General features: G+C 43.3%; 2 protein-coding genes and 2 long non-coding RNA genes across 4 annotated transcripts; 2 read left to right on the forward strand and 2 right to left on the reverse strand.

The window, feature by feature from the left end:
• Positions 1-9,225: 9,225 nt before the first annotated feature.
• On the reverse strand, positions 9,226-26,251 carry CA2 (carbonic anhydrase 2). The gene is made up of 7 exons (XM_027973251.2): positions 26,167-26,251; positions 24,802-24,999; positions 16,011-16,129; positions 14,961-15,053; positions 13,553-13,615; positions 11,262-11,417; positions 9,226-9,912 (listed from the first exon to the last, which is right to left on the reverse strand). Exons 1-7 carry the CDS (start codon positions 26,198-26,200, stop codon positions 9,793-9,795), a joined length of 783 nt encoding a protein of 260 aa, XP_027829052.1. The 5' UTR covers positions 26,201-26,251; the 3' UTR covers positions 9,226-9,792.
• Positions 26,252-42,557: 16,306 nt separating this feature from the next.
• On the reverse strand, positions 42,558-53,406 carry CA3 (carbonic anhydrase 3). The gene is made up of 7 exons (XM_015097942.3): positions 53,345-53,406; positions 52,473-52,670; positions 50,074-50,192; positions 48,267-48,359; positions 47,135-47,197; positions 45,026-45,181; positions 42,558-43,541 (listed from the first exon to the last, which is right to left on the reverse strand). The coding sequence occupies exons 1-7, from the start codon at positions 53,376-53,378 to the stop codon at positions 43,422-43,424; spliced, it is 783 nt and encodes a 260-aa protein (XP_014953428.1). The 5' UTR covers positions 53,379-53,406; the 3' UTR covers positions 42,558-43,421.
• On the forward strand, positions 53,046-101,524 carry LOC132657233 (uncharacterized). Its single transcript, XR_009595096.1, has 2 exons — positions 53,046-53,250; positions 95,502-101,524. It is a non-coding gene; the product is annotated as an uncharacterized LOC132657233 (long non-coding RNA).
• Positions 101,525-138,058: 36,534 nt separating this feature from the next.
• Positions 138,059-142,145, forward strand: LOC132657200 (uncharacterized). Its single transcript, XR_009595013.1, has 2 exons — positions 138,059-139,041; positions 139,335-142,145. It is a non-coding gene; the product is annotated as an uncharacterized LOC132657200 (long non-coding RNA).
• The last annotated feature ends 2,034 nt before the right edge of the window (positions 142,146-144,179 follow it).

Consider the following 144,179-nt stretch of genomic DNA (forward strand, 5'->3'; position numbering starts at 1 on the left):
TCCAAAGAATACCCAGGACTGATCTCCTTTAGGATGGACTTGTTAGATCTCCTTGCTGTCCAAGGGACTTTCAAGAGTCTTGTCTAACAACACTGTTCAAAAGCATCCATTCTTTGGCACTCAGCTTTCTTTATAGAATATAGATATGCTTTTATTCCACAGTTAATGGACCATTTATCTGCTGGATGGCCACCATCGTTGGAGATGTTGAGGTGGGTGTTTCACACATCACACTCAGAAGACTCAGACACTGCATGGAGCTCACAGCATGATCCACGTGTGTTCTGAAATGAAAAGCCCCAACATGGTTGTTGGAACAGCACGTAGGCACCTCTATGGTGATGCATTTCCAGAAGGCTGGAAAAAAAAGTCCAATGGATATCTGTGTGGCTGAGTCAATGAATTTTTACTAACCATGGCTAACATGTATGGAGCACTTGCCATCAGCAAGGGATGGTGATTAGAGTTTTTCCTAGATTATCTCTAAATAACAAGCAGGTAGGCTTGCTCTCTGCATGGACAGGTGAGGAAACTGGAGCTCTGAGGAGTTAAAGACCTGACCTTTCATCCCCTGGTGAGCGATAGCAGAGCCTGTGTTCACCTCGAGCAGCCAGGCCCTCATGCTTCTCCCTTCTGTGTCACGTCAAGCAGCAGAGGCTGATGGGACCCTCAATAAAAAGATGGCCTTAGTCTTGTCTGCTGGGAAGCAGATCTCATTAGAGCATTTGTGTAAGAGTGGCTCTCTCTTGAGCACTCCCCACAAGCCAGGTTACGCTCCTGCTCTTCTTACAAACTCCATTTACTTCTGACATCAACCTCCTGACACATATGATCATCATTCTACACTTGAAGGAACAAGTCTGGATCACTGAGCAACTCGTGCCTGAAAAGCATCTCTCAGTTGGACTCTAAAGGCTCTACGTCCTGCTCTAAACTTTATTTTTCATTTGTTTCTGATACCATACCTATAAAACCCTATGAATCATAGTGATGCATAGGAAATGCCTCTTACCTCAAAGCTGGTATTTCTATTTTTTCGGTCACAGCAGGCTAAGATAAGCTAAGAAAGTGCTCCTGGTAGTAGTGAATCTGCTCCAGAGTGGTCGGTAAGTAAACAACTAAAAAAAGTCCATCTGAAATGGATTCATTATCTCCTTTTCTGGTTGCACAATGTGCTCCCCTCGTGGCTCAGTGGTAAAGAATCCGCCTGCCAAGCAGAAGACCCGGGTTTGATCCCTGGGTCAGGGAGATCCCCTGGAGGAGGGCATGGCAACCCATGCTAATATTCTTTCCTGGAGAAACCCAAGGACAGAGGAGCCCGGCGGGCTAAAGTCCATAGGATCGAAAAGAGTCAGACACCACTGAAGTGACTTAGCAGGCACACAAGGGCTCTCTCGACTTGGAAACAAAGGCAAAAAAAGTGTGTTCTTTGTTTGTCTAGCATCACTTCACAGAATGATCAGGGCACACGAGAGTTCTTGGGGGGATCGTCCTAGAATGCAGCACAGATGGTGTCCTGATCCCTGGGAGAAAGAGAGGGAAGATGATGAACCGAATCATTCATGCTGTCTGCGAGCCGCAGGCTGGTCTGAGTTGGACTAATACTGGAAACAATTCATTTTTAGTCATTTTGGGGGTCTATAACATCTTACTAGTTGTTACTGATGTTTTTGATTGTTTTCTAAGCATGATAGTATTTCTTTTACACAGATTAGCTTCCAAAAATCTCATGTGAGAGCTAGTATTATAATCCTCAATTTACAGATGAGGGAAAGGAGATTTAAAGAGATTACATAACTTGCCCTAGTTCATGCTGCTAAGAGTTCCAAAGCCAGGCTCTGAATCGAGAGAATCTAATTCCAAAACCCATTGCAATTAACCACAACATTTGTTGCCCTTAAATTCTGCTCGTGCTGGGGATCCAGTCTTGTTTCATGCCCTACCTACCTTTCAAGTGAGACTGTGCGTATCTGTTCTGTCTTGTGTCTGTTTTCCACTGAGAAGGGAAAAGTGAATGACGCAACAGTGGGAAGTGAAAAAGAATGCACATCTGACATTTTAAAAAATGTGATAAAATCCGCATGAAATATATCATTTTAATCATTGTTGACAGTTCAGTGGTATCAGGCCTATCCACATGGTTGTGTAACTGTCACCCACGTCTCTCCCTAGAACTCGTTTCATTGCATTTGACTTTAAAGTACATTTATTCAGCAATATCTATATGAGCTCTAGTTGCATCTCTGCTCTGAGCCAGGCTCTGTAACGGCCAAGCCTGGCCCACTCCACGTTCTCAAATTCTGCACCACCTCCCCTGCCCTGGAGGCTGGCAGCCCGCCCCAGCGAGTCCTGTTCTTGTGTTTGGTCCCCAAACCTCAGCAGTTTGGAGAAAACGCAGGGTTGGGGCTAGGGGTTGACAGCGTCACAGGACAGCCCCCAGGCCACCATCCCTCACACAAGTATGGATAAGCACGTCTTCCTTCACATAGCGCTGCGGAGGCATGACCACAAAGCTTGCGTTTATGACCTTTTCCGCCACAGTTGCTGTGGGAAATGGGATGTACTGAATATTTCTAGTGCCTGAGCCCCCAGCCTCCATTTGGGAAAGAGGCTTTCTTTTTACTTTATTGTACTGACAGCATGGGCTTCCCCTGTGGCTCAGCTGGTAAAGAATCTGCCTGCAATATGGGAGACCTGTGTTCGATCCCTGGGTTGGGAAGATCCCCTGGAGAAGGGAAAGGCTACCCTCTCCAGTATTCTGGCCTGGAAAGTTCCATGGACTGTATAGTCCATGGGGTGGCAGAGAGTTGAACACGACTGAGCGACTTTCACTCACTCACACATTGACAGCATGATAGATAATACATATACAGTAAAATAATTAGAAGCAATGTCATAAGAAAAATAAATATTTGTGATTCTTCTGCCACTTTTAGATGGTAAAGCGTCTGCCTACAAGGCAGGACACCCGGAGTCAATTCCTGGGTGGGGAAGAGCCCCTGGAGAAGGAAATGGCACCCCACTCCAGTATTCTTGCCTGGGAGATCCCATGGACGGAGGAGCGTGGTGGCTACAGTCTGCGGGGTCACAAAGAGTCGGGCGTGACTGGGCGACTTCACTTTCACTGTCCCTGCCACTTTCATGGAGCATGGCTCTTGAGCTGGAGGAACTCCCCTCTGCTGACCTTTCGTGCGCTTAAGTGTAGAGCAGCATCGAGAGGTGGATATCTGTGTGTGTGCAGGTGTGCACACAGGTTCACACACGCATCGTATGTGCACGCACATACGGGCCTGCACGTGTCTGTATCATGAGGAGGAGGAGGGAAGACGGCACTAGATTGTTCTCCATTAGAAATCAAGGCGAAAGTGAGGCCCGAGGGAGGCTGCAGGGACACGGGACCGCAGTCCAGGGGAATGTGGGGTCCTGGAGGAAGGAGCGGGGAGGGGGATCTGGGTGGTGAAATTCTACACTGTGTGAGGTGAAAACCTCACTTCTGTTCCCTCTGTAAAATCAGCTTGCATTGGTCAGCAATAGCTGGATTTTCTATTTTCAAGGATGTATACATGAGGAGAAGAATTGATGCCGCTAAACTGTGGTGTTGGAGAAGACTCTTCAGAGTCCCTTGGACTGCAAAAAGATCAGACCAGTCAATCTTAAAGGAAATCAGTCCTGAATATTCACTGGAAGGACTGATGCTGAAGCTGAAACTCCAGTACTTCGGCCACCTCATGTGAAGAGCCAACTCATTGGAAAAGACCCTGATGATGGGAGGGATTGGGGGCAGGAGGAGAAGGGGATGACAGAGGATGAGATGGCTGGATGGCATCACTGACTCGATGGACATGAACTTGGGCAAGCTTTGGGGGATTGTGATGGACAGGGAGGCCTGGCGTGCTGCAGTCCACGGGGTCGAGAAGAGTCCGACACGAATTAGTGACCGAACAACATGCATCAGGAGCGACATGGGAAGAGACGTAGCGCAAAACTCTACTTCACTACTGGGTCCTAAAGGAGCCGGGTGGCTTCCCCAAGAGAGCCGTAAATAAGACACCTTGTACTCGAGAAGCACACCCAGCCAACCATTGCGGGGGGTGGGGGGGTGTATTTAACAAAAAATTGTTTTGAAATTCTATGTTCATACACAGGTCTCAAAGCCAGAAGACATCATTCTTCCTGCCAGAACTTTTTGAGAATAGTCTTCAGATAACAAAGCATTGAAAGCTTTGGCAGACTTGAAACTTTTGCAAAGTAGAAACTCAGGTGGAGTGAATGGATGGAGAGAAAGACTAGTGACCGAGGGTTGGAGAGCCCTGCTCCAGGAGGCGGTGCTGGCCTCGACCAGGCAAGCTAGGCTCCCTCTTCTAAAAGGAGGTCCCAGAGCAATACCGTCTCTAAAACCTCGGAGATGTCCAAAGCCCAGAGGCGTGTGGCCAAGACCTGCAGATGCCTGGGGCTGGCAGCCTGGGTGGCAGAGGTGGCAGCCACTGCTCCCATGGGGGCCCGTGTGCAGGGGGCTGGGCTCAGTGTCTCCAGTGAAGCTGCAGGACCCTGTCGGCTGAGGGCAGGGCTGTGCTGGGCTCAGTCTCTCCAGTGAAGCTGCAGGACCCTGTCGGCTGAGGGCAGGGCTGTGCTGGGCTCAGTCTCTCCAGTGAGCCTGCAGGACCCTGTCGGCTGAGGGCTGGGATGTCTTTTGAGCCTCCTTCCAGGTGTCGCTCCTTGTAAGTGTGTTGGATGTAAGTCGCTCAGTCATGTCTGACTCTTGGCGACCCCATGGACTGTAGCCCACCAGGCTCCTCTGTCGATGAGATTCTCCAGGCAAAGATACTGGAGTGGGTTGCCATTTCCTTCTCCAGGGGATCTTCCTGACCCAGGGATTGAACCCAGGTCTCCTGCATTGCAGGCAGATTCTTTACCAGCTGAGCCACCAGGGAAGCAAGTCCTCAATAGTGAGGCCACCATGATCCTCTGCAGAATGTAACTCCATCAGGCATCCTCATGATGCGATTTCCTCCCCGCCTCCCACCCACCCACACTCCCGCAGAAGGACCATCATACCTCAGGGTGTCACACATGTAGAGGAAGTTATGTGATCCTCTATTTGTGGAACGTGAACCTTTCAGTATCAGAGCCTCAGCATTCTCTCATCTCATGCCATCAAACAGGTTGTTAAAAATCCTAGATGAGAAGTGACGCTGCCACCTTTGTTGACATTTTTAAGCGCTATTTATCTCACAGTGAAAGTAAGGGTCCCGGACTGAGGAAGAATGGGGAAGAAAGGGGGAGAAACAGGTTAAATATCTTGTAGATTTTTACCAAGTGGGGTAAAGGAACCTCTTGAAGTCTTCAGTAGCAGCATCTTGCTGGGGGCAATGTGGATAGAAATGTGGAAATACTTTCTGATGGACCTTCATCTATGAAACCAGCTTTCTTCATGTGCATTTTATCTGCTACCATGACTCTGGGGAAGGGTCCTGGTGAATGTCGGTTCCAAAAGAAAAGAGAGTATATAAGACAGGGTCCTGTTGTACAGGAAGACGGGCCAGCCTATCTTTCTGGCCAGTGGAAAGAGGTGGAGGGGAGGGAAAGTTAGAAAAGAGGTCGGCTACCCACGTCTTCATCTCCCCCATCTGCCTGCCGGGTCAAATCTGGGTGATGAAGGGGAAGCAAGCACCGCAGGCACCGGGTCAGAGGAGAGAAGCTGATCCCGTGGTTTTTGCGGTGAAAGGGGCTTCCCTTACACGCTGCGTCCTTTTATTCATTTGCTTGTTTATTCGCGGCTGCGGGGTCTTCCTCGCTGTGAACCATTTCTCTCTGGTTGCGGAGCACACACTCCAGGCGCACAGCCTTCAGGCTCAGCTGCCCGGGGGCACGTGGGATCCTCCAAGACCAGGGATCCAACCCGTGCCCCCTGCAGGGACAGGTAGGTTCCCGACCCCCGGGGCACCAGGAAGCCCTTCTGCTTCCTTTGGAAACAACATCCACCCGGGCGCCCCAGGGCTGTAGGGGATAACAGGGCTTTTCCGTCAGGCGGCGGCGGGGGTGAGGTCGCCTGTGGACGCCGCCAGGGACCAGAGGAGACAGGCTCCTGCAGACCCAGAGCGAGGCCAGGGCCGGCCTGGGCGAGCCCCTCCCCGGCAGAGGCCGCGGCCGCGGGGACCTCTTACAGACCCAGGGCGGCGCCAGTCACCAGGCCTGACCTCTGTGTGGGCTGGTGTGGAGCTAGAGAGAGGAATCGTACGAAAATGAACTGCCTCAACCAGCAGAGACTGAGATGCTCTCTAGGTGCGAGTTTGAGTTTTCAGTGGCCCTGGCACCACGGCTGGGAGGACTGTGGATGAGGGTGGGCCGGGGGAGGCGGAGGTGAGGCTCAGTAAATAAAGAGCTGCCTCCTCTTTGCACACAAGGGCAGCGCACACATCCCTCAGCAGGGGCCCTTCCAACACCCACCCACTGCGCTGGCTTCAGGTCTAGGACAAAGTTCACTCCCCTCGAAGGCTCCCCCTGACTAATTCCATCCCACACGCGGGCGCCAAGCCCCAGCTGTGCACACAGCGCTGGGCAGTGAATGAAAGCTGCCCTCCAGGGGCTCCCGAGGCTGGAAGGGAGACCGAGGTGTCCGACCGCAGTCCCGAGGGGAGGAGGCCATCGGCGTCAAGACCTGATGTGGGAGCCCGGCGTCCACGAGCAGGCAAGATTTCACAGCTAGGGCTGGAGACGAGGAACAGTCTGGGCTGAGGAACGGTTTCCCCGGGCTCGCAGGCTGGACGGAGGAAGCCGCTGACCTCGTTTATTTCCACACGCAGGGTCAAGTAATTCCTGCATCAGTATCACGTTCTCATCGCTGCTGTAACAAATCACCCCACGCACTCGGCGGCTTAACACAGCAGGGGTGGTATTTGGCCTGTCCAGAGGCCGGGAGTCCAAAGTGGGTCTTACAGGCGAAGACCCAGGTGTCAGCCGGGTTGGTTCTTTCTCGAGGCTCCAGATAGGCGCCTGTGCCCTGCCTCTGCCTGAGTCTGGAGGCTGCCCGCTCCCCTGCCGGAGGGCTCATCCCTCCTCTCTGCTTCCGCCGTCCCATCTCCTCCTTCTGCTCCCAACCTTCGTGTCTCCCTGTTATCAGAACCCCAGTGGTTGCAATGGATAATTGCCTCATTTCACAACCCTTACTGTAGCTAAACGTGTAGTCTCTTTTACCAGGTAAGGTAACATTCAGTTTCAGGATGCAGGCATCTTTGGAGGGCCACTGTTCTGCCTACAAGAGTATCATTTAGGTTACCTTCCTTCTTCTAATTCAGTGTGAATAACTGAGGATCCTATTTGTGAGATTCAAAAGAGAAATTCAAATGTAGCTTAAAAATGTAAACATACTAATGCCAATTATGATATCCGTTAAAGTAATGAGCCATTTAAAACTAACAGCTGTCCTTGGAGAAATAAATATAATCCAAATCCTCAATATTTAGCTTTAAATTATTCTTTCCTGCCTCTCAACATTACTTTAACAGTGCTTCTCAAACTGGGGCTACCCAGGTCCCAGCAAGTACACCTGATAACCAGAGGTGACAATAAGCTGCAGGATAAACAATACCCCAGTGCCAATTTTATTAACTGCAATAAGCCAGTTGTAACATTTTATATTAAAAATAAACATGGCTATAATACAGAGTAAGATGGACATTTTGAATAAATTTTGTAAAACATGAAACTCTAAAGAAGTAATGATCTGCTCTGAACTGTGCCTAAGGAATTTCTTCTCTGCTTTAAAGGATATTTTGATGAAACATCTGAAAAGCACTGGAATAAATTAGAATATTTGTGAGTCTTTCCCCCCCAAAAGATCAAGAAAATAGTATTCCTTGATTACATGTGTTTCTGGCTATGAGTGGTATAAAATATCTTTATTACAAAATTTAGAGATCATTGTACACCAAGAACATCATAACTCACCTATATATAGAACTCAGTGTTGACAAGTTTCTGCTTCAGCATATAACTGAAAACCAATGTGTAAAAATATACACTAGTTAAATTTTTCATATTTAGAAGAGCCCTCTGCAGTTCACCTGGAGTAGATTTAGTTTTAATTCATACACAGTTCTGTTTAAGGTTGTCCTGTGGGTCCCCCACTCAAAACAAGAAACAACAAATTAGAGAAGCCTTGTTCCAGGAAACTAAGTTAACAGACTCACGGGCTTAAACACACACACACGGGCTTAAAATGCATTATTTTCGACCACCTCCTATACACCAGACATTACCTCATATAATATGAATATCCTGGGTGTTATCCTCTCTTTACACCCAGGGTCATAGAGATTGAGAAGGGATTCAAAACAGACCATCAAACTCCAAAGTTTGTGATCGTTCTTTTACAGAAAACTCAGCTCAGTTCTTTAGCAAAGCAGGTGAGAGTGAGTTAGTGACTTCTCTATCTCTGGTAACAAAGAGGTTTCCCCCTGCCTCCCCGCCCCCCAACCCCACAAAGTGTGGAACCTGAGTCGTGTGTTAAACTTGGCTTGCAAGAGTAACTCATTAGCCAGACACCCCAGGGTCTGGGTGTGGAGCTAAATCCAAGACAGCCGCGGGCGCAGGAGACTGGCATTTCATCTGCTCACCCTGCTTCTTCCCACCTGGAGCAGGTATGACTCACCTTCCGAAGATTCAGATGACTCTCACTTCTGGGGACCACTGGGATTCCTCTTTCGAATAAAATGGATTTTTATTTGCTGCATTTCCCGGGAGCATATCTTGATTCGGGAAGTCTCCCCTCCCCCCTCCTGCTGTTCTAGTAACCACTTCCTCTCCTTTCTCAGGATCTACCCTCATGGAGATCACATGAGCCAGGGCTCAGGAACCTCACAAGAGCGCATGGCAAATACAGATAACCTTCAGGGTGTGTCCTTCTGTGGAGACTCTTGATTATGAGTAAGCCAATTATGATGGCTTATTATTTACAGTGAATTCATATGAATTAAAAAAGTGTACATTTGCTCCTTCACCGTTCCCCACTGCCCAGCATAAAATAAAATAATACAAGGTAGAATTCCAGATTTTATTAGAGAATGTATCTAAAATACAGTATTTATTAAGTTATGATATATTATTTGAATGGAAATATACTCTGTATCACAACTATAACAATTTTTATAGATAATTCATTTACATCTCTATAGTTCAAAAATCACTAAATCACAGCATAATTAAAATACCATTGCTACAAATATATACGAATTTAAAGTTTTTCTTTATTATACCATCTTGGAATCACAAACATTTATCTGATTTACATTACATAGGATCAAGACTATTTTCAGTTCAGCTCAGTTCAGGTCAGTCGCTCAGTCATGTGTCCGACTCTTTGCGACCCCATGAATCACAGCATGCCAGGCCTCCCTGTCCATCACCATTTTGCCTGATTCATACTACACAGTTCAGTTTACCCCCATATATAGATTTGCACTCAATCAGCCTACCTTCCTATATTTTAAAAATAGCATTTTACTGAACCATCGTGAGTGCTCATTACCCTACATTCTGTGAGCAAAATCTAGGTTCTTATATTCTCTGTCCCATAAAGGCTACTATCATAAGCAAAGCACCAGTCACAGCAAATCTGTCAATCATGACAATTGGCCTAGGTTTTCACATTTTAGTAGTAAGCACGTCAGGTGAGAGATGAAGGGTCAAGAAAGCCAGATGCAAAGCAGCGAGGGCCCAGTTCACCAAGGTGGGCTTGTGCTAAGCTAAAGGGAGGCCCAAAGGCTCTCCCCCCGATGCCACCCCGGGGCCGCCTTATTTGGGGAAAACTCTGACTTGTCTGTTTTTCAGCGGCTGAGCCGGACGCCAGTTGGCCAACATCAGGAGTTCAGGCTCACCCTCTGCGTTGAAGTTAAGACTGCGGAATTTCAACATCTAAAAGACAAAATTAAAGATAAAAAGCATCAAAAATACAAGTTTCACTAGAGCATTCAATTATCATGCTTGTGTTAAATCCTGAAATACAGCATTCACAGTCTCAGATGGCAATGTTCAAAATTTAATTTGATTCTCAACAGAGATATAATGACATATAGACTACATATATATACTTTTATACAACAAATTAATTTCTACAGAATAAATACAACATCTTGCTGTGATGTGAAGGAAATTTACAATGAGCTTCTTTTTTCCTCTTTTAATTACATAATCAAACATCAAAAGTCTATAAAATATTTTGGAGATGTAAAGTAATAATAACAATTCTAGATCCAAATTAAGGTTTTGTTTTCTGCCCCAGGGAAGATAAACATCAGCATAGGTACAATTAGACAAAGTGACCTCGGGTTTGCAGGCTCCGGGGTGGAATGATGCCTGACGTCTCTGCTTCAATTTACAGACACACAGGATTAAATCTGCCCATGCTGGGATTTCCAGTCCTTATCACTGGGTAGTTCTGATTTCCTTTTAAGCTCGTGTGAGTTCCCAGCAGAGCGACGTGACCCAGGCAGCCCTCCCCCAGCTCCCTCCTCCTCTGAGGCTGCTTCTCAAAGTGTCACTTCCCTTTCACTAAGCATGACTTTATCTAAATGAAGAATGGTGGTTTGGGAAGTAAGGCAGCTGCCAGAGAATCAGTAGCCTTGAATCTGGTCTCTTTGCCAAACAAAATTCCCTTGGTCACCTCCAAGGAAGTCGAAAGTCAATTTCCGTGCCAGTCAACTATTGTTAACACACACAACCATTGTCATTGCGGCGCGCTGAACAGCACAAACTACGCTCTATAGGAAATATATGTCTGGTCTAAGCTGCTAACGCAACTTGGAGGGACTTTCAATAGATGCTTTTTATCCAAGGGATGACCCCCAACTCTGTTTGAATTCAGGATGTATTCTGATATAAATAAACCACAGTAAGCTCTTAGGTGAGTGAGCCATCGGCAGGAAATTATCACCCATAGCTATGCACCCTTGAATATAAAATCTCTTTGTTCCAGGCTTCAGATTCCTCCTAATGTACAAAAAAAAAAAAAAAAAAATGCATGCACTAGGTGACAGACACCTTTCTCAGGTAATCTTCTATGTTATCCAACTTCAGAGTAAAAAGAAGCAATTGCCTAAGGTTACGGTTAGCAACAGCAAGTTCTTGCTGGGTGCTAGCTACATCTGTAAGCACTATTGCTGGTGCCAGGAGCAGCAGGAGGATGGAAGCCCAGGTCTGTCTGCTTCCAAAGGTCCAGCCCTTCCGCCTGGACTAAGCGCTCCCCCTGACTTGAGCAAACGGACCTGCTGACTGCTAACGGAGACGGGTTCTTTGAGCACGACCCAGGTCACACTTTCGAGGAGAGGAGGGGTGGTCAGTGAGCCGGGGTAGGTCCAGTAGTCCAAGGCTTTAGGAAGGAGGCTGCTAGGATTGAAGTTAGGGAAGTCAGCACTCTTACCCTGGAACACAAGGAAAAGACACAGGTTAAACAACATCACGTGATCAGAGTGAGGGGGAGGGGGGGACGCAGGAGAAGGGGAAACAGAAACATTCAACTTTGAGAGTCAAACATCTTCCTTTTTTTTTTTTTTTTTAAAAAAGAGACGTTCCATATTCACCAGGAAACAGAATAAAAGAAATTAACAGAAGACATTCGACAGGGAAACTTAGATTAGCAGATATAAGCAAGAGAACCTATCAATTTCCCCTGTCCATTTGCTCATCTGTCCTCTCAAACAATCCCTTATCTTTTTCATTAAGTCATTAACTGATCTTAGCCGGTATTTAAAGTGAAATTGCTGCCACCAAAATGCTGCGATTTTAGGATGTAGGAACAGAATATGTAGACGGTATCCTCGATGAGGAGGTAATTGTCCTGTTGTACTGTTTCGTGGTTCAACCAGAACTGAAAAGCTGCAATTAGCTCTGGACACTGCACTTTAGAGAAACAGCAGCAACAGCAAAGAGTTGTCCGAAGAGTGACAGGTCGCTGCAGAGAGACAGTTGTCAGGTAAGACTAGTTAAAGGGGACAGAGATAATGAGCTTGGGCGTAGGTGAGAGGCTGCGAGAAAACGGGCTCAAGCGAAGGATGGTTTAGTTGGTTTTTTGGAGATGTAGTTGACATATGTTAGTTTCAGGAATACAATGTAATGATTCAATATTTGAATATATTATCGAATGATCATAATAGGTCTAGTGAACATCTCTCAACATAAACAGTTACAGAATTTCCTTTTCTTGTGATAAGAACTTTTAAATCTTCTCTTAGCAACTTTCAAAGTGGCAATACAATGTTATTAACTACAGTCACTATAGCATTGATTTTGATTTACTTATAAGTCAATCCCCAAACATCTTTATTTTATAATTGGAAATTTGTACCTTTTGACCCCTTTCATCCATTTTTGGCCTCCCCGCTGCCACTTCTGGCAACCACCATCGATTCCCTGTATTTGTGAGCTGGTTTTGTGTTTGTTTTCTTTGCTTACTTGTTTAGATTCCACTAGTTCATCTGGGATTTGTTCTTCTTTATCCGACTTATCTCACTTAGCCTAATACTCTCAAGGCCCATCCATGTCGTCACAAATGGCATGATTTCATTCTCTTGTACAGCTGAGTCCATTTTATCTCTCTATATCTTGAGCTTAGTCACTTCAATCCTGTCTGACTCTTTTACAAGCCCATGGTCTGTAGCCCACCAGGCTCCTCTGTCCATGGGACTGATTCTCCAGGCAAGAATACTGGAGTGGGTTGCCATGCCTTCCTCCAGGGGATCGTCCCAACTCAGGGATCAAACCCACGCCTCCTGCTTTGGCAGGCGGATTCTGCACCCACTGAACCCTTGGGGAGCCCCATCTATCTCTATCTACCCACGTCTTCTTTCTCCATGCACTTGTTACTGGATACTTAGGCTCTTTCTGTCTTGGCTATTGTGAATAAAGCCGCAGTGAACATGGTGGTGGGGGTGGTGGTGCCTATAGCCTTCTGAACTAGTGTTGTAGGATCAGGTTTATTCTATACCATCAAGGGAGTCAAGCTCAGGGTAACAGGCAAGGCTTCAGAAGATAGATGCTACTTTGATAAAGCCAGGTTGCTGCTGCTGAAAGCAGTATTTATAAGCAGATGCCCCATGACCTCAGCACAGCTATGCTGTGCAGTAGATGTAAACACGAATTCAAAGAGGTCACAAAGCAGGACCTTACTCATCGTGTTCTCCATTGCATTTCCTAGACTAACAAAGTGACCAGCATATAGTAAGTACTCAAGAAATATCTGCGCTATGAAGAGTCAATAACTGGATCAGGTGGTCCAGCCTCCTTGCAATCATGGTTTTCTCTGACTCTTACATATGGATGTTCAAATGAAGCAAGATTAAATAAATACAAGTCAGATAATTATACAAGCATTAGGATCAACTTTGGGATAAAGATTAAGTTACATAAACATATGAGCAACATGTTACCTTTATTAAGGGCTCATCTAAGCACCACCCATCAAACCGAGACTGCTCAGCTTGAGCAAAAGAATTTTTAAAAATACGTTCGGTATAGAAGATAGGTACCCTATTCAGGTGTCAAAAAAACTGAACTGTACCTTTGTTTTAATAGAATCCAGCACGTCAAGGACTTTCTGGAGAGCTGGGTTAGCATCACCAACCTACAGAAAGACACAAAGGACAAGACAGCATGTACAGTTGGCACCACACCGTTTTTTGATTAGGGCAGCTCTAAGGTATAATTTCTCCAAATGGTGAAACAAAACCCACCACTAGCTACATGCCACCCATCAGACTTAGTCTGATTCCCCTATTTTCACTGACAACCTGCTTCTGGCCCTGCGGTTCACCTGAAATTACCCTTTCGGATGTCACCAGTGACCTCCAACTGCCAAAGTCAACAGCACTGTTCAAATGCTCGAGTTAAGCTTCATGCAGAATTTTGCGCTACTGTCTTCCTTCCTTTGCAAAATCCCCCTTCTTTCGACCTTTCCTTCTGTCCTCCAGCCTCCCAAATTTCCCTTGACTCCTGTATTCCCCACTGATCATTTAATCAGGGTCTTTCCTCCCAGTCTGCAGTTTCTCAGGGTTGCTTGCTGAGTAGTGTCAACCCCTCTCGTCAGGGTTTCCTTGCATGATCTCATTGACACTCATAGTAGCTCAGCTGGTAATCTGCCTGCAATGCAGGAGACCCCGGTGTGATTCCCGGGTCGAGACATTCCTCTGGAGAAGGGATAGGCTACCCATTCCAGTATTCTTGGGTTTCTCTGGCGGCTGATAAAGAATCTGCTGGTAAAGAATCTGCCAGCAAAGCGGGAGACCTGGGTTCGATCCCTGGGTTGGGAAGATCCCCCATAGAAGGGAAAGGATACCCACTCCAGTATTCTGGCCTGGAGAATCCCAGGGACTGTAGTCAATGGGGTCACAGAGAGTTGGACACGACTGAGCCACTTCCACTTCACTCGTCACTTGTGTGTGTGGCTGGCACCTTGACACAGGATTTCCAGGACCACGAATCTGTAGCCCAGCCCTTTCTCCACTGGGTTCATAACTATCCAGGGGGCAGCTCAGTCGGTGTGTCCCACTCACGCTGCCTGGATTCTGCAACGTGGAGCCACTGTCCTTCACTCCTCCAAAACCTGGTCTTAATTTAGCATCCTCTATCACGGAATAGTACTACCTAGCTTAAGGCTGAATAAGGAAAAAAAAAAAAAGTACTAGCATTTATCCCAAGTATTGCTTTTTCTCATTTCATATTTCATGTGTAAACATCCTTCACATTTACATCCAAATACTACCTAAGAAATACCTCTGGAATTGTCTTTTTGTCTCTATCTCCACTGCGGTTAGCAGATATGTAGGAAAATAACCCCCTAAATACTTCAGAGCCAAAGGCATTTCCTAGGCTTTTTGTAGAAAGTCCTATTTGTCATGCATGTTCTGTCCAGTTCACCTGTTTTGGAAACAGGTGAGGGGGTTGGGGAAAGAACTGGGCCATCAACTAACCTTCAGAAAAACACCCACAACAGCCAGTCCATCAGGCTGTTGTGCTGCTGTTCCAAAGTCCCCGTACTTGGTGTTCCAGTGAACCAGGTGTAGCTGAAGCAGAAACACAGACAGCAAATGATTAAACGTGGTAAGAGCCTACACAGTCATCTTCACAGCTAGAGCTCACGAAAGAAAGTGAAAACGTGGAGAATTATAAATCTAAACTTGTATTTTAATTCTAATTGTCCACGACTTGGCATAATAGCAAGTGATTCCTTCAACAACTCTAAGACAAAGCGTTGCATACCTTTGAGGAACATTTATTTCTAGATTTTACATTAAAACACGATCCTCCAAGTTGAATTCATTTTTACGCAAATGTTGTTCTTAGGACGTCTTAGAGAAAGCTTTGGGGCATTAACAGTAATATCACAAATAAAGGTATAAGAAGCAAATATAAAGAGCCTTTGTAAAGAAAATGGTTTGAGCTAAATTTAAGTTATGACCAACCTAGACAGCATATTCAAAAGCAGAGACATTACTTTGCCGACTAAGGTCCGTCTAGTCAAGGCCATGGTTTTTCCAGTGGTCATGTATGGATGTGAGATTTGGACTGTGAAGAAGGCTGAGTGCTGAAGAATTGATGCTTTTGAACTGTGGTGTTGGAGAAGACTCTTGAGAGTCCCTTGGACTGCAAGGAGATCCAACCGGTCCATTCTGAAGGAGATCAGGCCTGGGATTTCTTTGGAAGGAATGATGCTAAAGCTGAAACTCCAGAACTTTGGCCACCTCATGCGAAGAGCTGACTCATTGGAAAAGACTCTGATGCTGGGAGGGATTGGGGGCAGGAGGAGAAGGGGACGACAGAGGATGAGACGGCTGGATGGCATCACGGACTCGATGGACACGAGTCTGAGTGAACTCCGGGAGTTGGTGATGGACAGGGAGGCCTGGCGTGCTGTGATTCACGGGGTCGCAGAGTCGGACATGACTGAGCGACTGAACTGAACTGAACTGAACTAAAATTTACAAATTAAGCTTTTGGAAGGAGAAAAAAGTGTTTCTTACCTCTGCAGCATATTTCTTCCTATCCACAGTATGCTCAGAACCTTGGTCATCAGATGAACCCCAGTGAAAGTGGAATTGAACCAATCTGTAAGTGCCAGTAAGAGGTCCGTCTTTCAGTACTAAAATGAAAAAAAAATACATATAATATTTATGTGGGCTTGCCACGTGGCGCTAGTGGTAAAGAACCCAGCTGCCAATGCAGGAGACATAAGAGACGCGGTGTTTTTGCTCGGAGGATCCCGTGGACAGAGGAGCCTGGTGGCACACACACACTTACACACACACAAACTCATCCATATGCATGTGGGACACACACAGTACTGAATGTCACAGTCTTCAGTCTTCTTTTATAGTACTAAATTTATGCCTGAGGCAACATTTTCACTCTGTGAAAATTAAATCTAGACTCGGCTTAGTTTGCAGAGCTGATGAAATCATGGCAACTGTTGGTTCCTTTTTCTTGCCTTTACTTGTACCGACTAGAAGGATGGATGCTTTTCCCATCTGTTTTCTGAGCACAGGACACTTTCCTTCCAGGTTTGTTCGGGAGTCAGAGGTTCAGGTTTCAGAGAGAGGAGATTTTCAGGGGACTACGAATTCCTCTGTGAATCAGTGAGGAGGCGCTGGCAGCCGCCTTCCAACGCTGGGCCATCGCACACCTGCAAACTCAGGAACCTCTGCTCTGCCTCGGCCCAGAGAGCGACCTTCAGCCGGCTTTGCCAACCTCTGATGTCACTTCTCACTAGAATCTGTCAAACAATAAGCATGCCAACAAAGGTCTGTCTAGTCAAGGCTATGGTTTTCGCAGTGGTCAGGTATGGATGTGAGAGTTGGACTGTAAAGAAAGCTGAGCACCGAAGAATTGATGCTTTTGAACTGTGGTGTTGGAGAAGACTCTTGAGAGTCCCTTGGATTGTAAGATAAAATAAGTCAGTGCTAAAGGAAATCAACCCTGAATATTCATTGGAAGGACTGATGCTGAAGCTGAAACTCCAATACTTTGGCCACCTGATGTGAAGAGCTGACTCACTGGAAAAGACCTTGATGCTGGGAAAGATTGAGGGCAAAAGTAGAGGGCAGCAGAGGATGAGATGGTTAGATATTATCACTGACTCAATGGACATGAATTTGAGCAAACTCTGGGAGATGGCAAAGGACAGGGAAGCCTGGCGTGCTGCAGTCTGTGGGGTCATAAACAGTCGGACACGATTTAGCAACTGAACAACAAAGTGACGTATTTAAAAGCTTTTAAAATTAGGGTAGTTCTACTACTTCAGTTTTATTTCTCTAGAACTGGGAATAGAACCCCTTTTGCCGTAAATGAATTTTATTAGTTTGGGCTTATAATTCTGCAGAGTAATGAGTCCAAGATAACTTCAGCTTTGGCTGAAAACCAAAGGACAAGGTCTTGATGATAAAGTTTGTTTGGACAACTTCACCTAAATATGCTTAACTGGTAGCAGCACACGTTCAACTCTTCAAAGAAAAGATAGAGCTGGCTGGCAGATATCTAGGCGGCTGGACCCTTCTGTGGCTCCTGATACAACCTCTGGCTGACAGCTCTGCCTTACAATAGGCCAGGAAGAAGAAAGAATTTGTTTTAAAAAAAGCGAGAACAAGTTAAAATGGTGTTATAACTATACACAAAAATAAACTCAAAACGGATTAAAGATCTAAAAGTAAGACCAGAAACTATAAAACTCCTAGAGGAGAACATAGGCAAAACACTCTCCGACATAAATCACAGCAGGATCTTCTATGACCCACCTCCCAAAATATTGGAAATAAAAGCAAAAATAAACAAATGGGACCTAATTAAAATTAAAAGCTTCTGCACAACAAAGGAAACTATAAGCAAGGTGAAAAGACAGCTTTCAGAATGGGAGAAAATAATAGCAAATGAAGCAACTGACAAAGAATTAATCTCAGAAATATACAAGCAACTCCTGCAGCTCAATTCTAGAAAAATAAACAACCCAGTAAAAAAATGGGCCAAAGAACTAAATAGACATTTCTCCAAAGAAGACATACAGATGGCTAACAAACACAAGAAAAGATGCTCAACATCACTCAATATCAGAGAAATGCAAATCAAAACCACAATCAGGTACCATCTCACACCAGTCAGAATGGCAGTGACCCAAAAGTCTACAAACAATACTTGCTGGAGAGGGTGTGGAGGAAAAGGAACTCTCTTACACTGTTGATAGGAATGCAAACTAGTACAGCCACTATGGATAACAGTGTGGAGATTCCTTAAAAAACTGGAAATAGTACTGCCTTATGACCCAGCAATCCCACGGCTGGGCATACACACTGAGGAAACCAGATTTGAAAGAGACACATGTACCCCAATGTTCATCACAGCACTGTTTATAATATCCAGGACATGGAAGCAACCTAGATGTCTATCAACAGATAATGGATAAGGAAGCTGTGGTACATATACACAATGGAGTATTACTCAGCCATTAAAAAGAATACATTTGAATCAGTTCTAATGAGGTGGATGAAACTGGAGCCAATTATACTGAATGAAATAAGCCAGAAAGAAAAGCACCAATACAGTATACTAACAATATATATGGAATTTAGAAAGATGGCAATCATAGCCCTGTATGCGAGATAGCAAAAGAGACACAGATGTATAGAACAGTCTTTTGGACTCTGGGGGAGAGGGCAAGGGTGGGATGATTTGGGAGAATGGCATTGAAACATGTATAATATCACATAAGAAATGAATCGCCAGTCCAGGTTCAATGCATGATACAGGATGCTCGGGGCTGGTGCACTGGGATGACCCAGGGGATGGGATGGGGAGGGATGTGGGAGGGGGTTCAGGATGGGGAACACATGTACACCCATGGCGGATTCATGTCGATGGATGGCAAAACCAATACAATAGTGTAAAGTAATTAGCCTCCAATTAAATAAACTTATATTAAAAAAGAAAAAAGTTCAATAAAAAAATAAATAAATTTTAAAAAATGGTGTTATATTACTGATCTATTAAGAAACATGAATTTGGATGTATTCAGATAAAATCACATCTCTTAAAACTTTAAAAAAATTACTGTAAAAGTGCTTTTATTAAATCTGATAACAAAGAAAGAATTAAATAATTATCCTTATGCCCCCCAAATAGACTTTTCCAAGATGAAAATATAATTCATAACTGTATATACCATTAAAAAATACATGTTTATACAGTTTATAAAGATTTAGAATTAGGCAAGAGTAACATGAGCTTTTATTATATAAGGCTTTCTAATACTAAAACAAACAAACAAAAAGAAATGCCTGAGTGTTCAATGATTAAACACTTTCAGGACTAACCTACTATTACCAGATATCTGTTTAAGCTTCTGTTAAAAGAGACTATGTTACTATGTAGCTGAGAAGTCCACTGTAAACAGTGTATACTGGGTCGCTCAATCATGTCCAGCTCTTTGCAACCCCGTGGACTGTAGCCCACCAGGCTCCCCTGCCGATGGGATTCTCCAGGCAAGAGTACTGGAGTGGATGGTCATTTCCTTCTCCAGGGGATCTTCCCAAACCAGGGATCAAACCAGTGTCTCTTGGGTCTCCTGCCTTGGCAGGTGGGTTCTTTACCACGAGCACCACCTGGGAAGCCCCTACTGTAATTAGGAAAGGTGTTAGCATGTTAGTCACTCAGTCATGTCTGACTTTTTGTGACCCCATGAACTGTAGCCTGCCAGGTTCCTCTGTCCATGAGATTCTCCAAGCAAGAACGCTGGAGTGGGTTGTCATCTCCTTCTCCAGGGGAAGGAATGTCATTTCCAACTCCATACGGTCTATGGGGTTGCAAAGAACAGACACGATTGAGCAACACCACACACTCATAAAGGCAGCGTGCATCTTTCTACTTGAGAAATAGGAAAGATGAGATTCAAGACAGGAAACTTACACAGTATTCTGGGTCTACTTCCTTTTACTTAATTTGATTGCTCCATGCCATTTTCTAAACTACTCCACTTTAAAAACTCGTTTTTCTAATTAAAAAAAAAAAGTTTTAAAGAATAGCAGAAATTGCTATTTTTCAAATGCTATTCACGGCATTTTTTCCCCTCTGGAAAAATCCAGCCATTTGTGTGTGTAGAGTCCATCATCTGTTGTACCACAGAAATGTGTTCCACAAGCGATGGAGATAGAAGAATGGGGTTTTCTACTCCAAGACCCAATGTCCTGTTCAAGATGCCTCCAAACTTCATTTAAATCCAAACCACAGAATCAAGAGCCTGAGAAGATTTTACCTTTCATGATCTTCCATTAGTTATACACACTATATATAAAACACAACAGAAGCACTGAATGTAATATTATCATCTGTCCTCATATATATTACTTACATAAATTATGTTACTTGTGAAAGATTCATTTTAGTAATATTGAAACAAATTAGCTACTAATACAAATTAAAAACTATAAATGTAACATTAACATTTTTTCCTTCTTGATCACTTTAATATTACTTAATATAAGATGTGAGGGCTTCCCTGGTGGCTCAGCTGGTAAAGAATCTGCCTGCAATGCGGGAGACACAGGTTCAATCCCTGGGTTGGGAAGATCCCCTGGAGAAGGAAATGGCAACCCATTCCTGTATTCTTCCCTGGAGAATCTCATGCACAGGGGAGCCTGGAGGGCTACCATCCATGGGGTCACAAAGAGTCAGGCATGACTGAGCTACTAACATGCATACACATGATATAAGATGTATCCAAATCAACTACAGACCTTGCTGAATGTCAATAATCTCTCCTAAATTCAAAATATAAATAAACCATTCCCAATAATCCTTAGATTAAAATTTAAGGGATTCCTATTAATGAAGTAAACAGTCTACTAAAAAACACATTTCTAGCAGGTGAATAATCATTTCTATGGAGAATCTGAAACTTAATCTATTCTGGGGTTTTGGCAGTGGTCAGCCATTCTAGGGCTACCTACTAAGGTTAAAAAAGCAAGTGTCAGTAGAGACAAATCTGAGGGAAAGATGCCCATATTCCATTTCTTTTTCAGTAGTGAGATGTTTCGCTGTTACTTTCACTAACATAACCACAATGAAGACAGAGAGGACAGCAGTTTTTAGTTTCAGGTTTACGGCAATTATTTGACAGCTTTTTTTTTTTTTTTTTTTTTTTTAAGTAACCCTTTGACATGAACACAATTAAATATGGGGTCTAGAATGCTTTAGTTTATCTTACAGAAGCTTAGGGTTTTGCTCACAACTGTTCATGGGTTGGCCCAAGAATTCGAACTCTGTTTTTCAATATTTGCCTCTAACTTTGCAATACAGCAAGAGAGTTTTAAACTCATTAGTAAAAGTTAATAAGTGAGCAGGAGTTAATAATTTGACTACTATTCTTTTCCTCCCAGATAAAGAATGCAATAAAAGATCTCAACAGGGGGAGTTATTTTTTAATAATTTTAAAAACCTAACAGGATTAACATTTTTCCATCAATTTCAGGTGGCTTCTTTTTAAAGGCACTTAGAAGGTTGAGGAGAGCTTTAACCCAAGTTCCTAGTTAAAGCCTATTAACTCCATATTTAAAAAGAATTCTCGAAAGCTTAAACATAACAATAAATTCTACCAGTTCAGTTCATCATACCCAAGTAAGTGTGGGTAGGTTAAAGTGTCTGCCTGGAATGCGAGAGACCTGGGTTCGATCCCTGGGTCAGGAAGATCCCTTGGAGAAGGCAATGGCACCCCACTCCAGTACTCTTGCCTGGAGAATCCCATGGAGGGCGGAGCCTGGTAGGCTTCAGTCCATGGGGTCGCAAAGAGTCGGACACAACTGAGCGACTTCACTTCACTTCACTTCAAGAGCATTTAGGATCTATCCGAAAATCTGAGCCTATGAAAAGTTCCTGAAGACTGATACCTCACTGGGTTGCGGGGGAGGGGAGTAAATCAATTGAAGTATTTAAATACAGAAAATAAAGGATATCTTAAAATATTAACACAGTGAAAATAATTCCTAATAGAGATGATAGACTACAGATTTTAAAAACCTGAATGACCATAATTTTTAGACTTAGAACAGAAAAGTATATCAGTTTTTCAAAGTATGGCATGGGGATGAACACACTAGACATTACCTATGACTGTCATTTAAAGATTCTCATTCAGTTTCCATTTTTTAAGTGGTTGCCATTTAGTCTCATTCCAGCAAACTAGGAAGGAGACGACTAGCAAGTAACCTAAACTCTTGAGCATTCGTTTCTTCATGTTTATTTTAAGTGGGTTTGCCTAGAGTATCTCCACCGTGTGTTCCAACTTGAGAGTCTAGGATCTTAAAAAAAAAAAAGTTCAAAGGGTGTTTCTCTGCATGCTATCTTTGGTTGTGTTTTATTTTTGTGTTTTCCCTTAACATCAACATTTAATATATTCATATTCTAGAGAAAAATGCTTCCTTGTTTCATCAAAACACCTGCAAATGCTGAAGAAGGTATCAGGCAAAGTCACAAAGGATCCTCTCGCCTGTAAAGGGGAACAAGCCTCTCCAGCGCTCGATCCTCTTGCTTTCAGCGTGCCTCCCGCCTGGCTCTCCCAGGCCCTCCTTGTTTCCTGCTTCCTTTTGCTGGGAGTCTCCTCCAAGACGCTGAAATCCTTCAGGCCTCATCCTTCAGGCTCAAACCTTATTCACCCTGAAAAGTCTTTTCTTACTTGTGCGGGCCAACTCCAAACCTGCTTTCCATGTTTCCTTGGAACACCTTGTTGCACCCGCCAAAGTGACTGTCAGCACCTATTGCTCTTGTCTTCCTACTTGAGGCATCCCCAGCACCGGCTCAGGGGAGGCGAGCGAGGGACCACGGCTCCATCCTGACCTCGGGGTGCCTGGCTTGTCTTACGTAACGGTGGTGCTAGTGAGATTTTTCTTTTCTTTTATAAAAACTAAGTGAATAATACATCTGTCTCTAAAGACATGGACTTGAGCCTCTGTTGGAACCACTTGGTTTTCATCTGTTTCACAATCAAACCCAGCCAGGTGCTTTAGTAATGTGTGTGTTATTCACCAAGAGGAGTAGTTAGAAAAAGGCAGCCAGCTCTCATCAGTTACTGCTCATGTAGAAATCCATCAGAACTGGACATATTCACGGTAAAACATATTACTATGTAATAATGTCATATGTAAAATCAGTCCACAGTTTAACATAATAACTGGCATGTTTGGAAAAATATGGAAGTGTTATAAGATTTTAAAATATCATCAAGTGGTAAGAAGTAATTTTAAAGCAATTTAAAAACCAGTCCATTCTGAAGGAGATCAGCCCTGGGTTTCTTTGGAAGGAATAATGCTAATGCTGAAACTCCAGTACTTTGGCCACCTCATGTGAAGAGTTGACTCATTGGAAAAAGACTCTGATGCTGGGAGGGATTGGGGGCAGGAGGAGAAGGGGACGACCGAGGATGAGATGGCTGGATGGCATCACGGACTCGATGGACGTGAGTCTGAGTGAACTCCGGGATTTGGTGATGGACAGGGAGGCCTGGCGTGCTGCGATTCATGGGGTCGCAAAGAGTCGGACACGACTGAGCGACTGAACTGAACGGAAAACCTTTACTTTTTTTCTCTTTAATAAATCCTATTCACTAGCTACCATGAAAAAACAAAACAAAACAAAAGTTTTCATCAGAGGTGCAACAGCGACAGCAGTTGCGTGACAAAGGCAGCCAAGTGGTGTGAAGAGCCGACAACAGCAATGGCCATTTACAGAGGAATCTCAGGTGCCAGGCGCTGGGCTTTATATATCTGTCCCATTTAACCCTTCTGCTGCAACAGATACTCCAATTTTACAGTTAAGAAAACAAAAACGTAGAGAGGTTAAGTTACTATCATTCCCAGGAGAGGAGGAAGGAAGAATTTTTTCAAAACGGTACTGAATACATCGGATACAGAAAAAGGCAAGGCAACTCAACTATAATGATTCTAATTACATTTATATACTCGCACTGAAGGCCATTACGCGAACATTTTGACAGCGTTGCTGAACGTTGGATCTGTCTCTTCTCCTTCTGCGCAATGCTCCACACACCCCCAGGCCCACACCCCCACCACACATAACGTGTTTGTAGCACCGTGCACTCAGGGCCCTTCAGAGGAAAGCACTCGGGAAAACAGGGCGCTGGCCAGGAAATCGACCACTGGGCAAAGAAGGCTGCTACTGTGTCTGAAGGGGATTGTTCTCCTACTTCTAAGCAAGAAAAAAATTATAAAAAGAAGCAGCAGTCAAAGAGAGTTCTGTAAACAGCACTACCACAAATAAATTACAGTAACTGGTTTTGTCAGCAAGGTATGTCCACCAAGTCTAAAGCATCTTCATTTATGGAATGAACTTCTGGGTGGACGCCGAGATACACAGCCAGCTTTATCACCCTGGCCCAAGGCTGAGAAAATATTCACACACAGTGTTTCTGAGAATTTCAGGATTTTGAAGGAGCAGGTTCTCATCGCCCTTCTGCATGCTACCTTGAAGACCAATCCTAAACAGTCCACCTTTTGCAAGTCTCCTCATTGCTGATCTCTATTGCCAAGGGGCCCTGCCCTTTTTCGACTTTTCTCAGGCATAGCACAGTTATTCAATGCCCTACATAGAAACCGGGAAGCGGACAGGGAGAAACAGCTCCTGCCACTTCAAAGAAATTAGCCTGCTTCCCAGAGGCTGAAATCCAACGAAGACGATCAGTAGTATTAAGTGGGGGTCCTGCGCCTGTTAAGCTGGGAAAAGAGCGGCTACTGACATACAAGTTATTTTGTAAACACTGACCTGCTTTGTCCTGCGAGTCATCAAACTCCACGTTGAAAGAGTGACCATTGTTGACCATTCTCCGCGAAGCTGCTTGCTCATAGAGAAGGGCCAGAGGCTTCAGAGCAGGATCGGGAACGACGGCCTTGGTGTCGATGTCAACGGGTGACTGGCGCTCTCCGTTGGCAATGGGGAAGTCCTTATGCCAGTGTTCAGGGCCTGGGGTTGAGCAGAGACGTGTGAACCCCCACAATGTGGGGAAGGGCACACCCCACCTCCGGGGAAAGGGCAATGATTCTTGGACCTGCTTGGCTCCAATTCTGGCGATAGCACTTCAGAGCTGTATACAAGGTGGCGCTAGTGGTAAAGAACCCGCCTGCCAATGCAGGCAGACGCAAGGGACGCCAGTTCAATCCCTGGGTCAGGAAGATCCCCTGGAAAAGGGCTCGGCCACCCACTCCAGTATTCCTGCCTGGAGAATCCCATGGACAGAGGAGCCTGGAGGGCTACAGTCCATGGGGTCGCAAAAAGTAGGACACCACTAAAATGATTTAGCAAGCAACCTTGGGAAAACATTTGATCTGTGCCTTAGTTTTCCCCTCTGTATTATGGGGTACCGATAGCATCTGGCTTATAAAGGTTGGTATGAGAACATCAATCCATGTAACGCTTTTAGAACAAGCAGTGAGCGTCACATACATGTTAGCTATTTTTATGCTTCTTTTACTGAAACTGAGCAGCTGACCCTGGGTTTGTGATTAGGATTTGAATGAGCAAGCTTCCTAAAGACTCTCCCGAAGAGGGAGACTCCTTCCTCAGTTCTGCTAGAGGCAAGGACTGAGTCACCGCCCCGCCAGCCCCCTCGCCTTGAAGCGTCGGAATCTCCGTCACTTGGCAAGCCCCAGACCCCGCAAGACGCTCAGAGATGCCCCAGACACATCTTGCTCGTACGTCCGCTGGCCTGGGGGAACCCAGACCTGTGGCCCCGAAAAACTCGGTTCCTGGGGACCTCCTGACCTCAGAAGTCAGGAAATCAGGAAAACTCAGAAGTCAGCGCAAAGCACTCAAACCACCAGCCCGGGAACAGTTCATGCTGAGAATCTTAGCCACAGGTGGTGCTGAGAATGAAGCGGGGGCGGGGGATGCGAGGGGAGAGGGGATGAAGGCGGTGGGAGGGGGGAGTCTCCTAATTTCTCTCCTAATTTCAAAGTGTTTCGCTGCACCCCTTCCTAGCGTCCTCTTGGGTCGGGACAGGGTGGTGATCGACCCGAGAGGGGCCGCGCGCGGGTCCCGCGGCGATGCGCGCCCCCCTCCCCGGCCCGGCGCGGGGCGCGGGGCTTCCTCCACAGCGGCCTGGGACCCCGCGCCCGGGGGCTCCGCACTCACCGTTGTGCTCGCCGTATCCCCAGTGATGGGACATGGTCGCGCCGGGGTCCGGGGGCTGCTGCTCAGGTGTCCGCGCCGTGTGTCCGCGGGCCGCGCCGTCGTCGGCTCTTATAGGCGCCCGCCACCTTCGCGCGTGGGGGCGGCCCCGGGGTGGGGGCCCCGGGCGGCCCCGGGCGCAGCGGGGAGGAGGGCGCGGGCGGAGGTGCGCTCCGCGCGCTCGGGGCGGGCCGGGCGGGCGAGGCTCCGGGGGCGGGGAGAGCGCCCTGCCGGCGGGGCGCTGCGCCAGGTTCCGGGGCTCCGCTCGGGCCGCCCGGCTTCCCTCGGAGCGCGCGCGGGGCGGCCGCGAGGCTCCGCGCTCCCCGCGCTCCCCGCGCGGACTGGGCTGCGGAGCGTCTGCGCGCGCCCCGAGCCCCCGCGGGGCGCGGACCGCTCGGGCCCGGCGCCTCTCCGCCCGCGCCCCCTTTGTGAGCGCACCCCCGGCCCCCGCGCCCTGCCGCCGCGCCCCATCGGCCCCGCGCGCGCCGCGGCCCCAGCCCCGGGGGGCTCGCCGCGCGGGGTCCCGGCCCTGCGCCCGCTCGCCGGGCGGGGAGCGTGACCTTGGGGCGGACGGGGCTGCGGTCCTGGAGGGGCGCGGAGGGCCGGGCGCCGCGCGCCCCCTGCCGGGCGGCCGTGCGCGCACCGAGGAGGACGGCGGTCTCCCGCACAGAGTCCGCACCGAGGCCAGCGTGCTTCCCCGTCAGTCCCTCGGTCGTGTCCGACTCTCTGCGACCCCCTCGGCCGCAGCGCGCCAGGCCTCCCGGTCCGTCACCAACTCCCGGAGTTTACCCAAACTCATGTCCATTGAGTCGGTGATGCCATCCCACCATCTCATCCTCTGTCGTCCCTTCTCCCGCCCTCAATCTTTCCCAGCATCAGGGTCTTTTCCAATGAGTCAGCTCTTCGCATCAGGTGGCCAAAGTATTGGAGCTTCAGCTTCAGCATCAGTCCTTCCGATGAACATTCAGGACTGATTTCCTTTGGGCGAATGCACGGGAGAGGGCCATTTCCTTGCGAACTGTCAGTTCGCAGGTATCATATGGACACCCTGACATCTCTTCCTACCTCCTTTCCTCTCTTTAAAAAATTAACTTGGGGGGAAGAGGGGGAAGATTACCTAGGCGAGTAAATACTGATTTAAAGCAATCAAGACTTCTAAAGAATCACTCTTCTAACAGGAATTGGGTAAAAAGATGAGAACTTGCAAGCAGGTGAAAACTCAGAAGTTGGCTGCCAAAGGAAACTTGGCATCTGGCAGACCTAAGAATCAATTCAAAGAAATTTAACAGGATATTTTTTGAGGCAAGGCAACATTATGGCTTTTCTGGGCCTTAGGCAGTTTGCCTTTATGGATCCCTTCTTCACACACACACACACACACACACACACACACATACACACAAGGGCACACATACACACATGAATTTGTTGCTGCATTGACATAAAGATTAATATTTTAATATTATGTATTTTAAACATTTTTTGATTTAAATGTTCATTTTTTTCTTCTGGTTTTAAAAGAAAACATTTTCATGGATATCTAAAAGTACTGTGGGCCTGAAGCTCTGTTTCCTAGTACCTAATGCGTAAGTCAGGACTGTTTTCTGGTAGGGCCTGATTTCATTTCCCTCAACGGGCTTTGCCACAAAAAGAGGAGGATTTTCTGTCCTGAGGATCGCTGTGATCTTTGAGAGCATAGTATTAGAGTTAACATTGGGGCAGCTGGACACAGTTTTACACAATCCTATCAGCCTAAACATACTACTTATACAGATAAATAAAAAGATAAATTATAATATTAGTGCAAACTTTTGCAATATTGATCTCAAAAATCATTATATGCTATTTATTTCAGTCAATTCTGCACAAACAAATATGATTCACAGTTAGATGTACTTGTTATTGTCCTAAGATTCCAAGAGAGTGCGTACCTGTTTGTGCTGGAGTCTTTTGGTTGATGTGGCCATGAATTCTTAGGCAATGAGTATTTTTGGTTTCCAGCACCATCACAATTCTTTCCAGACGCCACAGTGCTAAAGAATATGCCTGCCACTGCAGGAGATGCAAGAGATGCAGGTTCAATCCCTGGGTTGGGAAGATCCTCTAGAGGAGGGCCTGGCAACCCACTCCAGTTTCCTTGCCTGGAAAATTCCATGGACAGAGGAGCCTGGTGGGCTACAGACCATGGGATCGCAAAGAGTCAGCCATAACTGAGTGCACACTCAAGCACACGATCACAAAATGTAGTTTGTAGTTGCAAAGAACCTCTTATTTATGACTCTCTAGCTACATATTGTGGAGTCCAGTAAAATAATTTTGATTCTTTGCATAATTTTCAAACATTTACTTAATTGAAAAGAAGAGGGCCTTGCCGTTGATATGAGATTCTTCACTAGGCCCTGGGGATGTATTATTGGTAAGTGTTAAGAGCTGAATACTAAGTCTATGAATATAAAGTGGGTTCTAAAGATTCTGTGAACGTAGCTAGGTTTTCAGACTTGCTGGAATCCTTGTCTCTTATTTTCTGTGAAGCTAGACTGTGGCTTTACTTAAGAAGCACATTTTGATTATTAAATATTTCAAAAACTTCAAACACCACCAAACTGCAGTTCAGGAAAGAGATTCTTACTATTCAAGTGAGTTTCCCCCTTCCTCTCTCACTTCTGGAAAATGACCTCATTTTTAGTGGGGCAGGCCCTCCCCACAGAGCTGAGCTTGGAGAGGACTTGCATACTCACTTCAGGCAGAAAATATTTCACCTTTGGATATTCAGTAGAGATCTACATTTTTTTGTTAACTTCTTTTTTATTACATTGACTGTCTTAGCACTTTTTTCTGTCCTTTTTTTTTTTTAAAGATAGAGATGGCTTTGTGCCTTCATGTAGATGCATTCAGAATGGAACTTTATTTTACTGAGGCGTTCTTAGCAGGCAGTCATGATTCAGTTATGTTCAAAAGACTGCTCTAAGATTGGATTTTTAAATGTCAAAAATATTAGTTATCCTACACTCGTGTTTCTACTGGACAGGAAGACCTGTTCATTTAAGAATAATTCTAAATAAAGAAACTGTTACAGTACCTGAAGAAAGGTACTTTTTTTCTGCCCCAGAAGGAAAAAATGGCAGGCTATATATCAGGAAATTATAATACAAAAATCTTAAAGTCTGTGCTCCAATTATCATAATAAAAAGGTTTCTAACATATTTATCTTCATAAAAATATAAAATAAAATGGTAAAGTATTTGTTCCCTCCAGTAAATGTGTTGGTAATATATTTTACAAAGTGAAATATACATAGTTTATTAGACATTTAACTAAAAAACTAATAAGATGATAAATAGTTGACTAGTCTCTTGTTTGTTACAGTTTTCAAGTAAATATCTATGGGGGCTAAGAACTGTTCCCTTCTTGGGGCTCCCATAAGGTCTTTGCACGCATATCCATCTATCCTAGTATTTTCCATATCACGTTCTAATCCGACACTGTATTATGATCAGCAGGTTGTAATCTACCACCTCAGTAAGTTTCTGGCTGCTCATTGGTAAAGTAGGAGTAATGACACCAATCTCAGGCTTGTTATAAGGACTTAATTAGGGACTGTATATAAATCACCTGCCGCATAAAGGCACTCAGTTCATCCCAGACATTGCTGCATTATTAGAATATAATGTAATAAATGCAAAATTAAATACCCGGGCAAGGTTCAGGGGAACAATTAAGAAGCATTGAGGCTCCAGCAGTGTGGGCTTTTTGTAGGCGTGACAAGGAGTGTTCCTGTCATAGAGAAGTCCATTTTAGGACAATTGCATAGTAGTTGTTATTAAACTAAGGCATCTGAAATTGAAAGCTGTATCACATTACTCAACTGTGAGTCCTAGGTATCTATCACTGGTCTCTGGCCTGAGCTCCAGGACGCAAGTAGTAACTATCCAAGTAATGCTGTTTGGAATTACGAAGTCACTGATCCAGATGGAGGCAATAGCAACCTTTCTTCACAGAAGCCGGTAACAAGTAACAATGTGCTGAAATTGGACTTGGTTTTGAAACTGGGCTAATTGACTAACTCTCTGACCTCGGGCCAATTGCTTGGTCTTGGAAAGATTCCATTTTCTCATTTGAAAAGCCAAAATAATATTACCCACATTCTGGAGTTGTGGCAAGGACTAATGTTTAAGGGGACTAATTTGAAAAAAAAAAAAAAGAGATTTAGCATGGTGCCCGTATTTAGAGCTTGCTAAACCCTAGCTCTCATGACTGCTGTTATGTGTTTTGAACTCCTGTTACGTGCTTATTATTTTTAGGTACCATGTGGGCGGTCAAAGCCATAGTCACCTGTCCACTCATTCATTCAACAAACCTATCAAGTACTGGAATGGGCCAGGCTCAGGGGCTGCAGCCACGAACCAGACGGGCAGGATCCTGCTCTTATAGAGCTTACCTGGGGACGGATAGGCGGAGAATACGAGAAATGAATAAGCAACAAGGGACGTGGACTTCCAGTGAAGTAGAGAAGAACAAGGCAGTGGATGTTACCATAGGCACCGCGGTTAGTTATGAAGACCTACTGAAAGCCGTGGCCTTTCAGAAACCTCTAAAGAAAGATCCAGGGAAGGACATTCCAGGCAGAGGAGAAGTATAAAGGGCCTGATCTAGGACATTTCCAGCGCAGAGACGCTTGTGACGTGAGCACTGGACTGAGGAAGAGAAGACAAGGCGGGGAGTCAGGGGCAGGCAGGGACAGCCGCCTGTGGGGTGCTAGCAGCCCCCTCCCCTGGAGGGACTTTATGCGATGGCACAGGGAAGCTGCCGGGAGGCTGGAAGCAAGGGAGAGGTGCAAACCACAGTGACCCGACGGTCTTCAGAACCAGCGGGAGTTCACTGGTAGACGTTCCCAAAACGTACTGACGGATCCCTCACTATCCCTCACTTCCTTGCCTTGGACCATCTGACAGTGAATTTTCACAAAAGACTTAAGCTCCTTTTCCTGACCCATGCTGCTGCTGCTGCGAAGTCGCTTCAGTTGTGTCCGACTCTGTGCGACCCCATCGACGGCAGCCCACCAGGCTCCCTCGTCCCTGGGATTCTCCAGGCAAGAACACTGGAGTGGGTTGCCATTTCCTTCTCCAACATATGAAAGTGAAAAGTGAAAGTGAAGTCGCTCAGTCGTGTCCGACTCTTTGCGACCCCATGGACCACAGCCCACCAGGCTCCTCCATCCATGGGATTTTCCAGGCAAGAGTACTGGAGTGGGGTGCCATTTCCTGACCCATAATTGACCCGTTTTAATCCTGGCTCTGGCCTTCCCCTTGGCCTCCGTGTCTCTTAACATTCTGCAGTAAGGGGAGAGGAGGAGTGGCCTAGGGCTCCGGTCTCCTGAACTTGGATTGAGTTTTCCAAATTCAAACTCAGCTTCTACACAAAGGCTGTGAAAGTGAAAGTTGCTCAGTCGTGTCCGACTCTTTTCAACCCCGTGGACTATACAGCCATGGACTTCTCCAGGCCAGAATACTGGAGTGGGTAGCCTTTCCCTTCTCCAGGGGATCTTCCCAACCCAGGGATTGTTTACCAGCTGAGCCACCAGGGAAGCCCAAGACTACTGCCGTGGGTAGCTTATCCCTTCTCCAGGGGATCTTCCCGACCCAGGAATCAAACCGGGGTCTCCTGCATTTCAGGCGATTCTTTACCGACTGAGCTATCAGGGAAGCCCTCAAATGTGACTCAAAGGTAAATCCAAACTTTGCCCTCTACTCGGCCTTGGATGATTTGTTTGTTCACCTCCTCAAGTCTGTTTCTACATCCAGAACGTGATAAGAGCACCTAGGGCTGCGGGAGTGTCAGAGGAGCTAGTTCGTGTGACTGAGGCCCGTAAGCTAGCACGATGCCCGGTGGTCAGCTGCTCCGTTAAGACTGTCTGCAGCGCGGCACAGAGGCTAGACCTGTGCGGTGGGGATCAACGTCGTGAGAAAAGGAACCCGCGTCCAGAATCCGGCTCCGTCACTCACGGGCCGCATCACCGTCACCCTGCGTGAGCTTCGGGATCCTTCTGAACGCTACTTATTTAAATTAGTGAGAAATTCTGCTTCTGAAGCATTATGATATGGATAATATGCAGCATAATATGGTTCTGGAACATTTTCTTTATTGAATAAATGGTTTAAGTGTTATTACAGGACTTCCTATTGTAAAATCATGAACTGGTTTTTCTGTTGCTCTAAGTTGGATGAAGAAGCTCACATTTACTTAAGGAGTACATTCGGAGTTCCTTCTCTTACAGAGAAAAAGACATTTTTGGAAATCTGATAATGCTGCAAGCACGATTCTGGGGATTTTACATAGCCCTGAGGCACCGATGTGGCTCAGCCTGCCCCAGGTTGTCCCAGGACAGTGTGGGTTCCTAGCTATCCGCTGGGCTGCCTCACGGTGTCACAGAAGCAATGCGTCCAGATAATGCATGACGTGCTACTCTGGGAAGGGCCTCCCCGGTGGCTCAGTGGTCAAGAATCTGCCTGCAGTGCGGGAGCTGCAGGAGCTGAGGGCTCGACCCCTGAGTCCGGAAGATCTAAAGGAGCACATGGCAACGCACTCCAGGATTCTTGCCTGGAGAACCCCAAGGACAGAGGAGCCTGGGGGGCTGCAGTCCATAGGGTCGCAAAGCGTCAGACACAACTGAAGTGACTTAGCACACACACTACTCTGTGAAACAAAGTTATATCGACATATTGGTCATTTTTAGGGTTTTCTGCCAAAGCCCCTCTAATCACTGAAGTGGCAGAAGATAGCACCAAGTATACATCTAATGGGGCTTGCCTTGTGGCTCAGCTGGTAAAGAATCTGCCTGCAATGCTGGAGACCTGGGTTCCATCCCTGGGTGGGGAAGATCCCCTGGAGGGGGGCATGGCAGCCCACTCCAGTACTCTTGGCTGGAGAAGCCCATGGAGAGAGGAGCCTGGCACTACAGTCCACGGGGTTGCAAAGAGTCGGGCACGACAGTGACTAAGCACAGCACAGCGTACATCTGATAAAGGGGTGAGTTCAACTTCCCTCAGGAATCTGCTCTTCAGACTTTGAAAGTGTTAGTTCCTCAATGTGTCCTTTTCTTTCATGATAACCTAGTAACATCTCAGCTTTTCCTTATAGCTAAGTCTATTTAGCTTTTAAAAGTAGTTGGTAAATTCAAATATTGTTTCAGTCAACCAGTCACCACTGGTGAGGGCCAGTGTGCTATAGGCCTCCATAATGCTGTAAAACACCCTGTAATTCACAGAGCAGCTCCCTGTAACAAAAATTACTCAGTCCCAAATGTTCATAGTACCCTGATCATGAAACCCTGCCTTAAGAGTATCCATAAAGTAATGCTCTTGTAAAAATTATATATGGGTCCAGCAAGATAAGAGCCCTGGGACAGTTCTTTGCCCACAATATGCCTTCACTCATTTTTCTTGTTTGGATGGGATAGAAAATGTAAAATCTCACCCCTATACCTTCCAGCGACTGTTTGTTCACTTTGCTTCAGCATATCTCCAATAACAGCTCTCCTATCTGAGTCATGATAGTTGGGATATGTTAGTAGTAACTTCATCACATGGCTCAACTTCTCATTTGCTTATAAATCACCAGGTTGTATGGGGAATTTTTGACTTCCTTTTAGAAACAAGAACAATTTAATTTTTCCATATAAAGGGAATTATAGGCATGACAAGTAACTTTTTCCCCCTTACCAAGGGCAAGAGTCAGGCTTCACTGTTATCATAGAGCAAAACAGTCTTTCCCACCCCAAATGTTAAATTTGAATGTTACTTTTAATGACTTTGTTGTTGCTGTGTTGGGCTGTTGTTTAGGGTGCCCTCAAGTGTCTCCACGTAATTTTTCAGCCAATGAGAACCTGGCTTTTATGCCTCCTAAAAGCAGGAGTTAGTCACTGTATGGTTCTGGGGCCTCACTCACGCCAGAATAGCCCGTGGAAGGCTTGTTGTTCAGTCACTCAGTCGTGCCCGATTCTTTGTGACGCCATGGACTGCAGCACTCCAGGCCTCCCTGGAAGGCCGCGATCCAGGTCAATCTGGTTTTCTGAAAACTGTCTTAAAAGTATATAGATGGGAAAAGGGCATTTTTATTACCCTAGGAAATATATAGATAGGCCACAGGATACAGAAATGGTTATATTTTATAACCCTGTAGTTTGTTAATTTTTTACTTATCCGGTTAACTCTAAAGAGAAATTAAGTCTATTTTATGCAAGGAAAGATATCTTGAAAGTTTTGGACTGCTCAATGAGGATTTGGGGATAGGAGACAAGCAGTCTATAATCTGAAAAAACCGCCCCTGATGTTGAATCTCCACGGCACTTTCTTTATGCTTCGTTGCTTCATATCACTCGTGAGTTTGCTTTACCACTTCACCAGAACTGTTTCACAGGCCGCAGCGTTCTCAGTCACTCTGTGTGAACCACCTCCGCTGTTCTCAGCACTTCCCGTCCCTGTGTCTTTCCTTCCTGTTCTCCTCCTCCCCCCTTCCTCTCCCTTCCCCTTTCTCTCTGTTTCTCTTCCACTTGAGCAGGGAACGTAATATACACTTGGATGAATAAATTTCTGCACGTTAATATTTTAAGGTAAAAAAGGAACAGTATAGCCAACATCCTTTGATGTGATGGGATGTCTTTTTCCTCTCTTCCTTGTTTTTTCCCTTTGTCTTATCTTTGATGATGCTAAAAGAGTTTATAACCAAGTCAAGAAAACAAAAAACAACAACCAACCCAAGGTCAAAACTGGTCGGTGGAAACCGTGTGCTACACTGCTCACAAGCCGCAGCAGGGCCTGTTTGCACTGTTTTTCTAACACCTGTGATGGCTATCCCTTCTACTTTCAGCTCCTCCCCACTCGGGGAGACAGTGAATACAGCAGTTACCCGGGGAGGTGCGGAATTACAGAACAGACAGAGCTGACGGGCTGGCCGGAGCCTGCCTGAGCTGACCCTGCGCGTGCAAGGCCCCCGACCAGCCACCTCGCGTGCGGGGCACACACGTAGGTGTGCACGTCAGGGCCTGCTCCAGAGTAGAGAAAAAAGACTGTTTCTCTTCAGAGTGATTTTTTGGCCCCCTGAAAATGTCCACTTTGTTTATATTTTATAGCATATACAGGAGTATAATGCTGTGAGCTTAAAATTTATTTTTAGAAATTCTGTATCGGTGGTTCGTGTTCTAAAACTGGGCCCTGTGGCTCCATCAGCCACAGGGAGTCTGGGTCACTGTTGGCGCAGAGGCCCAGGCTGTGCAGGTTGCCTTTGCCCTGGGCCCTGCTATCTCCCCCTCTCTCCAGTGACACTGATATCACTGTTTACTGCGTATTTTGTGCCCTGTGTGCTGGGCACCTTGGCCATGCCCGATAAGGCCTTCCCCTCAGCAGCACAGCCACGTTGGCACAGTTTCTCTTGAGCAGCGCCTGAAGCTTTTTGTTTTCCATTTCTTTCCTCCTCTGTGACGCTTCCAGGTAGCCCCTCGACTACTTCTGTATCTCGCCTCTATACCTAACTGCTTGCAGAAAGCATGAAATCCTTCCAAGAAAAAGGCAGTTTAGTGTCTTGTGTATACTTTCAAAATTGCACATCAAAGGACTTCCCTGGTGATCTGGTGGTTGGGACTTCATCTTCCAGTGCTGCAGGGTGGGGTGGGGAGGGGGTATGGGTTTGATCCCTGGTGGAGGAGCTGGGATCCCACGTGCTCCGCAGCCAAAAATGAACAGAGGCAATGCTGTAACAGATTCGACAGAGACTTTAGAAAACAATACCTATTAAATTTAAAAAAGTCTCTAAAAAAATAAAATTATACATCAAATATTGAATGCTTTTGCCCAGCCAAAACCACTTCATTCTTACCAAGCTCAAACTTTCTTCTTTGCTCCTTATGGTTATTTCATAATTCCTCTGAAACTCCCCAGCCCTCCTGGGGCCTAATCAATGTTTCATATCAATTAAGCTGCTAAGGGCAAGAGGCTTAGTACACCTCACAATCTTGACAACAGGCCTTCTGTTAGAGAAAACAAACTGAAAGAAATAAATCAGACCTCTGATGAAATATCACTAAAATACTTCTTTAAGTAAAAGAAAAAAAAAACACAAAACAATTATACAGGCAACCAGAGATTTACTCTTCAAGTTATATATTCAGCTGCCTAGTACCATTTCTTCTTCCCCTCCCCATCCATCAAGAGATAACTTGAGTTTGATTTCTGGTAAATTTACTGTCTGGGTAAGCTTTTTTTTCCCCCCCAAATATTCCATTCTACTGTAAAATAAGCTCCAAGTAGTAACTACAAGTGCATAAGGATTTATAGGGTATATTTGTCTGTATTGTTTATGGAGGGCAGGACATTTACCAGTTTGCTTGGGGTGGGGCAGAATGTGTCAGTTGAAAATGTTTATTGAATTTTCAAAACTATCACACTTGGGTCATTGCTGGCCACACCACAAGCATTTGAGTTAAAGAATTATCTTTATAATGTGTGTGGAATTGCAGTGGGCACAAAGGTGAAGGAAAAGGAGAACTAAAAATCGCAAATAAGAAAATAAAGGCAAATTTATAAAAGTTCAAGCCCTAGCATAAACAGTGCCAATTCGTATCGCCAGAGCCCAGAGTCGCAGGCTCACTGCCAGCTACCTTCAAACTGCATATGAGAAGCGTGGGTGCTAAGAGATAAATGTTCTGGTGGAGTCTCCTTTCATATCTCTCTTTTATATTATAAAATATGTCTCTTCTCTCCCTAGTTGAATTTGCAAGATTATGAGGGTTGGGTGTCTATAAAACGGCTGTCTCTGCCCACTCCCCATTCTCTGTGCAGACACGCCCGGACAGCAGCAGAAACCGCTCTTTTGTCGACACCCCTTGGGATGTCACTCCCTGTCCCTGGATAAGCACAGAGCTCCCGCCAGCTCATGGGCTTGGACCGGCATGCACTGTTTTCGGATCCCCGCTGCCTCCTCCATCTGTCCATCTGTCCATCTGTCCATTCTCTCCTCCTTTCATGCAACAGATAATTCTCAGGCCCTATGATCCAGGTAACTGCTGAGTCCTGGGGCCTCTGCGGTATCACAAGACAAAGTCCTTATCCTCCTAAAACCTCTTTGCCCAGACTGGTCATCACACAAACACATGTCTGCACACACACACACCAACTTACATTACAGATAGAATTGACAAGTTAGCTTGTTAACTCTTAAAATTAATTCCTGGTGCGAGAACCCAAGCCCTAAGTTGTCACAGGACTGCTGCTGCTGCTGCTGCTAAGTCGCTTCAGTCGAGTCTGACTCTGTGCGACCCCATGGACTGCAGCCTACCAAGCTCCTCCGTCCACGGGATTTTCCAGGCAAGAGTACTGGAGTGGGGTGCCACTGCCTTCTCCGCGTCGCTGGACTGGAGCTTCCTTATTGCTCAATTTCTAACTGCACATTTTCCTGCTTGCTTCTCAGTTCTTTGCTGGGCTGGACCCCACCCTTCTGTCTTCTCTGCTTGGCTTCTTCAATCTCCCTGCCCATGACAGGTTGCTACACCGGGGTCTTGTGTCCCATTAAACTAATCTCACACACAGGAGCGAGAAGGGTGAATTCTTTAAGCCCAGGTTGCCTGGTATTTTCAAGGACTTCCATTTGTAATATACTTTCAAGGGATTCAAGTGCCCTTGGGGCAATGACTTCCCTTGAACTAACGTGTTTGGAACCACCCAAATTTCACATGAGTTGAGGGAGTATGGTAGAAATACATGGACATGCTTAAACATTTAATGACCAAAATATTTTTCCTGAGCTTCCAGGCTGCGCTACCTGGGAATAACTTAAATACAAGGGAGAATCTGATTCCTTGTTTACTGCACACAGTCGATTCTCACCTGGCTAAAATTAGCTTTTAAATCACCGGGTTCTACACCGCTGCCGTGCATGCGGTCCCCAGTGACTGCACAGTTACTCTCGCTCTTACCCTGCTGATTACCTGTGATTATCTGCCTGGTCAAGTTGTCAAGTGGCTGCCATTAAATGCCTTCAAATCCAAAGGACTTAACTGGCTCTCTCATCATCTCCCGGATCCTGGATTTTATGCCTTGACTGTTTTGCTTCCTTCCGTACAATTGGAGCTGAGTTGCCTCCTGCTGGATGGATGACTTGTGCACCTCATTCAGGATTCTGATTTTATGTCATACCCAGACAAGCCCCAGATTAATTTCATGGCAGGAGATTTTCCGTACTTACCACAAGGAGAGATTTTCCACTTTACGGAGCACTCCAAGGGACTCTATTCTGCCAACATTGCTAAGTCAGCAAAGCAGAATGACCATCTCGGTTCCCCACCTGTCTATTTTGGTTTAGTCTTTGAATGTTTTGCTAATCATACGTGTTCTCAGAAGCTCAGGTGTAGAGATTCAGAATGGAACCTTCCTCCAGAAACATTTTCTGAGCCTTCCCCAAATCACTCCTTCTAGCTTTGCGCTTGTTTTCAGTGTGGCCACAGCTTGGTTTTCCTGCTGAAAAGACTGTGACAAGAGTTATCAAACAGCATTTTCCCTAATGCCACGCACAGAGGAAACTCATTAGGGAGCTCACTATAGTAACTCCCAAGTATCCTCTGAAATGCTAAGATATGGATTCATGACCTTACATAAAGAAAGAAGCATGGTTTTAGGTGTTGAAGAAGCCATTGGAATTTTTTCTTGGTTGAAGTAAAATTAACTCACAGAAAATAATGGTTAGTGTTAAGTCTCTTTAGTTGTGTCTGACTCTTTGCAACCCCATGGACTGTCTCGGGCTCATCTGTCCATGGGGTTCTCCAGGCAAGAATGCTGGAGTGGGTTGCCATTTCCTCCTCCAGGGGATCTTTCTGACCCAGGGATCAAACCAGCGGCTCTTAGTTCTCCAGCATTGGCAGGCGGGTTCTTGACCGCTAGCACCACCTGGGAAGCCCCTTAAGATGAAAGTGAAAGTCACTCAGTTGTGTCCAACTCTTTGCGACCCCATGGACTGTACAGCCCATGGAATTCTCCAGGCCAGAATACTGGAGTGGGTAGCCTTTCCCTTCTCCAGGGGATCTTCCCAACCAAGGGATCAAACCCAGGTCTCCCACATTGCAGGTGGATTCTTTACCAGCTGAGCCCCAAGGGAAGCCCAAGAATACTGGAGTGGGTAGCCTATCCCTTCTCCAGGGGATCTTCCTGACCTGGGAATCAAGCCAGGGTCTCCTGCACTGCAGGCAGATTCTTTACCAACTGAACTATCAGGGAAGCCCAAAGTTTTGTTAAATGCTAGAAAAGTTACTGAAGAATTTTAGGTATAGTAACTCATTTAATTCTTAAAATAACCCTCTAGCAGTTACTATTATCATTCCTGCTCACAGACAGGAGAGTGAGGCAGAGAGAAGTTAACTTGCCTGAGGGCATGTATCTGGGGAGTGCTGTGTACCTTGCCCCCAGGTCTCCAGAAGGCTGAACGGGGCTGTAAAAAGCTCGTTTCTCATATGTCTTAATTTCAGTGTAGCAACTACTAACTCATAGGCTTCACAAAGTGAAAGTGTTAGTCGCTCAGTCATGTCCGACTTTTTTGTGATCCCACGGACTATACCTCTGTCCATGGGATTCTCCTGGCAAGAATACTGGAGTGGGTTGCCGTTCCCTTCTCCAGGGGATCTTCCCGACCCAGGGATCGAACCCACATCGCCTGTGTCTCTTGCACTGTAGGCAGACTGACTCTCTGCCTGCTGGGCCACCGGAGAAGCCCGGGCTCAGGCTACGAAAATTCTCAGAACTGTGTGAGACCCTCACCATCTTTTCTGTTGCAGATAGGTACTGATGGTTAATGCTGAACATTTGAGAAAAGGAGATAGGATGTTCAGGACTTAAAAATAAAAACCCTATCGCTCTACGAATGGCATTTCATTTGCCATTTTTGTCATTATTCTGCCGCCATCTAGTGACCCAAATGAAATTTTTAATATGTTGCTGCCATCTAGTGATCGCAATGAAAATAACACGCAAATGATTTTGCCTTCTCATTTGCATTTTAAGTCTTAAGTGTTACCTTGCTGAAGTTGTTTAGCCCCTGAGTCTCGTCTGACTCTTTGCTACTACGCGGCCTGTTTCTTGCCAGGATCCTCTTTCCATGGGATTTGCCAGGCAAGAATACTGGAGAGGGGTGCCATTTCTTTTCTTCAGCAGATCTTTCTGACCCAAAGATCAAACTCGTCTCCTGCTTGGCATGTGGATTCTTTACCGCTGAGCTACCTGGTTAGGAGTCATTTTTTTAAAAAATCATTAAATATTCATATACTAAATCCAAAATTCTAAAAAAATAACATCTGCAGTTGTTTTTTCTTACTTCTCACTTATTCTTTCTCTGCTAAAATAATGTATTTTGCTCATGTCCACAGTCCATTTTAATTTGATATTAAAATATCAAATAAGCAGGTTTTAGAGGAGACACTAAAATCTAATTAATTTTATTTATGCGTGGTGTCCGATGCGGTTTTGGATTGTATGGTTAGAACGATTTTATTTGCACCTATTCTTGCTTGAGTAACATACTAATTTTCCATCTCTCTCCAAGCTTGTTTACAGTTGATCAATTTCACCCATATTTATTGAATTATATAAATGATTGTAGTTAGACACTGAAATCTGCCATTTTACACGTTCCGTGTAGAATTCTTGCCATTTATCTACATAAATATTCACCGATTGCACATAAAGAATTCTGAACCGGTGGTCCTGAACAGTTATTTACCTCTTCATAAATATATTCTGTCTCCCCATTAAATGGGTGGGAATTATATTTGTGGCCTCAAAAGGTAACAAGGCCCTATATTCAGTAAATTCTTATTGATGCCCCACTCATAGACTTTTAAGGTTGTCATCATCTGACTATTGTAACACCCTTCCTTAAAATTACTTTTTGCCCTTTGTTGAAGTTTTAAAATACCTGAAATGATTATGTCCTCAAGAACAAGAGTTCACAGATGTGAAACATTTTCACCACAGCAGCTCCTACCCAAGTCACCTCTGTAGGTTATATATGCCTAAAACGTCTTTGTTTGGAAGCCTGTCCATGATCAGAAAAAATGATCCTCCCACTGAATACAGACTACAAGTGTGGTTTCGATGTTCTAGTGGACATTTATAGGAACTCAGCACTGTTGAGTTGCAGGCAGAAGTTGAGAGGAAGTTTTACGTTGAGTGATAATTGTGATCATTGGCAATGACGGGTGAGGGGCGGGGAATGTATATTCTACTGGAAAGCTACGACCTAAAGCTATAGAGATCACGTTCCAAGGAGACCCAAACTAAATGAAATGAAGAAAAAAACAGTATGAATCTTCATCCTGTGTTGTTCAAGAAGCTAAGTATTTGTCCTGGGTTTATCCATGTTCATGACATTATTTATTCACCAAATATTTGCCGAGGGCTTATTAAGTGTCAGACACCATGCCAGGCAAAAAAAGGGGGGAATGTTAGCATATGAGATTCAAGTCTATGCCATGAGGGAGCTCGTGGTCTAGGGAGATACCTTTCCTGGATTAGATATTTCCCCTCAACACTGTTGCAGCTTTGTCCAGCCCATCCTTCAACAAGTGCCGCTGTAGCTGGAATTAAGCCCTACGTTCCTCCACCACAGTGTTTTTGCAGTGCTCCCTGCATTACCAAGTAAGTACCCTGAGAGAATCAGCTTGTGTATTACCACTAATTGATGAAAACGCCACACCTCCTAATTTCAAGGGATTTAATTAACACACCGTTTGCACTGACCAACCTGGTTTCACCTCACCCAAGTGGTAATCTATTAAATAAGTTAGCCTCCCAGGACTCTGTCACGTGACTTGACTTCCAGCTCTACAGGACTCTCCTGACCCAACACCATTCTCATTCCTTAGGGTAATTCAATTACTGCTGCCCTTTTCAAAAGTAAGTTAACAGATTAGCCAGTGACATGATGAGAGTTCATCAAGGCTACGAACGGCAAAATTGGACTTTATGTCTAACGATATTTCACTTTTGAAGGTCTCAAATGTATGGATGTTTGCAGTGTCAGACAGACGTCATCTCAATGCTCATTAAAAAAAATAATGACATAAAGGCTACAGTCTGACGATTCCATGCCCCTAAGTTAGCAACTGGTGCTGATAAGGACCCCCTAACCTAACCAGTCCACACTGTCAAATTTGTGGCTACACGAGCCCCTTCTGGTCTGCAGTTTCCTTGGAAGGCCCCCAGGAAGTGCTTCAGCCACTCTTCAAGGAATGCAACTTCCAGTCAAACTCAGAATGAGTCCCTTCAGTTATGAAAACAAACTCACAAAGTTCCCCCTCCACAAAAGACACGACTCTCAAGTGTCTGCATCCGTGTCTTTATTAGTCTTGATGATCAGCACAACTGCTTTTACTTCAAGGGCAGTCATTCACTCTTGCGAGCTCTAGGGCTTGTTAATCCCACCCTCACGTTGGAAATACATCAGAGACATTTTTTACTTTAAGAAGCATGCAAAGATAAAAGTAATAAAATGAAAAATAAATGGCCCTCCTTCAGGTAAAGAAAAATATCAGGATAAAGTCGACTATCTTCATGAAGAAAACATTCAAATAATGGGTCAAATTTTAAAAAGAATTCCTGGTCAGTGTGTTTTACTTTCACTGATAATAAAAACCAGGCAATCTCTACAGCGGTTTTAAATGTTAATAAATGAGGCACTTCTTATTGGTTTATTTAAGGGTTAAAACAGATAATCATCTCCATCCTTGATGTTCACAGTCACTTTAATTCCTGCTACAGGATCTGCAGACCCCTCTACACCCACATATAGAAGTACTATTTCTTTAAGATGGATAAGGCATCATACATAGGAAAAGGGTCGCCGGAAGTTCTGTGAAATTTAAGATGACACAGAAACGGTGCCCAGGAGCCACTTTTTCCCTGTCTTTACTCTCCTCACCCTGCTTCTTCTTCTTCTTTGAAACCTTACTAGAAATGCTACTTTTATAGGCAAGGTGATTATCACAGAGGCCAAGCGCTCTCACATCAGATCCTGGGAATAGTAGCTCTGATTTCCTGGTGATGGCGTCTCTCATCCGCTCTGCTCTGCGTGGAAACACGGGGATGGACCTGGAGTATACCGGAGTCAGAAGCACCAAGAGGAGGAGAGGGACCAAGCTCTGCAGGGTCGGCTTCCTTTCCTGAAGAGGGCGAGCTCCAGCAGCCTCACTTGAAGGAGGCCTTCACGATCCTGCCCTTGATGGGCTGCGGGGGGCGCCAGTTCCTCACCAGGGGCACCGGGGGCTCGTTCTCCGCGCTGGAGTACAGGGTGCGCAGCTTGGCTATCTGCAGGCGGGAAGGGGAGATGTCACACCAAGTCCAGCCCCAGCGGACGCTAAGCGTGGGACAGAGATCGCTGGCTTTCTGAACGAGCCAACCACAAAACCCATATCAGTCTAGAGTCACTGGTTGCCAGTTCCCGAGTAAGAACAACCTCTTTTTGGTAAAAAACAAACAAACAAACAAAAAACATTTTTCTTCCTTTTGTAGAGGATCACTATGCCCTGTAATTAAAACCTTTTCATCTGGAATTCTGAAACAATTATCTTAATCTGATGAATTATATATGAGTGGAAGACAGTGTTAGGGCAAGTAATAAGCTCAACTGGCCTTCACTGCATAAGTTGATGGAGTCAATTTGCATGACTGTAATTTACAGGAAGGGAAGCCTGAGCAGAAGACCAAAGGCATTTGAAAGCAGACAGAGGGGAGGTGGAATCTCAGATGCTACCCTTGGCTGTGTGGTCATAAGCAAATTACTTAACCTTTCTGGGCATTGGCCTCCTTAGCTGTAAAACTGAGGAACTAGTTGTGTCTGACTCTTACAATCCATGGACTGTAGCCCACCAGGTGCCTCTGTCCATGGGGTTTTCCAGGCAAGAATACTGGAGTGGGTTGCCATTCCCTTTTCTAGGGATTCTCCTGAGCCAGGGATTGAACTCGGGTCTCCTGCATTGCAGCCAAATTCTTCACATTCTGAGCCACCAGGGAAGCTGACACCTCACAAGGATGTTCAATCTCTTCCCATGCTTTCCCCAAGGCTGTATTTACCATCCCATCTGCTAAGCAGTCCTCAGTATTTAGGGTTCTCCAAATTAGCAAGGGCGATGAGATGGTTGGATGGCATCACCAACTCAATGGACATGAGTTCCAGCAAACTTTGAGTTGGTGATGGACAGGGAGGCCTGGCATGCTGCAGTCCATGGGGTCAGAGAGAGGTGGACACGACTGATCGACTGACTCAACAGCACCACCCACCATCATTTATAAATGTTGTGCACTTAGCCTGGTACCCTCTGGAAGCTGAGTTTTAGGAAGTAAACAGGCTGATCGTAATTAACCTTGCCAAACCATGAAAGCGCCAGCGGTAGAGATTGGGTAAGCACCTATTTAGCAGCTTTATATTTTCAGAGACTTCCACACACACACTCCGTCTACTCTTAGGGATTCCCTGGTGGCTCAGCTGGTAAAGAATCCGCCTGCATTGGGGGAGACCTGGGTTTGATCCCTGGGTTGGAAGATCCCCTGGAGAAGGGAAAGGCTACCCACTGCAGGATTCTGGCCTGGAGAATCCCACGGTCAGAGGAGCCTGGCGGGTTACAGTCCATGGGGTCGCCAAGAGCCAGACAGGACTGCGCGCCTTTCACACACACACACACACACACACACACACACACACACACACACACACACACACGCTTTCCGGTTGGCGCCGGCCCCCCGCGGGGCCCTGCAGACCCGGAGCCCCGCGCCCCACGGCGGGCGCTCACCTGGTCGGAGCTGACCGTGATGGGCTCCTTCAGCAGCAGCCACACGATGCACTCCTCGCAGGGCGGCGTGGTGAAGGACCCGTGGTAGGTCCAGTAGTCCCGGCAGGCGGGGAACAGGCAGGACGGGTTGAAGTTGTTGAAGGGCGCCTCCTTGCCCTGCGAGAGAGCGGGGGTGAACAGGCGCTCAGGGCGCCCTGCATCTCAGCTTGAGGCGGGTGGATTTCAAAGGCAATGGAGAAAACAAGCTTGGGATCAAATCCATGTCTTTTAGAAATAAAAGGAGGGGGGGGGGTGGAGGAGCTGGGCAGGTTTGCATGACATGACTTTGGCACAATCATTGTAATATTTTATCCCTTATTTGCTGTCTGTAGAACTATAAATCTACCATTTCTCAAGAAAAAAGGACAAACTCATTCTAAACTAACAGAAATATTTCATATAAACTAATGCTGTGGTTCCTGATGATATCAAATAGGCTTGCACTTTTATCAAATGTCATCCTCAGAATAATTTACCTAGTGGTAAAACTGAAAGTGATGACTAGAACAGTCTCAAAGAATTAAAGTGAGTCTGTAAAGCAGAAGAATTTACTATTAAGATTGAAAATATACAGGTGCAATCCAGGAGAGAAAGGGAAACACTAGGACCCAAACATTTAGTACCTCTGCAAGTGTGTAAGAGTGTGTGTGTGTGTGTGTGTGTGTGTGTGTTGGGCAGGGAAACACCACTCAACTTCTCTCTCAAACATTTCATTAAAAACATAATTATCTGACAGATTGACTATGAGGATTAAATAAGCTTATATGTGTGAAACTGCTCTAAAACCAGCAAACCACAAAAATATACAAACATAACAGCATTTATGTTTCTGCTTTATTGACTACGCCAAAGCCTTTGACTGTGTGGATCACAATAAACTGTGGAAAATTCTTCAAGACATGGGAATACCAGACCACCTGACCTGCCTCTTGAGAAATCTGTATGCAGGTCAGGAAGCAACAGTTAGAACTGGACATGGAACAACAGACTGTTTCCCAATAGGAAAAGGAGTATGTCAAGGCTGTATATTGTCACCCTGCTTATTTGACTTCTATGCAGAGTACATCATGAGAAACGCTGGACTGAAAGTAACACAAGCTGGAATCAAGATTGCCTGGAGAAATATCAATAACCTCAGATATGCAGATGACACCACCCTTATGGCAGAAAGTGAAGAGGAGCTAAAAAGCCTCTTGATGAAAGTGAAAGAGGAGAGCAAAAAAGTTGGCTTAAAGCTCAACATTCAGAAAATGAAGATCATGGCATCCGGTCCCATCACTTCATGGGAAATAGATGGGAAACAGTAGAAACAGTGTCAGACTTTATTTTGGGGGCTGCAAAATCACTGCAGATGGTGAGTGCAGCCATGAAATTAAAAGACGCTTACTCCTTGGAAGGAAAATTATGACCAACCTAGATAGCATATTCAAAAGCAGAGACATTACTTTGCTGACTAAGGTCCGTCTAGTCAAGGCTGTGGTTTTCCTGTGGTCATGTATGGATGTGAGAGTTGGACTGTGAAGAAGGCTGAGCGCCGAAGAATTGATGCTTTGGAACTGTGGTGTTGGAGAAGACTCTTGAGAGTCCCTTGGACTGCAAGGAGATCCAACCAGTCCATTCTGAAGGAGGTCAACCTTGGGATTTCTTTGGAAGGAATGATGCTAAGGCTGAAACTCCAGTACTTTGGCCACCTTATGCGAAGAGTTGACTCATTGGAAAAGACTCTGATGGTGGGAGGGATTGGGGGCAGGAGGAGAAGGGGACGACTGAGGATGAGATGGCTGGATGGCATCATGGACTCGATGGACGTGAGTCTGAGTGAACTCCGGGAGATGGTGATGGACAGGGAGGCCTGGTGTGCTTCGATTCATGGGGTCACAAAGAGTCAGACACGACTGAGTGACTGAACTTGAACTTGAACAGCATTTGCTTTTGTATGTATGCCTAGCATAGTCATTGAACAATTTACTAATGGATTTTAGGTGAAAGAAGCACACTTGAAAAATGTAAAGAGAAAAAAATTGGCATAACCTGACTTTTTGTTCTAAGAGGGAAAATGACATTTTTTACCTTTGTCTTAATTTTGTCCAGTGCATCAAGGAACAGCTGGAACTCGCCCTTCTCACGTCCTATCTGTAAAAAGAAAAAGAGAGAGAGAGAAAGAAAACTAACGATTATATTTTTCTCTTCTCCATAATTTAGGATTGTCTTAAAAGCTGATTTTAATCCATCCCTCTACAACCAGTGTTTATAAATCTGCCAGAATATATTGCATGAAGCAAAAACATAAGTTTATCCCTCCCCCGAAATTTTAGAGTATGTATTTTCTGAACTAAACTTGGACTCTGGGTCTCTGAAGTACAAAACCACAAAATTACATGTTGATTTACATCTAAGTCCTTGACCTTCTCTGTGAAATCATTCTGCTTTTCTTTTTAATATAATTGCAGCTAAGAGGACTCAATGTACCTAAAACTAAACCTATTGTCTTTCTGCTCAGACCCACTCCACTTCCTGTAGAGTTGTGCTCAAGCGCTGAAAAGGACCCAATGAATTCAGAACATAAAACAAACTAGGTCATTCAAAAAGAAAGAAGCCAGATTTTCGCCTCTGGCTTAAAACCTAGATCATGTTACCACTAAATTCATGTGTTAATGACACTAAGTCCTCTCTAAACCAAGGCTGGCTCAACAACACACACATTCCATGTGCTATCTTAGCCTGGGATCATGTGAGTGGTGGCCACCCTAAGCTGAGAGGATGTTCAGCCAGGGACTTGGCATCACCGTGATTTCCAACACTGGCTTTTCTGGTTTCCACTGCAACTGATGTGGAGGAGCCAGAAAGCGTCATGAATAAGGCTGCCCTTGCCTTCACTGCCGCTGAAATAAGCTCCTTCAAAGGCTCCATCCCCACTGCCCCAACACACACACACACACACACACACACACACACACACACACACACCCTGCACCTGCACCTTGAGAAAATTTAGAAGGGCTAGGGGGACCGAAGTGTAGCTAAAGGTACTCTTTTAAGGGAGAACAAAACCTTTTGAGCTGATCTTATCGGAAATATCTTGATTAGTTGAATGAATCTTGAACTTCATTCCTCTCTCCCCTATAAATAAAATGATGTGAAACCTAAGGATTGATAAGGAACTAAACTTTGAAAAAAAATATGCATTCAATTTTTACCTTACCTTCAGGAAAACACCAATTACAGCTATACCATCGGGATGCTTCAGAGCAGTTGCATAACTGTTATACTTTGAATTCCAGTGAACCAAATGAAGCTGAAACCACAGAAGAGAGGTTAGGAGGTATATACCTAAAATAAGGAAATAAGTGTGAAATTATTCACAATAAACCCAATGATTTTACAGTCTAAGATTGCTGAACACTCTCATAGAAGTTGACAGAATTCTAAAAGTTAACATGAGATATTTTGGCAAGACTTTTGACGGCTCAAATAAAAAGTTATGACAGGTAGAATTGGTGAAAACCAAACTGTCGCTAAATCAATTCATAATGTTAGCTTTGTATAATATTAGTCCTTTCTCTGACCAAATCAAACAATGAAACACAGAGCTATAAACAGGAATCTGCTAACACTTTAAAGTCACAATTAACTGGGAAGTAGGAGAGGAAAAATAAGGGGACAAATTCTTGGATGTTTTTCATGGCTCTCTCAGTAACAAGCGCTCTAGAACCAGTTGGTAACCTTATCTTAATAAGGTTAAGATGCTTACATATGCACTAGTTAAATTAGTCAAAATTTCCACATTGAATTACACAGAATAGCAAGAGAATACCATTGTTCATGGTAGCTTAAAAGTACTGTCTTCAAGAACAAAACTGTGATAATCCCGCATGTCAAGACCAAACTGCAAGGCTTGGCCCTATTGAGAAGGAATATACTAAATTTTCACCCTTTTGTGGGGAAAGACATCTGAAAGGCATTCTCAATTAATTTATCCTGTCACTGGCTGTCTAGATGGCCTGCAGAGAAACAGAATGGTCACGGGGAAGTCCTCTGAGTCTCTCACAGTTCAATTGAGCTGTTTTGTTAAGTTGAGTTAAGCTGCCTTATGATTCTGCCCAAGAGCTGTCCACAGATGGCTCAAGGTCCCTGCCTCCTGTGTTGACCAGAGCCCGCCTCTGGAAGAGGCTGGCAGTGCAAATGCAATTATCCTCACCTCCAGGGCGCGCGTCGCCCCTTATAGGCTTGGCTTTATACAGAGAGCATGCAGGAGGCTTGTCTCCTTGTAATATGATGCCTTGATCTGAGCTGCAATCATGCGCTCCCTTTAATGGGTTCTCAGGAACAGAGTATATAGTATCTGCTCATTTTAAATTGTGTGTATCTATAGCTAGCTATCTCTCTGCGTGCATAAGTCCACGTGTACATATAAAATCACACGTATACCTATACTGACGCACCCCCTTCCTTAAGAGACTAGAGCCTGGGCATCAGCCAGCATTGCTAAGTGCTATTTTTAAAGCACCACACTCTCATAAAAGAGGCGGCGTAGGGCGCTGGGCAGGATGATGAAGCCAGTCAGCACGAAGCAGAGCACCAGTCCAGCACCGATGCTGTGTGACTTCTTTACGTGACCTTCTGGCACCTCAGTTTCCTCACCTGTAGCCCACCCCATAGCATGCCGAGAGGATTACATGGGTTAATACCCGCAGGCACTGAATAAGCATTGGCTCCCCTTCTCTTTTCAGTTCCATTCAGAGCCCTGGTTTTATAAAATTATTATTATTAAGCAGCCATCCAGTTTCTAAATATAACCTTGCACGTCTTCAGGCATGACACTAACTCACCTCCACTCTCTCAACTGTCTAACCCAGAATGTCTGGCAGCTTCGGTTTATGCTAAAACTCCTGCAGCTCTTTTCATAACTACAGGCTTGAAGGACATGCCGTGGATGCTCTTCCGTCTCGACCTTTCAGCTCAGCTCTCGCTGGGTGAGAGGCAGAGTGGGTCTGGTCAGGTCCCCTTACCTCTGCTGCGTACTTGACTCCATCCACGCTGTGCTCCGAGCCGTGATCGTCCGAGGAGCCCCAGTGGAGGTGGAACTGGCGGAGCCGGTAGGGCGCAGCAAGGGGACCACCTCTCAGCACTGCGTGTCAGAGAAGCTAGGTCAGCAGTGAGCTCGCACTTCTTGGACAGAGCCCTGCTTTAAACAGCTACCTTAGAGCCAAAGCTTGATGGGCTGGGCTGGTGGTGGCATTCCCAAGTACACTGGTCTCTTTCTCACAAAGTGAAGCCTTGGGGTGGGTCAGAATAAATGCTTTCTTTTCTCTTTCTGATTGTGTTCGCTTGTTTTGTGATTTTTTACATGTCAATTTCACATGCATGAAAATAAAATTAAGCCAGCAGATGGGCAATGAAAACAACTAAACCCTAAAATCAAAATCAAAATCTGTTGTGGGCTGCACTGGGGAGAACAGGACAGTTAAGAGCTGGGCAGACTCAGGGTCCAATCCCAACCCCATCCCTTGCGAGTTGTGTGATCTCAGGCAAGTTGCTAAACTTCTCTGAACCTGTTTCTGCATCTCGCCAAAGGTGATAATAATACTAACCTTTCAGAGCTGCTGTGAGGATTAAATGAGATTAAGGACTTTAAACTGCTCATCACAGTGCCTGGCACAGTCGTCACTGAGCAAATGTGAATTCCTTCTCCGTGTCTTGCCTCCAACTACACTTTTCTTCAAGACTACAGACAAGAGCTCACATCCACAGCTAATTCAGACTGTGTTTATTCAAATGAGATGGAATGAGAAATTCTGAGGTTTCCCAGGGAATCAATCAATGTTGACCCTTAAACGAGATGATTCTCCATAGTATGAATATGAGTTTGTTGTCCAAATATCTCAACTGGGCACTGAACTCGGTTTCACTTCATTTAGCCTGGAGAGTGATTTAGAAGTTCAAATATTTTCTAAAGGATATTGAAACTATACAGAAGCCCTAAAGTCAAAATTTACCAATGTAAGCTAGATCAAAATAGAATTCAGACGATAGCCATTCTAGAGAAGACAGAGCAACTATTGGTGCTGAAATGGCAGACTGAACGTCATGAGACAGGTCTAAACTGAGAGAACGAGACTAGGTGAGCTTGTTCACATAGAAATGAGTGTTTTAATTGCGTTTTTTTTCTGTCCATTTTTTCTGTTTGATTAATTGCTCTTTGCACTTTTACCATCCACTAAGAACCGTTATAATTCAGTGATATGAGTCCAATTTATTAGGATGAATCATATGAAAGTGTCAACATTCAATCATATTTGCTTACAAAACGGCTTCTTCATGTGATTCAACCTAAGAGATTCCCGTTTAATTTTATTACTCATCCTTCAGAATGGAACTTGATTTAAATGGAGAAAAAAATAACAGATACCAATGAGATAATTATGTAAAGAATATACATGTCTATGATATTCCTTACCTGGAACCTGCTAGTAGGTAGAAATTATAGCTATTACTCTTTAATTACAGGATCACTGAAAATATTCATTCATGTACATCAGTAAGGATAATTTTAACTTTTTTACAAATGTGGTTATAGGAAAATATACATTGTATTTCAAGGACCAAAATGCTAAAGGTAGATTCTTACCTCATTCACAGTAAAATAAAGTATTTCTAATTAGCCTTCTTTTATTTCACTGATTTGCTTAATGGTTATAAATGAAATAGACTTTTTTTTAAAGCATGTGACTTTCCATTTTCAGTTCAGTTCTGTTCAGTTCAGTTCACTCAGTGGCATCCAACTCTTTGTGACCCCGCGGACAGAAACAAATCAGAACTCAAGGAGAAACTGTCAGTCTTCAAAACCCCTCACCAAAATACCAAAATGATTAATCAGGTGAGCCCCACTGAAGGCCCGTCTTCTTGCTTCTGCCATGGGTCTGCTCTCTCCCTCGGACTGGCCCCACCCCCACACCAGCAGAAGAGAATACCTACTTGGTTCTTGGCCATTTCTTGCTCTGCAGGATGGAATCTATGCCACATCTGAGAATGTGGGCCTTGCTCTCCAGCCTTGCATCTTCGTTAGGATGCAAAACCCCCCTCAAGTATAGACATCAGAGCCCAAAGAACACTGCTTTGGACTCATTACCAGCACCTCTCTACTAAGCTTCATTTCAGGGGTACACTGCCAACTTTTAGCTTGGGCATTGGGCCATTTTGGAGCAGCCAGCGTGACCGGGGTTAAAGAGTGAGACATTCTTCTTCACTGAATAAATATAATCCTTCAGACGAGCACAAAGTCAAGTGTCATCTCCATTTTCAGATAAGAAGTGCCCCCTTGTCCCACCGATTCTGTTGCTGTGACATAAATCACATTTTGCCAATACAGCCATGGAAAATGTCCTCTCTACCTAGGTGTCATACTTACTTGACCTGTCATAAGTATCGTCAAACACAACTCTGCAGGTCTTCCCATTATTCAGGATGGTTTTGGCAGAGCCTGGGTCATAGGATGCTGTCCATGGCTTCAGGGAAGGGTCGTGGCTGATCTCTTTAGTGTTCAGTTCAATGGGCGACTGGTTCTCTCCCTTGGCAATCGGGTAAAGTTCATGCCAATGGTCAGGACCTAGGAAATCAAATTGAGGGGATTCATTTATCTGGTGGCGCAATCAAAGTCCTCTCTCTAAGTGACTAAATCAGCAAAATACACGGAGGCTGGGCAGTGATTATGAAAAGGTCTTGGATATCAGATTGGGCAATACAAGGCTTGGGGGCAAAGACCTGTTCATAGTGTTGTTAATAGCATACCTGTAAGGCTATGTTTAACTCTGTGTGTATTTCCCCAAAGCGTTTCTGTATTGGCTCAAATACAGCCTAAAATACTTATTTTTGAAGTGAACTTCATCGAATGTTTCACCAATGCCCTCTCCTATCATAGAGCTGGAATCAAACAGCACTGCCCCAAGTGGGTTTCAGAGCATCTCCGTATCCCTTTCCCCTTGTGGAGGCAGAAACTGCAGGCAGAGCAGCTCGTACCAACACCAGGCTCAGAGAGGTGAAGAGCTTGCCCAGCCAGTCTCCGAGAGAGGGGGACCCCCAGAAGCGGCCCTGGGTGGGTGGGCTTCTCCGTCAGAGGCACTGAGATCTGGGCACGTTACCGGTTCCTGCGGTGGGCATACCAGCCGCTCCAGATGAACGCGATCAAGGTGAGCCGGCCTGCCGTGCGGGGTCCGAGGGAAGGGCCGGGCGCGGGGGGAGCGCCCCCGACCCCCGCGCCCCGGCGGGCCGCCGGACACTCACCGTTGTGGTCGGCGTAGCCCCACTCCTTGGCCATGGCGGTGCCGGGCGCTGCCTCCGCTCCCGCCGTGCGCGGCCCGCCGGCGCCCCTTTTATGCCGGGCCCCCTCGCTCCCTCATGGCCTTATTAGGTCAGCGAGGGTGGGCGGGGGGCTAAAGAGACCGGGTGGTGCTCGGGAGGCGGGCTGGGGGAAGCCAATGAATTCCACGGGCTGGACAGCTGTCGGGATGGGGGGAGACGGGTCCCCGCCCCCTGGCCCTGGAAGGGGGGCTCCCTCGCGGCTCCCAAAGCGCCAGGCCCCCCTAACCTAGAGCCGAAGTGCAGAGGCCGGCCCTCTCGGCCCCCCTCCTCCAAGGCCCCCCACCTTTTTTTGTGGGGTGAGGGGCGGCCTTTGCGCTTCGCCTCCAAACTGAAAGCTGCGCCCCGAGGGCTGGCGCTTGCAGCCTTGCTTGGAAGTTGCTTTCAGCGCTGCCTGTCTGGCTGGCTGCGGTCTCTGGATGCTTCTGCGGGTTGATTTCACTCCAGCGATCCGGTTACTGTGGCTGGAAAGAACACGTTTGCCTGACCCATGTTTGACTCCTTCGCAGGCAACTTGCAAAATCCTAGGCACAAAGGATGGGAAAAAGCAGGCAGGAGGGCAGGTTCTCTCAACTCCGTTATCCTTAAGAGAGAGATGGTGCCAGGTCCCTGGAACCAGACGTTTCTTGACCTCGCGGGTCCCCTCGGTCTGCAGGACGCCGGGGGCTGGCTCTCGCGAATCTAGGTGAGGACTGGACCCAGGTTACTGAGGAGCAGGAGCCTCGTTCTGATCCACCGACTCGGTGAGCTGTACCTCTGCTCACGAGAAGTCCAGAACATTCTGGAGTGTTGGAGAGTCAGGAACATAAAGGGAGTGATATTGTTTAAAATGTATGACCTTATTTTCCAAGGCATAGTGAAAGATTCGAAGAAAAGAGAGGGAAATTTTTCCAAAATTGCTTTGTATTTTTTTTCTCCTCCTCCCAACTTGTTTTATAGCTTGATGACCCATGCAAAAAGAGAATAGAACTGGTATACGCAGTGTGCACATGTCAAAGACGTATTTGTAAATATCTGGTTGTAGTTCACATCAAAGAACCAGAGTAGTAGATATTTACAATTTTGAGAATACATTGTAAAAGAACAATATGTTTTGGTTCCAGGTCAGTATTAATTTTATTTAAAAAAGAACAGGCAGCAAGAAGAGATAAACCTATTTTCAGTGCTGTCTTGAACAGGGTTGTAACATAACACTTTTTAAATTTCTTTGACTTTTATTGATGTTAGGATCTTGTGTTTGGGGATTACAAAACTTGAAAAGGAAATATCTTATCATGGTAAAGATAGCTCACGCCTAAGGCATGTGGAATGACTGACTGCACTCATAACCTGGACGCCAGGGGAGTCACTCCCCCAGCGTATTTTTGTGCCCAGGGATTATTTGATCCACACAATAGCGGCGCTGAATCAAGAACTGACATGGTTTGGAAAATCCAGGCAAACAGCAATGCAAGTGCTCTTAGCCTCTGAGCTCAATTATGTCAGTGTTGGATTAGAAAGGCTACTGAGTTGGCATATCTGGGCCAGTTTTCTGCTTTAATGTGATTAGTTGTGTGCTGCTGTAGTTTGTAGTTAATGGAGGTTATATTCTACATAATTATCTGTATTAGTAAACTATGATCCTGTTCCAATTCATTAAATTGTTTCCATTCCTCTTTTTCTGCTATATATGGTTAGAGGATTGGTAACTAAGTTTCAAGTCATTTGATACAGCAATGATACAGATAAAGTTTTCAACAAAGTTTTCAATAAACTTATATCAAGCAAGGCCAACAGTATTGCTTTGTTGGTACTGGAATTCATCACACTGTTACCATTTCTGCATAAAAAGTGTTTAAATGGGTTTTCATTAATTAAACATTTTAAAAGACTGTACACAGCACATCAATAGCAAACACTTGCACAGTAGCACAAATTTTCACATCAACACTGGTTGGAATTTGCAAAGTGAAATATTTAATTGTTTGGGGTTTATGGTCTTGAAAACTGTTGACTGGTTTTTCATTCCACTTTCTTATGAGAGTTAAGCAAAATTGGAATTTCAAGACAGTTTTTAGACCATAATGTTTTTCAAAAGCCCCAAATTAACCATCTGCATTTTGATTCATTTGCTCGGGCATATTTGTCCACAAATTTCAAAATTCTGTATCCATAAAGCAAAGAGAAAATTCTAAATTGTGTCCAAGACGCTGAGATTTCTGGAGCTGGCTTTTAAAAAAGAAGATTGTTAGGTTCTACACCAAGGGAAAAGAATGCCAGAAAAAGAGCCACAAATTATCCCTGAGCATGAGCACAGGATTCTTCCCAGCACTAGTACTGAAAAGCTGGGGTGCTGGGCAGTCTGTAAGATGAGTGTGTTCATGCAGAGAACCGAAGAGGCAGGGAGAGAGTAACCAAGGAAGGTAATTTGGGTCAGCAAAATCACTGGGGGTTGGGAGTGTCTGGATGCAGAAGTTTCAACTAGGTGATATACTAAAATTATAAACTTGAGAGCTCTAAGGTGATCAATTTTAAGCCTATTTTTAGTCTTGATTTAGCATTTTATTTTGCAGGATGCTAGGTAATATAAATCTTCTGCAAGCTGATAGCCATGTGGTGTTTCTAGTGCATTAGAAACCAAAAAAAAAAAAAGATAAATTGCCTGTTTATTCATGTCTAACTAAAACTGTGAGTCGCTCAGTCATGTCTGACTCCTTGTGACCTCATGGAGTGTGGCCCACCAGTCTTCTCTGTCCATGGGATTCTCCAGGCAAGAATACTGGAGTGAGTTGCCATTCTCTTCTCCAGGGGATCTTCCCGACCCAGGGACTGAACCTGGGTCTCCTGCATTGCAGGCAGATTCTTTACCATCTGAGCCACCAGGGAAGCTCCATCCTGCCCTTTGTGCGTGTCATGGAGCACAGAAGCTAACCCACAGACATCGCAAAGGATGCCTTCAGCTGATATAAGATAAAATTAATACCCACTGCATTCACCTTCTCCTTGGCCTATTTTGAGCTGCCTGATCTAACGGACCCTTCTTGCAGTGGGAATCACAGCAAACCTTTTTAAATATATGTGACCAATCATGAGCAAAATGTATTAATCTAACAAAAGTAACTGAAACTCTAAGTACTGTGATAAGAGCTACGGAGACTCCTATTCCTACAAGTTTTAAACAGTTCTTTGATATGTTATTTGTTCAATGAGTTTTTCGAAATGAAATGCAGTCTCCTCTAAATGACATTCAGGGTCTTCAGATGTCTATACAAACTGTTTTTCCATTTTATCCCTAGCTTACCTTCCAAATTCACCCACCCTCTGCTTCAGTTACAGAGTGTCTTTCACTCTTCCCATAACACAATTGTTTTTCCCACCTTTGTGCCTTTTCACACACTATTATCTTTGACTCCACTATCCTTTCTATCGTCTGTACCTGGTAAAGCTAAGCTGTTTATTGCAACAGCTCCACAGACTGCATAGTGAGTGTTGATGTAAGATTTTACATTGAAAAGACTTCATCTTTAAGGTCAATGTACCTTCTTTTCCTCTCTGCTGCCATTTTAACTCAAGGCCAAGCCACTGGTAGAATTGCATGGACGTGTTTTTTGTATTATTTTTATTGGGTCGGGGTTGTTTTCAAAACAACATACATACTTGTTTGCTTCCCTGAGAAAAATCAGTCATCAGCCTCACTTCTCTGAAACCTAGCAAAACCCCAGGTCCACTTCTGGCTCTTCCCGTAAAGCATTGCTAGCCTAGGCCGGTCAGAGAGCTTCTCAGAATAGTAATAACTGGCTGGCATACAACACTTGATTATTAGCACCAAAAAAAGTAATACATGTGCAAACACTTGAAAACTAACATTTCATGTTTGTAACTAAATTCACTTTAACAGTTAACTGAATAACTTCAAGAGCCATGGAGTTTACACGCAGGAAAGAAATTCAGGGTCATCTGTTTTTTACTGTAAAGTACACACCTGCCTTTGTTGCTGTCGTTCAGTCGCCGAATCCTGCCTGACTCTTCATGACCCCATGGACTGCGGCACACCAGGCTTCCATATCCCTCATAATCTCCCAGAGTTTGCCCAGGTTCATGTGCATTGAATCGGTGATGCCACCCAACCATCTCATCCTCTGTTGCCCTCTTCTCCTCCTGTCCTCAATCCTTCCCAGCATCAGTGTCTTTTCCAATGAGTCAGTTCTTTGCATCACGTGGCCAAAGTATTGGAGTTTCAGCTTCAGCATCAGTCCTTCCAAAGAGTGTTCAGGGTTGATTTCCTTTAGGATGGACTGGTTGGATATCCTCACTGTCCAAGGGGCTCTCAAGAGTCTTCTCCAACAATACAGTGTCATTTTCTTTTTATTAATTGTAAAGCACTAAACTGCCTTTATGTATGCCCCAAATCATGGCTTTTAAAGGCATTAAGAGGCGTTAGAGATTGCTTTTCATCAAATTTCTGAATAACAGAGCAGAAAAATATCTGCATTAATTGTTTGAATATTGTAGCCTTTTAATATTGAGTATTATTTTCCCTAAATTGAATAATCATGGCTAATAGATATCTCTGAAATAGCATCATATATACCACACAGCAGTCTTTTCATATGTATTCCAAATAAACAATAAAATTTAAATAATGTATTCTTAAAATATTTTATGTTGATATAATTGCAGAATTTCTTGTACTTTTGCACTTTAATGAGGTTTAAGTGACAAAATTATAAGTTATTTAAACTATATTGCAATGATTTAGTACATGTATACATTGTGAAGAGATCTCTAGACTTTCCCATTCTATTATTTTCCTCTATTTCTTTGCACTGATCACTGAGGAAGGCTTTCTTATCTCTCCTTGCTATTCTTTGGAACTCTGCATTCAAATGGGTATATCTTTCCTTTTCTCATTTGCCTTTCACTTCTCTTCTTTTCTCAGCTATTTGTAAGACCTCCCCAGATAGCCATTTTGCCTTTTCTCATTTCTTTTTCTTGGGGATGGTCTTGCTCCCTGTCTCCTGTACAATGTCACGAACCTCCATCCACAGTTCTTCAGGCACTCTGTCTATCAGATCTAATCCCCTGAATCTATTTCTCACTTCCACTGTATAATTGTAAGGGATTGGATTTAGGTCATACCTGAATGGTCTAGTGGTTTTACCTACTTTCTTCAATTTAAGTCTGGATTTGGCAATAAGGAGTTCATGATCTGAGCCACAGTCAGCTCCTGGTCTTGTTTTTGTTGACTGTATACAGCTTCTCCATCTTTGGCTGCAAAGAATATAATCAGTCTGATTTTGGTGTTGACCATCTGGTGATGTCCATGTATAGCGTCTTCTCTTGTATTGTTGGAAGAGGGTGTTTGTTATGACCAGTGTGTTCTCTTGGCAAGATTCTATTAGCCTTTGCCCTGCTTCATTCTGTACTCCAAGGCCAAACTTGCCTGTTACTCCAGGTGTTTCTTGACTTCCTACTTTTGCATTCCACTCCCCTATAATGAAAAGGACATGTTTTTGGGGTGTTAGTTCTAGAAGACCTCGTAGGTCTTCATAGAACCATTCAAATTCAGTTTCTTCAACATTACTGGTCGGGGCATAGACAAAGAATGCTCAAACTACTGCATAATTGCACTCATCTCACATGCTAGCAAAGTAATGCTCGAAATTCTTCAAGTCAGTCTTCAACAAAGCATGAACTGTGAAATTCCAGAGTTCAAACTGAATTTAGAAAAGGCAGAAACACCAGAGATCAAGTTGCCAACATCCATTGGATCATCAAAAAAAGCCAGAGAGTTCTAGAAAAACGCCTATGCTTTATTGATTACACCAAAGCCTTTGATTGTGTGGATCACAACAAGCTGTGGAAAATTCTTCAAGAGATGGGAATACCAGACCACCTGACCTGGCTCTTGAGAAATCTGTATGCAGGTCAGGAAGCAACAGTTAGAACTGGACATGGAACAACAGACTGGTTCCAAATAGGAAAAGGAGTATGTCAAGGCTGTATATTGTTACCCTGCTATTTAACTTATATGCAGAGTACATCATGAGAAATGCTGGGCTAGAAGACGCACAAGCTGGAATCAAGATTGCCGGGAGAAATATCAATATCCTCATTCATATATTCAGATGACACCACCCTTATGGCAGAAAGTGAAGAGAAACTAAAAGCCTCTTGATGAAAGTGAAAGAGGAGAGTGAAAAAGTTGGCTTAAAATTCAACATTCAGAAAACTGAGATCATGGCATCCAGTCCCATCACTTCATGGCAAATAGATAGGGAAACAATGGAAACAGTGACAGACTTAATTTTGTTGGGCTCCAAAATCATTGCAGATGGTGACTGAAACCATGAAATTAAAAAACACTTGCTCCTTGGGAGAAAAGTTATGACCAACATAGACAGCATATTCAAAAGCAGAGACATTACTTTGCCAACAGAGGCCCATCTAGTCAAGGCTATGATTTTTCGAGTGGTCATGTATGGATGTGAGAGTTGGACAATAAAGAAAGCTGAGTGCCAAAGAATTGATGCTTTTGAGCTGTGGTGTTGGAGAAACTCTCGAGAATCCACTGGACTGCAAGGAGATCCACCCAGTCCATCCTAAAGGAAATCAGTCCTGAGCATTCACTGGAAGGACTGATGCTGAAGCTGAAACTGCAATACTTTGGCCACCTGATGTGAAGAGCTGACTCATTTGAAAAGACCCTAATACCGGGAAAGATTGAGGGCAGGAGGAGAAGGGGACGACAGAGGATGAGATGGTTGGATGTTATCACCGACTCAGTGGACATGGGTTTGGGTAAATTCCAGGAGTTGGATGATGGACAGGGAGGCCTGGCATGCTTCAGTCCATGGGGTCGCAAAGAGTTGGACATGACTGAGCGACGGAACTGAGCTGATAGACTGTGAAAGATTTCTCCCATTTGGTTCGTTGGCACATCCATTGCCTCGCCTTTTTATCTTTTTCTATATGCTAGAACATTTAGTTCTTCTCCCTTAGCAAATTTCAGTTATACAACTGCTGTTAACCCTAGTCACCACATTATACATTAAATCCTTGTTTTTATTCATATTATAGCTAAAGTTTATAACCCTTTATTAACCTCTTCCTATTTCCAATTTTCAATATTTTAAAAGTAAAAATTCCATCTATAAAAATAAATTAATGTCTTCATTTCCCCCTTTGTAGATGCTATTGATTCTAAGATAAATTGTTAATTTATGACCCGCTAAGAAAAAATGCTGTCAATTAAGCCATCAGACACAATATTTTAAAAATTCATTCAATAGTGTCTCGTACACTAAGATATTGACTTTATCTGCTGTCTTTAGAGAAAGTTATTCGGACACTTCTGATTTCGATGCTAAGTGAGAAAGACCACTTTCTCATGTAGTGAACGTAACTTCTAATACATTCGTAGCCATGAATCTCACATTTCTCTACATGATAGAAAACTCGCTTGACAGCATTAACTTGGAGTATAAGCGAGCCACTTTTGGAGCTAATAAGAGCATTAAACTTCATGGGAAACCCGGATTCTGGTCTCAAGTCTCATCCTTAACTATGTGTGTAACCTTGCAAAGTCGCCTAACATCCCAAGAAATGTTTTCTTATGTCTAAGTGAAAAGGGTAGGCTAGAGACAGGGAATGTCCCTTCATCTCTGCACATCTATGGTCATTGATTATCACATATAACATTTGAATTCTCTAAGTTAATAGGCCTTAGTATTTGGAGAAATGAATGCTTCTCACAGGTTATAAGGCTCTAATGTGTGCATTAAAACCTATATAATACTTATTATCATTAAAACAAACAAAAAAATAACAGCAGAAAATCTAATTCCCATTCAGATACAGCTTTACCGTATTGTTATTTTGTTTCACTCAACCTAATATATCCTCTTGATGTGTAATGATATGGGGAAAATTAATTATTTTCTGTGATATAATGGTGATTTTTCTTATAAATCACAATCAGCTGAAATCCCTGACATATTGTTTAGTTTTTGGTGTACTACTAACTTGAAGCAAATATGAAATGTTTTTAAAGACTTTTCTTAATGTGGACCATTTTTAAGTCTTTACTGAATTTGTTATAATATTGTTTTATGTTTTCTCTCTTTGGGCCATGAGGCATGTGAGATCTTAACTCCCTGACCAGGGGTTGAACCCGCAGCCGCTGCACCGGAAGGTGAACTCTTAACCATTGGACCTCTAGGGAAGTCCTAAAACCAGTGTGAAAATTTGAGGTTAATTTTCTCAAACCAGAAACTTCTTTAGTTGACCACTGTCATTGTAAAGAAAAATGCAACTATAGAACACAAAAGCTACATTGTCTTCAAGGCAATTATAATGTATACTCATTCATATGAAATGCAAAATTAGGAAATTCCACTTGGAGCCGCACTGAACTATTGTTTTTATATTGTGCTCTATCGCATAACTTACCTGCCTTGTTTCAGCAGAGGAATGTTTAGGGTAGAATTTTAATATATCCTCTGTGAAATGCCAGCTCACCATATCCCTAAGAAAAAAAGTGTAGTATTCGCTTCCTATGACCTTGAAAAGCATACTGCAATATAAATAGCTAATCAAATGAAACCCTGTACAACTAAAAATGTTGAAAGAGATCAACATATATATGTATGTCTAAAGCAAGTGGTTTTGTTACATGCTAGAATAAATATTTTCCTGGAGCCAATGGAATGTGTAACTGGAATGGAAACTTTTAGAATTAAAGTTCCATATCAGAAATATCTTTAGTAAAATGTGCTTTTCCTCATACATCATAAATATCATGTGAATTCCAAATACTTTCAGGGAGTTATATTTAACACTAAAAACTTCTTTTGTAAGAGCCAATATATTTAACCTTTAAAAAATTCTTCTTTAAGATCCAATATGCTTAACCTTGAAATACACTTAACTACGTAATAGAAGCCAGAATTAGTCTTTACAGCTTAATTTTTCAGAATGTCCTCCTGAAAATAGAATATAACTGAATGAAAAGTACTTGTATGATGTGTAAAAGCAAATGTCAATATGGAAGAGTCAGAACTTCTTTCTCAGGGCAGTGAAGGCATATTACGTCTCACTCTTCAGACCAGAGAACCGAATCACTGTTAGTTAGCATTTATGAATGTCAAAGAGCATGGAAAATTGGAAAGCATATCCACACTTTAGGCCAAGAAAGTTCCAACTTGGACTTGACGTGTAAGGAGAACAGACAAGAGCCAGTGGGAAAGCGGTGAGTCGGCTGAGGAATAACATCATCAGAGACCAAGGGTGTCCTACGCCCGCTTGGAGATCTATCCCGCGGCTCCCGGTTAATCCCTCGTTAAACTCTGATGTTCCACTGACAGTAATGCTTAGGACACTTTATCCCTCTGTACTGTCAGAGCTTGAATCCTCAAGGGTCTCCATTCTGACCAGATTTGGAGTTTTCAATTTCACCCATAATTCGTCATCATTTATTATTGACCTTAAAGACATTCCTCCTTGCAGAGGGTGTCAAGGACAGGGTAGAGAAGGAAAGCTTCACGCAGAGGAACCTCCATTCCAATGAGATGGATGAACCTTGCCGTCCCCCATGGGCAGAAGCACAAACAGAAATACCTTGCTCACAGCCAGACTGATGCACACGGCCCTTCCAAAATAAACAGGGCGAGATGCTTTGCTTGGCAATTGGCTGTGTTCGGACTCACAATTACTTTTCTAAGGTATTCTTTCTTCACACAGGGATCAGAACTGAGCCTGGGAGGAACAGCTGGTCAGATCTTTTCATCTTTGGCCTAAGTCACTAACTTCCCACATTGATATTTGATTGAGAGGATGACTAATGAGCATTGCTGTCCAGGGTTCAGTACTCAGATTGCAACCAGCAACGTTGCCTACTCTGGGACGAGGTGATGAGAGACGTACGTGGCAGCCTAGCATGTCTGATATCGCACAAACTTTCTTCTTGCCATAGTTTAAAACTGGCATGAGCCCAAAACTGACTTTTAAAAAAATGAATCTATCAGTGCTGATTCAGAAACAATCATTTCTTCACACCTTCACACTGCCGAAATGTTGTTACTAAAATCTACACTGATTTTCTTTAAGGTACATTATCTAAGGAAATGAAGAAGTTTCTTTCTTCATCAGTGATAACTTAGAGCTGTTCATTATTATTTGCTTTGTAAAGAATTTTATTGCCCTTTTAACAAGAACAAGGTAATTTTAAAAATCCAGAAATATAAATGTTGAATTGCATGGAAAATATACATTGTAATCATTTATTTCAGAAATTTGATATTCTTTGACTTGAGCATATATCTTCAGTTTAGAATTTGCTACAGATAAAGATAAATGATATATCACAAATCTTAGTGCAAATCCTGTCTCTCAGAAATGGTTTCTTTGCCAATAGATAGAAACTTCTGAGGCCATCACATTTCATTTCATAGTTTTTAAGTTATTAACATGCAAAAATTTATTTTATAAACATAAAACACATTTTTAAAATAAAAATTTAAATAAAATAAAAATTTTAAATAAAATTTTAAATAAAATTTAAAAAAATTTTTATTCAATGACTGGCCAACCCTGTCCTCCAGCCTATAATACAAGTGACTAATCATAGCAGCTATTACTTTTGAGGTTCCTATTAGTATATTGAAAGTGATAGTTGCTCAGTCATGTTCGATTCTGTGACACCATGGACTATAGCCTGCCAGGTTCCTCTGTCCATGGGATTCTTCAGGCCAGAATACTGGAGTGGGTTGCCATGCCCTCCTCCAGGGGATCTTCCCAACCCAGGGATGGAACCCAGGTCTCCAGCATTGCAGGCAGATTCTTTACCGTCTGAGCCACCAGAGAAGTCCATTAGTACTTTCAGTTCAGTTCAGTCGCTCAGTCATGTCTGACTCTTTGTGACCCCATGAATCGCAGCACGCCAGGCCTCCCTGTCCATCACCAACTCCCGGAGTTCACTCAAACTCATGTCCATCGAGTCAGTGATGCCATCCAGCCATCTCATCCTCTGTCATCCCCTTCTCCTCCTGCCCCCAATCCCTCCCAGCATCAGAGTCTTTTCCAATGAGTTAACTCTTTGCATGAGGTAGCCAAAGTATTGGACATACCCAATTCAGTAAATTCCAAATCTAATAATATTTTATCAATATCCAATAAGTTTTTAACACAGACCTAAAGAATGCAGTTGAAAGAATATCACTTATTCATGCCTTCAACACAGTTTTTAATTCCTCCTGCGTGCTCCTATGAGCTCTATTCTAAACACTGGGGATAAATTAAGGAGCAAGAGAGAGCGTGCACTTCATTGAGCGTACAGTCTGGTTGGTTGGTACTGGCGAAAGGCAAGTAAACAGACAATAACAATTGGCTTATATGGAAAATCCACTGGAGAGATTGGAAAAGAAAGATCTTCATTTAGATATGATAATTATGGAAGAGTTTCCTGAGGAGGTATTAACCATTGCAAGAATTCAAGAAAGTGCATTTAAAATCTGAAGAAGCGCCAAGAGCACTTTGTCTAGAGGTTGTCAGTTAGGGGAGGGGGTGGTAACAATGTGGGGATAGAAGGGATGGTAGGGGCCGGGCCACACAGGCCACAGAGAAGAGCTGATCTTTTGCTTCAGTGCAACAGCTGCTGCTGGAGAATGTAATGCTGATGAGGACTACGACCTGATTCGCTTTTGCAGATCACTCTGACTACTTCATGGGGTGAAAATGGAGGTAAAAAGCAAGAGAGGAACATTAATTTGCAGTGTTATGAGTCTAGCAAGACATTTGCCTCATGTGATGAAGCTACAGATCTCAGTAGCGTTTGTAGTAGTACCGCTAGTGAAATTTGTCTGACTGCACAAGGAGGAAGAAGCAAGAAACAAAACTCAGTTCTACATTCCAACTTGGTGACCTTTAGAATGAGACAGTGGAAATATAGAAAAGTACCTTGCTTTCTTCCACATTAGGAGACTGGGAGTGGTTATCAGAGATTTAGCTTAGCTGATAGATCACTGATATTGCCCCTGATGATCTCCATTTTATGTTTTAAAATATATCTCAAATGCATGTGCACCAGAGCAGGCCAAGGAAAGGAAGTATGCTGCTCTGCACTTCCCTCCCAACCAAAGGAAGGCCACAGATCGGCTGTGGCAGGAAACAGCTGATGCCTGAACTAGTTTCTCAAGTTCGTTCATTTGCTCTTGTTTATATATTCAGTTAGTTCCGAAATAGGTGCCAACCTCAGCTCTGCCTCTTAGGGCCAGAAAGTTTCCTGAGCACCAGCTTCCGCTTTAATAGAACAGGGGTGTGTTTGCTTTAAGGATTAATTAACATAACACCTCTAAAGTACTTGAAATACTACCTGGGATTAAGAAGCATTCAATAATTACTAGCTTAAAAAACACAGAAATGTAAACGAGATAAACTTTTCCCCTGGGTTAATTAGCTCTCAATTAAAAGAAAATTTCATGAAGGCAGGAACCAGGACTGTCTTGTTCGGAACTGTATGCCAAACAGCTGATAGCTAGACACCAGGCCACCTTGTAATACTGATACAGATTACTGAAGGCAGGCAGGCAAGAAGGGAGGGAGGCGGGCAGGAAGAAAGGGAGGGAGGCAGGGAGGGAGATTTTAATAATAGAAAGTGAATTGTCTGAAGAAGGATCCCATGAAGGAAAGAAATTGCTTATATTCCAAACATGATAAGAGACGGCAACATGTTGAAGATTGCTTGAGATTATATATAACTAGAACAGAGGTTCTAGAGATATTTGTAAGCATCTATGTTGCACTTAGGATTTGCACGTATATAATGTCCACTCTAGTGTCTGATTTCAATTTCCAAAATATACCTCCAAGGTATCCATTTACCGTCATTTCCACTGTTAATATCTTAGCAGAAGTCACAGACGTCCCTCCCCTGGACTACTGCTGTGTCTTCTGGGTGTGCCAAGGAAACGCTAAACTCCTTCCAGCCACAGTGCCTTTCAGCTTGGCGGATCTTCTGTCTGGAATGCTCTTCCTCTGGGCTCTTTCTCTTTACTCAGGCTTCAGCTTAAATGTCACCAGCTCTGGGAATGAAACTTGGTGCAACCACTAAGGAGAACAGGAAGGAGGCTCCTTTAAAAACTAAAAGTAGAATTACATATGGTCCTTCAATAACACACCTGGACAGATATCCAGAGAAAAATCATAACTTGAAAAAACACGCACCTCATTGTTCACTGAAGCCCTACTTATGACAGCCAAGATGTGGAGACTACTTGGATGTCCATGGACCGATCAGTGGGTAGAGAGATGTGGCGTATGAATACGATGGAACATTTGTTGCTGTTGCTTAGCTGCTAAGATGTTCCTGACTCTTTTGCGACCCCTTGGACTGTAGCCTGCCAGGCTCCTCTGTCCATGGGATTTCCTAGGCAAGAATACTGGAGTGGGTTGCCATTTCCTTCTCTGGAGGATCTTCCCAACCTAGGGATCGAACCTGCATCTCCTGCATTGGCAGATGGATTGTTTTACCACTGAGTTAACTGGCAAGCCCATTCGTCCAACATTATTCCGCCATTAAAAAAAAGAACGAAATAATGCCATTTGCAGCAATACGGATGGACCTAAGAGATTATCATACTGATTGAATGCAGACGAGAACAAATATCATATGATACAGCTTACATATGGATTCCAGGAAAAACATACAAACAGATCTCTCTACAAATCAGAAAGAGACCCAGAGACACAGGGAAAAAGCTTATGGTAATCAAAGGGCAAGGCAGAGGACAGGGATTTCCATAAGCACACTCTGTAAATATATAACCAAGAAGGACCAACCGTACAGCGCAGAGAACTATACTCGACATTTTGTAATAACCTATAAGGGAAATAATCTGAAAAATAATATACATATATATGCACATGTATGTATATATATGTATATGCGTGCATGTTCAGTCACTCAGTTGTGTCCAACTCTTTGCGACCCTGTGGACTACTGCAGTCTACCAGGCTCCTCTGTCCATGGGATTTTCCAGGCAAGAATACTGGAGTGGGTTGCCATTTTCTCCTCTAAGGGATCTTTCCAACTCAGGGATTCAACCGGTGTCCTGCAGCTCCTGCATTGGCAGATGGATTCTTTACCACTTGGGAAGCCCCTTATATGCATCAATAAAAAACCATGTCACCAACTCAGAGTGCCCATTCTTGGCCATCTCACCCAAGTAGATTCCCCTTCATTTTTGCAAAAACATCGTGTCTATTTTCTTTCTTCTACTTATTAAAATACATAGTAATTTATGTTTGTTTCTTGAAATGAATGGATGAATTTATTTCTGATTTGACTGTCCTAAAAATAAACCAGATGAGAATTTATTGAAAACACTATTGTCCTTTGTTTCTTCCAAAGACTTAAAATTTGTGGTGGGACCTACAAGTTCAAATTAAACACATGTTTTTCCGAGCAGCATATCAGAGAGCACCTGTTAGTCACAGGTTCCCTATTTATAGGGAATTAAAACCACTCTGCACGCTTCAGAAAAGTCATCTGCCTACCGCAAGGGTAATTACGGTAATTTCCATCTCTTACCCCTTCCACTCTCTGGTAGGCATCTGCCATCATGGCATGCAAAACGAAATCCCAATTCAGGAATGAAAACCTGAAACCATGCTATCTGCTTTTGTGTACTCTGGCACTGTCTTATTTAAAATTATCCAAGAATGAAAATATGAGCTAAGCTGTTTGCTTTTTTAAACACCGAACGTGTCGATCCTGAAATTCCACTGGACAGGCTTTTACTCCCCGCAAAGATAAGAGTTCCTGCTGACCTTGAATTATTCAGATGTCTAGCAACACAATACCCTCCAATGTATTCACTCTGAACAGAGAGAATTTGAGCCACATTATCTCACAATCAAAGTCAGTCTGTTATAACTCATTAAATAACATGGAATTTAAAAGAGTTTTTAGGAAAGCTTTAAGATCTGCGGCTCTGAAATCCGGCAACCTGAGTTTGAGTGTTAGCGCTAACAAGCCAAGTATCCTTGGGTAAGGAAACTCCATAACTGTAGATGAAGCTATATCTTCATCTACAAAATGCAGATAATAAAGTATTTCATTAAGATCTTGTCAGACCTAAATATGCTAATGCACGCGGAATATTTTCCATAGTAGCTTCCTTAATACATATCAGGGCTTCCCTGATAGCTCAGTTGGTAAAGAATCCACCTGCAATGCAGGAGACCCTGGTTAAATTCCTGGGTCAGGAAGATCCCCCGGAGAAGGGAAAGACTACCCACTCCAGTATTCTGGCCTGGAGAATTCCATGGGCTGTATAGACCATGGGGTCACAAAGTGTCTGCCACGACTGAACGACTTTCACTAATACATATTAGCTGATACAACAATAATGATTGTTATCATTGTTATTGGGTCTTTGATTTCAAATGGACCCCATGAATCCTCAAGTCCCAACCTCAGTGATGATCCAGGGACCTCCAATTACAAGTAGTCATCCAGAGTCCTCTTGAATGATTTGCACAAGTAACTGCTCAGTAAATTACAAAGTAGATTATTCCCTTTCCCACAACTCCACCTATCTGAAAATAATTTAATCACAAATCTGTCTCCCTATCTTGTGTGGGGTTCTAGTTCTGCGAGAGTGAGTAAAATTAAACTAAACCTCCAGCCCTAAGATATGCTTTCAAGTCTTTGAAAAAAGTTAATCCATTACACTTCCCCTACCTCCATGGTACGGCCCAATTCTTCATACTAAGCTAAACATGAGTTTGGGTAGACTCTGGGAGTTGGTGATGGACAGGGAGGCCTGGCGTGCTGCAGTCCATGGGGTCGCAAAGAGTCGGACACGACTGAGCGACTGAACTGAACTGAACAACTGAAGCTAAACAGCTTCAGTGACACAGTTTCATTTTTCTCATCTCTCTCCTCCAAACATATTCCACTTTGCTGATACTCTTCCTAATGATGACTGAACAAAATACTTCGAAATTTGTCTGACAAGAGCAGTGACTGGAAGTGCAATTACATTCCTTTCCCTGGACGCTGCTTTGTGTTTAATGCAAGATAAGAATGCCTCAGCTGTCTTGGCTCACACCTTTGAATGATACTGAGCTTATTCTCAATTAAATGTCCAAGTCTTTTTCATGCAAATTCCTGTTAAGCCAGTTCTCCCTGCATCCTGTATTCCTATCAGCCCATAGTTCCAGTCTGATGAAATCTTTTCTGAATCCTGATTCCTTCTTTGAGTGTATTAACTATCACTTCCAGCTTTGTGTCAACAGCAGATGCGGTCAGCTTGCCTCTGTGTCTTCATTTATGTTGTCGCTAAGTCTGTCAAATCGGATCCAGCTATGGGAAGAACTCTTTGACCACTCTGGGGATATCCCTCCGGGTCGAGGTCAGTCCATGAATTAACATTCTCTGCGGACAGTTATTCTCTCTGCAAATCTCCCTAATTACAATGTTCCTATTCTTACTTACAAGCACGCTGCTGTTGGATATGTGACTAAATGGACCATCAGGGGCGTTGGGCCCAAATATGTGCTGTGCTGTGCTTAGTCGCTCAGTCGTATCCAACTCTTTGCAACCCCATTGACGGTAGCCCACCAGGCTCCTCTGTCCATGGGGATTCTCCAGGCAAGAATACTGGAGTGGGTTGCCAGGCCCTCCTCCAGGGAATCTTCCCAACCCAGGGATGGAACCCAGGTCTCCAGCACTGCAGGCAGATTCTTTACCATTTGAGCCACCAGGGAAGCCCAGGAATAATGGAGTGGGTAGCCTATCCCTTCTCCGGGGATCTTCCCGACCCAGGAATCAAACCAGGGTCTCCTGCGTTGCAGGCACATTCTTTACTAGCTGAGCTGCCAGGGAAGCCTGGGCTCAGATATAAGTGGATTCAAATCCTCACTTTGTCACTGACTACCTGTGTAATGTTGGGCCATTTATTTAACCTCGCTGAACTTCTATTGCCTAATTTACAAAATAGTTTTTGACTAGTAAGCTAATTCCATGAAGAGCTGTGTCTTGTTGATCTGTGTGCTGAGTCGCTTCAGTTGTGTACAACTCTATGCAAGCCCGTGGACTGTAGCCCATCAGGCTCCTCCATCCGTGGGATTCTCCAGGCGAGAATACTGGGTGGGATGCTGTGCCCTCCTCCACGGGGCCTTTCTGACCCAGGGGTTCTACCCGTGTCTCTTACATCTTCTGGATTAGCAGGCAGGTTCTTCACCAGTAGCGTCACCTGTGTTACCTCCAATAGCCCGCATACTTTAGGCACATTCTCAGTAAATCTGCAGAATGAACTGCTGAATAAATAAGGGAACTGTGATTGAGTCAAACTGCTTATTCAGATCAACATACATTGCCTACATCCATCTCTGATCTATTTGTCTGGTCCACTTACGGAAAAAGATAGTAAATGAGATTATTATTAAAGTATTATTCTTAAATTATCCATTTAGCTCCTAATAATCACTGTATCTCTCTATTTTTATTAAGAAATAATCCACATATTATAAAATTTACCCTTTTAAAGTACACAATCTGGTGGCTTTTAGTACATTCAGAGTTGTGCAAACATCAAAAATCAATTTCAGAACATTTTTATCTGGAAAAGAAATCCTGTATCCGTTAGGAGTCACTTCCCAATTTCTTTCGAACTTTCAGTCCTAGACAACTACCAATCTACTTTCTGATTCTACAGATTTGCCTGTTATCTAACATTTTAGGTAAACAGAATCATTTAATAAGTTGTCTTCTGTGGTTGCATTCTTTCACTTAATTTTTTCAGTGTTTATCCAGGTTGTAGCCTGTATTAGTACTTCATTCCTTTAGGGACAACTAGTACTGTATGGACGTACCATGTTTTATTTATCCACTCACTAGTTTGTAGACATGGGAGTTGTTTCAACTTTTGGCTATTATGAATAATGCTGCTATGAGCATTTGCACAGAAGTTATTGGATGGACATATGTTTTCATTCTAAAGGAGAGCAGCCCTGGGTGTCCTTTGGAAGGAATGATGCTAAAGCTGAAACTCCAGTACTTTGGCCACCTCATGCGAAGAGTTGACTCATTGGAAAAGACTCTGATGCTGGGAGGGATTGGGGGCAGGAGGAGAAGGGGACGACAGAGGATGAGATGGCTGGATGGCATCACTGACTCGATGGATGTGAGTTTGAGTGAACTCTGGGAGTTGGTGATGGACAGGGAGGCCTGGCGTGCTGCGATTCACGGGGTTGCAAAGAGTCGGACACGACTGAGCGACTGAACTGACTGACTGACTGATGTTTTCATTTCTCTTAGATGTATATCCATGAGTTAACTTATTGGTTACAGGTTTTCTCTATTTAACGTATTAAGGCATTGTTTTCAAAAGCAGCTGTCAATACCATTTTACCTTCCCATCAGCAATGCAGGAGGGTTCCAAGTTCTTCACATGTTAACCAACATATGCTCTTTTTTTAAACATTGATTTTTTTTTTCTTTTAAAATTGTTTATTTTGTATTGGAGTACAGCCGACTGACAAACAACGTTGTAATAGTTTTAGGTGAACAGCGAAGAAACTCCACCATACAAACACGTGGACCGATTGTCCCCCGAACGCCCCTCCCATCCAGGCTGTCACGTAACATTGAGCAGAGTTCCACGTGCTGCACAGGAGATCCTTGCTGGTTATCCATTTTAAGTACAGCTGCATGTATGTGTCCATCCCAAGCTCCCTAACTATCCCTTTCCCCTCAGCCTTCCCCTCAGAAACCAAAAGCTCATTCCTGAAGCCCGTGCGTCTATTTCTGCTTTGTGCATAAGCTCACTTGTATCATTTCTTTTTGGACTGAGTCCACAGGTAAGGGAAGTCATGTGATATTCCACCTTCTCAGTCTGGCTTACTTCACTCAGGATGACACTCTCTAGACCCATCCATGTTGCTGCAAATGGCATTCTTTCATTCTTCTTCATGGCTGAGTAATACCCCACTGCATACATGCACCACGTCTTCTTTACCTACTCCTCTGTTGATGGACATTTAGGCTTCCATGTCTAGACAACACTTGTTATTGCTCAACTTTTTGTCTGTAGACATCTTAGTGTGTGTCTGATGCTACCGCACTGTGGTTTTGACTTGTATTTCCATGAGAACAAATGCTGCTAGGCATCTTTTCTTGTGCTTCCTTTCCATTCGTATACCTTCTTTGAAACATGCCTATCCAAAGTATTTGCTCGTTTTTCAATTTTGCCTTTTTATTGTTGAGTTGTAAGAGGTCTTTTATATCTGGATACTAGCCCTTTATCAGATGTATGATTTGTAAGTATTTTCTCCCATTCCATAGGCTATCTTTTAACTTTTTTGTCAATGTCTTTTGAAACAATTTTTTTGATATTATGAATTATTTTATTATAGTTATTTGTTTTTTATTTCTCATTATAATTTTTTTAATTTTTATTTTTACTTTATTTTGCTTTACAATACTGTATTGGTTTTGCCATACATTGACATGAATCTGCCATGGGTGTACATGAGTTCCCAGTCCTGAACCCCCCTCCCACCTCCCACCCCATATCATCTCTCTGGATCATCCCCGTGCACCAGCCCCAAGCATCTTGTATCCTGTATCGAACATATACTGGTGATTTGTTTCTTACATGATAGTATACATGTTTCAATGCCATTCTCCCAAATCATCCCACCCTCTCCCTCTCCCACAGAGTCCAAAAGTCCATTCTAAACATCTGTGTCTCTTTCGCTGTCTCGCATACAGGGTTATCCTTACCATCTTTCTAAATTCCATATATATGCGTTAATATACTGTATTGGTGTTTTTCTTTCTGGCTTACTTCACTCTGTATAATCGGCTCCAGTTTCATCCACCTCATTAGAACTGATTCAAATGAATTCTTTTTAACGGCTGAGTAATACTCCATTGTGTTAATGTACCACAGCTTTCTTATCCATTCATCTGCTGATGGACATCTAGGTTGTTTCCATGTCCTGGCTATTATAAACAGTGCTGTGATGAACATTGGGGTACACGTGTCTCTTTCAATTCTGGTGAAACACAATTTTTTTTTAAAATTGATGATGTTTTATGTATGTATATATGCATGAATCTTATTCTTCTGCTTTTAGAGTCATATGTGAGAAACCATTGCCTAATCCAAAGTTACAAAGTTACGTGTCTTTCTTATTTTATGGTTTCTTCTAAGAGTCTTACAGTTTTGCACTGTCTGAGGTCTGTAACCATCTGGAATTAATTTTTGTACATGGCATGAGATAGCAGTCTTTCTTCATTCTACAGGATATGAGTAGCCAGTTGTGCTAGAACAGTTAGTCAAAAAGGTTGATTTTTCTATGTTAAATATTCTTGGAATCCTTGTTGAAAATCAATCGACTGTAATTTTTTTTTTTTTTACTATACTTCCAATTCTCTTCCAGTGCCCTACGCATCTATCATTATGCCAGGACCACACTGTTTTGGATACTGTAACTTTGTAGAAAGTTTTGAAATTGACAAATGTGAGTCCATCTTTGTTGGTTTTCAAGACTGTTGAAACTATCTGGGTCTCTTGTATTTTAATGTAAATTTTAGAATAGATTGCCTATTTCTGTGAAAAAAAAAATACAGCTAGGATTTTAATAGGAACTGCATTACTGAGAGAATCCATCTTAAAAATATCAAGCTTTCAAACCATGTATTAGGTATTCATTTATTTCAATGATGTTTTGTAGCTTTCAGTGTATAAGTCATGAACTTTTTTGTTAATTCTATTTGTAACAATTTTATTATTTTTTATGCCATTGTAAATGAATTTTTTAAAAATTTCCTTTCAGACTGTTCATTGCTAGTGTTATAGACACGTAACAGATTTTTGCATTATTCCTTGTATGCTGGAATCTTATTTATTAGCTGTAATAAGAGATTCTTTTATGCATCTTCCCTAGGCTCTTTTCTATGTAAGATGTCTTTCGTAACTATAGATAATTTTACTTCTTCATTTCTGATTTTGATGCCTGTTATTTCCCTTTCTTGCTTAATTATGCTTGCTGAATCTCCAGTACAATGTTGTATTATATGTTGAATGTTGAACTGGTGAGAGTGGATATCCTTTTCCTATTACTGATTTGGAGAAAAATTTTCATTGTTTTATGATTAAGTATGATATTAGCTATGGGAGTTCATAGATGCCGTCTATCAAGTTGGGGAAGTTTCTTTCTGTTCCTGATTTGTTAAATATATATATATATTTTATCATGCAAGGGTACTGGATTTTTTTCAAAAGCTTTTCTGTATCTATTGAGGTGACCATGCGGCTTTTGTCCTTTTTGCTATTAATATGGTGCATTATATTGATTTATTTTCATATGTTGAAACAACCTTGCATTCTAGGATAAGTCTTATGTGGTCATGGAATATAATCCTTTTTTTAAAATGTCACTGGATTCAGTTTGCTAGTAACTCAATGAACCAATATTTTCCAAATGGCTGAAGGATGATATTACAAAATCATGCATGGGTAAACAGTCTATTTAAAGTACAAGATAGGCCATGGATTTTAATGTGACAGGACATGAAAAACTTATTAATATGGTTTTAGATTCTACATTGAAGCTAATCTTTAAGAATCTCCTATTTGCTGAGTTTTAGGGTAATATTAAAAAATTAGCCATAATTATACAAAAAGCCTGTTAAAATGTAGTCAGTTCTGTTTTAAAAATCTAAAGTTGTTGTAACCAAACCATTCGAAGAGGGCAATAAACCGCAGCCAGCTGAATGGAGCTGTGCAGGGCTCTAGAAAATGCACCTAGGCAATACTTCGTGAGTACACTGGGCCACATCCTTTCACATCTGATGTTATAAGCTTCCTTTTAACACCTGTCACCAGTTCTCAGAAACTCTCAAGCTATGAGCCTTCTGATGGCCAATGGCACATGGTTCCTGCCCTAAGCTCTCTTAACATCCCCGTTGCCTCTCAGTTTATTTTTCCCTCTGTTATGCTCTCATAAGTCAGTGATCTTAGGAGGGAGAAGGGGGTATCGTTTAGGAAAAGGGCATACACGTGGTAATAGAAGTGAGAGCCAAGGCGTGCCAGTGAGCGTGAAGGCACCCACTTGAACAAGCAAACTGCAGATAATTTTCAAGGTAAAGTGCCCTGTGTATTACGGTGCTTACTCATTCCTTAATCACTTAGCCTGTGTAAAACTGTGCTACTGGTTTTAATGCGCCACTGGGAAGTTTATGAGTGTTATATTCCAAACCCTATTTTCTTATCAGCTTTGTGTATTTTTTATGGGGCTTCCCTTGTGGTTCAGTTGGTAAAGAATCTGCCTCCAGTGCAGGAGACCCAGGTTCAATCCCTGGGTCTGGAAGATCCCCTGGAGGAGGAAATGGCACCCCACTCCAGTGCTCTGAAAGCCTATGAACAGAGGAGCCTGGCGGGCTACAACCCGTGGATTCACAAGAGTCGAACACACCTGAGCAGCTAACACTTGGTACTATTCGATGCCATATCAGTAATATCTACATCTAGAAAGAAAGCAACGAAAACCACCAAAATGCCCCCAGATCAGGATCATGAAGAAGCCACTCTAAGGAATCTTTACTAGGTATCTGTTTAGAATCTGAGGTTTCAGTTTTTGGAGCTCTCCCATCTACATCACACTCTGCCAGTGTTTGTGAATGTCAGCGTATAACACAATAAACTTTGAATAGAATTAACATGCAGTATTCCTTTCTCTTAAAAGATACCACCTTTCCAGTCCTATAATTGCTGGCTTATGTGAGCACTGATTCATTCAAAAATGTGTATTAGTATATACCAGGAATATAAAACTGAACAAAAGAAAAACTGGACAGACATACTTGCCCTCATTTATTCTAGCTGAGGGAAATGGACAGTTCACGAAAGTGATAAGTAAATTGTACAGCAATTGCAAATGTGATTAGCACTTTTGAGAAAAAGGAAAAAGTGAGATGCCAATTTTAAAAAACGGTGAGAGATGGGAGAGCCTGGTTTCCCAGTGGGTGGTCACTTTCTTCCCTGCAAGGATGACGTTTTTACAAACGATTAGAAGATGTCTCCATGAATTAGGTTCTCTGTCGAGTTGGTGTCATGATGTTTCCCCTTCAAAGTCTCCCTTGGGCACGCAGCACCTGCCTTTCTGCCCGTGTGAAACAGCCCGTGTTCCTGTGCGCTGTTCTTCCTCTTCCAGCACCTCCATGCATTCTTGTCCCTTTTCCAGTCCTCATCAAATATCTTTCCAGTGCGCCTACAATGGAGGGTGTGTTCTCCCAGCAGGAGAGACATTCGTTCCTCTACATGGCATTTTTAAAAAACATTTGACTTCTATCGTGAATGTCTTATAATAATGTCCTCTAAACAGTTTCCCCTTTTGGACGCACTCTCCAAGTCCACTCTTCTAAATTGCCCTTTCCTACCATAGTGCCTGTTTCTTCCAGATCAAGCTGCCAGTCTCTGTTATTTTTTATGTAGACCATTATTCTCTATTACCTGAGGAATCTGTCTTTTTATATATTTTTAACATTTTTACAAAAGTAATCCCAGCTATGGGACTTCTTTGGTGGGCCAGTGGTTAAGACTCCATGCTTCTAATGCAGGGAGCATGGGTTTGCTCCCTGGCCAGAGAACTAAGATCCCACAGGCCTGCCACACAGTGTGACCAAAACAAAACAAAACAAAAAAAAGAAAACCAAACCAAAAACAAAAAAACAGAAATAATTGCAGCTAACTTTAGAAAGCTATGTTTAAGTTGGTTACCAATGTTCACTCCAATACTTTATGTGTACAAATAGAAAGCAGTTTACCAGACACTAGCATTTGAATTAGCAAAAGAGTCCCCCAAATATGAAGCTTGAAGAAATACTGGTATCATTTTCCCAAGAATATTTATACTATCTAAGGACATCTATATTCAAAGAATTTCATTATATGTAGTGTCATGATGGTAAGAAACAATTCCTAAAATCATTGAGTCACAGTTCGGGAGAGATACTTTCCCCAGTAGGATGCAAAGAGAAGGGAATTAGCATGCCTTCAGCTTCTACTAGATACAAAGCTCAATGATGGTCCTCGCAGCACTGTAACGAGCTAGACTGTAACATACCCATTGGACAAATGATGCATCTGTGGTCTAAGAAGGTAAGTAACCTTCAGGTCACACAGTTGTAGACTGGCAAAGTTCAGACTCAAAAACCGGTCTGTCTTTCCAGTAGTTCATATAATAATAGAACTCACACAACCCCCTTTCTAAAGAGTAATTATTATAGAAATCCAAGCCGTAACAATTTACTAACCAAAGAACCGTTGAGTCGCATCCAGTTCTTAAAGTGCCTAAGGATAGTTCACTGAAGAGCCATCCGTTTACATGAAAAATAGATGTAGAATTCGTGACTGGAAAAGAGATCAAGGGTCAAAATCCTTGTATCCCCCCCAAAACACACAGAGCAGGAAAGATTTTGTCCTAGGACCTTATAAAATTCTCTTTAAAACCTTTATTTTCAGCATATTTTAAGAAGCAATGACAAACCTTCAACAAATACTCGTGTATTGAAATACACGTTGACTAACACAGTGGTGAGCATTCAAGAGTGACGTGTGAATTTTTGTTCGGGTGCAGAGTATATGGAGGGAGTGTCTGTCTCATCATTGCCAAGATTGCAATTATCGAGCTGTTGCTGGAGTCAGCTTCCCTCTTGGTTGGTGCAAGGGCGTGATCCCAGGTCCTGTGGGCTTTGCCTCTACAGAGAATAGTTAGCCCCGCTCTGAGAAAACATGTTGTGTAACCACCAACAGCACTCAAATGAGGCCAGACATCGTGAGTTCACATTCCTGGTCCAAAGAGCAGTTGTGAATGGGAGTGGGGATGACTTGCAGCCCACCAAGAAGAACCATGAGTGGAAAACCAGCTCCGTCACTGAGGTTTAACCAGGGATTGTCTTTAATATCAGTACCGTGACCATCAGGCTTCCCTGGTGGCTCAGATGGTCAAGAATCTGCCTCCAAGGCAGGAGACCCAGGTTCAATCGCTGGGCCGCTACACTGAGGAACTAACATTTTTCACTTTTCACTTTTCATGACAACTATACAATTTATCCTCCAAACTAGAGCTCTTTAGAGGGGACTGTTATTAACAAACACCTTGGGATAACAGGCGTAAACTGGGGTTGCCCCCGGAAGTGCAGGACTCTTATTAGTATCATGTCTGTAAATAAGATAAGCATCTCAGCAGCGCATATGCACTATGAAGTGTCTGTCACAGCCTCTCTGGGATCATTTTGGACTAAAGAAGCTATATGATAATTCCAGACAGAAACATTGTCTGTGGTCTGGGGAGTCGAGACCCACGATTAAATGAACCTCAGCCTGTATTAGCATGCAGAAAGCAAGACCACGGTTCTGTTTTACCTTTTGTCACAAGAATACAAACTCCAAGACCAAAGGGCAGTGATATGGAGTAAACCATGACTTTCGCCCTCTTCCCTGGAGCCTCGTGGCATTTCGTTCATATTTAGATACTGCTGCTGCTGCTGCTAAGTCGCTTCAGTTGTGTCCAACTCTGTGCGACCCCATAGACGGCAGCCCACCAGGCTCCCTCGTCCCTGAGATTCTCCAGGCAAGAACACTGGAGTGGGTTGCCATTTCCTTCTCCAGTGCATGAAAGTGAAAAGTGAAAGTGAAGTCGCTCAGTCGTGTCCAACTCTTAGCGACCCCATGGACCGCAGCCCACCAGGCTCCTCCATCCATGGGATTTTCCAGGCAAGAGTACTGGAGTGGGGTGCCACTGTCTTCTCCAATTTAGATACTACTACTTAATAAGATCTGTGGCCCTTCATCTTATTCCCTATATAAGAGCAACTTTAGAACAAAGAGCATTTATCTTACTCAACTCTGGAGCCCAGATGAGATGAAACAAGATGAGATGGGATTCAGCACAGAGCCGCGTAGTGAGTCTTCAGTAGACGCAGAGGTATGTTGAATGAAAATGGTAGGATCGAGATTCTTAATCCTGAAAACTGTAGGATTTACTCCATTGACTAACATGGAACTTAAGAAATGAATTTTCCCTCTTGGTTACTGAAGACCCAACTGATTGAGTGTCAGGAAGAACCTTCTTAGAAAATCCGAGTGCCTCTGACCCTCACTTGCTCCACTTTGCTTTCATATGCAAATATAAGAATGGGAGCAAAATAGATCTTATCTCAACGTTAAGGACAGACTTCGATCCACTTTAGCTTTGCCAGTTACTTGTTTAATCTCTGCAGAGCCTTTTTGGTGATTTCAGCTTTATTCTGCAGGCAGGGTATCAGTTTTACCAGCCTATTTTGTGTTTGCTAAGCAGAAATGATTGCTGTGTGTCCTAAGATGGGCTGGCATGGTAAATATTTCTTTTGAACTCACCCTGCCCGCGGTACCTTTCTTTCTCTTCAGCCGCCATGGAATCAGAGTTCTAAATAAAGAACTTACATGTGTTTTTAAGCAGCCAAATTCACCTCTGTTTATTTCACCTCCAGGAATATCCTTTGGCTAGAAGCTCTGGGAGCTTCATTTGCTGGTGGCTCAGTTAAGACAGACCACGACATACCTCCAAGATGGTTTCTGGGCTGAATTCAATTAGAGCTGCTTCAGATTCTTTTTAGACGTGGACAGGGCATAAATACATATATTTTTGATAGCAACTATGGGAGAGTTGTGGCATCATATCTTTCCTGGAATGAGGTGGGATATAAATAAATAGGTAACTACGCAGAGCTCCATCTCAGATATTTGTTTACAAGGCTAAGGTCTGAAGCCTCCAATCCATCCTCTCTACGCGGCCAGAGTTATTTCCCTAAAGGGAGAAACAGATCCCATCACAGCCCTGCCTGCAGTCCTCCCAAGTCTTACTTGACCCACAGTTTGCATGTCTTACGTCCACTTACAAGGCCCAGGGAGCTATAAACTTCCCTGACTCATCTCTCCCACCCTCTCACGTGCTCCTTCCATTCCTGGGTAGTGGCACGGTCTTCACTCGTATTGTGTGACATTTCCATGCCGATCAGCGTCAGCAAGAATGACCCGGTCCCCTAGCCCGCCACACTCTGCCACGTGACTAAGCAGCACCCACTGATTTTCCTACTTGCTTCGCCTAATCGAACGTGAAGGGGCCTGGGGTTCATATCCAGTCCTCAGAAGGCCTTACGTGGACAAGTCATCCTAGGTGATCACTGTAGACAAGCCAGCTCCCAGCTGCAGGCCAGCGGATCTCAGATGCCAAGGTGAACTGCTGAGATGGGCAGAATGCAGCCAGGTGGGCACAGTGCAGCCAGATCCACAGAATCCCCCAGCCCGTCCACGGCTTCAAGCCACTGGATTGGGAAGAGTAGTGATTGTTCACAGAGAAATGGGGAGACTTAACTTACATGCCAAACTACTTATACTCCCTGAACACAGATGACCTTCAGCTCGCCACTGTTTTTAAAGACGCTATTCACTCTGCTTGGAGTAAGTCTCAGTTTGCTCCACAGTCATTAATAGGCCGTCCACACTCTCCAGCATTCATCCCCCCCGCCCCTGCTTTTTCAGCAGGAGATGCTTCCACTCCCTTTTCAAGTGCCCCCAAAACCCCAGCAATTGTGGGCTGAACTGAACTCTCTGCCATCCTTCCGGCCTCTTTCCTCGGTTACTCTCTCTCTAGGCTTCTCAGCATTTCGCACCTACCTCGATTCTAGCAGCTGTCACTTTATACTGAGTTTATTTTGCATTTCTGTCTCCTACACCGAACTATAAGCTCCTTGAGAGGAGAGGGGAGGCTCTTTTGCAGTAGCCAGGGCCTAGGACAGGTCTACACACTTCAGTTGCACGGCTCTGTCAACTTCCTACTACGAGTTGGTTCCTTATCAATTTCTACATTCATAAAATAAAGACATGGAAGTATTACACAATGCAAGTGAGGACCATAAATTAATTTGCAATCATATGTTAGCACTATGCTAGCATTAAGGAAATAAAAAACAGGCCATTAAACCTATAAAAGAGACGGTTTAATGTCATCATAAAGATTTGTGGGATAGTCAACCCCTGCATGATCTGAATTATGAAATGTTTACTTTATTCAGAAACCAGAAGGTATATTCTTACTGGAACTGCTACACATAAGAAGGAAGATACGGGGCAGAAAATTGTTTTCACCGTCTCGTAATTCTGTCCTGGCAAACACATTTGATTACTGTATCTGATTCCTGCTCAAAGAGCGTATCTTCTGACTAGGAGAGAGGACTTGAAAAACGCGTAATGTGAACGGAACTTGCTCTAATCCTGCCGTGTGAGCGCTCCTTTTGTGTGGCGCCCGTGTTAAACAGGTGCTTTGGGATGCAATAGCTCAGGGAGGAAGGTAATTGTCAGGATGCTAAGACCGAGGCCAGCAGGATCCTTATCTGAAAAACTCTGAGAACAGGAGCCCCGGGGCAGCGATGCCACAGAGAAGGGCTGCGGAAGGCTGGCCGCCACGTGGCTGATGTGCCCCGTCAGCCCGAGGGGTCCCCGTGACCCGCCACCCGCCCCGCTGCTGGTCTCACCCTGGGGCTGGGGGCCCACGCCCGTCTTCCCGGACCCCGCGTCCGGCTTCCGCCGAAACGAAACTCACCACCTTGCTGGCATACTCACAGCCTCGCTCCGAGGGGCCTGTTCACTTCTGCTCCCCTCCGGAGGGCTGATCCACTTCCTGTTTGTGCATTCAGCCCGCCAAGAAGAGTCATCTGATTGACAGAGCGGCTCCGCCTTCAGCCTGCCCACCGCGGTTCTCCACTCAAACTGGGGCCCAGCCCCCAGACTGGCTCCCTCGTTCCTTTGGAAAGCAGTGGTTCATTAGCTTAAGACTGAAGAATGAAATGCGTATTTCCTCTGCGCCTTCAATACTCATTATTAGTTTAGCCTTTGTTTCAAAGGAAAAGAAGAGAAGAAAGGAACACAATTTTAAGATCTTGATTGGTTGACTTTTTAAAAAAATAGACAATTTTTATAGCAGTTTTAGGTTCACAGCAAAATTGAGTCAAAAGTATAGAGATTTCCCTTATATCCCCTGGCTACACAAGTGCAGTCTCTCCCAGTATCAATATCCCCCACCAGAGTGGTTATAATCAATGAACCTACATTGACATGCCATATCATTCAAAAACAGCTTATATTAGGGTTTACTCTTGTACATTACATGGGTTGTAAGTTTATGACGTGTATCCACCATTATAGCATCTTACGGAACAGTTTTACTGCCCTAAAATCCTCTGTTCTCTTCCTGTTCACCTCTTCTCCTTCCTAACTCCTGTCAACCACTGGTCTTTTCATTGTCTCCAAACCTTTGCCTTTTCTAGAAGGTAATGTAGCTGGAATCATATGCTCTGTGGCCTTTTCAGATTGGCCTCTTTAACTCAGTAATGTGCATTTCTGCTTCCTCCATATTTTTTTCATGGCTTGTTAGCTCATTTCTTTTTAGCATTGGATACTCTTCCATTGTCTGAGTGTACTACAGTTTATTTTTATTTATCCGTTCACTTACGGTGAAGGACATCTTGGTTATTTCTAAGTTCAGGCAATTACGAGTAAAGCTGCTGCTGCTGCTGCTGCTAAGTCACTTCAGTCGTGTCCGACTCTGTGCGACCCCATAGACGGCAGCCCACCAGGCTTCCCCGTCCCTGGGATTCTCCAGGCAAGAACACTGGAGTGGGTTGCCATTTCCTTCTCCAGTGCATGAAAGTGAAAAGTGAAAGTGAAGTCGCTCAGTCATGTCCGACTCTCAGCGACCCCATGGACTGTAGCCTACCAGGCTCCTCCGTCCATGGGGTTTTCCAGGCAAGAGTACTGGAGTGGGGTGCCAAAAGTTGCTATCAACATCCAAATGCAGATTTTGGGGGTAAACGTACATTTTCAACTCTTTTGAGCAAATACCAAGCTATTGCTGCATCACAGGGTAGGGGTATGCTTAGTTTTATAAGAAACTGCTCTCAGAATATTAAAGCCATCTTCTCTGAAGCATGGAATCAGCGGAGATGTACAATGACTCGGCTCTGCCCTAGTCAGTCTTTGAATGTCCCCTTCTATTGCGTGTCTTTCTCTTTTTCTTATTCTTCACAACAACTTTGCAGTCTCTGTATCTCGTCCACTCCCCATCCACACCTGAGGTTGTGATTTCAGAGAAAATGAGGCATTCTGAACTGAGCTACTTCAAGAGTTTCTAGCGGTAAAATAACCTGCTCTTTTCCATCCATCTTCTTTTGCTTTGTCACTCTCTTGCTCTCTCGCTCACACACACTCTCTCTCTGTCTCTCTCTCACACACACACACAGAGTTTCTCTCTCTTCCAACCAAGCATAATTTTTTTTATCTGAGCTCTGAACCTCAATCTAACCACATAGTTTTCTGTTTTCTCTTTATGTCTTCAAAAATTTCCTCTTCTCAGTGAGTAAAAAGCTTAAATCACTCGCATCTGAAAGCAAGCAACACTAAAAGCCTTCAATTACCCTGCCCTAGCTCTCTCTTCAGAGAAGGCAATGGCACCCCACTCCAGTACTCTTGCCTGGAAAATCCCATGGACGGAGGAGCCTGGTAGGCTGTAGTCCATGGAGTACTACGAGTCGGACATGACTGAGCGACTTCACTTTCACTTTTTACTTTCACGCATTGGAGAAGGAAATGGCAACCCGCTCCAGTGTTCTTGCCTGGAGAATCCCAGGGACGGCGGGACCTAGTGGGCTGCCGTCTATGGGGTCGCACAGAGTCGGACTCGACTGAAGCGACTTAGCAGCAGCAGCAGCAGCAGCTCTCTCTCTCCTCCATAGCTTCTCTCTTAGAAGCAGTAGGTCCACTCTGCTAACGTGGCTTGCTCTCGTAAGCTTGTCCTCCCCGCTGACCTCTGTGCCCTTTCTCCTCTGAATCTGTGTTCTCTGGGGTCTGCAGCTAACCTCTAATGCAAAACTCAGTGACTGCTCCTCAGCCTTGCCATGGCTCTGTTCCAATGCTTCCAGGCCTCACTCTGACTACTACCCCCATTTGGACCCTACCCCTACTCCCACCCCAGTTCCTGACTTGCCTCTCCTCTCTCATTTATGTCTTTTTTGTGGATTCTTTCTCTGCTTGGTCTTTCTTCTCGAGGCCTCTGCTGGGCTACTGAGACCTAACTATTGTTCTGTGATATCAACCTGCGCCGTTGACATATTAGTCGAGCACACCCTCACCCTACTGATGGGTGGCAGGATATCTAACTTTATCTCATCTAATCAGATTACTTCAGCTCCAACTTATAAGCTTCAAAGCTCACAGACTTGGAACTCACAACGTTCCCTTTCATGATGAATGAATTTCTAGTTACCCACACCCAAGTGTTTGCTTCAGCAGTTCCAGTTCCTTTGCAATGTGCTAAGTTGCTTCAGTCGTGTCCAACTCTTTGTGACCCTGTGAATCATAGCCTGCCAGGCTCCTCTGTCCGTGGGATTCTTCAGGCAAGAATACTGGAGTAGGTTCCCATGCTCTCCTCAGGGGATCTTCCAGACCCAGGAATCGAACCAGTATCTGTATCTCTTATGTCTCCTGCATTGTCTGGCGGGTTCTTTACCACTCGCGACCGGAAAAGCCCACCTCTGCAACACTCCACCACACTTCTCTCTATAATCTATACTCTATACTCAGTCCTCCTCACATCACCCATAAAGCACTGTCGGAGCTGTTATGCTAACAAATAAATCTGACTTTCACCTCTCTATTTTGAAATATTTGATAGCTCTCTGCTACCTATAGAATGAAGTACTCTGCTACCTATAGAATGAAGTAGAAACTTCTTAGAAATCAAACAAACCCTTCCTCATCTAGCTTTTATCTGACTCTTCATCTTAGTCTCCTGCTGTGCTTGCTATCACACTGTATGCTCCAGAATTACTAAATTACTATACATATGTGCTCTAGAGAACATTTGTCTTCTTGGATGCTCAACGGCAACTAGGAAAAAACCAAGACCCACACTAGTTTTGTTAATAGGAAGAATTCAATGGAATTAATCATTTGAACATGTGCTGTGGGGCTGAAAAGGCAAAGGAGACAGCTGAGGCAACACAGCCTTGGCAACTGCAGGAACCGTCTGCCAGCCTGTGGCTGAGGGGGGGGATGTAGAGTTGGGACCCAGAAATCCCAGGAGGGGGGACAGCCCCCCTGCTGCCTTAGTATCTTAGGCATACGTCTCCACGAAGCTTAGTCCCAGATTACTGAACGGGGGGCACTGGCTGTTTAGAGCAAGTATCTCATTATGGCACTGCTTTTTGGACTGGGGGAAAAACTCAGTACTGCAATCAGCTGCCCTTATCAGGTTGGACAACAATTTCTATGGTGACTCTGATAGGAGGATGGTGCCAAAGAGGAAGAAAGAAGCCCCTCTCATCCTGCAACCTTTTAGTCTTCCTCTGTTACCCCTGTTAGCGGAATTTATCGGGGGTCCAGCTGGCAAAGAAGAAATGGGGCTTGCGGAGCCTCAGCCCCAGCACCACGAAACAGAGAAGAGGACAGTGGCTTAATAACCAGCATCCAATCAGCCTTCCTACTTGAGAGATGAGAAGACTGAAGCAAAGCAGAGCAGTGTTTCTAACTCTGAAAGATGAACGGAAAGAGTGCTCCTCCCTTTCCGAGCTCTATGCAGTTAGAGCACCTACCTTTACCCCAAAGAATATCCCTCTCAGGACTCGGTCCCTGGAATGAGAAATGAAAAGATAAGGGGACTGTACAGAGAATTTACTTCAGCTGTGGCTCTGGCAGCAGCAGAGTCCAGTGCAGGGAGGCAGTAGTCTCGGGAAGTGCAGTGACGGTGCCCACGGCAAGGCCACTGACCACAAGACCACTAACAACAAGCTCGCCAACAACAAGGCCGCTGCCGACAAGCCCACTAATGGCAAGACCACCAGTGGAGGCTTCCAAGGTCTGCCAGTGTGCTGCTAGCCAGCCAGCCTCCTCTTGTTTTTTCCCTACTATGAATTTAGTTCTTTAGACTTCCTGAGGATTCTGGGAGTATGGAAATATCATTTGATACATTATTTTCTGCTTAAGTTAACCAACATAAGTTTCTGTTCGTTGCAAAAATGATATCCTGTCTAGTGTATCCAACATGTTCTCATATCTCATGCCTTTACAATTTTTTCTCACTTATGAGATTCCAATAATTTCAGCATTTATAATTTATAACATTTAGAAACTTTGCAAATGTTTCTCTTAGGCCCTATTTTTCTTATATCCTCCTCCAGCATACACATTAGGTTAATAATGTATGTACTGTGTTTCCATGATAGCTAAGTTTATTAATCAAAATATCAGGTTCAGAAAAATTACCTCACAGTGCAGAAACAGTGTCCCTGCAGAATGTACTGTGGGTTATAATTTATCCATAATTCTGATAGCTATACATTATAGCTGTCATATGTTATGATACATTGTAGCCATTCTGGTGGCTCCTTTAACAGCTAATAATAAAGGGATCTAAAGTAACTCTTTCCTTTTCAATAAGCCTCTATAATCCCATGGTGGAGAAAAGAGCCTGTTCCATGGGCCCTTTTCGGACAGGCTCTGTGCAGTTAGATGATCGCTCTCTGTCCCCTCTTACCCTTACAATGCCTTATACAGCCATTGGCAGCCAACCATGGCGATTCTGAAACCTCTCCAGGGCTGGCAGCTTCCTTCCCACTTTCACAAATCTGTTTTCTCGAACCTGTCTGACACCCTGTGCAGGCGGCTTCCTAGAATACAAAGCAGGTTCCTGTGCCAATGTATTTAAGCATGCTCTGCTAGCCACTCTAGAACAGAGCTTAAACCTCCAAGCACTAGCACTCCTAAGCCAGAGAGTTAAGAGGGACTGAGAGCCTTTTATAAAACTATAACCCAGGAGAGAGAGGGGGCATATGACTTAAGGGCACTCATGACCAAGAGTTTATTAAACATTTACTACGGGCCCAGAACTCTGTCCCCTCTCCCAAACTTGACCCTGAGTATGTCTGAATGAATTCATTTCTCTCTTCTCAATTCCCTAGTATAAATGGAGGAAAAAGATCTTCTTTTCTGTGTCTAGTTTCTACAGGAAAATACATCTATATTGTCTGGGCAGAATGAGGGGCTCCCCCTGGGGTTTATTCTCAGCCTCTTTCAATTCTGAAATCTATCTTTAAACCTGGAATCTATCTTCAAACCAACTGACCCTGAAGGTCTGATTGAGAGCTTTTCAGTCACAGAGACACTCGAGAATACTAAAAACCAGAGAAATGAAAAAAAAAAAAAAAAGTTAGTCTTGACAGGATTTTGAGTACAAATTTTGCAACTTTATAATGAATAGTCAGAAATTCTTCCAACATTCTACTTTATCAAATTGTTATGGAGTCACACATAGAGAATTACATTCACAATACAAGACATTTGTGTCTGATGTTTTAGTTGCCATGTCCCAACATATCCTGAAGGGTAGAGTTATAGAAAAAAAATAGAGTTGACTATTTCCAATTCCAAAGAAGGCTGAGCACCAAAGAAAGGATGCTTTCAAATTGTGGTGCTGGAGAAGACTCTTGACAATCTCTTGGACTGCAAGGAGATCAAATAGTCCATCCTAAAGGAAATCAACCCTGAATATTCACTGGAAGGACTGTTGCTGAAGCTCAAATACTTTGGCCACCTGATGTGGAGAGCTCACTGGAAAAGACCCTGATGCTGGGAAAGATTGAAGGCAAAAGGAGAAGGGGGCAGCATACACTGCGATGGTTAGACAGCATCACAGGCTCACTGGACATGAATCTGAGCAAACTTGGGAAGACAGTGGAGGACAGAGGAGCCTGGAGTGTGCAGTCCATGGGATCGCAGTCAGTCTGTCTGTTGTGTGACTGAACAGACTGTTCAGTTGTTGACTGAACAACAACAACAGCTTTCGACTGTGTCTAGAAAATATCTCCACAATCAAGGTTTAACTTTTATTATGAAATATTTAGTAATCTAATGATAAGAATTTGCATTCTTTTTTCCTCCATTGCTTTTGCACCCTCATTGTGGGTCAGCTCAGGGCCTGATTCGCCATTCTGTATCCAGCGTCTAGTCAAGCGCCTGACTTCTAGGAGCCACTCGTTAAATAGCTTGTGAAAACATACATAAAAGATCCTTAAGAAACAAAAGAGGTAAAAGAGAGAAGTCTTGCCCTTGAGTCTGAATAGAGAAGACTCACAGACACTGCACAGTTGAGGAGTTACTGTAGCGCAAGTAAAGACGTCCAAGGTGCTATGCTGTCAATTTTGTCTGTGAGAACTGAAGGCATTTCAGGTGAAGAAAAGAATAATCTGGCAGTTAAATTGGCCTGGGTAGGGTTTCATGGAGGAGAGAATTGAGGCAAATCTTATGGAAAGGTATTTAAATTAACAAGAAAAGAGCATTCACGTAGTGGTGAAAACTAAAGATTATGGCAATGGAATTTCATGGAAGATATTAGTGATCATATTGTAAGTCTGTTAGATAGAACAGTGAAAGAAAAGAGTTTCTCTTGCTTGAAATCTCCTTGATTTCTCCTCTTTTTAAAAATATATGTTCCTTCTGGTTCAAGATCGCAGAATAGAAAGACATGCATTCACCTCCTGCGAGAGCAAAAAACTAGCTGGAACCCACCAAAGACACCCCACATGCAGACACAGAGAAGAAGCCACAGCAAGATGGAAAGAGGGAGGCAATCATGGGAAAATCAAGCCCTACACCCACCGGGCGGGTGACCCACAGACTGGAGAAAAGTAATACCAAGGAAATTCTTGCACTGTTGTGAAGTTTCTGGACCCCATGTCAGACTTCCCAGCCTGGGGACCCGAAAAAGGGACTGGGAATTCCGGGGGAATCTGACCTTGAGGGCCAGCGGGATTTGATCGCAGGCCTTCCACAGGGCTGGGGGACGCAGAGACTCCAGTCTTGGAAGAAAGAAAGAAAGAAAGAAAAAAGTCGCTCAATCATGTCTGACTCTTCCCGACCCCATGGACTGTAGCCTACCAGGCTCTTCCATCCATGGGATTTTCCAGGCAAGAATATTGGAGTGGGTTGCTATTTCCTTCTCCAGGGGATCTTCCCGACTCAGGGATTGAACCCAGGCCTGCCGCATTGTAGGCAGACGCTTTATCATCTGAGTGACCAGTCTTGGAGGGGACACACAAAATTTTGCACACACCAAGACCCAGAAGAGAGGAGCAGTGACCCCACAGGAGGCTGAACCAAAACTACCTGCTAGTGTTGGAGGGCCTCTTGTGGAGGTGTGGGTTGGCAGGGCTGATCACTGAGGGCCGGGGCACTGGAAGGGCTCCCTTGGCATGAACCCTCTTGAAGGTCGCCACTGACCCTACCACAGAGCTGCAGACCTGAGGGCTGGGTCACCTCAGACCAAACAACTACCAGGGAGGGGGTGCAACCCCGCCCATCAGCAGATAATTGGATGAAAGCTCTACTAGCAGGCCCTGCCCATACCAGTACTCTTGCCTGGAAAATCCCACGGATGGAGGGAGGAGCCTGGTAGGCTGCAGTTCATAGGGTCACTAAGAGTCGGACACGACTGAGCGACTTCACTTTCACTTTTCACTTTTATGCCTTGGAGAAGGAAATGGCAACCCACTCCAGTGTTCTTGCCTGGAGAATCCCAGGGACGGGGGAGCCTGGTGGGCTGCTGTCTGTGGGATCGCACAGAGTCAGACACAACTGAAGTGATTTAACAGTAGCAGCCTGCCCGCAGAGCAAGACTCAGGTTTTCCCACTGCCAGTCCCTCCATCGGGAAGCTTACCCAAGCCTCTTAGCCTCCTCCATCAGAGGGCAGACAGAGGAAGCAAGAAGCACAGTCTCACAGCAGCTAAAACAACAGCCATATTATAGAATGCTAATCACAATGAAAAAGCAGGAAGTTATGTCCCAGATGAAGAGACAAAGTAAAACCCAGAAAACAACTAAACAAGGTAGAGATAGGCAGTCTCCTAGAAAAGGAATTCAGAATAAGGATAGAGAAGGCGATCCAGAATCCTGGGGAAAGAAGGGAGGCAAAGACTGAGACGATGCAAGAAACATTTACCAAAGGCCTAAGAGGAACAAACAAACAGAGGTGACAGATGCGCTAGAAGGATCCATAGCAGGACAACTGAGGCAGAGGCATGGATAAATGGCCTGGGGGACAGAATGGTGGGAATCACCGCCACAGAACAGAACACAGAAAAAAAAAAAAACCCCAAAATAAACGAAGACAGCCTAAGAGACCTCTTGGACAGCATTAAACACACCAACAATCACATTATAGGGGTCCCAGTAGAAGAGAGAGAAAAAGGACTTGAGAAAATATTTAAAGAGCTAATAGCTGAAAACTTCCCTAACATGGGAAAGGAAATAGTCAATCAAGTCCCGGAAGCACAGAGTCCCAGGCAGGATAAAACCCAGGAGGAACACACAGAGACACAGAGTAATCAAACTGACAAAAATTAAAGACAGAGATAAAATATTAAAAGCACCAAGGGGAAAATGACAGATAACACACAAGGGAACTCCCATCAGGCTATCAGCTGATTTCCCAACAGAAACTCTACAAGCCAGAAGGGAATGGCATGATATCTTTAAAATGATGGAAGGAGAGAACCAGCAACCAAGAATATTCTACCCAGCCAGACTCTTCTTCAGATTTGATGGAGAAATCAAAAGCTTTCCAGACAAGCAAAAGTTTAAGAGCACCACCAAACCAGCTTTACAAGAAATGCTAAAGGAACTTCAGGCAGAAAACAAGACAAGGAAAATGCCTACAGAAAATAGACCCAAAGCAATTAAGAAAACAGTAATAGGATCATACATATAAATTATTACTTTAAATGTACATGGATTTAATGCACCAGCCAAAAGACATAGGCTGGCTGAGCCCATGACACATGTGCGTGGATGTACTTCCACTCACCACTTCACTCTGCTTGACAACCCCCCCCCCGCAAACTGTACATAATTATTTTATATTGTTAACTATGTTCCATTATGGCTTGCAATTATGATTATCTTTTATTTTTTGTCTAGCTATTGATTGTGAAAACTGATAAACATCTTTTACTCTTGTGATTATGTAACTATTACTCACTCAATACCATTCTATCACAATTGGTCAACAGGAAAATAATAGAACTCTTAAGTCACCAAAACTAGGATCTAATAGAAAAACCTGTAATCACTTTTTTAAAATCCAGAAGCATATCAGAATTATCTTGAAATGTTTTGAAAAATACAAATGCTCAGGTATTGCCTTTTTTCTCCAGAACTCCAGATATGCTTCTAATGAGCAGTCATGTTTAAAAACAGCTGGATTATATGATGATCTTTTACTTTTAACTCGTTTGCTTCACTTTTTCTATTTCATATTCCATGCTCCCATTTCATTGTTCCATTTCTCCATCTCTTCTTCTTCTTTTTTTTTTTGAAGTTCTTTCTCAAGTCTTTATCAAGTATAGTAGAAAAGCTTTTGTATACATATATATATAAATATGCATAATGTATATATTTTTAAAAACTTATGAAATTTGCCAAACTAAAAAAAATTATGACATTTTGAATCCACCTGCTTGACTTAGTATGAATAGAATGCTAGATTTCTAAGTAAAAATTAGATATGCAACAGCAAAGGTTTACTGTATAGCATAGGGAACTATAGTCAATATCTTGTAATAACCTATGATAGAAAATAACTTCAAAAATAATATATGTGTATTTGTGTAACTGAATCACCTTGCTATGCACCCGAAACATTGTAAGTCAACTATATTTCAGTAAAGTATATATATATATATATATATATATATATATATATATATATATATATATATAACTATATGTATATATGTTCCGCCTGTTCTGCAAGGCTGTGTCCATGACTTGCTGCTCTTCCCTCGATGACCCAGCCTCAGTCTTGCTCCCTTCTAAGAGCTTGTCCTTTGCGTATTTGTCCTGTGCTGTTTGGCACCCAAGGTGCACTACACTGAAGCAGTGGAAAGTGCTGGAAAGAGGGGCCCAAACCTAACAGCCTAGTGCTAGCTCTCCAGCCAAATGGCTTGGTGGTGGCTGTTTTTAGTCGCTAAGCCACCTCCAACTCTTCATGACCCCACGGACTGTAGCCCACCAGGCTCCTGCATCCATGGGATTTTCCAGGCAAGAATCCTGGAGTGGGTTGCCATTTCCTTCTCCAGAAATGCCTTGGTGACTTTGGCTAATCATTAAACCTCTATTGACCTCAGTATCCTAGGTAATTTCTAAGGGTCTTTCTACACATAAGAATCTTTTTTTTTTTTTTTTTTTGGCCTTTTAACAGCAGTAGGGGGAAATATCAGGCCGAACTTCCAAATCCTATTAGTTTCCAGAAGTCTTAGGCTTTCTAAGTGTCCAGTCCAGGGTGTGATGTCTTTGGTAGCCTTCTCTTGCTACACAGCTTACTCGTTTAACTACTCTTTTCTAGTTTCTCATCAGACAGTCTTGATTTGAATTCAGCTCTACCAATTTCTGTTTGCCTGTGGCAAGTTGCTCAACTTTATTTTGTTATACACAAAATACAACTGTAGGAGTACCTATTCCTTGTTTCGAAGCTAAAGAATTGTGAGGAATAAAAGGGATACTCCATGAAGGATTTAGCACACTTATTCCCAGAAGAAATGCCAAAAGAAGTGATTTTTCTCCCCCTCATCCAGTGTGCTGAAATCCTGCTTCAAGAGTCACAACTCTCGCTATTTGAGTCTTCAGCACAACCACACCTGCCATACTATAGGCTGGCTCCACCTGTCTTGTTGATCTTTTAGTTTCCACGCTGCTGTCTAGACAGGCTTCAGTAAGAAATGTTCAGTTTTTTTCATGGCTACTGGTGGTCAGGATAAACAAGCTTAACATATGTATTCAACCCCAGGTTTTAGTTCTGTGTCTAAAACAAGGAGCCAGACATGACTGAGCGTGTGTGCATAGCATAGCACAGCATGTCTAAAAGGTGGGAGTGTATCCTGAAAGGATGAAAGCTATGTTGCTCTTATCTTTAAGGTCTCTTGAATTAACCAATCTCAATTTAATGAGGTTGTGAATTAAGACTGAATTTAATAGGTAGCAAAGAAAAAACTATTAATTCTTAAGAGGTGAACGCACAAGGGGTGACACTGAGCAAGCATTGGGCATAAGATGTGCTGTATCTGAGGAAAGAAAAGATGTTTGCTCTACAAATGCGTGTGTTCTGATGGGGTGAGGATGTCATGTTTTTGAACACACTTGGGAAATACAATCTCACCCAAATATCAAGATCTGATTAGTAGAGTTCTATTCTCAGAAAGGAAGGAAAAAAGAGCTTGGCTTTTTAAATGAAAAACCTACACTACTCCAACCCCCTGGATAGAAATAAACTGAAATGCTAGTTACTCACCTAAGCACATCTCAAATAATAAACTAGTTTCCAGATCCACACTGGTATTTTGAAATCCATAGGGGAAATTGCAAATCCTTGTTTCAAGAGTATCTCCCTTTAAGTGGAGCAAGCAGAATGAAAGCTTTGAATATGCATGTTTTCTCATCAGTAACCTATCACTGAACTACACTATGAGTGGTGTGCACTTTGAAAACTAAAGCCAAAATTGGCTGATTTTGGTAAAGTGTGTAATAATTAAACAACTGCCCAAAATGAGGGCCTCCCCAGTGGCTCTCAGGTAAAGGGTCCACCTGCAATGGAGAAGATGCAGGAGACATGGGTTCAATCCCTGGGTCAGGAAGATCCCCTGGACAAGGAAACGGCAACCCACTCCAGTATTCTTGCCTGGAGAATCCCGTGGAGGGCTACAGTCCATGAAGTCGCAAAGAATCAGACACAACCGAAGCAACTTAACACACATGCATCCAGAGTGAGTACCAGGAAGCTCCAGTTTCCTCAATCAAAAATGAGAAAACATAAAAATGAAGCTAAATGATCTAGCAAGTCCTGGAAAATAATAAAGTCATTTCCCCCCATGTGTATCACATTTTAAAAAACTGAATTCACCATTTGGAAATAGCACACAATGGCAACCCACTCCAGTATTCTTGCCTGGAGAATCCCATGAACAGAGGAGCTTGATGGGCTACAGTCCACGGGTCGCAAAGAGTCGGACACAGCTGAGCAACTTCACTTCACTTCATTCCTAGAACTCCCCTAATAATTTCTCAACTCAATTTCTATTGAATTGATCAAAGAAAAAATTATTATTATTTCTTAGCCATAAATTTTGTTTACTTTGTTTTTAACAGCTTTATTGAGATACAGTTCACATATTATATAATCCACCTCTTTAAAGTATACATTTCAATGACTCTTAGTATATTCAGAGTTGTTTATCTCTCAGCACAATAAGGTTTAGAATGTTTTCATCATCCACAAAGAGACCCCCATACCTATTAGCAGAAATTCGTATTTCCCCCCATTCCTTCAGTCGGCTCTAGGCAACTGCTAATCTTTAATACATAGTTCTTTGTGATTACAAGTTTCATTATGGACATATTTAAGAATAGAATATACAATACCCTATTGCAGCTTTGCTTTCCCAATTATAATGAATTAAGTGGGAAAATGTAGCTCTGTCCCTTTTTTGTTTCTGAGTAAACATTGTATGAGAAGACACAGGAACAAAGGAAAATAATAACATTAGGAAAAGAGAAAGAAAGATAGATTTTTCATAAAGAAAAGTGAAGAAACCTGATGTGTAAGAAGGAGAGAATGGCATGGACTGGTACTTCCAGCTTCCTACTGGAGAGGCACACTACTGATTCCTAACCCAGCTTTAAGAGAAGACAAAGTTCAGATAGAAACTCCTGCAGCCCTGTAAAATGAACAGAACTACAAACGCTGCACATGCATATCAGAATAACCATCCTGAGTGAGGTCAAACACAGGCAAAAGCTACCGAAGAGTCGTATGTACAATAAGTAAGATGAACACTCGCCCATCATGTTCCTCCTAAATTCTGTTTTCATTGATAGCTCTGTGTCCTCTGTCCTGACTCTGATTTTAGACATTGTTTTTCTTCATATTCTCCATTTTTCTTTTTTTCAGCATTTGTCATCACACACAGCCACAGAAGAAAAATTCTTTCTTTTTGCAATGAGAACTTTGAAGATCCATTCTCCCAGCAACTCTCAAACATACAAAATACAGCATTATTAGCCACAGCCGCCATGCCACACATCCTACCCCATGACTTATTTATTTTATAACCGGAAGATCCCCCACGTTCAACGTCAGACGCTGTGGCTACGCTTTGCTGGAGCAGCCATGAAGAGATCCCCTACGTCCAAGGTCAGAGAAACCTCAGTAAGATGGTAGGTGCCGGAGCGGCTGTGAGGAGCTACCCTACGTCCAAGGGGAAAGGAGAAGCCCCAGCAAGATGGCAGGAGGGGCGAATTCACATTCAGAATCAAACCGCATCCCCACCAGAGATGCTCAGAGGGCTCAAGCAAACCTTGTGTGCACCAGGACCCAGAGACCCCGCAGAGACTGAGACAGAACTGTGTCTGAGCGGCTCCTGTGGAGGTGCGGACTGGCGGTGGCCTGCCTCAGGGACAGGGGCTCTGGGTGCAGCAGACCCAGTGTGGCATAAGCCCTCTTGGAGGAGGTCGCTACTAACCCCACCATAGAGCTGCCAGAACTTACACAGGACAGGGAAATAGACTCTTGGAGGGCACAACAGAACCTTGTGCACCAGGACCCGGAGAAAGGAGCAGTGACCCCACAGGAGACTGTCCGGGACTTGCTGTGAGTGTCCATGAGTCTCCGGCGGAGGCGTGGGTTGGAGGCGGCCTGCTGCAGGGCTCGGGGCGCTGAGTGTAGCAGCGCATGCATGGGACATTTTGAAGGAGGTCGCATTATCTTCATCACCTCCACCATAGTTTGGCCTCAGCTCAAATAACAGGGAGGGAACACAGCCCCATCCATTAACAGAAAATTGGGTCAAAGATTTACTGAGGATGGCCCCACCCATCAGAACAAGACCCAGTTTCCCCCTCAGTCTCTCCCATCAGGAAGCTTCCATAATCCTCTTATTCTTCTCCATCCAAGGGCATACAGACTGAAAACCACAATCACAGAAAACTAACCAACCTAATCACATGGACCACAGCCTTGTCTAACTCAATGAAACTATAAGCAATGCCATCTAGGGCCAATTAAGACAGACGGTTCATGGGGGAGAGGTCTGACAGAATGTGGTCCACTGGAGAGGGGAATGGCAACCACTTCAGTATTCCTGCCTTGAGAACCCCATGAACAGTATGAAAAGGCAAAAGATAGGACACTGAAATATGAACTCCCCAGGTCGGTAGGTGCCCAATATGCTTCTGGAGATCAGTGGAGAAATAACTCCAGAAAGAATGAAGAGATGGAGCCAAAGCAAAAACAACACCCAGCTGTGGACTTGACTGGTGATGGAAGTAAACTCCAATGCTACAAAGAGCAATATTGCATAGGAACCTGGGATGTTAGGTCTATGAATCAAGGCCAGTTGGAAGTGATCAAACAGGGCATGACAAAAATGATTGTCAATATTTTAGGAATCAGCGAACTAAAATGGACTGGAATCGGTGGATTTAACTCAGATGACCATTATATCTACTACTGTGGGCAAGAATCTCTTAGATGAAATGGAGTGGCCCTCATAGTCAACAAAAGAGTCTGAAATGCAGTACTTGGATGCAATCTCAAAAATGACAGAATGACCTCTGTTCATTTCCAAGGCAAACCATTCAATATCATGGTAATCCAAGTCTATGCCCCGACCAGTAATATTGAAGAAGCTGAAGCTGAACAGTTCTATGAAGACCTACAAGACCTTCTAGAATTAACACCCCCCAAATATGTCCTTTTCATTATAGGGGACTGGAATGCAAAAGTAGGGAGTGAAGAAACACCTGGAGTAACAGGCAAATTTGGCCTTGGAGCACAGAATGAAGCAGGGCAAAGTCTAACAGAGTTCCGCCAAGAGAACGCACTGGTCATAGCAAACACCCTCTTCCAACAACACAAGAGAAGACTCTACATATGGACATCACCATATGGTCAACACTGAAATCAGATTGCTTATAATATTTGCAGCCAAAGATGCAGAAGCTGTATACAGTCAACGAAAACGAGACCGGGAGTGAACTGTGGCTCAGATCATGAACTCCTTACTGCCAAATTCAGACTTAAATTGAAGAAAGTAAGGAAAACCATCAAGGTATGACCTAAATCAAATCCCTAATGATTATATAGTGGAAGTGAGAAATAGATTTAAGGGACTATATCTGATAGACAGACTGCCTGATGAACTATGGGTGGAGGTTCCTGACATTGTCCAGGAGACACGGAGCAAGACCATCTCCAAGAAAAAGAAATTCAAAAAAGCAAAATGGCTGTCTGAGGAGGCCTTACAAACAGCTATGAAAAGAAGAGCAGTGAAAAGCAAAGGAGAAAAGGAAAGATATACCCGTTTGAATGTAGAGTTCCAAAGAAGAGCAAGGAGAGATAAGAAAGCCTTCCTCAGTGATCAATGCAAAGAAATAGAGGAAAACCATAGAATGGGAAAAACTACAAATCTTTGCAAGAAAATTAGAGACACCAAGGGAACGTTTCTTGCATAGATGGGCTCAATAAAGGACAGAAATGGTATGGACCTAACAGAAGCAGAAGATATTAAGAAGAGGTGGCAAAAATACACAGAAGAACTGTACAAAAAAGATCTTCACCACACAGATAATCATGATGGTGTGATCACTCACCTAGAGCCAGACATCCTGGAATGCAAAGTCAAATGGGCCTTAGGAAGCATCACTACGAACAAAGCTAGTGGAGGTGATGGAATTCCAATTGCACTATTTCAAATCCTGAAAGATGATGCTGTGGAAGTGCCACACTCAATATGCCAGCAAATTTGGAAAACTCAGCAGTGGCCACAGGACTGAAAAGGTCAGTTTTCATGCCAATCCCAAAGAAAGGCAATGCCAAAGAATGCTCAAACTATTGCAAAATTGTACTCATCTCACATGCTAGTAAAGTAATGCTCAAAACTCTCCAAGCCAGGCTTCAGCAATATGTGAACCGTGAACTCCCTGATGTTCATGCTGGTTTTAGAAAAGGCAGAGGAACCAGAGATTGAATTACCAACATCCTCTGGATCACGGAAAAAGCAAGAAAGTTCCAGAAAAACATTTATTTCTGCTTTATTGACTATGCCACAGGCTTTGACTGTGTGGATCACAAGAAACTATGGAAAATTCTGGAAGAGATGGGAATACCAGACCACCTGACGTGCCTCTTGAGAAATCTGTATGCAGGTCAGGAAGCAGCAGTTAGAACTGGACATGGAACAACAGACTGGTTCCAAATAGGAAAAGGAGTATGTCAAGGCTGTATATTGTCACCCTATTTATTTAACTTATATGCAGAATACATCATGAAAAATGCTGGGCTGGATGAAGCACAAGCTGGAATAAAGATTGCTGGGAGAAATATCAATAACCTCATTCATATATGCAGATGACACCACCCTTATGGGAGAAAGTGAAGAAGAACTAAAGAGCCTCTTGATGAAAGTGAAAGAGGATGGTGAAAAAGTTGGCTTCAAGCTCAACATTCAGAAAACAAAGATCATGGCATGTGGTCCCATCACTTCATGGGAAATAGATGGGGAAACAGTGGAAACAGTGGCAGACTTTATTTTGGGGGGCTCCAAAATCACTGCAGATGGTGACTGCAGCCGTGAAATTAAAAGACTCTTACTCCTTGGAAGAAAAGTTATGACAAACCTAGATAGCATATTCAAAAGCAGCCAACAAAGGTCCATCTAGTCAAGACAATGGTTTTTTCAGTAGTCATGTATGGATATGAAAGTTGGACTATAAAGAAAGCTGAGCGCTGAAGAATTGATGCTTTTGAACTGTGGTGTTGGAGAAGACTCTTGAGAGTCCCTTGGACTGCAAGGAGATTCAGCCAGTCCATCCTAAAGGAAATCAGTCCTGAGTATTCATTGGAAGGACTAATGCTGAAGCTGAAACTCCAATACTTTGGCCATCTGATGCAAAGAGGTGACTCATTTGAAAATACCCTGATGCTGGGAAAGATTGAAGGTGAGAGGGGAAGGGGATGACAGAGGATGAGATGCACCGACTCAGTGGACATGAGTTTGAGTAACTCCAGGTTTTGGTGATGGACAGGGAGGCCTGGCGTGCTGCAGTCCATGGGGTTGCAAAGAGTTGGACACGACTGAGCGACTGAACTGAACCGGAAGTACGTACCTTTTAATCCCCTTCACCCAAATGGTTCTGATGACACTGATGCTTGAAAGACTTATGAGTGCAACGTTTAGTCTGCATCTCTATAGTTCCCTGGCACACCTATAATCTCTCCATTGATGTACCCGTCCTCATTCTTGATTCTTTATAGATCAGCTGAGGTTTGCAGTTTTCTCTTTTCTCCTCATGGACGGGCAATGCTTTTGCTTAAAGGCATTGACTCTGTTCAGACCTCTCAAATGACCTCGATTTGCCCATGCAAACATACATTGCTACATTATACCAGGAAGGGACTTAGGGATTATCTGCCAACTGTATCAGAGATCAGCTTTCACAGCCTTAATCACTTGCCTAAGGTCTCAGAGCCACTGACTGGAAGAGGCAATATTTCCAGTCCAATGCTCTTTCTTATATTGAGTTTTTCTTTAATTTCTATGAAAAATTAGTCAAGCTGTATTATGGCTTCAGGTCTTCAAACTGGAGTGCACAGCCCTTAGGTGTACATGGAAGGAGTTCAAGGACACAAAGTGTGTCCAGGAAATCAGCTTCTAGGTCCTCGCCTTCCATGCCTGCCTTTCCTAGTGTTTGTTGCCTGAGAATACACCTCTGGTTGAGACCCCAGTTGTCCTTTACCACTTTCCTAATTGACCACCTATGAGCATATTCAAAAGCAGAGACATGACTTTGTCAACAAAGGTCCGTTTAGTCAAGGCTATGGTTTCTCCAGTGGTCATATATGGATGTGAGAGTTGGACTATAAAGAAAGCTGAGCACCGAAGAATTGATGCTTTTGAACTGTGGTGTTGGAGAAGACTCGTGAGAGTCCCTTGGACTGCAAGGAGATCCAACCAGTCCATCCTAAAGGAGATCAGTCCTGGGTGTTCATTGGAAGGACTGATGTTGAAGCTGAAACTCCAATACTTTGGCCACCTGATGTGAAGGGCTGACTCATTTGAAAAGACCCTGATGCTGGGAAAGATTGAAGGTGAGAAGGGAACCGGGTGACAGAGGATAAGATGGTTGGATGGCATGACCGACTCAACAGACATGGGTTTGGGTGAACTCCGGGAGTTGGTGATGGACAGGGAGGCCTGGTGTGCTACAGTCCATGGGGTTGCAAAGAGCCAGACTCAACTGAGCAAATGAATTGAACTGAACTGAACTGATAGTATTTGAGTTAAATCCAATGAAGTTGTTTTTAAATGAAGAAGAAGGACTTCAAAATGTGGGATTTCTCTGAAATGTCCTAAAAACCTTGAAATTTTCCTAAAAGTGCTAGAAACCCATATTGAACCCATGTGATTGTGACTAGAAGACTCTTTAATAAAATGTACTAGATATGTCCCCCCCACACACAAAATGGAAATTGTCTGCATTAAACTATATGACATGAATTTAAGAAGACAGAACTATGAAATCAAGATCAAGAAATGGTAAAATGGGCATTTGGAAGCCAGGGACAGAAAGGAAATCGGGATCCGTTGCAGAGTTCTAGCTTTCAGAAAGGTGAAAGTTGATCAGTTCCTTGGGGGACACAACACCTTCTTTTTTGTCACTAATATTTTAAAAGTTTAAAAGAGATCTTATAGAAAGAGCTGTTAAAGAATTTCACACAATGTATAATAAACCTATGTTAGGATTATAGTTAAAATTGCAATACTTGCCAAGTATTTAAACTGGAAATATAGAATATCTTGTTTATATATAGCAAAGTAAATTTCAGAAGATTTGGTGAAAGAAGGGAAAACTTGTGTAAGAATCCCCAAATTTACAAATGAACAAAATAAAAACAGGCAGTCTTTAACCTTTAAATAGACTCTGGCCTTGAAGTCATGGTTATTTATGGACAAAAAGTCATTCTAAACAAAGATGCTAGATAAAAAACTAACTCAGCACAAACATCATGCATACATATACACAAAGTCCTCATATTTTTTCAGAACATAGAAGCTAAAGTTTATTGAGACCTTCTAGATTGTAGGCACTGTGTTAGTACTTTAAAACATTATCTTATTTAAGCTTTACAAGCACCCCACATAGCTGGTGTTTATAACCACTCTTTTTTAGATAAGGCAAGATGATCAGAGAAAGTCAGTGATGGTGATGACCCTGGACTTTAAATATAGCATCAAGGCAGACTAAATTTCAGGTGGAGTCACTAGTCTGCTGAGAGAAATGTCAGCATTGACAATAAGGATTCTTAGACTTTAACATCAGAGTGATGGATCATGAGTGATTGTTCCAAATGGCCCATTAAAATCTAAGACCAGAAATAGCTTTGTTTGAATTCTGCAGAGTCATGGCACTGAATTTAACCACAAGATTGACTGATCGTTCACTTTGCAGACTTGGCAGCTTTTGCAATGATGATTTAGAACAATCAACTTTCACATCTTCCTTTCTTCCAGAGTTTATGAAGAATATTTTGATTTTTGGAGTGTTTTCTTACATACAGAGAAATGATGCTTAGCATTAGTGTCACTCTATCGAACCTGAGAGCTGATTCAAACAACCAGTATTTTTTTTCCATAATAACATATTTTTAAAATACTATAATAATAAAAATATAAACTAAATTGCCCCTAAAGTATTAATAAATAATTCTAAACTAGAGTAAAAAAAGCTTTACTTCTAGGTAGAATTTACAAATTATCTAGATTTTGTGTCTCTTCTGTTGTTTTCACCTGGCTGCTGGCCCTAGCTATTAAAAGCTTCAGGGAGAATGAGGAAACAGGGAAAGAATGATGCTTATTATTTTTAAAAAGAAAAGAACTTGAACGTGACTGTATCCAGCTCTTAAATTTTTATTTATTTTTGGCTGAGCTGTATCTCTGTCGCTTGCTGGGCGTTTCTATAGCTGTGGAGAGCAGAGCTGGTCCCGGTTCGGGTGCAGAGGCTTCTCACAGGCTCCCGGGCGCCTGGTCAGGAGCCCTGGTGCGCGGGCTCAGTAGTTGCCACTCCCAGGCTCCAGAGCGCAGGCTCAGTAGTTGCCGCGCACCGACTTGGTTGCTCCGCGGCCTGTGGGATCTTCCCGAATCAGGGATCAGACTGTGTCTCCTGCATTACCAGGCGCATTCCTTCCCACTGAGCCACCATGGTGGCTTCTGCCTTTCAGTTATTTATAGATTAAATTTTTAACAGGCTTGTTCCCTGTGTCTGTTAACCTCTGATAAAGAGGCTGGGTAAATATCTGAATTTGTATTCTAAAATGTAAACAAAGTTACGTAAAGATGGATTTCAGTGAGCACAACTGTTCTCTTTAAGAAATAAGGATGTCACTGATAGAAGAAAAAATATGGATAAAATCATTGGAATGATTCAGAGTATTCTTTTTCATTTTTGGTGATAAATTGATCAGTAATCCGCTTTGTCATAAAAGAGATTTCAGGCTGTAGATCAGTTAAAGTAAATCTGGAAATTTATTTCCACACTGCTGCTGACTCCCAGTGCTTTGGCCCTTCTACCTTTTCCCTCTTTTGAGTGTCGGCCTCAATCCCAGGCCAGCGCACTGCTCCCACCCCTAAGTAGCATCATCGTCCATGGCTTGCACATATTGCCCAGATCAGGTTCTCTAAGCCAGCTCTGTGTCCTCTTCAATGGCATTCAACCAACCTAGCCCTGGCATTTACATAAGAACAGGATATTAAAACATTCCCTTGTGTATGTTTGAAGATGATACTCACTGCTCAGTTATTTCAGAGACATTTTAGGACAACCACTCTATCTTTAAAGTGTCTGTAGAGAGGTGTCATGGAGGGACCATCCAAGACTGTCAGAAGCCATTAAAGGATTAGTAATCTTGAAGGAAATGGCAGCCCACTCCAGTACTCTTGCCTGGAGAATCCCATGGGTGGAGGAGCCTTGTGGGCTACAGTCCATGGGGTTACAAAGAGTCAGACATGACTGAGCAACTTCACTTTCACTTTTTTTCACTTTCATGAGACACAATCCCAAATCTCATAGGTCATTTGGTCCAACTCTCCATCTAATTCAAGAATTCTTTCTCTACCATTTGTGGAAAGAGGAAAGAGAGGGAAAGAGCCATGAAATTTGTGAAATCAGAAGAGCTGGGTCTGAATCCTGGTTCTGGTTCTTTCAACTCTTATGATACCTTTGATTTTAGGCAAAATACAAATCATCTGAATCTCAGTTGCTCATGTAAGCACTTGGGTACAAAGTAAGTGCTTAATAAAATAGTCTCGAATGAACTAGCTCAGATGTGCTCATTTGGGTCCAACTCTTTGTGACCCCATGGACTGTACGTAGCCCGACAGGCTCCTCTGTCCATGGGATTCTCCCAGCAAGAATACTGGAGTGTGGTGCCATTTCCTCCTCCAGGGGATCTTCCCAACCCAGGAATCGAACCTGCATCTCTTACATCTCCTGCACTGGCAGGAGGATTCTTTTCCACTAGTACCACCTGGGAAGCCCTTGACGACTGAGGATGAAATGGCTGGATGGCATCACTGACTCGATGGACATGAGTCTGAGTGAATTCCGGGAGTTGGTGATGGACAGGGAGGCCTGGCGTGCTGCGATTCATGTGGTCTCAAAGAGTCAGACACGACTGAGTGACTGAACTGAACTGAACTGATGCTTATGTTCATCATTGAGGTAATCACATCTCTGCTTATCTCCTTGCTAGACAGTCCCATGGAGACAGGGACAGTATTTTGTTTCCTTAGCTATATACTTTTCTCAGGTATATAATGTCAAATTAATTAAATTCATCAGTTAAGAGACATGGAATAGGGACTAAACAATAGGGAAAACTCACTGAAACACTGAGAAGCTGCACGAAATAGTCAGAATTTGAAGAAAGCAAGAAAAAAAAGAAGACTCAAAATCAGGAATGGAAAAGGACATTAAATTTTGTAAAATAATTCTTTTTCTGCATCTACTGAGATAAACTGATTTTTATATTTCTTTCTATTAGTTTGGTATATCATGCTAATTGATTTGCACAACCAATACCACAGAAATAGAAAACCTCATAAGAGACTACTATGAACAATTATATGCCAACAAATTGGAAACCTAGGAGAAACAGACAAATTTCTAGAAACATACAAACTACCAAACTTGAAAAATGAAGAAAGAGAAAATCCAAGCATGCCAATTACTAGCAAAGACCTCCCATCAAAGAAAAGCTTAGAACCAGATGGTTTCACTGGTAAATTCTCCAGACATTTAAAGAAGAATTAATGCCAATCCTCAAACTCTTCCAGAAAACTGAAGGGGAGGCAGCACTCTCAAACTTATCTTAAAGTCCAGCATTTTACTGACACCAAAGCCTGATGAAGACAGTACAAGGAGAGGAGCTGTAAGTCAATATCCTTGATGAATATAGATGCAGAAAGGTTCAACCACATACTAACAAAACAAATTCAACAGCACATTGAGAATATCATACACCAGGATCAAGTGGGATTTATTTGGGGGGGTGCAAGGATGGCTTAACATCTGCAAATCAGTAAGTGTCCCCAGGGCCAATTGCTGGCATTCTCACAGTTAAGACAGGACCAAGAGAGGTGCCAACCACAGTCACATTGTGAGTCCACACATGGGGTGAAAGAGGACACAGCAGAGCGCATTCAGAGGTGAACAGCTCCAAAGGAGGAATACTCAGTGACTTTTCTCCCAGTGGGAGTGCCCCAATCCTGCCTACCTTACACCATGGGTCAGAAACACAGCTAAGAAATAGATTTTGGGGACTCTACTCCAACAACTAGGGAGCAGGCCTGACAGGGCAACCGCAGAGCAGAGGGGAGGCTCCACTCAATGTCCAGGGGAGGCTCCGATCACCACAACACCAGTCAAAGCCCCTGTCAAGGGGAGAGCACCAGCCTCTGGACCAACCTCAGCCACCAGGGAGCAGACACCAGAAGCAGCAAGAAACCATGAGCCTGCAGACTGCAGAAAAAAAGACCACAAGCACAGTAAGTCTGACCAAGTGAGATGACAAAGAAATATGATGCAGACAGAGGAGCAAGATAAAAACCTACAAGTACAACTGAATGAAGAGGAAATAAGCAATCTATCTGAAAAGGCACTCAGTAATGATGGGAAAGAAGATCCAAGATCTTGGATGAAGACTGAAGGCATGGATTGAGAAGACACAAGAAAAGTTTAACAAAGAACTAGAAGGGCTAAAGAACAAACAAAGAGACATGAACAAGATAATAACTGAAATGGAAAAAAAAAAAAAAACCACTAGAAGGAATCAATAGCAGAATAACTGAGGCAGAAGAATGGATAAGCGACCTTGAAGACAGAATGGCAGAAACCTCTGCTGGGGAGCAGAATAAAGAAAAAACAATGGAAAGAAAAGTGGGCAGTCTCAGAGACCTCTGAGACAACATTAAATACACCAACATATGACTTATAAGGTACTGGAAGTGAAGAAGAATTGGAAGCAAAGCCACTCAGTCATGTCTGACTCTTTGTGACCCCATGGACTGTAGTCTACCAGGCTCCTCCGTCCATGGGATTTTCCAGGCAGGAACACTGGAGTGGGTTGCCATTTCCTTCTCTAGGAGATCTTCCCGACCCAGGGATTGAACCTGGGTCTCCCACATTGTAGACAGATGCTTTGCCATCTGAGCCACCAGGGAAGTCCATAAGGGTACTAGAAGAAGAATAAAAAGGGCCTGACAAAATATTTCAAGAGATTATAGCTGAAAATTTCCCTAATATGAGAAAGGAAGTAGTCACCCCAGTCCAGGAAGCACAGAGAGTCCCATACAGGATAAATCAAAAAGGAAAATGCCAAGGCACATATTAATCAAGCTAACACAAATAAAATACAAAGAAAAATATTAAAAGTGACAAATAATAAAAGAGTGAATCCTCACAAAGTTATCAGTTGATTTTTCAGCAGAAATTCTGAAAGCCAAAAAGGAGTGGCAGGACATATTTAAAGTGATGAAAGTGAAAAACCTACAACCAAGAATACTCTACACAGCAAGACTGTCATTCAGATTTGATGGAAAAATCAAAAGCTTTACAGCCAACAAAAGCTAAGAAAACTCAGCACCATGAAACCACCTTTACAACAAATGCTAAAGGAACGTGTCTAGGTAAGAAACACAAGAGAAGATAACAAAAGAGAAAAGGAAGAATAAAAACTCACAAAAACAAACCCAAAGCAATTAAGAAAATGGCAATAGAAACATATATATCTTTAATTACTGCAAACTTAAATGGATTAAACACTCCAATCAAAGCACATAGACGGGCTGAATGGATATAACAACAAGACCCATATAAATATGCTATCTACAAGAGACCCACTTCAGTCCCAGGGACACATACAGACAGAAAGTGAGGGGATGGAAAAGATATTCCATGCAAATGGAAGTCAAACGAAAGTGGGAGTAACAATACTCATATCACACAAAATAGACTTTAAAACGGAGACTGTTACAAGAGACAAAGAAAGACCCCACATAATGATCAAGGGATCAATCCAAGAAGAAGATGTAATAATTGTAAATATGTATGTACCCAACATAGGAGCACCTCAATACATAAGGCAAAAGCTAACAGCCATAAAAGGAGAAGTCAACAGTAACACAATATTGGGAGACTTTAACACCCCACTTAGACCAATGCACAGATAATCCACAGAGAAAATTAATTAGGAAACACAAGCTTTAAATGACACATTATACCAATAGACTTAATTGATATCTGTAAGATATTCCATCCAAAAGATGAAATACACTTTCTTTAAGGTGTATAAGGAACATTCTCCAGGGCAGACCCTGGCTTGATTTGTGACCCACATCTTTGGTCACAATTGTGACCCATAATTTTGTTCAAATTTCACAGAATCTTATGCTAGTGTCCATTATTTGCTTTCACACCTTGTTCAACATTCCACATTGTATTTAGTTGCACTGAGCAGCTTCAGCTGCGTGCAACAAATTCCAGTAAATTTTCTTTTCATTCTTATTATGTTACAAGTATTTTCTAAATTTCCTTGTTTGGGCTTTTTAGATACACCCATCATTTAAAAATGGACATCTAATTTCCAAATACATGAGGTTTTTAAAGTATATTAGTCAGTTGCTCAGTCGTGTCTGAGTCTTTGTGACCACACGGACTGCAGCCCGCCAAGCCCCTCTGTCCATGGGATTCTCCAGGCAAGAATTCTGGAGTGGGTCGCCATTTCCTTCTCCAGGGGACATTCCTGACCCAGGGATTAAAGCTGGGTTTCCTGCATTGCAAACGGATTCTTTACCATCTGAGCCACAAGGGAAGACAAGGTGTTAGTCATGTCCAACTCTTTGCAACACCATGGACTATAACCCACCAGGATCCTCCATCCATGGAGTTCTTCAGGAAAGCATATTGGAGTGGGTAGCCATTCCCTTCTCCTAGTTTTAAAGTATCTTTGATATTAATTTCCCATTTTGATATTAATTTCTCCTTTGAATGCTTTCTTCTCTGCAATCATCCTCGGTGATTTTTCAGTCTTCTAACTTTATTGAGACTTTCAATGGTTAAGTGAAAGATCTCTCTTGGTAAATGTTACTTTGCACTTTGGACCTTGAAATGAAATTTTGCACCTTGTTTTATGTCCCTGGATATGTTCTAGTGTCTCCTAAATGTTACATTGCACTTGAAAATAATTCCAAGTATATTTTTATATTGATTTTAAACATAATTCCACTGTGATAAGAGAACAGACTTTGGACCTTGAAATGCAATTTCTACGCCTTGTTTTATGTCCCTGAATATGTTCCAGTGTCTCCTAGTTTACAGTCTATGGGAACTTGAATAGAATTTGTATTCTACTGTTGTGTGAAAATTGTCTTAGTTATGTTGAGTTGGTTCATGGTGCTTTTCAGGTCTACTATATATATATCTACTTTTCTGTATATTCATTCTATTAATTTTTGAGAGTTTGATATTGAAAGTCCAACTAAAAATCTCACCTACTTAAAATAATTGTAATATATACTGGAACTACATACAATTTTGTCTTGTATTTTCTAAGTCTCCTGTAAATGTGTTATCATAGTTTCATGATCTAAAAATAAAAAAGAAAGGGAAAATATGTATACTATCATGTGAATTGAATCGCCAGTCTATGTCTGACGCAGGATGCAGCATGCTTGGGGCTGGTGCATGGGGATGACCCAGAAAGATGTTATGGGGAGGGAGGTGGGAGGGGGGTTCATGTTTGGGAATGCATGTAAGAATTAAAGATTTTAAAATTTAAAAAATAAAAAACTAAAAAAAATAAAATAAAATTAAAAAAAAAAAAAAAGAACCCACATAGAATATGTTCGATTGCCATCATTCCTGGGCAGAACAGCACACCAAACAGGGCTCTATGACAGAAAGCCCTCCCTAAAAAAAAAATAAAATGAAATAAAATAAAAAATTAAAAAAATAAAAAATTAAAATAATGATAGAATCAACACTCTACCCCATCACAACAAAACTAGAATTCCCTGCTTGGTGATAATTCATGCCAGAGAGGAAGAAACACCAAGAAACAAATAGCCTTCAAGACGTAGCTCCACAACGTTCTGCTGCACCTGGGTATTATCATGGGTCTAGGTGCTTTCATTGGTTTGCAATCCAGATATTCAAACTCTCCAAATAAGCCATTATTTCAACAAAATATGGCAAATTCTGAAGCCTAGATGCCACTGAATTTTACTAATCTGTAGCTCCAGATCCCAATGGCTTGCCCAACACCAATCAACAAATAAATAACTGAGACAAAAGCCCCATAGTAATTGGTTAAATTGGCAAGGGCTGGGGGCAGGGGGTGGGGGGCGGGAGAGCTCATCTGAAGGTAATGCTGGAAATCCCACCTCAGCCATGGATATTTTGTCAAACAACCTAACAGCTTGTTATCCACATGTGCCCAAATCAGGCCTTAAGCTTTAAAATTTATTTGCAGCAGAACCCCTTTCATCACCTATCTGGGCAAAACCTGGGATTACTGAGGACCTTTAAATTCAGCTACTTTCAAGTGGGGCTTTAATGATGTCTATTCAAGTTCTGGTGCTTTGCCCTAATGCCAGTGGTTTCAGGATGCCAGCTCCATGCTAGCTTTGCACCCACAAAACCTTTGACATAAAGGATATTTGCAAGTGAACCTTTCAGGGCCCAACACTATCTTCGAATTCTATAAGGCGCTTAGGTTCAGTATAATACCGTAGAGCCGCAAAGATACGATCTACATCAACCTCAGTGGAAATCTCCATGGGAAGGATACTATAGTATTGCGGTGCCCAAGAGCTTGTCATTGGTGATGATTTTACCTCTGCCTCCCAACCAGATACCAGAAGTCCCAACTACACCAGAGCTGGAAAGGCCTCACCACCCACAGAAGACCCAGACTTGATTTTCTAGTGATTAATTACTCTTGAGTCCTGCTTTAAAAGATGGGACCCACCAGACTGGAGTGACTTTCTAGACGTTGCAATTTGCTTGCTGTATGACCCAACTTTGGTTTTTCATACCTGCAAAAAGAATACACTCTGCCCCTATAGTTAGAATTCAACCTACACCATGTTAAGTCCCTATGGGACCAAGCCCAGTGTCTCCACAGTGCTCCCAAGGTTTGGTTGCTCTATGACCATCCACCTCTCCTTAAAGGGCAGGTTTACCAAAGTATCCACACTGTGTGCTCTCTGACTTTTAATGGGAGAATTCTGCTGGCCTCTCAATGTTCAAACACGCATTCCCCTTCACCCTCTTCCCCTCTCCCTCCAGCTTTCTGCACCCAGACTCACACTTTAGTCTGTCTTACCCTAACAATGTCCAGCCCTCTTGCCTTCAAAGATGGCAATGCAAGCAAAACACAAACCCAGTGCCCTAAACTCGCAAAGTTACATGTCTCATATATACATACTGAAACAGCCTCTCATACACGGACTAGCTGTAGCTGTTGGATTTGCCATCAGTCCACTTTCACATATAGTACACCACACATTTATCCAGCTGACACCTGGTCCAGAAAAGGAAAAGAACTGCAAGTTAAAACCTAGTGCACACACCCGTCTCCCCTGTGCCTAGGGCGCCCCCTCATGGCGAGTGGCACCAGCTCAGTACACACCACACGGGGAGCGACCTCAACATACTACCGGACAAAAATCGCTGTCTTCCTCCGGTCCGTTCTCAGACCATTCCCATTTACAAAAAGCAAGGTACGGTGTTTCCATCTAAAGACGACAGCAGAGGGCTACATCGTGGTCCGACTAATGAGGGTCTCATCTCTTCAGCTTTGCCCTTCTGTTATCTCCTGGACACAGACCACACGGATGCACTTCACCCTCTAAGGATCTTCCATTTTTATAAACTTAAACAGTTTTTCCTGACCCTGACCACACATGATGGACATGCAGCATTCATACCTGTAATACTGGTGCTCACCACACCTCTGAGACTTGCGGGAATAGCCAGAGAGTTAGGCCATTGCTTTAATCCAACAGGCAGAAATCATTGCCACTGGGAAAGTCCGAAATTCTAGCATCTCAAATTTTTCAAGTATAACAAATATTAAGTCTGCTTAATCAAGGCCAAAGGACTCTGGCAAAAATAGCTTTTGACAATAGATTTGTCCTAGCTGATCAAGGAGATGTTTGTGGTCTTACCCCGCCCTGCTCACAATACTTAAGCTGCCCCTCCAGCTCCAACTTGTTACCTTGTCCCCAAGTGCAACCTTCTGCTTGGCCCTGCCTGGGAGCCCTCTCTCTTTTGGAGCTGTAAGTAACAAAAAGTTCTGTCTTTCCAAGGGCTGTGTCCCACAACCAAAGGAATCTTTAAATCTTATAAAACAGTTCTCAGTTCAGCTCAGTCTCTCAGTCGTGTCCGACTCTTTGCGACCCCATGGACTGTAGCACACCAGGCCTCCCTGTCCATCATCAACTCCCGGGGCTTTCTCAAACTCAGGTCTATTGAGTCGGTGATGCCATCCAACCATCTCATCCTCTGTTGTCCCCTTCGCCTCCTGCCTTCAATCTCTCCCGGCATCAAGGTCTTTTCAAATGAGTCAGCTCTTCGCATCAGGTGGCCAAAGTATTGGAGCTTCAGCTTCAGCATCAGCCCTTCCGATGAATATTCAGGACAGATTTCCTTTAGGATTCACTGGTTGGATCTCCTTGCAGTCCAAGGGATTCTCAAGTCTTCTCCAACACCACAGTTCAAAAGCATCAATTCTTCGGCGTTCAGCTTTCTTTTTAGTCCAACTCTCACATCCATACATGACTACTGGAAAACCCATCGCTTTCACTAGATGGACCTTTGTTGGTAAAGTAATGTCTCTGCTTTTTAATATGCTGTCTACTTTGGTCATAATTTTCTTCCAAGGAGCAAGCGTCTTTTCATTTCATGGCTGCAGTTACCAGCTGCAATGATTTTGGAGCCCCCCACAATAAAGTCTGTCACTGTTTCCACTGTTTCCCCATCAATTTCCCATGAAGTGATGGGACCAGATGCCATGATCTTCATTTTGTGAATGTTGAGCTTTAAGCCAACTTTTTCACTCTCCTCTTTCACTTTCAACAAGAGGCTCTTTAGGTTTTAGTTTTCTGCCATAAGGGTGGTGGTATCTGCAGTGCTACATAGGTTTTAATTGCAGTTTAATGTATTAAAGCTGCCAAGTTTAAAAACAAGTTTTTCTGAAGCTTTAGCATTTAGCAGGCAGACAGTTATAAATCTGGAAATTTAGGTGGGAAGTACTTATACTTAATTCTTGATGAAGATTCAATCCAATGTTAATTCCTCTAAACAATTAATGGAATTATTAGGCCTGGATAATGAAATCTCTTTAAACATTTTAAAATATGTCAATTATAAGTTTAGTCTATGGAGTCTCTCAAGCATCTCAAAATCTGACATGTTAGTTAGTCTTTCATACACTTAACAAGTAAAGGCTGGAGTGGAGTGGGGAGTGGGCTTTTCTAGTAAAGTAACTCTGGTGAAAGAAATAAAATAGATGCATTATTAGTAAATACTATTAGTAAGTTATGTTCTCTTAAACATTTAAACACTGTACAAACTTAAGAAAGTTCTCTTACACCTCTGAAATTAAAAGGCTCATATATGTAATACTGTAAAATGTCAGGTTCTGTTCATTATTTCAAGCACCTTAAAGGTAATATTTCATAGATTAGTCCAACCTGTTAATACTCTCGTTTTAACTGATTTTATCATTACAATTAATTTCATCATTTTATCATTGTTTTCCCGATTTTGCCGAGTTGCGTGCTAAAAAAAACAGAAGAGACATATGATCTCACTGGGTTGAGGTTATTGATCAGAAGATCAATGCCAATTAAAGAATTCGAGGGAGGAACAAGGACCCAGTTTGTTGCTAGCTGGGGCCAGGGGGACTCCTCATGGGTCAAAGGTCAACCTGTGGGATGCGTCCTGGAGGCAGCAGAATGTTTCAAGCTCACTCCATCCTGTACAACCTGGTACATGACGTGTATCTTTCCCCAGTTTTTAATATTAATCTCTTTTATAACTTTTGTCTGATTTGTAACTGATGCTCTACAAGCTAATGTTCTTCCCCACTTGAGGAAATTTAACTTCTCTCTTCACTGCTTGATTGGAATCTGCATGTTTTTAAACTTTACATATTTGGTTTATTGATAATCCTATTGTTTTATAGACCACTCGCTACTTGATAAACACAATTGATTTGATATTTATTTTAGAGTATTATCTAGGTTTGCACTGAGCTCATGATCTATAGCTCAGCTACACGTACTCTTTCATCTTTGAAGTCTGGGCTAGAGTGTCTCAGCTGACGGTGGTCGTGCAGGAGGGTACCTCTGAGCTCCTGGTTGCGGTTCATCCATCTTATCGAGCGTCCCCTCAATACCGTGCGCCTTATTCCTCTTGAAGAGACATAAATTCATTGAAAGCATGACGCTCTTCCCTTAGGAAGTTTTTGCCTATTTTATTTCTTGCTTCTGTCACGTCAGTCTTTGTTTTAATCTTTTTAGTTCTGGTAAAATATGTGTTCCAATCATAACTCTAAACAGATCTTTCATGCACATTTGGGCAGGACAAGGCAGGTGGACAGGATATGGAATTAGAGGTACTCAATGCTAATTTTCTGAAAGTGGAACTAAAAGGCTTGAGATAGGGCCGTGCTGTCCTAGTACAGGCCAGCACAAGGTGGTGAATTCTTCACTCCACAGCCTTCCTTCATCCAGCCTGTTTTATGTCTTTTGTTCATGTATCTGTAATGTCGACTTGGGTTTCTCTTGTTGCCCGTGCCTCAGTACTTCATAACTCTCTGAGGGAGTAGCCTTGTCCACCTTGAGAAATGAAAGTGCTGAGGCTTGGACAGAGGTGATGCTACTGAATGATGCTGAAGTTTCAGGACATTCCATTTCCTTAAATCTACTTCCAAGATCCTGGAAGGGCCCTAGAAATGTCTTCAGGTAGTCATAAGGTCGTATAGAATTCACAGAAGATATTTAACCACAATTACGCTTTGAGATCTTACCATCGTCAGATTTCCTGCGTCAAATGTTGTTAAATGGGCTGTAGGCGTTTTGAGATGCAGATAAGGGAATGTTGAACGTTAGTTTGGGTTTGATGGGATAGATTTATGTGATTCATGGTCATTTCCATATATTGATAATTTATTGTGAGCTATTAGTATAGCACCCACTAAGCCAAAACAAACATGCAGAACCCAAAATTTTATCAAAATGCTAAAGTGTCCTAGTGGCTCACAGTTTCAGAAATTGCTAGGTTGTAAAAAGAAAGAGATTGTGAAATGTAGAAACAGAGAAAATTGTCCAAAAAAAAAAAATTCAATCAGCAAATATATAAAATTGTAAATAGAGATTTTGCTCCTCATCCTAGTCAAGGCAAAAATTTTTTTCCTCTTAGGAAGAGATCTGAAAATGCCTTATGTACAGTTAAAAGCACATCATGTTTTCATGGGAATAATACAAAATTAAAATGATTAGAATCCTGTTAGTCAGGCACAAATGTGAAGCAGTAGTACTTCAAGGGTATGTGAAGTTTTAGGCACCTCATTGTCAATCAGTTCAGTTCAGTTCAGTCGCTCAGTCGTGTCCGACTCTTTGCGACCCCATGAACTATAGCACGCCAGGCCTCCCTGTTCATCACCAACTCCCAGAGTTTACCCAAACCCATGTCCATCGAGTTGGTGATGCCATCCAACCATCTCATCCTCTGTCGTCCCCTTCTCCTCCTTTCCTCAATCTTTCCCAGCATCAGGGTCTTTTCAAATGAGTCAGCTCTTCACATCAGGTGGCCAAAGTACTGGAGTTTCAGCTTCAGCATCAGTCCTTCCAATGAACACCCAGGACTAATCTCTTTTAGAGTGACTGGTTGGATCTCCTTGCAGCACAAGGGACTCTCAAGAGTCTTCTCCAATACCACAGTTCAAAAGCATCAATTCTTCAGCACTCAGCTTTCTTTATAGTCCAACTCTTGTATCCATACATGACCACTGGAAAAACCATAGCCTTGACTAGATGGACCTTTGTTGGCAAAGTAATGTCTCTGCTTTTTAATATGCTATCTAGGTTGGTCATAACTTTTCTTCCAGGGAGTAAGCATCTTTTAATTTCATTGCTACAGTCACCATCTGCAGTGATTTTGGAGCCCAGAGAAATAAAGTCAGCCACTGTTTCCACTGTTTCCCCATCTATTTCCCATGGAGTGATGGGACCAGATGCCATGATCTTTGTTTTCTGAATGTTGAGCTTTAGGCCAACTTTTTCACTCTCCTCTTTCACTGTCATCAAGAGGCTCTTTAGTTCTTCTTCACTTTCTGCCATAAGGGTGGTGTCATCTGCATATCTGAGGTTATTGATATTTCTCCCAGCAATCTTGATTCCAGCTTGTGCTTCTTCCAGCCCAGCATTTCTCACGATGTACTCTGCATATAAGTTAGATAAGCAGGCTTGAAGTACTTGAAGTACTTGAAGTACTTGAAGTACTCCTTTCCCTATTTGGAACCAGTTGTTCCATTTCCAGTTCTAACTGTTGCTTCTTAATCTGCATACAGATTTCTCAAGAGGCAGGTCAGGTGGTTTGGTATTCCCATCTCTTTCAGAATTTTCCACAGTTTATTGTGATCCACACAGTCAAAGCCTGTGGCATACTCAATAAAGCAGAAGTAGATGTTTTTGGAACTCTCTTGCTTTTTCCATGATCCAGCAGAGGTTGGCAATTTGATGTCTGGTTCCTTTGCCTCTTCTAAAACCAGCTTGAACATCTGGAAATTCACGGTTCATGTATTGTTGAATCCTGGCTTGGAGAATTTTGAGCATTACTTTACTAGCATGTGAGATGAGTGCAATTGTGCCGTAGTTTGAGCATTCTTTGTCATTGCCTTTCTTTGGGATTGGAATGAAAACTGACCTTTTCCAGTCCTGTGGCCACTGTTGAGTTTTCCAAACTTGCTGGCATATTGAGTGCAGCACTTTCACAGCATCATCTTTCAGGATTTGAAATAGAAAGAGTGCCTGATGAACTATGGATGGAGGTTCATGACATTGTACAGGAGACAGGAATCAAGATCATTCCCAGGAAAAAAAAAATGCAAAAAAGCAAAATGATTGTCTGGGGAAGCCTTACAAATAGCTGTGAAAAGGAGGGAAGCGAAAAGCAAAGGAGAAAAGGAAAGATATAGCCATTTGAATGCAGAGTTCCAAAGAATAGCAAGAAGAGATAAGAAAGCCTTCCTCAGCAATCAATGCAAAGAAATAGAGGAAAACAACAGAATGGAAAAGACTAGAGATCTCTTCAAGAAAATTAGAGATACCAAGGGAACATTTCATGGAAAGATGGGCTCAGTAAAGGACAGAAATGGTAGGGACCTAACAGAAACAGAAGATATTAGAAGAGGTGGCAAGAATACACAGAAGAACTGTACAAAAGAGATCTTCATGACCCAGATAATCATGATGGTGTGATCACTCACCTAGAGCCAGACATCCTGGAATGTGAAGTCAAGTGGGCCTTAGGAAGCATCAGTACGAACAAAGCTAGTGGAGGTGATGGAATTCCAGTTGAGCTATTTCAAATCCTGAAAGATGATGCTGTGAAAGTGCTGCATTCAATATGCCAGCAAATTTGGAAAACTCAGCAGTGGCCACAGGACTGGAAAAGGTCAGTTTTCATGTCAATGCCAAAGAAAGGCACTGCAAAAGAATGCTCAAACTACCACATAATTGCACTCATTGTCAATGACAAAAAACAAATTTTACTCAGACATACTGGAAGACTAAATTACCTTTCTATTCTTTGTACAAAAACTGATATGCATTTTTATCATATAAAGAGATAATTGAAGGTTATGAAACAAAAATGTAAGGAAAGGTATTATGGAGTTGTATCAGGCAGTTTGTTAATATAAAATATTATAATTTGTCTGGATTTAGTGATGTTTTAATTTGTTAAACTTTTAAAATGTTTGTTATGATCTTTTGTTCTAAGTAGATATTCATCTCAGAAATGAATTTTCATTATTACTTTTGTATTCTTTGTGGTAAAGATAACTTTACCATTTTAGGCAAACAGTTCTGTGACATGAAGTACACTCACCTTATTACACAACTGTCCCCACTGTATCCATCTCCAGGCCTCTTTCACCTTCTCCACCAAAAATTCCATTCCCATTGAACCATCTTTCCACTGTCAGTAATTCCCCAGGTTCTCCTTCCTCAGCCCCTGGTACTGCTGTTGTGCTTTCCAGCTCTGTGAATCTCACTACTGTAGGTGCCTCGTGTAAGTGGAACCGTATTTGCATTACTCCTTTGTCCTTTTGTGTCTGCTTTTCACTTGCTTAGTCTTCAGGGTTCACCGATGTTGTACCATTCGTTCTGAAGGCTGAATAACAGTATATTGTATGTATATACCGCATTCTGTTAGTCCACTCATCTCTCAATGGACGTGTGGGTTGTTTACACCTTTTGGCTATTATGAAAGGTGCTGCTATGAACATAGGTATACGAATATTTGTTCTAGTCCTTGCTTTCAATTATTTTAGGTTTATACCCAGAAGTGGAAACACTGGTTTACACGGTAGCTCTACATTTAAAATTTTAGGAACCACCATACCATTTTCTGCAGTTGCAGGTTTTATATGCCTACAAGCAATGGACAAGAGGTTCTAATTTCTCCACATTATTGCCAACACTTGTTATTTTCTGAGTTTTTTTTTTTTTTTTTTTTTTAGAGGGAGCGGAGATTGCTTTCCTGGGCTTTTGATAATAGCCAAGTAATGGGTGTTAAGTATATTCCAACTTTCAGAGGGCCCTCAACACTTGAGTCTTCCCTCGAGTCAGGTCAGAACTTCAGTTCCACTGTGGTATATGTCACTTGACTCAATTTCTCTGTTGTTTTGTTGACTCATTTATAAAATGAGGATAATAATAAGCCTGCCTCTAGAACTGTTTTGACGATCTGAGGAAGTGATATATGTGAGCCCTTAACCCAGTGCCTACACTGAGGAGGCCGCAGTGCTTCTACTATTTATATTGGTACATCTTTCTCCTGTGCTGCCCTTGAGCTGCTCACTCATATTTTTATCTATAAAACCTAGCTGGGGGCCTGACACACAGGCAGGGTTTAATAAGTGTTTGAGGACTGAGCTTAAAATAGTCTGCAGAACACAGGTCACAATTTTTTTAGCCAAGATGAGTGTAGGAGTTCAGAAGTTCTTTAACACAGAACTGAAAGTGCATATCAGAATTCTGCTGCTCTGTAACTCACTGTGTGCAATTCAAGGCTTATCAACATAGTAAACTCTTTATGGTTCTCTTTCTCTAATGCTCACTCCTGCCCAGCAAGTGATTTTCTTTTTCTCATAGTTATAAGTCAAAGAATCGTTCTGGGTATTACTTTAGACAAATATCTGTTCTGGGTGGACTCTGCTTTTGCTGAAAAGATTTTGGCGCCCCAAGAGCAGATGAAGTAAGTGACATGTTTTAGAGAGCTGCCTCAGCTGGGCTGGTTTCTGCTTGCCTGCACTCTCGGTGACACTAAAGCCTGTGTGAGACTTGGGGATCCCAGTCCTAGGTGAGCCTTAGAGTTCATAAAAACCCTAAAATGTATTTGAAATTAGGTAGGGTGTATATGAGAGTGAGAACATGGACAGTCTTGAGAGATACAGATTGACTTTTATCAGAATCTGAAAGGTGTTTATGACCAAGAAAGGATTAAGAATGATAAATCTAGAAGGCCTCGGGCATCTGACCCATTATCAAGCCAGAGTCTGAAGTTTAGGAGAAGAAATAGAGCTCTTTATAAAAATTGTGATGTAAGTTCAGGTCTTAGCTAAGAATAAGTGACAGAATCACCTCCCAGCCCCATCATTGAACTGGAGGGATAATTCAAAGCTCCTTTAACTCCATCAGTGCAGAGCATTGATCCACAGCCTGTAGTTCGATGCTAAAGTTGGTAGAAAAGTCATGAGAGTGGGGGGCTATACAAACAAGCATGCAGGGATCACACAAGGGAACACAGCTTTCAACCAATAAGGAATGAAATAACGTGCATAACGGATGGGGGATGAATGGAGGATGTTGAGATCAGTCCATCATAGTGCCAGGTGCCCATCCATTTCAGTTAGAGGCTGAGGCTGTACTTTTAAAAAGACCATTGTTCATTTGTTTCCTGTCAAGTACAACTTTGGCAGCATGCCACTCTGGGGTACCTACTACAACGTGAGGGACCCTAAGAAGCTGCTGGAGTCAAAAATCCCTCCTTCTCCAGCCTGTGCTAGTCCATGAAAATGTTGCTGAAAATACACTCCTTTGCTTGAGTTTAAAACCAGGATACAAAACACAGATGTGACTGAAAGAAGCTAAAGAAGTTTTGAACCATATTCTGCCACTGACAGACTGAAGTGAATCCATTTCAAGATGGCTCATTAGCTCAGGTTGGACAGACTTGAATACAGGGTGAGAAGCTAGAGATATGTGTCCCAGGCAGTCCAGTGGCCAAAGTGGGATGGACGTGAAGTAGTGGTGGGAAACCATAAGCTTGGAAAAGAGAGAATACATGCGAGATGCAAGGGATGTGAACAGGAAGTAGGAGGGGAAAGCCATTTCACAACTGTGTCAACCAACTGCAATCTTGACCTCTGATCTCCATAAAGTAAAGATCTTTCACAAAGTAAACGTGTCATTTTAAAGAGTATCCGAGACGACCACGCAATTATGATGTGCCGTTTAAATGGATGATGGGAGGGCCTCAGTGGGAAGAGCACAGAGACCAAGCTACGAGGCTGTAAGAGGAGAAGAAAAGTGGCTACTTTTGCTTCAAAATGTCTTAACTCACTTGGTCTGCCACTGATTGGCGGGCTTCAAACTCCAGCTGCAAGGGAAGCATTTTCTGAGCCTCCCTGGAGAGAACCCATGACCTCAAAAGCCTCTCCCTGAAGCTGCGTCCAAAGGCTTGGTACTGTCCCAAGAAGAAAGCCTGATTTACATTCTGGGAGGCAGGACCCTGTTGGGAGTGTGGTGAGGCTGACACGACGGTGACAAGCCTGGAGCGTCTTGGCTCTGAAGCAGGGCTATTGGACCATCTGAGGAACAGGAGACCCAACCTCAATATCACACAGTTCTATCAATCTGGAATTCTCTAGCTCGTTCCTCTTTTTCCAAAACAGTTAACTTTTAAGAAAGATGGAGGGTCAATTTTGAAGAACTATAAGGAAACCCAAAAGAGACTCCTGCGCTTATCAATTGCCTCAGTTAGAATGAAACCAATTATCAAATGGTATTTATGTTTGTTTTATACAAGCAAAATGGAAACAATACTTTCATATGTTTAAAGCAATCATGTATCACAACTAAAGACAGAAAAGACTTTTTAAATTACAAATGCAATTTACAAATATTCTGCCATTTTTTTCCTCCAATCCTTCCTGTTTTTATTTATTTTCTAATATGATCAGTTACAAAAGTCAAGAGTCCCTTGTCTCTTGTTCCCTCCAAGCATATTCCCTTTCAGGCAACAAATGATACCACGTTGGTGTTTTGCCACTCACTCATCAACGAATGCACTCTCATGTATACATGTAAAAAAATGTGTTATATACAAAATCAGGATCATCTTATGCTGTTGCCCTGCAATTCACTTTATGCACTTAAAATATTGCCAATGCTGTCATCTAGAATCATTATTTCAGCCATATGCCTTTGGTCATTTTGAAATGCCTCTTCTTACAATCTCCGATTCAGTTAACATCCTTATACTTCAAATTATTTGAAGAATTAATTATTATTAATTCTTCAGTAGCATGGAGTTCTCAACATGACATTTAGAAACCCCAGTCTCTATCCATTTATGATTCACATGAGCACTACACACTAATGATTGTACCACCTCATGCTTCCCTAAGGACTATCGTCAATGGTTTGCATTTTGCCCTCCATCCTTTCTGTTTCTCATTGCTTTGAATTTCATTTTCTGACTCAATGGTCACATAGAAAGTCGTTTCACACACCACTGTCCATTGGTGAGCAGAGTCTAAACACTCTTTTTTGGAGGCAAGGGAAAAGGTGACCTTTCTGTGTTCGGGATAAGAAAGGGTGTGGTGGGTTCTCCCCTCCCCAGCTGTCTAGATTAGCAAGTTCTGCACCAGGTTGCAGGTCTTCCCCAGAGTTGCTAACATTGACCTCTAAGAAGCAGGCAGCACACTGGCAAGTGGCAAAGCAAATTTTCTCCAAAGACCAAGAAAGATCCACTAGGCTTAACTGGTTGTCCCCACTCTGGGAGCCAAAGTTTCTGAGTTTCTCACCCTGGAATATCAAGCCTGTTTCCATCCAGGAGCCACTGTCTTCCCTAGTTCTAGAACACTTACGCTCCACACCTGACGTGTGTTCATAAGACTTATATTTTGGAAACTCTTAGGCCTTGCTTATTCAACTTGTTGAATCTTGCCAGCAAGGCATTGACAAGAAGAGAGGGTCATGGATTTGAGATCAGGTTATCATTTTCCCCAATTTCTTATGTCTTCTTCATCTCTGTGCTCAGAGATTATGGCTATGGTTGTTCTCCATGAACTTAAAAACAAGTCCATAAGTCCAGACTGTGTAGCAGGTAAAGAGGAGAAATTTTTTAAATACTTAGAGTGGGCCAACTCTTTATAAAGTTGTCTAGAATAAAACTCACACGAAGTCTATTAAGCGACTTACCGATTCTTGCAAACGCTAATCTTGAAGTTACATTCTGGGTACGAACGGGTGCAGGCTGCTGTGGCATGAACACCATATTTGGCTTCCCCGGGCCGCAATGTGAGAAATTCCTTCTACAGTAACAGTATTAGGGAGGCTGTGTCCAGCCAAGCAGGGTTCACTTTCTTAACTCATAGAGGTTTATCAGGTCAGGTAAAGTTTCAGAATCATTTAATCTCACCTTTCATCATCCATTAAGGTGGAGCCTAAACCCTCTATGTCTACATTTATGTGCCTGTGATTTCTGCATGTTGGTCCAAAATGAGGAGTAAGTTTACACCCCAGATAAAGCCATGTTTCTGGAATACAGAAGTGGTTGTTGTTCAAACTGATGCAGTGTAGTCTCTCAAGCAGATATTATGAATCAGTTCAGAGATTTTCACCCTTTATAGGATGAAGACGATCGAATGAATCGTTCTGCTTCCTGTGGCTCAGGGGCCCCTCTGAGGCCAGAGTCTTCCTCGAGCCCCTGCCCATGTTTCTGCCCACCTCCCCTGCGCAGCTTGGGTCGCATAGCTGCTGGGGTTCTTTGCATCCATCCTTTGGCCATACGGAGAGGGCAGAGGGCCACCTTCAGAGCCAGCAGCAGCTGTTGCTGCCAGTCCTGTGATCAGAAGCTGAAGACCCCCCTCCAGCCTTCTCAGGCTGCTCCCTCATCACATACCCCTTGGCTGGCACTGCAAGGTGGCTGGTGTTCAGGGTAATTTAATACTTTCACCTCGGTCACAATTTATGACATATTGAACGCTGAAACATTTATTCTCCAGCTAGGCTTCAGGTTTCTAGTACTAAGATTAGAGCAAGTCTTAAGTAAAGAGACAGTATCCCTTTCCTGAAAATGGTGTGCCAAGATTCTGGACCATTTTCCTGAGAGGAGATGATTCTTAGCTTCGTGTGTACTGCAGCGGTCTTCCTTGATTGAAATTGCTGTCATTCCAGCTACATATTCTGGTCGCCTCACACTGCTTGTTCAGAGCATCACTAATGTCCCACGGAAATAAAGAACAGACTCAATCACTCATTTATCCATCCCAATATTTGACAAATAATTACTGAGGATCTGTTCAGAGTAGTGGAAGATTACTAACATCTTATCATCTAGTAGAAAGACAAGTATACACATAGTCATGACCCAGGTTTTCATATTAAAAATGTCATAAGAAAGATATAAAACAAATTCTACAGCCACCCACAGATCTTTTCCAACTTGGGAGAATTACTAATTTCATGAAAGACTTCATTAAGGAAATACTTATCATCTGAGATTTATGTTGAATAATAGTCGGATTTTCCCAAGTGTATTTGTGTGTTTGGACTGGAAAGCTGGATGTCCCACACGTGAAAGCAGCACACGGCAAGGGCTGGAGGTGAAGAGAAACACAAAATCAATTTGAAGAGAACATGTAATGTTGTTTTACTAAAACATAAACGATATAAAAGCAACTAGCAAGATACAAGACTAGAAAACACGTTTGTAGCGCAGGCTGTAGTGCTCACCTTTTATGAAAAGTATTGGGAGCTGTCGAGTTAACAGTCCAGAAATGAGCTGAATGGAACCAGGCTTCGGGGCAATGATCGTTACAGGAGGGCCTGAGCTGCATTGAACAGGACAGAGGCTCAGGCAGTGAGGCCTGGGGGAATGCAAAGTCTAGTCAACAAGTGAAAGGCAATGCAAAGGGAAGGGTAGGAAGGCGTGCCAGGGTGTTGTGGAGGTAGAATTTGCAGCATTCACGTGTGGTGGTTGGTGGTGGTTTAGTCGCTCAGTCGTGTCCGACTCTTTTGATCCTGTGGACTGTAGCCCACCAGGCTCCTCTGTCCATGGGATTCTCCAGGCAAGAATATGGGAGTGGGTTGCCATTGCCTTCTCCAGGGAATCATCCCAACCCAGGAATAGAACCCGAGTCTGCTGCATTGCAGGCAGATTCTTTACTGACTGAGCTGTGAGGGAAGCCCAGCTTTCACGCCTGGAAGCCTAAGGAAAGGTGTGGGGGAGCCTCCCGGCTTTGGGGGCAACATTAACTGATACACCAGAGGCAGGAGAAGGGCCAAGAGACCATCTGCAGGCAGGAAGACTGAGTGCCGATATCACAGCACAAAGACTGAGAAGAGGAGCTCTCCTCAGTTAAAAGAGAAACATTTTGTTAAAGGGGTTTGAGGCAGACTAGAATTATTTATTTCTATACCACGTGTCTATTTCCTGGAAGAACGTAAGCTTCACAAGGACAGGAATATTTGTTGAATCACAATGAAGATGGTTGCGATGAGAATTCAGTAACACATGTAAAGCTGATCTTGGGCCTTGCTTAACGAAGTGTAAGAGTGAGTTCATGTACAACCAGTATGGGTAGCGGGTGTGAAATGCAGCATTGGCTATTGTGGGATATCAATTATCAATGGCACTGGCTGTTGTCAGATGTACATTTCTGAAAACTTATGTATAAAGTTGATTATAGGATTTGGGGGGGAGATAAAGACTAGCATTTTCTTAGCGATGCCTTGCAGGTATGTAAGTCTACACTTCTTAAGTGATTAACGGGTGGGACACTTGGCAGCATTCATCATCTGCACAAAGGGAAATATTTATGGTGCTCTGCTCCAGTACATGGCACTCCACCAGCGGTGGAAAAGATATCGGTACAAGTTAGTGCTTAAATTAGCTGCTAAGAAATTGGAGTTTCTCCCATTATTAGGAAAAGTAACAAGGCGCTGCCTGGAGCCAAAGCGTTGAGAAACAAAAGCATTCCCTTCGCTTTCTCCTTAAACTGTGAGGAGATGACCATGCCTCCAAACACCAGCCACGATGACGGAGCAAACCTGTGTGGGTTTATAACAGCGCTTATAAAAGAAAACTCACATCAAAATCACCCCGACTCATCTTTATGCAACTGTGCCACAGGGGAATTAAGATGAACAGTGCACATAAATCACTTTATTGGTAATCGTGTTGCCAAACCACACGTTTTCAGCTCGTCTTAACCACTTCCTCTTACATATCTAATATTGGTATCAGCATTGATATTTTCTTCAAAATAATATATGATATATATTGTCTTCCTAAAAAATCCAAAAGAATCAAAGGATGACTAATTAGAACTTGAAAATCCAGTCAGATCTCCAGAAGAATCAATATAGAAAATCCATTCCCTCCTGCTCTACCAGCCACAGTCAATTAAAAAATGCAAATCAAGACTATAATGAGGTCATCACCTCACATTGGTCAGAATGGCCATCCTCAAAAGTCTACAAGCAATAAATGCTGGAGACAATGTGAGGAAAGGGGAATCCTCTTGCACCGTTGGTGGGAGGGTAGATTCATACAGCCTCAGTGGAGAAAGTGTGGAGGTTCCTTTAGGAGCTAGGAACAAAGCTAGCATATGACCCAGAAATCCCACTACTGAGCATATACCCTGAGGAAAATCACAATTCCAAAAGACACATGTACGCCAGTGTTTATTAAAACACTATCCATAATATCCAGGACATGGAAGTAATCTAGCCATCCACTGACAAATTAATGGATAAAGAAGTTGGGGTGCATATACACCAAGGAGTATTACTCAGCCATAAGAAGGGATGAAACTGGGTCTTTTGTAGTCATGTGGATGAACCTAGAGTCTGTCATAAAAGGGAAGTAAGTCAGAGAGAAAAAACAAATATTGTTTTTATTTGTCTATTAATGCATATATATAGAATCTAGGGAAAACGGCACTGGTGACCCTATTTGCAAGGCAGAAATAGAGGTGGAGATATTGGGACTGGACCTGTGGACACTCGGTGAATGAGAGGGCGAGGAGAGCAGCGCTGATATAGATATGCTGCCACGGTTAACACAGGTGGCTAGTGGGAGCTGCTGCCGAGCACAGGGAGCTCAGCTCTGTGCTGACCTAGAGCAGCAGGGTGGGCAGGGAGGCTCAGGAGGGAGGGGGCATATTATCCTTGACTCACGTTGTTCTACAGCAGAAACCAATACAGCATTGTAAAGCAATTATCCTCTCATTCAGAATCTAAGAAACCACAAAAAGTATCCAAAAAGCAATATTCTTTACAATACTAAGGGAACTATTACTTTAACATCTTATTTCAAGCACCCTAGGCGTGCCCCCAACACACACACACACACACACACACACACACACACACACAATTATACTTGCGGTGTAGAAAGCAAAATCTCTGGATCATTTGAAACTCCAGATGAAGTTAATTTCCTTGACTCTCCTTCCCTAAATGTAGCAAGGCAATTAGGTCCAGGGCTGAAATCCATCTCTTTTCCCCATTTAGTCAGCTTCCTCCTCAATACCCTACCATCTCTATCAATGTGCACCCCTATTAATGAATCTGGGAAGCTGTTCCCTGCTCCCTATCTGTGGTCAGCTGAATTGTTTTTGTTGTTCAGTGGCTAAGTCATGCCCAGCTCTGCAACCACACGGACTGCAGCACTTTCCTTGAAGAGATCTCTTGTCTTTCCCTTTCTGTTGTTTTCCTCTATTTATTTGCATTGTTGATTTAAGAATGCCTCCTTATCTATCAGGCTTCCCTGATAGCTCAGCTGGTAAAAAATCTGCCTGCAATGCAGATTTGATCCCTGGTTTGACTCCTGGGTCAGGAAGATCCCCTGCAGAAGGGAAAGGCTACCCACTCCAGTATTCTGGCCTGGAGAATTCCATGGACTGTATAGTCCATAAGGTCTCAAAGAGTTGGACAGGACAGAGTGACTTTCACTTTCACTTTCTTTCTTCTCTCTGCTAGCTGTTTTCTGGAACTCTGCGTTCAATTGGGTGTATCTTTCCCTTTCTCCCTTGCTTTTCTCTTCTCTTCTTTCCTGAGCTGTTTGTAAAGCCCCCTCAGGCAGCCACTTTGCTTTCTTGCATTTCTACTTCTTTGGGATGGTTTTGGTCACTGCCTCTTGTACAATGTTGCAAACCTATGTCCATAGCCCTTCAGGCACTCTGTCTATCAGGTCTAATCCCTCGAATCTACCAATCACCTCCACTGAATAATTATAGGGAATTTAATTTAGGTCATACCTGAATGGCCTAGTGGTGTCCCACACTTTCTGTATTTAAGCCTGAATTTTGTTCTAAGGAGCTGATGATCTGAGCCACAGTCAGCTCCAGGTCTTGTTTTTGCTGACTATATATGATTTCGGTATTGATTATTTGGTGATGTGCTTGTGTAGAGTTATGTCTTGTGTTGTTGGGAAAGGATGTTTCCTATGACCAGTGCTTTCTCTTAGCAAAATTCTATTAGACTTTGCCTTACTTCATTTTGTATTCCAAGGCCAAACTTACCTGTTACTCCAGATACCTCTTGATTTCCTACTTTTGTATTCCAGTCCCATGGCGACCCACTCCATCACTCTTGCCTGGAAAATTCCGTGGATGGAGGAGCCTCATGGGCTGCAGTCCATGGGGTCACGAAGAGTTGGACACGACTGAGTTACTTCGCTTTCACTTTTCACTTTCATGCATTGAAGAAGGACATGGCAACCCACTCCAGTGCTCTTGCCTGGAGAATCCCAGGGACAGAGGAGCCTGGGGGGCTGTGGTCTATGGGGTTGCACAGAGTCAGACACGACTGAAGCGACTTATTAGCAGCAGCAGCAAGATGAAAAAGACATCCTTTTTTGGTGTTAGTTCTAGAAGGTCTTGTAGGTCTTCATAGAACTGGTCAACTTCAGCTTCTTCAGCATTAGTGGTTGAGGCATAGACTTGGATTACTGTGATACTGAATGGCTTGCCTTGGAAATGAACCAAGATCATTCTGTCATTTCTGAGATTGCAACCAAGTACTGCATTTCAGACTCTTGTTGACTATGATGGCTACTCCATTTCTTCCAAGGGATTCATGCCCATAGTAGTAGATACAACAGTCATCTGAATTAAATCTACCCATTCCCATCCATTGTAGTTTACTGATTTCTAAGATGTCAGTGTTCACTCTTGCCATCTGCTTGACCATGTGCAGTTTACCTTGATTCATGGACCTGACTTTCCAGGTTCCCAGAAACGCAGGCAGCTGTGAGAGTGGTGCACTGCGCGCAGGCACCTGCGAGAGGAGCTACACCAGGTCCGAGGTCAGGGGCAGTGGCCTAGAGTGCCAGGCTGCAACTGCACAGGAACGGCGGGAAAGAGACGCCTCACGTCCGAGGTCAGGGATGGTGGCCGACAGGAGCTACCCCGCGTCCGAGGTCGGGGCGGAGTCCGGAAGGAGCTATCCTGCGACCGAGGTCAGGGGCAGAGGTCGGGAGGAGCTATCCTCCATTCGAGGTTAGGGGCGGCTGGGAGGAGACACCCTGCGTCCGAAGTCAGGGGCGGCCGGGAGAAGCCACCTTGCACCCGAGGCCAAGGGCGGTGTACCTGAGGAGCCACCCCGAGCCCGAGGCCAGAGGCAGCAGCTGGGAGGAGCCACCCACGTCTGAGGCCAAGGCCGTCTGCCAGGAGGAGCATCCCAGGGAGTGGTGGCTGCCCAGGTGCAGGAGGGCCTAGAGGAGCTATACCACATTCAAGGTCAGGAACAGCGGCAATAAGGAGATACCCCTTGTCCAAGCTAAGGAGTAGCAGCTGTGCTTTGCTAGAGCAGCTGTGAAGAGATACCCCACGCCCAAATTAAGGAAACCCAAGTAAGATGGTAGGTGTTGCAAGAGGGCATCAGAAGGCAGACACACTGAAACCATACTCACAGAAAAGTAGTCAATCTAATCACACTAGGACCACAGCCTTGTCTAACTCAATGAAACCAAGCCATGCCTGCAGGGCAATCCAAGATGGGCGGGTCATGGTGGAGAGGTCTGACAGAGTGTGGTCCACTGGAGAAGGGGATGGCAAGCCACTTCAGTATTCTTGCCTTGAGAACCCCATGAACAGTATGAAAAGGCAAAATGATAGGATACTAAAAGAAGAACTCCCCAGGTCAGTATGTGCCCAATATGCTACTGGACATCAGTGGAGAAATAACTCCAGAAAGAATGAAGGGATGGAGCCAAAGCAAAAACAATACCCAGCTGTGGATGTCACTGGTGATAGAAGCAAGATCTGATGCTATAAAGAGAGATATTGCATAGGAAAGTAGAATGTCAAGTCCATGATCAAGGCAAATTGGAAGTGGTCAAACAAGAGATGGCAAGGGTGAACGTCGACATTCTAGGAATCAGTGAACTAAAATGGACTGGAATGGGTGAATTTAACCCACATGACCATTATATCTACTACTGCAGGCAGGAATCCCTCAGAAGAAATGGAGTAGCCATCATGGTCAACAAAAGAGTCTGAAATGCAGTACTTGGATGCAGTCTCAAAAATGACAGAATGATCTCTGTTCATCTCCAAGGCAGACCATTCAATATCACAGTTATCCAAGTCCATGCCCCAACCAGTAATGCTGAAGAAGCTGAAGTTGAACGGTTTTATGAAAACCTACAAGACCTTTTAGAACTAACACCAAAAAGAGATGTCCTTTTCATTATAGGGGACTGGAATGCAAAAGTAGGAAGTCAAGAAACACCTGGAGTAACAGGCAAATTTGGCCTTGGAATGAGGAATGAAGCAGGGCAAAGACTAAAAGAGTTTTGCCAAGAAAATGCACTGGTCATAGCAAACACCCTCTTCCAACAACACAAGAGAAGACTCTACACATGGACATCACCAGATGGTCAACACCAAAATCACATTGATTATATTCTCTGCAGCCAAAGATGGAGAAGCTCTATACAGTCAACAAAAACAAAACCAGGAGCTGACTGTGGCTCAGATCATGAACTTCTTACTGCCAAATTCAGACTTAAATTGAAGAAAGTAGGGAAAACTACTAGACCATTCAGGTATGACCTAAATCAAATCCCTTATGATTATACAGTGGAAGTGAGAAATAGATTTAAGGGCCTAGATCTGATAGATAGAGTGCCTGATGAACTATGGAATGAGGTTCGTGACATTGTACAGGAGACAGGGATCAAGACCATCCCCATGGAAAAGAAATGTAAAAAAGCAAAATGGCTGTCTGGGGAGGCCTTACAAATAGCTGTGAAAACAAGAGAGGAGAAAAGCAAAGGAGGAAAGGAAAGATATAAGCATCTGAATGCAGAGTTCCAAAGAAGAGCAAGAAGAGATAAGAAAGCCTTCTTCAGCGATCAATGCAAAGAAATAGAGGAAAACAAAAGAATGGGAAAGACTAGAGATCTCGTCAAGAAAATTAGAGATACCAAGGGAACACTTCATGCAAAGATGGGCTCGATAAAGGACAGAAATGGTATGGACCTAACAGAAGCAGAAGATATTAAGAACAGGTGGCAAGAATACACAGAAGAACTGTACAAAAAAGATCTTCACGACCCAGATAATCATGATGATGTGATCACTCATCTAGAGCCGATATCTTGGAATGTGAAGTCAAGTGGGCCTTAGAAAGCATCAGTACGAACAAAGCTAGTGGAGGTGATGGAATTCCAGTTGAGCTGTTTCAAATCCTGAAAGATGATGCTGTGAAAGTGCTGCACTCAATATGCCAACAAATTTGGAAAACTCAGCAGTGGCCACAGGACTGGAAAAGGTCAGTTTTCATTCCAATCCCAAAGAAAGGCAATGTCAAAGAATGCTCAAACTACCGCACAATTGCACTCATCTCACAGGCTAGTAAAGTAATGTTCAAAATTCTCCAAGCCAGGCTTCAGCAATACGTGAACCATGAACTCCCTGATGTTCAAGCTGGTTTTAGAAAAGGCAGAGGAACCAGAGATCAAATTGCCAACATCCACTGGATCATGGATAAAGCAAGAGAGTTCCCGAAAAACATCTATTTCTGCTTTATTGACTATGCCACAGGCTTTGACTGTGTGGATCACAAGAAACTGTGGAAAATTCTGAAGAAATGGGAATACCAGACCACCTGACCTGCCTCTTGAGAAATCTGTATGCAGGTCAGGAAGTAACAGTTAGAACTGGACATGGAACAACAGACTGGTTCCAAATAGGAAAAGGAGTACGTCAAGGCTGTATATTGTCACCCTGCTTATTTAACTTATATGCAGAACATATCATGAGAAACGCTGAGCTGGAAGAAGCACAAGCTGGACTCAAGATTGCTGGGAGAAATATCAATAACCTCAGATATGCAGATGACACTACCCTTATGGCAGAAAGTGAAGAGGAGCTAAAAGCCTCTTGATGAAAGTGAAAGAGGAGAGCGAAAAAGTGGCTTAAAGCTCAACATTTAGAAAATGAAGATCATGGCATCTGGTCCCGTCACTTCATGGGAAATAGATGGGAAAACAGTGGAAACAGTGTCAGACTTTATTTTTGGGGGCTCCAAAATCACTGCAGATGGTGAGTGCAGCCATGAAATTAAAAGACGCTTACTCCTTGGAAGAAAAGTTATGACCAACCTAGATAGTATATTCAAAAGCAGAGACATTACTTTGCCGACTAAGGTCCGTCTAGTCAAGGCTATGGTTTTTCCTGTGGTCATGTATGGATGTGAGAGTTGGACTGTGAAGAAGGCTGAGCACTGAAGAATTGATGCTTTTGAACTGTGGTGTTGGAGAAGACTCTTGAGAGTCCCTTGGACTGAAAGGAGATCCAACCAGTCCATTCTGAAGGCTATCAGGCCTGGGATTTCTTTGCAAGGAATGATGCTGAAGCTGAAACTCCAGTACTTTGCCCACCTCATGCGAAGAGTTGACTCATTGGAAAAGACTCTGATGCTGAGAGGGATTGGGGGCAGGAGGAGAGGGGGACGACCGAGGAAGAGATGGCTGGATGGCATCACAGACTCAATGGACGTGAGTCTGAGTAAACTACGGTATATGGTGATGAACAGGGAGGCCGGCGTGCTGTGATTCATGGGGTCGCAAAGAGTCGGACACAACTGAGCAACTGAACTGAACATACAATATTGTGCCCTACATCATCAGGCTTTACTTTCACCACCAGACACATCCACAGCTGGTCACTGGTCAGCTGAATAATGGCCTCCAAATATTCTCCAGCCCTAATCCTCAGAAACTATGAATTTGGTATTTTACAGGGAATTTGCATTAACTAAGATCCTTAGTTAACTAAGATTCTTAGTTAAAAAAATAAACTCTCTCACTGTTTCCATTGTTTCCCCATATATTTGCTATGAAGTGATGGGACCAGGTGCCATGATCTTAGTTAATCCTTAGTTAATCTCAGATTAATAAACCTGAGATTGTAGTTATTCTGAATTATCCAGGTGGGCCTGATATAATCACAAGGTTCCTTAAAAGCATGAGACAGAGAGCAGAAAGAGAAAAGATGCTAAGCATCTGGCTTTAAAGATAGAAAAGTGCCCCTGAGTCAAGAAGTGCTGGCAGTACCTAGAATCCAGAAAAGGTAAAGTTCGTGTTCGACTCTTTGCAACCCCATGAATTGCAGCACGCCAGGCCTCCCTGTCCATCACCAACTCCCGGAGTTCCCCCAAACTCATGTGATCATTGAGTCGGTGATGCCATCCAGCCATCTCATCCTCTGTTGTCCCCTCCTCCTGCTCCCAATCCCTCCCAGCATCAGGATCTTTTCCAATGACTCAATTCGTTGCATCAGGTGCCAAAGTATTGGAGTTTCAGCTTCAGCATCAGTCTTTCTAATGAACACCCAGGACTGATCTCCTTTAGAATGGACTGGCTGGACCTCCTTGCAGTCCAAGGGACTCTCAAGAGTTTTCTCCAAGACCACAGTTCAAAAGCATCAATTCTTTGGTGCTCAGCTTTCTTCATAGTCCAACTCTCACATCCATACATGGCACCTGGAAAAACCATAGCCTTGTTAGACCAAACTTTGTTGGTAAAGTGATGTCTCTGCTTTTTAATATGCTGTCTAGGTTGGTCATAACTTTCCTTCCAAGACAGTGTTCAGAGAGTCTAGACATCCCAGGGTAACTGAAGGAGGTCATATGGGCCATGGTGAAATAAGATGTGATATAACTTCCACCACGTTGTCAACTAGATGTAAGGTGCCATTGCAAGCCACTTCCACTGGGTTCTTGCCCAGAGAAGAGAACAGAACCTATGATACAATTGGTCTTCTGTTTCTCCAGCTTCCCCTCAGCCTCACTTCTATCTCCATGTCAGACTTTCTTTTATTTTGAAACCCAATCTTTTACTCCTTTCAAACTCTCCCCACCAGTTAAAATAAGAAAGGTCCTGATGGGATCATACACAATTCGTTGAACCTCACTTTGATTTGTTAGCTATTTCTAGTATATCTGTTTTTTACTGTAGTTTATGTTTCCCAAAGCCTCACCCACCAACCTGTAAGAACGAATTAAGTCACTGATTTCTTGATTGGATCTGCTGGAATAAGATTTCCTACACTCTGAACCCTAATGAAACCTCACCCTCCATTCATCCTTGGAGTCCTCTAGGTTTATCATAGCTTTCTTCCAAGGAGCAAGTGTCTTTTAATTTCATGGCTGTGTCACTGTTTGCAATGATTTTGGAGCCCAAGAAAACAAAACTTGCCACTGTTTCCTAGACAGCATATGAAACAGCAGAGACATCACTTTGCTGACAAAGGTCCGTATAGTCAAAGCTATGGTTTTTCCAGTAATTGTATATGTGGACCATAAAGAAGGCTGAGCACCAAAGAATGGATGCTTTTTAACCGCGGTGTTGGAGAAGACTCTAGAGAGTCCTTGAACTCCTAGGAAACCAAACCAGTCCATCCTAAAGGAAATCAACCCTATATAGTCATTGGAAGGACTGATGCTGGAGTTGAAACTCCAAACCTTTGGCTACCTGATGAGAAGAGCTGACTCACTGGAAAAGACACTGATGCTGGGAAAGACTGAGAGCAGGAGGAGAAGGGCGTGTAATTATGTAATTCGTATTATACTATATCTATTATTATCCAATTTAACTTTTTTGCTTAGTTATGTTTTTGAGGTTTATCTGTGTTGATGCATATAGTTCTGTTTATACTCCATTGTTTGACAATGAATTTGTCCATTTTCCTGGTTAGATCATATTTGTTTCCAGCTTTTAACTATTAACCACTGAAAATAATGCAATAATAATATTTTTCCCTCTAATGGAATTTAAAGCAATTATAGTGTGGAAAACTTAGAATAAGGAGGTATTCTTCAGAGACTGTGGTTATGGTTGTTGCTGAGGATCAGAGTACTTGGGTTAGGGTAAGAGAAAGGTGGTAAGAAAGAATTGTTTTCCTAGAATATCTCCTCCTTTCTTGTACCTTCTTCCTGACTCTGACAACTTTTGCCTCCTCTCTTTCTGCCACCAAGACTCTCCCTAGTAGCCACGAGAGCCAACCTAATCTCTTCTAGTAGAAATAGTCTGCGTTTGGAATTTCCACCTCTATGAAACTTTGAACAAAGTGGTAGAAACCAATCAAACTTTATTTTTCTTATCCATAAAATTTAAAATAATATTAATAACTTAAAAGTGTTATTGTGAAAAGTGAGAGATAATATCTGGGATCTTAAGGCAGATTAGACTCTTCCCAAAGAAAACCGGAGTATGTCCCCTCATGTTGAATCTGGGGAGCTCTGTGACTTAGCACCTCTTAATATGATTTCTCTAGCAGGGCAATAAACGTTTTAGATGCAGGCTCATGCCTCCAAGAGCTTATTCCTGGATAAAGAAAGTTGAAGTCATCAGCCTCAAGGCCTGAGCCTGGAAATTGGAGCCATCTCTTTCACCCAATTCTACTCGTCAAAGCAGGACTAGAGGACTGGAACAGTCTATTAAGTGATCTCATCAATCATGATGCTCTCCTTCCTGCAAACCTATTAATAATGTTCCACCTCATTTAGTGTACCAGAACTTTACACATATTCGGCCCTGAAGGACTGTTTCCGTGTCTACTTCTCTAAAGGCATTTCATATCAGCTTCCCCTGTTCACTGTGCTTCAGTTTTTGTTTCCATTCTTTGGCAGGAAGCTGACCACCCCCCAGAATCTGTGATTTAAGGCAACTGTGTTTTTATCTCACAGTTGTGCAGTGTGGGGGATCAGCGGTAGCAGGGCTGTTCTGGTGTGCCTGGGCCACTCCTGCAGCTGTGTTTAACCAGAGGCTCAGCAGGAAGCTAAACTCTGTTGGCACCCTTGGGTGATCAGGCTTGGCTCTCCAAGTGGTGTTTCCCTTTGCAGGAGGCAAGACCAGGCAGGCTCTCTCTCAAGGCCCACCTGTGTTCCAAATAAGTGCTTATCCAGCTCCTGTTGTTTGCTGATGTCCCAGGAGCCAAGGAAGTCATGCAGCCAAGCCCAAAGTTAATGGGGGGCGGGAGTGGATTTCACAAGGGCATGAACGCCAGGAGGCAGGGCTCACTGGGGCCATTAACGTGACTAGACACAAAGGCCTGATTTCATTTCCTAGAGTTCACCAGGTTCTTTTCTACTCTAGGTTGCAAGGTTTCCTCCTTTAATCAATCCACAAATATTCAGATACCCAGAGGTACCGGACATCCGGGATCTAATAAAGTTTTCCTTTTAAGAGGGGAAACACAACTAGCAAGTGCAAAGGTAAGCCAGGTAGTTTCAGAGGTTATAAGAGCTCTGCAGAAATCAGTCAGGGTCGCGGGTAGAAAGTGACTGGCAGTGGTGGAGAAGGTGAGTTGAGTAGGTCAGGAAGACCTGAGAGACGGCTCGGGATCAGGTCTGCAGGATGAGAAGGAGCCGGCCCGGAGCGGCGCAGGCGCGGAGGGCTCCAGGCAGAGGAGCAGCCCGCCTTCCGCCAGGCCAGGGCCCTCCAGCCGCGTCTTCACGCAGCGGGCGCAGGCTCCTCTCCACCTGAAGGCCACCTCTCTCGTTTGGGTTTCTCTGTCTGCCTAACCTTAAGTAGCCTGTTCTTGCCGTCACCACTCCCTACCTAGTTTAGTCTTTTAAAGAACTTACACATTTCAGGGATTTGGTTGCTGTTTACTTGTTACAAGTCCCAAATTAACTATAATTCCCATGAAAATAGGGTCATGTCCAAATGTTTCTTGAATAATTTCATCAGTCAGTTCAGTTCAGTCGCTCAGGTGTGTCCGACTCTCTGTGACCCCATGGACCCCAGCAGGCTAGGCTTCCCTGTCCATCAGCAGTCCTGGAGTTCACCCAAACTCATGTCCCTGAGTCACTGATGCCATCTGATAGAACTATGATTATTCAGCATTCAAATATTTGGTAAGCAAATACATACATGAATTAAGCTAGTCCCAGTCTGAAAGGGTGACCACAAATGCCAGGCGTGGGACAGGTTCCCAAGTCCGATTTCTTGATGAGTCCAGACTGCTGTGGCCCTGCAGGCTGATTTGGGGCCATCCGCTTTCAGGAGGTTTCATTTTCAAAACTCCTTGGAACTTCCTGGACTCTGAGTCTTGGTCAACACTGACCCATCTACCTCAACAGGTTTCCATCATTTTAAAACCCAGAAAGGAAACTTGGGAGTCGGTTTCCTTAAAAACTCTCCAGAGATTCTCTTACAAAATTTCTACCTCTCTCTCCTGCTACTTTCAAAATTCTTCATGGGGAAGAAAGAAAAAGATTTTAATTCTGTATCTTTAGACACCTCCTCCTCCCATGAACAATGATAACTGTGGTCAATCATCCTACTTTGTTTACCAGATAGCAGACACTTGAGGCATAATATTAGTAGCCCTCCCTTCAGTCCTGCAAGGTAGACATTCTTTTCCTCGTTTTCCAGGTGGGGAAACAGACTGTCAGAGGTCAAGAAACGTCCACAGTGTCATCTCAGGGTTGAGTGGTAGAGCAGATAATCCGACTCCTGAGTCCAGAGCTGATGGTGTCCCTGCCACCCATGTTGCCATTATGTTGACCCACTTCACGCAGGAGAGGGATATGCAGATCCACCATGACTTGCTCCCAACCCTGGAATCCAGAACTTTCTGCAAACCAAACACTTTTCTGCAAAAATCTCACCTGACTTGGCCTGAACTCATTTGTGAACAAAACTTGATCTGAACTGATATGAAGCTAATTATACTCCTTACTTATGCCACTTATTATGACTAGTCATGCATTTTGGTATAAAAATAATAAAATGTTAAATTGCAGGGTGCTTTTTCACCTCTTTGTGCCCCGTTAGGAGAATATATATATAATATCTGCCCTATAATGCTCCTATAAGATCTGAAAAGTTCTAAACTCTGAAGTACATGTGGTCCCAGGAGTTTCCAATGAGCAGCTGGGAAACTGTTATATTTGTGAGTGATCCTGTCGTCCACAAAGCTTTTACAAAGTGGAAGTAATTTTTTTTTATCCTCTTGTCATACCCAAAGAGGAATTGAGGAAAATTTCTAATGTGCCATATTTTCTTGCTTTCTTTAAAACCACTTCATTTTGTGGTTTCAAGGTATTAGCTGTACTTGATGTCAAGAGAAGTTTGCGGTTACTTGTCTGAGAAAAAAAATTTAATTTTAAGAATTAATAACATGCTAAGTGGTGTGGGAGGAGTAAAGGCCACAAATGTATGCAGAGTATACTAACTGTATTCTTTGAAAGAGAAAATCTGCAGTTTTTTTCATATGTATTTCTCAACTAGAAAAGTATGAGCAAAATTGATAACTGTGGTTCACTCTGGGATGATTGAGGGGGATTTTTTTTTTTGGTATCTTTTATACCTTTAAGTTTAGAACCACGTGGACTTATCATCCACTGAGAAACTTAAAGTCATAAGTAATCATACCCATGAATGGTTTTTCACAACGTGTGAGAGACTCGAGACCCAGGTGCGAAATCAGCGGAGTTACAGCTCACAGCCTGGTGTCAGTCATTCGCGCAGCACACAGCTAATGGCCCGTGTTTCCCTTGCTTTCTCCCTTTCCCGTTTAGGGCAGGTGTTTCCGCTCATCTTCCATCCCTGAAGAGCACGCGCTGGCCTTTGTTTCTGCCTCATGCCAGCCTGCCCTCTCTGCCCCTTCAGTCCCGGACAGTATTCTTCTCTGGCCAGAGCTCTCAGGCCCTCGCCTAAGTGGTCAGCTGAGCCAGGGCAGGATGAGAGGGTCCTGATCAGGAGGCTGGGCAAAGCTGGCGGGCGGGGGTGGTCAGAGCAGGCCCGCGGGTCTCGGCAGGCAGCGGTCGGGCTGAGATGGGCAGCTCCAGACAAGGCCAGGGCGGGGCGCGGCTCGGGAACCGGGCCTGCGGTGCAGAGGGCGGAGCCACTGTGGCTGCACCCGGGACTGAAGCTGGGGTGCAAGTGTCCGCTGGACGTTCAAGCTGGGCACGCAGAACAGAGTTCACCTTCCAGAAAAGACAGGCTCATATGTGTTTACGCCAGAATGGAGCTATAGCATTCCCGCTGGACTGGAGAAGACTCTTGAGAGTCCCTGGGACTGCAAGGAGATCCAACCAGTGCATCTAAAAGAGACCAGTCCTGGGCGTTCATTGGAAGGATTGATGCTGAAGATGAAGCTCCAATACTTTGGCCACCTGATGTGGAAAAAGGACTCACTGGAAAAGACCCCGATGCTGGGAAAGATTGAAAGCTGGAGAAGGGGACGACAGAGGATGAGATGGGTGGATGGCATCACCAACTCAATGGACATGAGTTGGAGCAAACTCTGGGAGATGGTGATGGACAGGGAGGCCTGCATGCTGCGGTCCATGGGGTTGCAAAGAGTCAGACATGACTGAGCCACTGAACTGAACTGACTGGACTGCTTTAAGCACTTTTCCCCTGAGGAAAATGAGAAAGGGCAGGATTCTGTACCTGCTGCTTGGAACACATAGTGGACATGATTCCCTCCCCTCCCTTATGAAGGCCGGTCCCACCCAGTTTTATACTCCAAGAAGCAACAGGTCCCGGAAATGCCTGCAAACTTGTGTTGCCCTTTCCCGAAAGACTTCCCTGGTGGTTCAGACAGTTAAGCGTCTGTCTACAGTGTGGGAGACCCGGGTTCGATCCCTGCGTCGGGAAGATCCTCTGGAGAAGGAAAAGGCAATCCACTCCAGTACTATTGCCTGGAAAATCCCATGAACAGAGGAGCTTGGTAGGCTACAGTGCCTGGCATCGCAAAGAGTCTGACACGACTGAGCGACTTCACTTCACTTCATTTCCCCTAAAGTTGGGTTGAAATGACCTGGGGGCAACCTTGATGGCTAAGGAGGCAGGCTGGTGACCTCAGCGACAGTGTGGGTGCAACGGTGAGTCACACACTCAATGCACAGCTCATTTCAACAACCAGAAGTCGTGGCTCCCAGCTGCCGTGGTACCATTTGTCTTACGCTTTGTTCATATTGTGATGAGGGGATTAAGCTGGGCTCAGTTTCGCTTTATGTAGACTCTGCAATTCAAGGCTTGTCCATAGCTGTATTTCCATCCTCCTAAATCTAATAGACTTAAAAATCTCTCAGGGGCCTCCGTTTATCATCCATCTTTGCCCTGGCTCAACAGGAGCCTTACAAAAATAATATAATGCTGCCTCCCTCACCTCTAGGTTCTCTGCAGAGGGAATGGAAAGAACTGGACTTTCAAGCTCACTTTGAAAGAGGCAAGTGGGAAGGAGACTGAGAGCAGACCATAAATCTGTTGGTTGAGGCAGGACACCTGCCCTGTCAGTCTTTGCTCCATCCAAATGGAAACATGGGTGATCTAGGATTACCCTCCCGAAAGGCCGACCGTCAACGCACTGAAAGGTCACGTCTATAACGGCTGGCGTTTCTCTCCCCGCCGAGCTGCTTTCTGAGTGGACGTCATACTCATCTCATGCAGAAGGCATGTTCTCCATGCCAGAACGCTGCTGCTAATATTTGATCTAATAAAAGACACCCTATCTTTTCTTCACGCTTCATGACGTCTAGTTGCTGTTAGATGATCATTCCTTTCTCCCTCATCATTCCAACTTTGTGTTCTAAGGACTTGAATCCTTCAGCAAAGTTTTATTTGCCACCTCTCATTTTTAAGTGATTCTTTTACAAAGATAGAAACCAAAGTAAAGAGCTTTATTTCCAGAAGTAACTTTATGTGAATAGTCGGTGTGCCTTTGGAAGGAGCCACTGGCCTTTACTAATACTATCAGCTTCCCCAGCAAACCACACGGCATGTCTGTGTAGTATTGTAAGCGGGGAGAGGAAGGACTAGAAACACAATCTTCACCAAAAAACAAAACAGGATCCAAAGGGGCAGCAACAGCTGGAAGCAGCTGCGAGCAACTGCACAGTGGAATCCTGTCCAACTCTGCAGACGGACGTCTGAGCACTCTTGGAGCCTGGAACAAGAGGAACAAAAGACCACTTTGTAAGAATGTCACACCTAAACCCAGCCAGCTAGCACCCCCAGAATTCGGCAACAGGAGGCATTCATCTTCTTAGATCCAATCACTGCACAAAATCAGCCCTATTTCTTCTAGGAAGTCCACACACATGAACTTCATGCTAACTGGAGCTTGGTTCTTAGCCACTGGAGCCTTTAAGGACTCCTATGGACTCTGTGGGTCTCCATTTCAAAAGCATTATTGACATAAAGCTGGGGAGGTTTTCCTGGAGTTCCTTCTCACCAGACTGGTTCTGGCTGCCTCCCAGGTGATGATGGAAAAGTAAGGCGCTAGCCAACATGTCATCCCCTCATTTTGTAATCATCAGGCAGTTGCACAAAGGTTATGTGGAACTTTACCAAGGAGTCAAAGGCACAGTCCCAGGCAGTCTTAAAGGATTTAGGACTGTTAAGGGCACTATCCAAGTATTGCATCTTAAGGAACTCCACCACCGGCCAGGTAAACTAGGTATAAGGGAATGCAGTCATCAACTTTTCACTCTCAATCGTGACCTTTGGAAACCCAAGGCCTTTCAAGTCACAGTTGAGAACTGCTGCTTGGCTAACCTCTCCATTTCTTGATCCCAAAAAGGAGCAGTAAGAAACCGCAGGGAAGGACCCTGCACACTCTTGCCGTGGAGTCATTGCTAAAGGAGGAGTATTTTATCAGAGATGCTTAAGAGTCCTTAAAATCCTTCACTTACGGCCAAGTTCCTCTTAGAGATGAGCTTAATGTAAGTTCCATATTAGGTAGCTCTCATTTGCCTCAGGGCTTTCCAGGTGGCCCTAGTGATAAAGAATCCACCTGCCCATGGAGGATATGTAAGAGACACAGGTTTGATCCCTGGGTTGGGAAGATCCCCTGGAGGAGGAAAAGGGTACCCTACCCCAGGATTCTTTCCTGGAGAATCCCATGGACAGAAGAGTCTTGAGGGCTACAGTCCATGGGGTCACAAAGAGTCAGACACAACTGAGAAATGTAAAAAGCAGCAGAAAAGATTCAGAATAAAGCCTGTAGCAACTAAACAAGTAATCTGCACATGGGGGACAAGACTGCTATTTGGCCTTTAGCGCAGAGGACAAGAATCTTTCCTGAAAGCCTGTTGTAGGGATTCTAATGTAAATTTTCTTTTAGCCCTAGGAATAGAAGAGAGGAGGGTATATTATGGTCCATCCTCTCCCTTAGGACTAGAAGAAATAAAGTAGATTTTTGTGTGAATGTAGAAATATGTTTACCAGCTACACCGGAAACAGGGAGTTGAAGTCATGTGGAGCTTGGTTTCTCCAAAGACATGTTGCAAGCGTGGGCATGAAAGAGTGTCCCGGGCATTTAACTCTCCTGTCCAAGTGAACTGCAGTCCACGCAGTTTCCCATTATCAGCAGCACACCCAGCGGGAAAGATCACAGCTGTGCTTCACTGTGCAGCAGCTACGTGCCTGTATCTCTAATCCTGATAAGAAAAGAAACACCTTCAAGAGAGTGCTATCATTAAACCAGCTCAAAAGAAATAATGCAATGATTCAGAGAAATTGGGATAGACAAGTTTTTGGTTAATGCTCACGCCTGAAAACAGTCGTGAAGCAAATGGAAGTCTTTAGAGACCTAAGGAGCATTGTGTTCATAGCAATGGCTTCATGCCCCTGAGCTGGCTGTGTTCACTCGCTGAAGATCAATAAACAGACTCTCGGCAACGTGTGTGCTCCGTGCACTCCGAGTCACTCTGCACACCGCTATTTCAGTGAGTGGCCTTGCCACTCTTCTTTACTAGCCTCAGCAAGACAAGGATCAGTTAACAGTAAGTTAAAATGGCAACCTCTGGCATGCAGCCGTGGCTATTTCCACTACTAAAAGGCATTTGGTTATTAGGCTTGTCTGCACCTAATCATGGACCTGACTTGAACACTCGATTCAAAATCCCCTGCAGAGCATCACTCTGTTGTTTTTAGCATGTTGACCCAATAAATAAAAAAGCATAAAAAAAAAGAATGGAAAAAAGAGTTTCTTTTCTGAAGTCAGGATCTAGTAAAAGGCTCCAAGGACTTTTAAATTCTTAAAGGCATTAAAAACTAGTAAAACAGTAAATATTTCTTTCAGTGGCTGCCAATATTTGTATTCTTCCTAAAGGTGGAAATGTCAGGAAGATGACATTTCTCTTAAAAGAGTGTTTGTAAAAGTGTCTAAATGTATTTGATCAGAGATGTTTTCACACAAGCATATCTTTTGGTTATAAGATTGTGAAGGCAGATTCATACAGCCCCCAGATGCATCTGAAAAGGCTGGGATACCACTAATGCAATGCCCTGAAAGAGCTTGAAGTTTGTTAGCAGTCCAACCTGGCTCAGGTCCTCTCACAAAAGTGAGGGGCTGGAGGAGACATGCACGTGCGTTTTCATCCACATATCTGTGACTCTAAAGCCAGTGATCCACAGCCTGCATATTAAAAACCAGAGGATCAAGAGAGGACATATTCAGTTGCAAACGTGTGTTAGAAATCTAGCCTTTGATATAAATGGTATGAGAGCTAACAGAATTTTTTGGGAAGTCAGGAGAAAATGTTTTTAAATCTTCAAATAACTTTTTGGTAGATGGACCCCAGCAAGGTTTGCATGAAAGATGTTAAAAGGCAGTTGGTGTGACTGACCTTCACCCCCTTTCATACTTAAGTTTGAGAACTTACCTCCTTTCATGTTTACATGTGAGATTTAGTTTAATCTGTGGCAAGCAGATTTCTGTTACACAACTGTTTGAACTTCAGGCCACATGCAATCACTTGAACTTTTTTACTTAATTCCATGTATTTATATTATGTATTTACCTGAGAGTTAAAAATCAAACTTTTTTGAGGCTGAAGTTAATCATTTACATTTGTGCAGTATTTTAAGGTTTGAAAAGCATTATGCGTGCTATTTTCTTTTTAGATGAAAAATATTGTTTAACTATGTCATCTGCTATAGTGGAGCTCATTAATTCCCTAAACATTATAAGAGATAAGACATAAATATTATTTTGTCTGTTTTAAAAATAAATACAAGGATGACGCATCTAACCTGCTCAAGTAACCCATTCATCTAGTAGAAGAGGCTCAACAATTAGCTTTAAAGTGCATAAGCCTATATTTTCAGTGTGTTCGGTATGTATCTTTCCAACCAGAGATTTTTAACATGTATGACAATCAACTAGACATATTTAAAATGTAATGTTTTCAAAAGCAAGAAATTGTAAGAAACCAAAAGCCTCTATGCTGTGGATTAAAATAGTCACCTTGGTTGACTTGGTTATTAGAAAAACATTCATTAGTGAATTTTACAACTGCCTTCAAAAATGAAAATAAAATGTTCCAATGCAGAAAATATCAAGTTAAAAGTCTTTCTTTAAGAGTCATGGATTTATGAAATTTGTATGTCAAAACTTCAAACCACATTTGAGTGAGTTTTGACACTTACAAGAGTTAAGTTTTGACACTTACAAGATACCAAAAAAAATTGACACTTATAAAGACCAACATTCTCACTCTCCCAGCAGTGACTGACATTCACAGACAGGTCACTTCATTCCTCCGTTAATAGAACTGAAAAGGGAAAGCTCTGTTTTCTGAGTTCCAAATATGAACATGAGTTTACCTCCAGCAAAGCTCATTCACACCTGAGTTCAGACCAGTGCGTTTGGGTGGGCGTAGTCCCCGATGAGGGTTCTATTCTTCCAAGTCTTTATAAAAATATAATAATTAAAGTTCAAAATGACCACTTAATTGTTCTCTCTAAAGTGTTTGTTGAACACCACCATTTACCATGCATGTTATAATTAAAGTTAACATAGTGAGAGAAAAAAGCAATTATAGAGCCCATTGTTATCAAAGCGTCACTATAGAGATGGTTATAGCTATCAAGCAAGTAAACAAACAAATTTCAGAATGGAAAAAAATTAATAATTTCAAGATGCAACAAATGTAATGAAAGAACTATGTTGGAAGGAAGTAATAGCGTGACTGAGAACTGGGGAATGTGTTAAATTTGGAGGTCAGGAAACCTG

The sequence above is a fragment of the Ovis aries genome, chromosome 9, assembly GCF_016772045.2.
Source record: "Ovis aries strain OAR_USU_Benz2616 breed Rambouillet chromosome 9, ARS-UI_Ramb_v3.0, whole genome shotgun sequence".
Taxonomy (NCBI): Eukaryota; Metazoa; Chordata; class Mammalia; order Artiodactyla; family Bovidae; genus Ovis; species Ovis aries.

Bases quoted from the DNA above. Each gene is read 5' to 3' on its own strand.
- CA2 (XM_027973251.2), bottom strand. From the start codon at position 26,200: ATGTCCCATCACTGGGGATACGGCGAGCACAACG. The intron at 16,130-24,801 runs GTCAGTGTTTAC...TTTTCATTTTAG, and splicing joins TGACTCGCAGGACAAAGCAG to TACTGAAAGACGGACCTCTT. The intron at 11,418-13,552 runs GTACAGTTCAGT...CTTGTGTTCCAG, and splicing joins TGGATTCTATTAAAACAAAG to GGTAAGAGTGCTGACTTCCC.
- CA3 (XM_015097942.3), bottom strand. From the start codon at position 53,378: ATGGCCAAGGAGTGGGGCTACGCCGACCACAACG. The intron at 50,193-52,472 runs GTAAGTATGACA...TCTGACACGCAG, and splicing joins CGATACTTATGACAGGTCAA to TGCTGAGAGGTGGTCCCCTT. The intron at 45,182-47,134 runs GTAAAAAATGTC...GCTCTCTCGCAG, and splicing joins TGGACAAAATTAAGACAAAG to GGCAAGGAGGCGCCCTTCAA.